Genomic DNA, 144,179 nt, shown 5'->3' with positions numbered 1-144,179 from the left:
AGGGAAATCAAGTTTAACCAATTTATTGGAGTTCTTTGAGGGAGTTACATGTGCTGTGGATAAAGGCATTTGATAAGCTGCCACATCAAAGGTTATTGCAGAAAATAAAAGCTCATGATGTAGGGAGTAACATATTGGCATGGATAGAAGATTGGTTAGCTGACAGGAAACAGAGAGTAGGCATAAATGGATCATTTTCAGGTTGGCAAGATGTAATGAGTGGTGTACCACAGGGATTTGTGCTCGGGCCTCAACTTTTTGCAAGTTATGGGACTGCAGGTATGGTTGCTAAATTTGCTGATGACACAAAGATAGGTAGGAAAGTAACTTGTGAAGAGGACATAAGGAGGCTACAAAGGGATATAGATAGGTTTAGTGAGTGGACAAAGACCTGGCAAATGGACTATAATGTGGGAAAGTGTGAAATTGTCCACTTTGGCAGGAAGAATAAAAAAGAAGCATATTATCTAAATGGTGAGAGATTGCAGAGCTCTGAGATGCAGAGGGACCTGGGTGTCCTAGTTCTTGAATTGCAAAAGGTCAATATACAAGTACAGCATGTAATTAGGAAAGCTAACAAAATGTTATTGTTTATCACGAGGGGAATTGAATACAAAAGTAGGGAGGTTGTGCTTCAGCTATGCAGGGCATTGGTGAGACCACATCTGGAGTACTGCGTACAGTACTGGTCTCCTTATTTAAGGAAGGATGTAAATGCGTTGTAGGCAGTACAGAGAAGGTTTACCAGACTAATACTTAGAATGGGTGGGCTGTCTTACGAGGAAAGATTGGACAGGCTAGGCTTGTCTCCGCTGGAATTTAGAAGAGTAAGAGGCGACTTGATTGAAACATATAAGATGCTGAGGGGTCTTGGCATGGTGGATTTGGAAAGGATGTTTCCCCTTGTGGAAGAATCTCAAACTAGGGGTCACTGTTTAAAAATAAGGGGTTGCCCATTTAAGACAGAGATGAGGAGAAATTTTTTCTCTCAGAGGGTCGTGAATTTTTGGAATTCTCTTCCTCAAATGGCAGTGGAAGCCGAGTCTTTGAATATTTTTAAGGCAGAGATAGATAGGTTATTGATAAACAAGGGGTGGAAGGTTATCGGAGGTAGGTGGAAATGTGGAGTAATCAGTTCAGCCATGAACTTATTGAACGGTGGAGCAGGCTCGAGGGGTCGAGTGGCCTACTCCTGCTCCTAATTCGTCTGTTCGTATGTTTGTATGTTTGTAAGAGGCTTAACTAAATTAATTTTAATGTCCCTCTCCCACACTTCATTCCAGCAAGCTCGACAAAAGAGAAGGCTGAGGTTAGACCTGATAGAGGTCTTTAAGATTATGAAAGAGTTTTACAGGGTAGACATATAGAAAGGATTTCCACTTGTGGGCAGGACCATAAATAGGAGCCATAATTATAGGGTAGTCACTAATAAATGCAGAGTGGTTAGAATGTGAAACTTGCTACCACAAGCCAACTAGCAAAGATACGTTTAAGGGGAAGCTAGATAAGCACGAGAGGAAGGAATAGAAGGATATATTGATGGGGTTACATGACGAAGGCTGTGTTCTCAAAGTAGGTTTACACAAGATGCCAATCAGAGGAAATTGTCTTACTTCACTCAGAATCAGTACTTATGCCAACTTACCTGAATATAAGTTCATCCTTTCTGCAAATACATGGCACTTAATTGTACTGACTACCAGTGAGAGTGGATCACAGCTACACAATGTTTTAATCTGTTCCAAAATGGTTTTATAAAATTGATTTACAGTTATAATAAAACTTAACCACAGTCACGATGTCTGCTGCAGTTTAGCAGGCTGTTCAATACTGCTATAGACTTTAATATTGATGTTTGTCTCAGTCCATTTGCATGAGGGAACACCAACTGTACAGTAAAGATGCAATTAAGTACCAGCTAGGGGGAGGAAGCAATTTCAGAGACTCATCAGCTGTAAGAAGACTTACGGAGTCTCAGTAATTGTGTTCCAGTCAATACTTACTTTTTGAATATTATGCTTTGTTTTACCATAAGCTAAAGCTGAGCTAAAGAAATTTTACAGATAGCATAACTGATTTGGGATCAAATGATGCACAGGGGGGGAAAGCACAGCAAAGTTTAGGAAAGCCTCATTGTCTGGATGGACCATTCTCTTCTTTTCTGAAGGCACAAACTCAGTGAAATCCAACCTCAAGAATTTCAGTCAAATGGGAAACAACTGAGGTAGTAATTTGTGTCTTCATTAATTAACTGCTTTGCCATAAGGTTTAAAGGAAAACAGTCTGAAGGTTATAATAAAGTTCAAAAATGTCTCATACAAATCACTTATTCGTGATTACAAACAATCTTGCAAAAAAAATTTGTTGACACACACATATTTTACCTGGTCCCAGTGAAAGCTTGCTTCTATTCTTTCATGGGATGTGGGCATCGCTGGTAAGACAGCATATATTGCCCATCCCTCATTGCCCTTGAGAAGGTGTGGGTGAGCTGCCTTCTTGAACTGCTGCAGTCCATGTGGGGTATGTACACCCATAGTGCTGTTAGGAGGATTTTGACCCAGCGACAGTGAAGGAACAGTGATATAGTTCCAAGTCAGGATGGTGTGTGGATTGGAGGGGAATTTACAGGTGGTGATGTTCCCATGCATCTGCTGCCCTTGTTCTTCTAGGTGGTAGAGGTTGCGGGTTTGGAAGGTGCTGTCGAAGGAGCCTTGGTGTGTTTCTGCAGTGCATCTTGTAGATGGTACACACTGCTGCCACTGTCTGCAGTGCTGGAGGGAGTGAATGTTGTAGATGTGGTGTCAATCATGTTGGCTGCTTTGTCCTGGATGGTGTTGAGCTTCTTGAGTGTTGTTGGAACTGCACTCATCCAGGCAAATGGAAAGTATTCCATCACATTCCTGGCTTGTGCCTTGTAGATGGTGGACATGCATTGGGGAGTCAGGAGGTGAGTTACTCATTGCAGAATTCCCAGCCTCTCACCTGCTTTTGTAGCCACAGTATTTATATGGCTGGTCCAGTTCAATTTCTGGTCAATGCCAACCCCCAGATGTTGATAATAGGGAATTCAGCGATGGTAATGCCATTGAATGTCAAGGGAAGATGGTTGGATTCTCTTTTGTTGGAGATGGTCATTGCTTAGCACTTGTGTGGTGCATACATTACGTGCCACTTATTAGCCAAAATCTGAATGTTGTGCAGGTCTTGCTGTATATGGATATAGACTGCTTCAGTAGCTGAGGAGTCATGAATGATGCTGAACATTGTACAATCATCAGTGAACATCCCCACTTCTGCCCTTATTATGGAGGGAAGGTCATTGATGAAGCAGCTGAAGATGATTGGGCATAGGACACTACCCTGAGGAACTCCTGCAGTGATGTCCTGGACCTGAGATAATTGACTTCCAACAACCACAGCCATCTTCTTCAGATGGGAAGAACTACTTACCCCATTTACCCCAATAGTTTGTGTTAATAAGGTTTACACCCCAGCAACAAAGTTTCCTTTATATTTTGCTTATCTTTCTCACAAAATAGGTTGGCTTTCTCACATCATTTGGCATGGGCTCAACATTGGAGATCTCTGGTCAATGGGAGTCTGCCATAGCTCACTCTTGCCTTTGAGTCAGAAGGCTCCCCACTCTAGAAACTTGAGCAGCTAATCTAGACTGGTATTTCTGTGCAATATTGAGAGACTGCTGCACTCTTGGAAGTGCTATCTTTTCAAGGAGATTCTAAATCAGGACCCTGTCTAGCTCCTAGGTGTGTTATGATTACGTTTGGGACCGTTAACTTTTAAAATGGGAAAAGCAAATTCACAGTTAATGCTGAAAGAAGATTTCACATTTTAAATGCAAATTCTATTGTACAAAAGTTAAACAAAGCAAAACACTACAAACTAAACACTACAATTTGGAAACACTCATACCTTAAACTTGAAATCTTAACAGCACACCCCCATTTGACTTTTACTTCCACCCCAAGAGTTCCACTTTACCTTTCAGGATCTTGGCGATTTATTAACTTCTCCTGAGGCCAATCCAAAGTGTACCACTACCCTAATGAATTCACTTTGATTTTCCTTAATTTCTCAGCTCTCTTCCAAGGCTTGAGATCTCCTAACAATTGTCCGTCTAGATTTGGCTAGGCAAATCCTTCAGTTCTCTTCAACACCTCCCAAATCTGGACTTCCCAGCTTGAGCATGGGCCTTACCCAAAACAGAAACATCCTTGGTTCCCAATGGCCTCTTTTCTCCTGAGCCCAGATGCTTCCAAAGCCAACTGTTTTCTCTGACCAACTGCCTGTCTGAAGCCAACAAATTTCCAAAAGCCAACTGCTTGTCTGTCAGCAAGCACACAGGTCAAAACACCAACAGGTACCCCCTGCATAATTTATCTACATAGCAATGTGGTGCACAAAGGATGTCCCAGATAGCAACTTAAGCTAATTACTTCCAACTCCCAACTTTGATTTCTGATACCCACATGAATAATTGATAGTGATGAAAATGACGGAGAAATCTCTTCTGGACTTTTTGGTTCCAACTACCAACTAAACCAGTCCACCTGCTATTTTACAGCTCTCACCTTTCTAACTCTGTCTCTGTAAGCACTCTTGGAGAGATTTTTGAACTTTAGATCTTGGGTGGTCTGCAACCTTTTGAAATTCTTACAGCTTAAATCCCCGAAACTAAAAATGAGCTCTAAAATATTTATACAAACTATGAATTAGATGATTGTAACAGGTGGAGGTAAAAGATCCCATGGCACTATTTGAAGATGAACAGCCAGATGTTGTTCTGGTATCCTGGCCAACATTTATCCCTCAACTAACACATAAAGCAGATGATCTAGTCATTTATTTCATTGCTGTTTCTTTGGTTTTGCTGTGTGGAAATTAGCTGCCATTTTTCCCACAACAGTGACTACACTTCAGAAGTACTATGTTGGCTATAAAGCATTTTGGGGAGACCTGAGGTCATGAAAGACACTTTATAAAAGCAAGTCTTACTTTATCTTTCCTTTCTGCCATTTTATGACCAGATCATAACAGAGTTTCTAGCACTGAAAATAGACCTCCATGTTTATGCCTGAGCTACACATAAGAGAGTAGAACCTCTGATCAATAAAGCTCTATATGCCAGCTAAACATCCCCGTACACGTGCTTATGCAAGAAAATAAATCAATTAACACCCCCATAAAAATAGCCCTTGCATGATTGCAGCATGAGTGTATTAAAAACTCATACGTGAACTTCACTGACAGGAAGTTTTAGCTTAAGAGCTGTTTTTAGAATAAGAACACAAGAAATAGGAGAAGGAGTTGGCCATTCAGCCCCTCGAGCATGCTCCATCATTTGATAAGATCATGGCTGATCTGATTGTGGCCTCAACTCCACTTTCCTGCCTGCTCCCCATAACCCTAGACTCCCTTGTCCTTCAAAAACCTAATTAACTCAGCCTTGAATATATTCAATGACCCAGCATCCACTGGGAAAGAGAATTTCACAGACTAATGACCCTCTGAGAGAAAAAAAATTCTCCTCATCTCAGTCTTAAAGGGGAGACCCCTAACTTTTAAATTGTGTCCCCTAGCTCTAGACCCCTCCACAAGGGGAAATATCCTCTCAGAATCCACCCTCTCAAGTCCCCTCAGGATCTTATTTGCTTCAATAAGATCACATCTAATTCTTCTAAACTCCAATGGGTGTAGGCCCAACCTGTTCAACCTTTCTTTAGATAATAACCCCTTCAGCCCAGAAATCAGTCGAGCGAACCGTCTCTGAACTAGTTCGAATGCAATGATGTCCTTTCTTAAGTAAGGATACCAGAACTGTACACAGTACTCCAGATGTGGTCTCACTAATGCCCTGTATAACTGTAGCAAAACTTCCTTACTTATATATTCCATTCCCTTTGCAATAAACAACAACATTCCATCTACCTTCGTATTCACTTGCTGTACCCGAATACCAACTTTTTGTGAGTCATGTACCAGGACACCCAGATCCCTCTGTACTGTAGAATTCTGCAGTCTCTATTCAAATAATATACTACGTTTCTATTCTTCCTGCCAAAGTGGACAAGTTCACATTTTCCCACATTATACTCTATCTGCCAAATTTTTGCCCATTCACTTAAACCATCTAAATCCCTTTGTAGACTCTTTACGTCCTCTTGACAGCTTACTTTCCTACCTATCTTTGTGTCATCAGCAAATTTAGCTACCGTACATTCAGTCCCTTCATCCAAGTCATTGATATGGATTGTAAATAGTTGAGGCTATCTGAATACATGTATAAAATATTGTTGGTGAAGGGTTGATGCCATTTCTCCCACCTGCAGATTCTATCACCTCAACCTCTGGCCTTTGCAAACAAAGCTAAAACACCAAGTTCACCTTCTGTTAGTCAACCAGTCTGATGGAACCCATTTGCCGCAATTGGAAATGACTGACTTGGCCAATTAAAGTTTACATTTCTTAAAGTTGTTTTGTTCTACTGTAAGCCACCAGGTTCAAAGTAATGAGATATTTATCTAGGGTTCCCAACTCTGGTTGAATATATTCCTGGCGATTTCATCATATGTTCTGCCTCCAATCGCTATGCCTGCCCCTGTCCATCCCACACCACGGTCCCTCCATCGGCCACTTAACACGTCCATCCTCACAATACAGCACCTTCCCATTCCAATTGGAAAGTAAAAAGACCCTTTGTTATCCCATTGGATAATTCTTGACTGTTAGTCATAAACCTTTTTTCCCTCATTCTCCAATATTTTTATAACTAATAAACAGAGATGTTCAAGGAAAATGGAAAAAAAAAATTTCAATGCCCCCCTATAATTTTTCTCCAAGGTTTACTCATAGTAGCGTCCTGGAGATTACTTTGGATTCCTGGAGACTCCAAGCCAATGCTGAAGAGTTTATCAACTTACATTTATAACCCATACCCATCCCCTCATCGTATAGATTGTTATGCTGATAGGAAGCTAAACAATGCCTTTTTCCTAGTCATTAGCAGTGTTACATTTTTCTTGTCACCAAGTCCTATATGGTAACTTTCGCTGAAAAAACCCAACCTTTATAAAGTATGCGTCCAGCTGTTTGAAGAGCAAATGGTTAAATGTCGACTATTTTACGGTTATAGTGCTGAAAATTCAGTCTCTGCCAGGGGCAGGAGCGGAGGGAGGCAAGGGTCAAAAATACTGGTGCCCACTGGCATGCCATTTTCCCAATACCATTCCCAGCGCCAGCCAGTTTCATCAGGGCAGGGAGAGGGCAGTCTTGTGATCCCGCCTGATCCATTACAAAGGTCAATTATGATGGTTAAAGAGCTTATTGAGAGCTCGTTAAGGGGCATGTTCTGATTTTCATGGGGGCACATGGGCTGCATGCGTTATCTGGGCAAGAGCTGCTGAATGGCAGAGGACACAGTCATGACCGCCCCAGGGAATTACCTGGGCCTCATAAAAGAGTGAATGGTGCAGAAAGGGGCCACACTTTCAGTGGAGGAGCTCATGCATTCAAAGCCATGAGCCATGGTGGCGCATATGAGCTGCCTGAACTCCTCCACTCTCTCCTATGACCCCGCACTGCCTCAGGGTACCCCGACACATAGCAGCACAGCTGCTGCTGCTGGTCTAAGTAGAGCCTCCTTCCAGCGATGCCTGAGGCCTTGCATCTGTGCCTAGCTGAGCAGGGCTGTGTCTATCCTCACTCCTCCGAGGGGAAATGCCCACAGCTGCCTCTGCCTCTGGAACCTCCTCCTGTACACTAGCACCATGCTGCTCACCCAGTGCCACCATGCATGAGGACCCACCAAGGCGACTGTATTTGCTCTTGTAAATGGTGCGCTCGTAAGGTGCAGTGGTGCTTCCTCAGAGCACACCTGCTGCTCTTGGCTTGGTGATCATGAGGGAGATGCGCTCCTTGGCTCAACGTCTACACCTTGTGGGAGACACAAGAAGAGATAATGAGAACTAGCCTTGGAAAGCAGAAGTCTCTGCAGCGCTGAGGCTTCCCAATGCAACTTATTGTTTGGTATGGTGTCGGACAGGGTAGAGTGCAAGGTTCCCCTTTAGTGAGCGCATTTCCCTCTCTAATCACCATCTCTACCAGGGACGACTTCCTCATGGTCTGTGATCCCGGCTATTTCCATCATTCCCTCCTCTATGTCCCTGGGCCCTCTCCTGGGCATTATGAGCCCATTTCTTCTGCAAGGATAAAAGAGAGCATGGTAAGGCACTGCTGCCCTCTATGGCCAATGCCAGCTGCTCCTATTCATTAGAAGTTGCATATTTCAGTGCTGACAGGTCCTCAGCAGCACATTGGCTCTGAGCCTTTCTGAGGGGTCAGTAAGTGGTCTGGGCACACACTCCTTCCATGAGAATCTAGGGCTGCCCTGTCCCAGCTTCCAGGCCTTTGACTTTCCTAAGACATTCTTGAATTCCAATCTTCTCTGCTCTTTCAGTCTGAAGTAACTGCAGTGAAACAGCAGCCAGAGTAATGCTGCCATGGTTTGTTTAAACTGGGCCCACACTGAGTAGTTTCATCTCCATTCCCGCCCTTGTGGACACCAATTGGCCACCAAACCCATCTCCATGACAATTAAGGGAGAAGGGAGCACCCCTTTCCAACTCGGGCCCAATTGTTGTTTCCACCCAGGGGGGGCTCACGACCCAGAAACGCTCTCCACTTCCGTTTCCTGCTCTGCATTGAAAATCCAGTTCATTGACTCTAGAAGGGTAACCTTTCACTGCTGTAACATTTTAGAAAATGCATTTTTAAGTTTCAGAGTTAATTTAATCATTCTCAGTTAATAATTAAGTTTTCTTTTTCTCGCATCACACAGGCCTAAGATCCAAATTAATTTCCAAATGAAAATTTGTCCCAGTTGAAATAATTTGAGCTCAATCAATTTTTTTTGATTGATTTGGACTCTGGAAAAGTTGGTTCAAGATTGTACAGCTTCAGCTGTATAACACCTTTCCTAAATGTACATGTTGGGATTTGAAAAGCTGTGCAATACAATACATGAAACAAGGGAGGAATCCCAATCTGGACTGGAATATCTGAAGAAAATTCTGAATTTAACTTGCAGCACAGATTCAGACCAACCCTTTCATGCCCATCTCTTGGTGGTTTGCTCATACTGTATCACACAACAACATGAAGGGTGACACGTTCATCCTTTCTTCTGAAAACGTTCTTGGATGTCCCCACTTTATAAAAGGCATTGCCATTGTGTTGGGAAGTTTTTGGCAGACTCAGTGCAGGAATAGAAAGCTATAAAGGTAATACCTTCTGAAGGTGTTACCTTCTGAGAAAGTTCTGGAATGCGCTATCTGAAAATGTGGTGGAAGTAGATTTAATTGTAATGTTTAAAAAAGCAAATTAAGAAACACTTGCATTTATATAACGCCTTTCATGACCACTGGATTTCCCAAAGTGCTTTACAGCCAGTGAAGTATTTTTGAAGTGTAGTCACTGTTGTAATGTAGGAAACGTAACAGCCAATTTACACACAGCAAACTCCCACAAGCAGCAATGTGATAATGAGCAGATAATCTGTGCCTGTGATGTTAACTGAGGGATAAATATTGGCCAGGACACTGGGCACAATTCCCTTGCTCTTCAAAATAGTGCCATGGGATCTTTTACCCTTGGTTTAATGCCTCAATCCAAAAGGCAGCACCTCTGACAGTACTTCTCTCCCCCAGTACTGCACTGGAGCATCAGCCTAGATTGTTGTAATTAAGTTCTGCAGTGGGGCTTAAACCCACAACCTTCTGACTCAAAGGCAACAGTGCTATCAACTGAGCCACAGCTATGTCCAACTAATAAAAGAGAAAGACTTGCATTTATGTAGCGCCTTTCACAACCTCAGGATGTCCCAAAGTGTTTTACACATATTGAAGTACTTTTGAAGTGTAGTCATTGTGTAATATAGGAAATACAGGAGCCAATCTGTGCACAGCAAGCTCCCACAAACTGCAATGTTATAATGACCAGATAATCTGATTTAGTGATTTTGATCAAAGGCTGAGAATCTAGAAAAGTGGCACAGGGCAAGCAGTATCTGAAGGAGAAAGGTGGGTTAATGTTCATATTCCGACAAAATGTTAATTTATCTATCTCTTCCAAATGCTGCCTGCCATGCTGTGCGTCTCCAGCATTTTCTCCTTTTTATTTCAGATTTACGGTATTTGCAGTTTTATTTATCGTCTCCTCTAACTGCCCCCTTTCTGTTCTGCTGACAAATATTGTTTCTAAGGAAAAGTCCATACAACCACATCATCACCATGAGAGATGTGATAGGAAGATACTGCCATGATACGAGTGATATTTTATCATAAGACTGCTTGCATATACCTCCTACTCATCCATTACAGATGCATTAATCTGCTGCAACATTAGAAACTGTGTAGAGTTAGCGCATCAAATGATGAGACAGGTTTTTCAAAGGTTATTGGGTTTCGCAAATTTGACTTGTTTTTTTTTCTGCAAAACGAGCAGACTTTACTGAGTATTGTGGAATGCTGATCATTCGGGTGAGACCAGGGGATTTTGGACAGACCAGAATCGTGTTCTGGCTGGTGAGAGCATAATGCCACAAATGCCATGTGATATCCAGCTACCAGTCAGTTAAACTGCACGCAATTGAGTAGCCCAGTGTTGGGTTGTCTGTGCTGAGTAAGCTGATATCTATCAGAGGACCAATGTCTTCACTTTTCTCTGCACAGAAGTGGATTGGCCTGCTGTGTATTTCCAGCATGTTTTGTTTATGATTTCCAGCATTTGCATTTTTGTGTTCCTGTTAGGAACAAAGAACTTGACTTTACTTAGCACCTTCCATGGCCTCAGGGGCCACCCAAACCGCGTCACAAACAACAAAGCACTTTCAAAGTGTAGTCACTGTTGTAATGTAGGGAAACATGGCAGTCAGTTTTCACACAGCAAGCTCCCACAGACAGCAGTGAGATAAATAACCAGAAGGTCACTTTAATTGGTTGAGGAAAAAATGTTGGCTCGAACACCAGGAGAGCTGCCTTGCACTTCTTTGGAGAGTGCCGTGGAATCATTTGCATTCACGTGAAAGGGAAGACAGCACAGCACTGCCTCAGTACTACACTGGAGTGTCATCTTAGAATATGGCAGAGAAATTGGACAATATTACCTATTTTCAGGTACTACACAGTCTCTTAAGTCCTCAAACAACATCTATAGTAAATAGTCAGCTACCTTATAAGCCTACATGCTGATTTGCAAAGTATATTCCTGTACATGCATGCTTCCCACTGATGGACTCTTAGCAACATGTATAAAACTACAGCCTGCTCTACACCAAATATAGAGCAGTAGACGTGGTCCTTTACTGCCCAGCCCTTCTCTCTTTCTCTGATTACCTCCACGAGCTGCAATTCCAGATTTCACTGCCATATTCATACTTTGGCATTCAGCAGTTATTTCGTTTGCCACTACTGGATCTTATCTTCTCAATTTATGGCTTTATTGTGCAGTTGTGAAATGCTGCACAGGTTTCTCATTATTAATCCAAATGAGGCCTACTCTTGCAACGAATGTTAATCTATTTTGAACAGTAGGTATACTCCCTGTGACTGCATGGGTTTTCGCCGGCTGCTCCGGTTTCCTCCCACAGCCAAAGACTTGCAGGTGATAGGTAAATTGGCCGTTGTAAATTGCCCCGAGTGTAGGTAGGTGGTAGGGAATATGGGATTACTGTAGGGTTAATATAAATGGGTGGTTGTTGGTCAGCACAGACTCGGTGGGCCGAAGGGCCTGTTTCAGTGCTGTATCTCTAAATACATAAATAAATAAATAAATAAAAAAGCATGACTAAACATGAATAGTCAGTTCTGATGAAACGTTTCCGACCTAAAATGTTAACTCTGTTTCTCTGTTCACAGATGCTGCCAGACCTACTCGTTGTTTCCAGCATTTTCTGTTTTTATTTCAGATTTCCAGCATCCACAGTATTTTGCTTATGAATAAATAGTCTATTAGCCCTTTCCACCAGGAGTGAACAACTTTTACTGATATCTTCTGTTCCCTAAATTATTGATTGAGCAGAGAAAAACGTAGCCTCTCAAAAAGTGTCACTTTAATGCTGAAATAGTAAGAATGACAGTTTATTGATTTTTTTTCCACTAAAAAGGTAATTATCTACCTTCTTATTTGTACATGACATGTAGGTAGTGCTGGCAAGATCCTCATTTAATGTCCATTACTGGAAATCCTGAGAAGGTGTTGGTGGGCAGTCTGCTTAAACCACTGAAGCCCTTGTGCTGATGGTACTCTCACAATGGTGTTAAGAACAAAGAACAAAGAAAATTACAGCACAGGAACAGGCCCTTCGGCCCTCCAAGCCTGTGCCGATCCAGATCCTCTATCTAAACATGTCGCCTATTTTCTAAGGGTCTGTATCTCTTTGCTTCCTGCCTATTCATGTATCTGTCTAGATACATCTTAAAAGACGCTATCGTGCCCGCGTCTACCACCTCCACTGGCAACGCGTTCCAGGCACCCACCACCCTCTGCGTAAAGAACTTTCCACGCATATCCCCCCTAAACTTTTCCCCTCTCACTTTGAACTCGTGACCCCTAGTAATTGAATCCCCCACTCTGGGAAAAAGCTTCTTGCTATCCACCCTGTCAATACCTCTCATGATTTTGTACACCTCAATCAGGTCCCCCCTCAACCTCCATCTTTTTAATGAAAATAATCCTAATCTGCTCAACCTCTCTTCATAGCTAGCGCCCGCCATACCAGGCAACATCCTGGTGAACCTCCTCTGCACCCTCTCCAAAGCATCTACATCCTTTTGGTAATGTGGCGACCAGAACTGCACGCAGTATTCCAAATGTGGCCGAACCAAAGTCTTATACAACTGTAACATGACCTGCCAACCCTTGTACTCAATACCCCGTCCGATGAAGGAAAGCATGCCGTATGCCTTCTTGACCACTCTATTGACCTGCGTTGCCACCTTCAGGGAACAATGGACCTGAACACCCAAATCTCTCTGTACATCAATTTTCCCCAGGACTTTTCCATTTACTGTATAATTCACTCTTGAATTGGATCTTCCAAAATGCATCACTTCGCATTTCCCCTGATTGAACTCCATCTGCCATTTTTCTGCCCAACTCTCCAATCTATTTATATTCTGCTGTATTCTCTGACAGTCCCCTTCACTATCTGCTACTCCACCAATCTTAGTGTCATCTGCAAACTTGCTAATCAGACCACCTATACTTTCCTCCAAATCATTGATGTATATCACAAACAACAGTGGTCCCAGCACGGATCCCTGTGGAACACCACTGGTCACACGTCTCCATTTTGAGAATCTCCCTTCCACTGCTACTCTCTGTCTCCTGTTGCCCAGCCAGTTCTTTATCCATCTAGCTAGTACACCCTGGACCCCATGCGACTTCACTTTCTCCATCAGCCTACCATGGGGAACCTTATCAAATGCCTTACTGACGTCCATGTATATGACATCTACAGCCCTTCCCTCATCAATCAACTTTGTCACTTCCTCAAAGAATTCTATTAAGTTGGTAAGGCATGACCTTCCCTGCACAAAACCATGTTGCCTATCACTGATAAGCCCATTTTCTTCCAAATGGGAATAGATCCTATCCCTCAGTATCTTCTCCAGCAGCTTCCCTACCACTGACGTCAGGCTCACCGGTCTATAATTACCCGGATTTTCCCTGCTACCCTTCTTAACCAAGGGGACAACATTAGCAATTCTCCAGTCCTCCGGGATCTCACCCGTGTTTAAGGATGCTGCAAAGATATCTGTTAAGGCCCCAGCTATTTCCTCTCTCGCTTCCCTCAGTAACCTGGGATAGATCCCATCCGGACCTGGGGACTTGTCCACCTTAATGCCTTTTAGAATACCCAACACTTCCTCCCTCCTTATGCCGACTTGACCTAGAGTAATCAAACATCTGTCCCTAACCTCAACATCCGTCATGTCCCTCTCCTCGGTGAATACCGATGCAAAGTACTCATTTAGAATCTCACCCATTTTCTCTGGCTCCACGCATAACTTTCCTCCTTTGTCCTTGAGTGGGCCAATCCTTTCTCTAGTTACCCTCTTGCTCCTTATATATGAATAAAAGGCTTTGGGATTTTCCTTAACCCTGTTTGCTAAAGATATTTCATGACCCCTTTTAGCCCTCTTAATTCCTCGTTTCAGATTGGTCCTACATTCCCGATATTCTTTCAAAGCTTCGTCTTTCTTCAGCCGCCTAGTCCTTATGTCTGCTTCCTTTTTCCTCTTAGCTAGTCTCACAATTTCACCTGTCATCCATGGTTCCCTAATCTTGCCATTTCTATCCCTCATTTTCACAGGAACATGTCTCTCCTGCACGCTAATCAACCTCTCTTTAAAAGCCTCCCACATATCAAATGTGGATTTACTTTCAAACAGCTGCTCCCAATCTACATTCCCCAGCTGCTGCTGAATTTTGGTATAGTTGGCCTTCCCCCATTTAGCACTCTTCCTTTGGGACCACTCTCGTCTTTGTCCATGAGTATTCTAAAACTTACGGAATTGTGATCACTATTCCCAAAGTAGTCCCCTACTGAAACTTCAACCACCTGGCCGGGCTCATTCCCCAACACCAGGTCCAGTTTGGCCCCTTCCCGAGTTGGACTATTTACATACTGCTCTAGAAAACCCTCCTGGATGCTCCTTACAAATTCTGCTCCATCTGGACCTCTAACACTAAGTGAATCCCAGTCAATGTTGGGAAAATTAAAATCTCCTATCACCACCACCCTGTTGCTCCTACATCTTTCCATAATCTGTTTACATATTTAAGTGAGGAGTTCCAGTTATACGGATCCAGTGACAGCGAAGTAAATGGTGATATCTGTCCAAGTTAAGATGATGTGTGACTTGGAAGGTAATTTGGAGATGGCATCATTCCCATGATATCATTGCTCTTGTCCTCGGTGGTAGAGGACACAGGATGGGCAAGGGGTGTTCCTGTTAAAAGTAACCTCCGTGAGTTGCTGCTTTAGATCCTGAATACTGCAGTCACAGCACACCGGAGCTATAGCAGGTAAATATAGATCAGTGGTAGAGGTACCAATCACGCAAACTGGTCTGCCTTAAGTGCTACAAATGGGAAGCTGCATCCATCAGCAGTACTATCAGAAATCCAAACACTGACTGTGAATGGTTTTCTGACCATTTAAAATAATATTTGGAAATTTCCTTCCATTGAAGTATAAAGTCTGAACCATTCGATGTCTCCCAGTGTTAAAATGACCCCATTGTGGCAGTGTGTACCGAAACTTCTAATATATGCTTTGCCAGGCCAGGTGAGGCTGTCACCAGCAACAATAGGTCAAGAAATTACCCAGTAACACAATAAATTCTCATTAGTTGTGGATTTGCTTTGGAACGCTCCAACAATAATGAAAAACATCAATGAATCTGATGAACAGTTTAAACTTCTGTGCCATGAATGAGGGTGGCATCTCTTGCTCTGTTCCGCAGCTATAACTTCAGTGAGACCCTGCTTACAGATGTAAATAGGATTTCTGCCAAAGTTACGGTGGCAGAGCTGGAGAAAACTCTGAGAATTAACACTATCCCAAATGGAAATTGGAGGTGCTTTTCAATAATAATACAATTTCAGGATTGGGAAGAGGAATGTAAAGTTTCTCACTTATGATTTGTGACTGTTATCAACAATTGAGACTGCAGTATTCAGCATCTAAAGCAGCAACTCACGAAGGTTACTTTTAACAGGAACACCCCTTGCCCATCTTGTGTCCTCTACCACCAAGGAAAAGAGCAGCAATGTCAAGGGAATGATGCTACCTCCAAATTCCCTTCCAAATCACACATCATTGGGTATTGCTCTGGAGATATGGGTTCAAATCCCACCATGGCAGAAGGTGGAAATTGAATTCAATTAATAAATCTGGAATTAAAAGTGTTAGTCTAATGATGACCATGAAACCATTGTCGATTGTTGTTAAAACCCATCTGGTTCACTAATGTCCTTTAGGGAAGGAAATCTGCTGTCCTTACCTGGTCTGGCTTACATGTGACTCCAGACCCACAGCAATGTCATAGAGTCATAGAGTTATACAGCACAGAAACAAGCCCTTTGGCCCATCTTGTCTGTGCTGGCCATCAAGCACCAACCTATTCTAATCCCATTTTCCAGCACTTGGCCCATAGCCTTGTATGCTATGGCATTTCAAGTGCTCATCTAAATACTTCTTAAATGTTGTGAGGGTTCCTGCCTCTACCACCTCTTCAGGTAGTGCGTTCCAGATTCCAACCACCCTCTGGGTGAAAATTTTTTTCCTCAAATCCCCTCTAAACCTCCTGCACCTTACCTTTAATCTATGCCCCCTGGTTATTGGCCCCTCCATTAAGGGAAAAAGTTTCTTCCTATCTAACCTATCTATGCCCCTCATAATTTTGTATACCTCAATCATATCTCCCCTCAGCCTTCTCTGCTCTAAAGAAAACAACACCAGCCTTTTCAGTCTCTCTTCATTGCTAAAATGCTCCAGCCCAGGCAACATCCTGGTGAATCTCCTCTGCACCCTCTCCAGTGCACTCACATCCATCCTATAGTGTGGTGCCCAGAACTGTATACAGTACTCCAGCTGTGGCCTAACTAGCATTTTATACAGCTCCATTATAACCTCCCTGCTCTTCTATTCTATGCCTCAGCTAATAAAGGCAAGTATCCCATATGTTTTCCTAACCACCTTATCTACCTGTGCTGCTGCCTTCAGTGATCTATGGACAAGTACACCAAGGTCCCTCTGACCCCTTGTACTTCCTAGGGTCCTACCATCCATTGTATATTCCCTTGCATTGTTAATCCTCCCAAAATGCATCACCTCACACTTCTCAGGATTAAATTCCATTTGCCACTGCTCCGCCCATCTTACCAGCCCACCTGGTAGTTGATTCTTACATGCCCTCTGAAATGGCCTAGTAAGCCACTCAGTTACGAAGTCAATAAGGAATGAAACTGGATGGACCACCCGGCATCGACCTAGGCACCGGAAACAGCAACGGCAAACCCAGCCCTGTCGACCCTGCAAAGTCCTCCTGACTAACATCTGGGGGCTTGTGCCAAAGTTGGGAGAGTTGTCCCACAGACTAGTCAAGCAGCAGCCTGTCATAGTTATACTCACGCAATCATATCTTACAGACAATTTACCAGACACCACCATCAGCATCCCTGGGTATGTCCTGTCCCACCGGCAGGACACACCCAGCAGAGGTGGCGGCACAGTGGTCTACAGTTGGGAGGAAGTTGCCCTGAGTTCTCAACATCTACTCTGGACCCCATGAAGTCTCATAGCATTAGGTCAAACATGGGCAAGGAAACCCCCTGCTGATTACCACCTACCGCCCCCCTCAGCTGATGAATCAGTACTCTTCCATGTGGATCACCACTTGGAGGAAGCACTGAGGATGGCAAGGGCACAGAATGTACTCTGCAATGTCCATCACCAAGTGTGGCTCGGTAGCACTATTACTGACCGAGCTGGCAGTGTCCGAAAGGACATAGCTACTAGACTGGGTCTAGTAGGTGGTGAGGGAACCAACAAGAGGGAAAAACATACCTGACCTTATACTCACCAATATGCCTGTCGCAGATGCATCTGTCCATGACAGTATTGTCGGAGTGACCACCGCACAGTCCTTGTGGAGACAAAGTGCCATCTTCACACTGAGGATACCGTCCATTGTGTTGTGTGCCACTACCACCATGCTAAATGAGATAGACTTTGAACAGATCTAGCAACTCAAAACTGGGCATCCATGAGACACTGTGGGCCATCAGTAGCAGCAGAATTGTATTCAACCACAATCTGTAACCTCATGGCCCAGCATATCCCCCACTCTACCATTATCATCAATCCAGGGGATCAACGCTGGTTCAATGAAGAAGGAGGGTATGCCAGGAGCAGCACCAAGGCTCCTTAGACATCACCTTCCAAACCCACGACCTCTACCATCTAGAAGGGCAAGAGCAGACATACCATGGGAACACTACCACCTGCGGGTTCCCCTCCAAGCCACACATCATCATGACTTGTAAATATATCACCGTTCCTTCACTGTCGCTGGGTCAAAATCCTGGAACTCCCTTCTTAACAGCACTGTGGGAGTACCTACTCCTCATGGATTGCAGCAGTTCAAGAAGGCAGCTCACCACCACCTTCTCAAGGGCAATTAGGGATGGGCAATAAATGCAGGCCGAGCCAGCGAACCCCACATCCCGTGAAAGAATATAAAAAATTATTGCATTATAATTCCCTTGTAAGTGTTCATTATCCCCGGCATTGAAAGTGGAAGAAATCAAAGGAAATATTGAATGTTATTATAATGAGAATCTTGTTGGTTTTCTCTCCTGCAGGATAACCCTTACCTTGACCTACATTTTCAGACTGTCTGCAGCTGGGAGGCCAGTAGCACTGCAGCCAAGTATGCTTTTGTACGAAGTTTGAGGAAAATGAACAAAGTCTACCTGCAGAAGGACATTCAGTTTCTGAATTTTGACAGCGATTTTATCCAGGATATGAGTTTCTTTGGCGTCCCTGAGGACACAATGATGGTGATTCAGCTGTGCCTGCAAGCCTTCAACTGTTTCTGCCTTTTAGGTTCTTTGTAAGCAGCTTTTATTGAATTACTCTGATGATGCTGTTATCATTATCACCTAGCTTGACTGAATTTTTTTTTGCCAGATTGCTAAAATATTGTTTCAAATAAATCATGCTTGTCATTGCCAATATGCCAGCAGTCCATAGTCTTCAATTGAACTGAAATTTTAAAAATATATTTGCTATAACGTATAATTGATCAAATTGTATGCTTTCATATTGAAGTTAAATCCCAGAGGTGACAGGAAGTAGGATTGCTAGACTAACATTCACCTAGTTCGCCTAGTTGCCTGGTAGTCACATGATACAGTGATAATGGAGTTATTGACTAATCATAGCAATCAATCTCTACCAATGAGACTAAAACAAACCCAGACATCAGTAGTATTGGGAAAATGCTAGAATACACTATGAAGTAACAGGGCACTTGAAAAATGGCAATATGATTAGGCAGAGTTAACACAGTTTTATGAAAGGGAGATAGTGTTTGACAAATATATTAAAGATTTTAGAGGGTGTAACTAGCAGGGGAGATAAGGGGGAACCAGTGGATGCGGTATATTTGGATTATCAGAATGCATTCAATAAGCTTCCACACAAGAGGTTATTACACAAAATTTGCACCCATGAGATTGGGATAATAAATTAGTATGGATTGAGGATTAATGGACAAAAAACAGAAAGCAGGAATAACTGGGTCATTTTGGGGATGGCAGGGTGTAATTAGGGGGTACCACAAAGATCAGTGCTTGGGTCTCAACTATTTACAGTCTATATCAATGACTTAGATGAGAGGAATGAGTTTAATATATCTAAGTTTGCTGACAATACAGAGATAGGTGAGAAAGTACGCTGTGATGAGGACACAAAGAGGCTGCAAATAGATATAGACTGGCTATGTGATTGGTCAAGGGGAAGATGGCATATAATATGGAGAAGTGTGAAAACATCCACTTTGATAGGAAGAATGAAAATGCAGAATATTTTTAAAAGGTGAAAGACTGGTAAATGTTGGCATTCGGAGGGATTTAGGTGTCCTTGTGCATGAATCACAGGATGTTAACATGCAGGTATAGTAAGCAACTAGGAAGGCAAATAGTGTATTAGCCTTTATTGCAAGGGGTTGGAGTATAACAATAATGAAGTCTTGTTACAATTCTACAGAGCTTTGGAGTACAGTGTGCAGTTGTGGTCTCCTTACACAAGGAAGAATATAATTGCCTTAGAGGGAATGCAATGAAGGTTCACTAGATTGATTCCTGGGATGAGAGATTGTTCTATGGGGAGGCTTTGAGGAGAATGGGCCTATTGTCTCTGGAGTTTAGAAGAATGAGAGGTGATCTCATTGAATATTTAGAATTATTAGATTGTTTAACAGAGTGGATGCTGAGAGTCTGTTTTCCCTCACTGAAGAGTCTAGAACTAGGAGGCATAGTCTCAGGATAAGGAGTAGGACATTTAGGACTGTGATGAGGAGAATATATTTGAATCAGACAGTTGTGAATCTTCAGAATTCTCTTCCTCAGAGGGCTGTGGATGCTCATTTAATGAGTATATTCAAGGTTGAGATTGATAGATTTTGGGGCACTAAAGGATCAGGGTATGTGGATAAAGCAACAAAGTGGAGTTGATGTAGAAGTTCGGCCATGATCTTATAGCGGAGCAGGCTCGAGGGGCTGAATGGTCTACTTCTGCTCCTATTTCTTATGTTCTTACATGTCTTATGTCTTATGTTTTTATGTGTCCCAGACTTCATCATCACCATTTCTGAGTATGTCCTGTCCCACCTTCAGAACAGACTCACCAGAGGTGGCAGCACAGTGGTATAAAGTCAAGAGGGAGTTGCCCTGGGAGTCCTCAGCATTGACTCCAGACCCCATGAAGTCTCATGGCATCATCAAACATGGGCAAGGAAACCTCCTGCTGATTACCACCTACTGCCATATCTCAGCTGATGCATCAGTACTCCTCCATGTTGAACACCAATTGGAAGAAATATTGAGGGAGGCAAGGCATAGAATATACTCTTAGTGTGCGACTTCAATGTCCATCACCAATAGAGGTTCAGTAGCACCACTTCTGACCGAGATAGCTGTGTCCTGACGGACATATCTGCCAGACTGGGCCTGCGGCAGGTCCTGAGGGAACCAACAAGAGAGAAAAATGTACTATACCTTGTCCTCACCAATCTACCTGTCGCAGATGCATCTATTCATGACAGTATTGGTAGGAGTAACCACTGCACAGTCCTTGTGAAAGCGAAGTCCTGTATTCACATTGAGGATACCCTCCATCACGTAGTGTGACACTACCACCGTGCTAAATGGAATAGATTCAGCACAGATTTGGTAGCTCAAAACTGAGCATCCATGAGGCACTGTGGACCATCAGCAGCAACAGAATGTTATTCAAACACAATCTGTAATCTCATGACCCGTCATATCCCCCACTCTACCTTTACATACTGAAACTGTGGTTGGTGGGTGTAAGCTTCTAAAGTGTAACTCTGGAAATAAGTATAAACGTGTGTAAAGATTGACTCCAGATCTATTCTTCACCAGCTAGCTTTCTGGAGTAGAACAAAGCAAACTACACATAGCACATGTCACATCTCAAATTACTCATAAATTATATCACAAAATATTGACTGAGTTCAAAAATGTTATTGACTCTATAGCATAGGATACTGTACTTCCATTGCTGCAACAGGGAGCTGATTCAGCACTGAGTGATAGACGCAATTCTGAGTGAACTCTTCGAACATTTTCAGCCCAGCTCATAGTGGAAGCCAACGCTTAGTGCAAATCTGCTTAGAATTAGCACTAAATTGTCACCTTGGGTGCAAACATGACCAGTATGGCAAATACCGATTCAACATAGATAGGAGGGGCTCACCTGAAATTGGGGATAAAGAACATTGGTAGGGTAATGAATGCACTATGTATTTGGCAGTGTTAGATAGTGAGACAGTGAAAAAAGAAATCTATATCTATTCTGAAAATATTAACCTTTTATTTTATATATGCCAGCAGAAAACAGTTTGATATTATTTGTGAGATTGAATCGTTCATTTAAGCCTTGAAATTACAGAGTGGTATTACCAGCATATAAACGCGTAACATTTTTCTCTGAAATTCCTTTCATTGTTATTTTATTGAAGGAATTCAGTCTCTTCAAATAAACATGGCAGAGAAAGGAATTTAAAAGGCCTTGATATATCATGGCTGAACAGCTCTCCCAAATTAGCAGTAATCATTTCCAGGCTAAACATTTCTTACATCATTACATGAAAAATGATTGCAGAAAATGTTCAGCACAAAACTGGGGGAAGTCAGAGGCTCTTTCCTCATAATACACACTTTGTCTTGAACCCAAGAACATGTTTTATTAATTTGATACTTCAGAACATAGCAACAAAAAATGGCACCAGAAGATATGAATGGAAATTAATGACAAGTAAATTTAGAGTGGATATCAGGGAAAACGTCTTTGGCAAAAGGTCTTTATTTAAACATCCCCATTTGGTGGGATTTACTGGAGGAATTTAAAAATGTGGCTGCACGCTGCTGAAGTAATTTCTGATTTCTGAATCCAAGCAAAAGTGAACCTGTGATATTGGGACAAAGGAAGAAAGAACTTGCATTTATATCGTGCCTTTCACAACCTCAGGACATCCCAAAGTGCTTTAAAGCCAGAGAAGTAGTTTTTTTGACGTGTCGACACTGTTTTAATATAGGAAATGCAGCAGCATATTTCAGTCACTGTGAGGCAACTATGGAGTGACCTCTCCATGGCGCATGCCTGGGCGAATTTATGGAAGTTGAGAGTTGCCCAGTCGTCAAAACCCCCCTCTCGGCCTTTCTGGTGGGGTCCAAAGGAGTGCAGAGCATGACGTTTGGCACCGGTATGGCTGCAGGAACTGCCAGAAACATGCCAAAGGTGACACATGACCGCCTACGGGGTTCCCCTTTCCTATCCTGAGTGGCGTGAAACAGGGCTGTGTTCTCGCACCCACACTTTTTGGGATTTTCTTCTCCCTGCTGCTTTCACATGCGTTCAAGTCCTCGGAAGAAGGAATTTTCCTCCACACAAGATCAGGGGGCAGGTTGTTCAACCTTGCCCGTCTAAGAGCGAAATCCAAAGTACGGAAAGTCATCATCAGGGAACTCCTCTTTGCTGACGATGCTGCTTTAACATCTCACACTGAAGAGTGCCTGCAGAGTCTCATCGACAGGTTTGCGGCTGCCTGCAATGAATTTGGCCTAACCATCAGCCTCAAGAAAACGAACATCATGGGGCAGGACGTCAGAAATGCTCCATCCATCAATATTGGCGACCACGCTCTGGAAGTGGTTCAGAGGTTCACCGACCTAGGCTCAACTATCACCAGTAACCTGTCTCTAGATGCAGAAATCAACAAGCGTATGGGAAAGGCTTCCACTGCTATGTCCAGACTGGCCAAGAGAGTGTGGGAAAATGGCACACTGACATGGAACACAAAAGTCCGAGTGTATCAAGCCTGTGTCCTCAGTACCTTGCTCTATGGCAGCGAGGCCTGGACAACGTATGTCAGCCAAGAGCGACATCTCAATTCATTCCATCTTTGCTGCCTCCGGAGAATACTTGGCATCAGGTGGCAGGACCGTATCTCCAACACAGAAGTCCTCGAGGCAGCCAACATCCCCAGCTTATACACACTACTGAGTCAGCGGCGCTTGAGATGGCTTGGCCATGTGAGCCGCACGGAAGATGGCAGGATCACCAAAGACACATTGTACAGCGAGCTCGCCACTGGTATCAGACCCACCGGCCGTCCATGTCTCCGCTTTAAAGACGTCTGCAAACGTGACATGAAGTCCTGTGACATTGATCACAAGTCGTGGGAGTCAGTTGCCAGCGTTCGCCAGAGCTGGCGGGCAGCCATAAAGGCGGGGCTAAAGTGTGGCGAGTCGAAGAGACTTAGCAGTTGGCAGGAAAAAAGACAGAGGCGCAAGGGGAGAGCCAACTGTGTAACAGCCCCGACAAACAAATTTTTCTGCAGCACCTGTGGAAGAGCCTGTCACTCTAGAATTGGCCTTTATAGCCACTCGAGGCGCTGCTCCACACACCACTGACCAGCTCCAGGCGCTTACCCATTGTCTCTCGAGATAAGGAGGCCAAAGAAAGAAAGCAGCATATTTGTATGCAGCAATCTATAATGATGCTGTATTCACATGTTCTAAGGTAGTAAATTTCATTGTTATGAAATGCAAGGTATGATTTCATCTAGCTATGGCATGTGCAAGGATGTCATGAAGCTAGGCTCAGTGATTGTGGATTAGGCATTCTCATTGTCATTGCAGTTCAGAGACTGTATTTTCTGGACTTGTGTCTATACAATGAGAATCTATGAAGGCCCAGTGCACATGGCAAGAAGTTGCTAAGATGAACTGAGGGTTCAGGGGCTTTCAGATCAAGGAGGAGTCCCATAAAAATTCATCAACCATGAAAAAGATGTCAAGCCAATAAACAATGAAGGCTACATTTGGAAAATTAAGCTGGGGTGACTTACATTTCTGAATGATATCCTTCAGCAGTCTTGAACATGCATCTTAACAATTCACCTTCCTTAGGGACATGAACACAGAAAAGTGTGAGATGAAACATTTTGTTAGAAGAATGAGGAAAGACAATGCAAGCTAAATTGTACAAGTTTAAAGGGGGTGCAAAAAGACAAGAGACTTGGAGGCCCTTGTGTATGAATCTTTAAAGGTGGCAGAATAGTTAACAAAGCAGTTCATAAAATATGAAGCATAATAAAGCGTGTGGGATCCTAGCTTTTATAAATAGAGGCACAGAGTACAAAACCCAGGAAGTTATGCTAAACCTATATAAAACATTAGTTCGTCTCCAGTTGTCCAATTCTGGACACCACATCTTCGGAAGTACATGAAAACTTTAGAGAGGGTACAGAAGAGATATAAAGAACAAAGAACAAAGAAAATTACAGCACAGGAACAGGCCCTTCGGCCCTCCAAGCTTGTGCCGATCCAGATCCTCTATCTAAACATGTCGCCTATTTTCTAAGGGTCTGTATCTCTTTGCTTCCTGCCTATTCATGTATCTGTCTAGATACATCTTAAAAGACGCTATCATGCCTGTGTCTACCACCTCCACTGGCAACGCGTTCCAGGCACCCACCACCCTCTGCGTAAAGAACTTTCCACGCATATCCCCCCTAAGCTTTTCCCCTCTCACTTTGAACTCGTGACCCCTAGTAATTAAATCCCCCACTCTGGGAAAAAGCTTCTTGCTATCCACCCTGTCTATACCTCTCATGATTTTGTACACCTCAATCAGGTCCCCCCTCAACCTCCGTCTTTCTAATGAAAATAATCCTAATCTACTCAACCTCTCTTCATAGCTAGCGCCTTCCATACCAGGCAACATCCTGGTGAACCTCCTCTGTACCCTCTCCAAAGCATCTACATCCTTTTGGTAATGTGGCGACCAGAACTGCACGCAGTATTCCAAATGTGGCCGAACCAAAGTCTTATACAACTGTAACATGACCTGCCAACCCTTGTACTCAATACCCCGTCTGATGAAGGAAAGCATGCCATATGCCTTCTTGACCGCTCTCTTGACCTGCGTTGCCACCTTCAGGGAACAATGGACCTGAACACCCAAATCTCTCTGTACATCAATTTTCCCCAGGACTTTTCCATTTACTGTATAGTTCACTCTTGAATTGGATCTTCCAAAATGCATCACCTCGCATTTGCCCTGATTGAACTCCATCTGCCATTTCTCTGCCCAACTCTCCAATCTATCTATATTCTGCTGTATTCTCTGACAGTCCCCTTCACTATTCGCTACTCCACCAATCTTAGTGTCGTCTGCAAACTTGCTAATCAGACCACCTATACTTTCCTCCAAATCATTTATGTATATCACAAACAACAGTGGTCCCAGCACGGATCCCTGTGGAACACCACTGGTCACACGTCTCCATTTTGAGAAACTCCCTTCCACTGCTACTCTCTGTCTCCTGTTGCCCAGCCAGTTCTTTATCCATCTAGCTAGTACACCCTGGACCCCATGCGATTTCACTTTCTCCATCAGCCTACCATGGGGAACCTTATCAAACGCCTTACTGAAGTCCATGAATATGACATCTACAGCCCTTCCCTCATCAATCAACTTTGTCACTTCCTCAAAGAATTCTATTAAGTTGGTAAGACATGACCTTCCCTGCACAAAACCATGTTGCCTATCACTGATAAGCCCATTTTCTTCCAAATGGGAATAGATCCTATCCCTCAGTATCTTCTCCAGCAGCTTCCCTACCACTGACGTCAGGCTCACCGGTCTATAATTACCTGGATTATCCCTGCTACCCTTCTTAAACAAGGGGACAACATTAGCAATTCTCCAGTCCTCCGGGACCTCACCCGTGTTTAAGGATGCTGCAAAGATATCTGTTAAGGCCCCAGCTATTTCCTCTCTCGCTTCCCTCAGTAACCTGGGATAGATCCCATCCGGACCTGGGGACTTGTCCACCTTAATGCCTTTTAGAATACCCAACACTTCCTCCCTCCTTATGCCGACTTGACCTAGAGTAATCAAACATTTGTCCCTAACCTCAACATCCGTCATGTCCCTCTCCTCGGTGAATACCGATGCAAAGTACTCGTTTAGAATCTCACCCATTTTCTCTGACTCCACGCATAACTTTCCTCCTTTGTCCTTGAGTGGGCCAATCCTTTCTCTAGTTACCCTCTTGCTCCTTATATATGAATAAAAGGCTTTGGGATTTTCCTTAACTATATACTGGAATGGTTCAATTAGGGGGAGGTGTTGGTGAAGTGGTAATATCACTGGTCTAGTAATCCAGAGGCCCAGGCTAGTGTTCTGGGAACAAGGGTTCGAATAACGCCATGGCAGATGGTGAAATTTGAATTCAATTAATAAATCTGGAATTTGGATTGTCAATTATTGTAGAAACACATCTGGTTCACTATCCGCTGTCCTTCCCTGATCGAGCCTGCATGTGACTCCAGACCCACAGCGATGTGGTTGACTCTTAAATACCCTCTGAAATGGCCTCGCAAACCACTCTGTTCAAGGGCAATTAAGGATGGGGCAATAAATGCTGGCCTGGCCAGCGATGCCCACATCCCACAAACGAAAAAAAAGAGCAATTCCAGTTGTGTGGATAGACTGAGAAAACTGCAATTCTTCTCCTTAGAGCAGAGAAGGCTAAGAGGAGATTTGATTGAAGTGTTTAAAATCAAGAGCGGTTTAGATTGAATAAATAAAATGAAGCTGTTTCCAATCAATGAAGGGTTAATAACCAGAGGGAAAGGATTTAAGATAATTAGCAAAAGAACTGGAGGCGACATGTGGAAAAATCTTTTTACACAACAAGTGGTGAGGAGTTAGAATGCACTGCCTGATAGGGTGGACATAGATTCGATAGTAGCCTCCAAAATGAAATTGGATAAATACTAGAAGGAGAAAAAAATTGCAGAGATATGAGGAAAGAGCAGGAGAGTGACGAATTGAATTGCTCTTTGAAAGAGCGGGCGCAAATTTGATAGACTGAAAGGTCTTGTTCTGTGCTGTAACATTCTATGATTCTATGAAGGATATACTTAATAGATGAAGTTTGAAGTATTTATTTTAATCTTTCAATTTAATTAATTAAGTACTTTTATTAATGATTGATTGTAAAAATAACTGTCTGTTGCATAGTTGAAGTGTGGCATTCAGAGGCATTCAGAAACTCCAGGATACTCGTGCCCAAGAAGTTGTAAATGAAAACAGGTCACCTGAAATGTGTCATATTTTATGATGTATATCAAATGTTGCGTCATCTCTGATTACAGTCAAGTACTTTGTAGGTCATGGACAGAAAAATAAAAGCTATCAGGATATGACTGAGGTAAAACATATACCAGCTGGTGTTTTTATGGTGTTCAACTTCTCAAATCCTCAAAAAGATCCCCTTTTTCGAGCACCAAAGATCATCACATACAGTGGTACTAAAGAGCAGCCAGATACAGAGTCCTTGGGGGTGAAATAGGCCTTGAATAGTCACAAAGCAGCCGTCCCTCTCAACCCCAGGCGGCGAGTAATTTATTTCCTGACTCCCCAAAGCCTGTCCACCATCTACAAGGCACAAGTCAGGAGTGTAATGGAATACTCTTCATTTGCCTGGATGAGCGCAGCTCTAACAACACTCAAGAAGCTTGACACCATCCAAGATGAAGCAACCTGCTTGATCGGCATCCCATCCACTAACTTAAACATTCACTTCCTCCACCATTGACGTACAGTGGCAACAGTGTGTACCATCTACAAGATGCACTACAGCAACTCACCACGCCTCCTTCGACAGCACCTTCCAAGCCCACAACTTCTACTACCTAGAAGGAGAAGGGCAGCAGACACATGGGAACACCACCACCTGGAAGTTCCCCTCCAAATCACGCACCATCCTGACTTGGAGCTGTATCGCCATTCCTTCACTGTTGCTGAGTCGAAATCCTGGAACTCCCTTCCTAACAGCACTGTGGGAGTACCCACACCAGATGGACCGCAGCAGTTCAAGAGGCAGCTCAACCTTCTCAAGGGCAATTAGGGATGAGCAACAAATACTGGCCTTGCCAGCGATACTCACATCCCATGAAAGAATAAAAATATTCATCCAATTTTTGTTTTCCATTGAATTCAATACAAAGAAAATCAGGCGGTGTATATAAAGTGCTGTGGACGCGCTATCACCTATTACACTACCGCCCAAGAGCAACTTCTCCCCTTCCCCCCCCATGTGTCTATTAGTTAATGATGTGAGTGAGGCCACACTGGTGAGGTGCAGGTCACATGTGCTGAAGACAGAAAAGAAAGTGAGTGCAAGAGGTGATCAGATCTTGGGCAAAGATCAGATGCGTTCCACTCCTTTAACTGGTTGCCTTGCTATAGACCCATATGATTCCTTCGAACATAAGAACAAATGAAATAGGAACAGGGGTAGGCCATATGGCCCTCTGGAGTCTGTCCAGCCTTTCAATAAGATCGTGGCTGATCTTCTACCTCAACTTTACTTTCACATCAGCATATCTTTTGATTGTCTTAGTCCAAAAATCTATCAGTCCCAGTCGATGAACTTTTCAACAGAGGATGTTACAACACATGTAATATGTTGCACAGGTACTCGATTCTAAACCCAGAGTGCTATAAGTTATAATACATGGGTCAGAATTTACGTAAGGTTGGAGGCCCTGTCAACCAGCTTAAACATTGGGGGAGATCCCATCTCCGTCAGGCCTGGGAGCCAGGCAGAGATCTTACGTGTCCCAGGCCCTTAATTAGCCTCAGGCGGAACCTCCGCCCCTCTGAGGCAGGGGTCCTGCTTCCAGGAGCTGCCGGCCAAACAGCAGGCTGGCGATTCCTCAGCTCCAGCAGCACCAATGGGGGCGGTGGCACCCAGCTGCAGGAGGATCACGGACGCCGGTGTCGAAAATGGTAAGTGGGGTTTTGGGCCTCACCCGGGACAATCAGCTGGGTCCCGGCGAGGGGCGTGGGGGTCGATCAGGAGGGCTGGGGGAGGTGCACCAGTAGAGACAGCAGGAGCTGCTGGGGGGGCCCTCCATGGCGCCCAGAGTGCCCGATCAGGAGGATCCCCCCCCTTGGGTCCATAAGGAGGCTGCCAGGTATTACTGGGCGGCGCCTCCTCAGCTGACGAAGTGCCCTTTCACTGCTGGAAGTATGCCAGCGGCAGTGGGAAGGGGCTCTTAAGTGACAATTAATTGCTCACATAAGGGCCTCAATTGTCCTGGGATGGGCGGGCTGTTTGTCACCTCCCCCGACGCTCATAAAATTGTAGACTGGGTGGGAAGGTGATGGGAATGGTACCCCCTCACTGCCTTCCACACAATTCTCCTCCCCCCCACCTCACAAACCCCAGCCTGCTCCTGGGGAGGGCATACAATTCCGTCCAAGATTATCAACACTGCAGTCTCCTAACATAAAGAAGGGAGCACAACCATCGGAGCTACCTCAATAGTGCAGGACGCATCTCTCATGATTGCTCACACCACTACTAAGAATGCTTTAGGGTCCACAATTCAACAATCAGTCAAGGTTGGCTTCAGTTCATTTGAACAAACATTAAAGACAAACACCAAAGAGATTCAAACACCTCTTAGATTCTATGATCCAACAGATTCATTTGTAAGGCAATAGCCTCCGGTAATGGTATGTATGGCGAAGTATAGTTTCGTCAGTGTCACCACATTACCCTGTGCAAGTGGCTGCAGGCTCCGCCTCAGAAAGCACTGAGCACTCAACCTTTATCAGTTATTAGAAACAACTAAACCAGTGAGCTAACTAATAATTCCACTGCTGTAGATATGTTCAACAGACTCATATATGTGCAATTGCATGGTACACTAAAAGCTTTGTGCATTGAGGCTCTCCTAGACAGGTTTCCCTGTTTGCAGTTGTTATGTGCTGTTGATCATTGCTAATGAGTTTTGCTGTGATGCTGAATACTCCACTATTCATTATTATCATGGAATCATAGAAAGATACAGCACAGAGGAGGCCATTCAGCCCACTGTGCTTGTGCAGTCTCTTTGGTAATGCCATCCAACTAATCCCACTCCCCTGGACCTTGCCTGGAGCCCTGTAATTTTTTTCCCTTCAAGTATTTGTCCAATTCCCTTTGGAATGTTACGATTGATTCTGCTGCCACCACCTTTTCAGGCAGTGAATTTCAGGTCACAACAACTTAAGAACATAAGAACATCAGAAAAAGGAGCAGGAGTAGACCATACAGTCCATCAAGCCTGCTCTGTCATTCAATATAACATGACTGATCTTGGGCTTCAACTCCACTTTCCCGCCTGCTTCCCATTTCCCTTGATTCCCTGAGAGACCAAAAATCTATCTATCCCAGCCTTAAATATGTTCAATAACGGAGTATCTATCACCTTCTGGAGTTGGGAATTCCAAAGATTCACAACCATCCCTGTCCTAAATGATCAGTCCTTTATCCTGAAATTGTTTAGTTTAGATTAGAGATACAGCACTGAAACAGGCCCTTCGGCCCAACGAGTCTGTGCCGACCATCAACCACCCATTTATACTAATCCTACACTAATCCCATATTCCTACCACATCCCCACCTGTCCCTATATTTCCCTACCACCTACCTATACTAGAGACAATTTATAATGGCCAATTTACCTACCAACCTGCAAGTCTTTTGGCTTGTGGGAGGAAACCGGAGCACCCGGAGAAAACCCACACAGACACAGGGAGAACTTGCAAACTCCACACATGCAGTACCCAGAATTGAACCTGGGTCGCTGGAGCTGTGAGGCTGCGGTGCTAACCACTGCGCCACTGTGCCGCCCCTTAAATTTCACCATCTGCCATGGTGGGATTCGAACCCCATGCCCCCGGAACATTAGCCTGGTCTCTGGATTACTAGGCCAGTGACATTACCACTACACCACCACCTCCCTCATTAAAATTCAACCCAATGTTCATTTTCCATTCCTAGCCCACAGATTACCAGATTTATTCAGTCCAATTTCCCAACTTGGATTTGAACTCTCAACCTCTGGGTTGCTAGTCCAGTAGCATAACCACTGGGCTACCATACCCTGTTTTAGATTCCCCAGCCAGCGGAAACAACCTCTCCATGTCTACTTTGTCAAGCCCCTTCAGAACCTTGCAAGTCTCAAATGAGATCACCTCTCTTTCTTCTAAACTCCAGAGAATATAGGTCCAATTTACTGAGCCTCTCATCATAGGACAGCGGTCTCACCCCAGGCACCAATCCAGTGAACCTTCGCTGTACCGCCGTCAATGCAAGTATATCCTTCCTTAAATATGGAGACCAAAACTGCACACAGTATTCTAGATGTGGTCTCACCAAAGCCCTGTGCAATTAAAGCAAGACTTATTTATTCTTGTACTTCAATCCCCTTGAGATAAAGGCCAACATGCTATTTGCCTTCCTAATTGCTTGCTGTACTTGAATGCTAAAATTTTGTGTTTCTTTTACAAACACAGCTAAGTCTTTCTGAATATCAACATTAAAAGTTTCACACCTGTCATGAAGACCCCACCTGCTAAGAATGAGGCATATTAATTTTGTCATATGAACATTAACTTTAAATTGTTGCTGGAATGAAAAAATGACTTGTTTAAAGAGATCAGAAGTGGCTGGAAAACATGTGCATACTAGGAGACAGTGCCTGGAGACAATAGAACGGCTCCCTGATCCAATTAACCCAAATGGATTTTGATCACCAGACACTGAATGCATAAGAAAATCAGCCTTACAATTGGACAGCAGTGAACAATGATTTACTGAGGGGGAGCTAATATCACGGTGTTTTAAAAATTAAACTCTGTTACAGTCAAACCAGGCAAAGGCTGAGAGGGAACCCTTAGACCCCTTTCTCACCTGGTCGTAACATGCCTTTCAAAAAATATTCTGCTTTTCTATTCTTATGATCAAAATGAATAACCTCACACTTCCTCACATTATACTCTATCTGCCACCTTGTTTCCCACTCACTTAGCCTGGCTACATCTCTTTTCAGTCTCTTTATGTCCTCCTCAAAGCTTGTATTTCCAACTACCTTTGTACAATCAGCAAACGTAGATATATCATTCTCTGTCTCTTCATCTAAGTTATTAATGCAGATTGTAATTAGCTGAGACCCGAGCACTGATCCTTGCGGCAGTCCACTAGTAACGACCTGCAACTTTAAATTGCCCCATTTATGCCTACTCTTTGCTTCCTCTCTTTTAACCAATTCTCCATCCATGCTAATATATTACTCTGAACATGAGCCCTTATCTTGCCTATTAACTTTTTGAGTGGCACCTTATCAAATACATTTGGAAATCCAGGTGTACTACATCTATTGGTTCCCCTTTATCTACCCTACCAGTTACATCCTCAAAAAGCTCTAATAAATTTGTCAAACACGATTTTCCTTTCATAAACCGTGTTGACTTTGCCTGATCATACTATGGTTTTCTAAGTGCATTGTTAAGACTTCCTTCATAATAGATTGCTGCAATTTCCTGACAACTGATGTCAGGCTAACAGCCCTGTAGTTCCCTGTTTTTTCTCTTGTCCTTTCTTGAATAGCTAACTTCTAATCAGCTGGGACCATTACAAAATCCAGGGAATTTTAGAAAATCATGGCCAGCGGATCCATAATCTCTGAAGCTACCTCTTTTAGAATCTTAGGATGTAGGCCTGGTCCTGGGGATTTGTCACATTTTAGTTCTTTAAGTTTCTCCTTTACTTTTTCTCTACTATTATTAATTACCTCAATTTCTTCACTCTTTTTAGCCGAAGGTTACCCTCTATTTCTGGTATTTCAGGGGAGGTGGTGGCGTACTGGTATTGTCACTGGACTAGTAACCCAGAGACCCAGGTATTGCTCTGGGAACATGGGTTCGAATCCCACCACAGCAGAAGGTGGAATTTGAATTCAATTAATAAATCTGGTATTTAAAGCTGGTCTAATGATCGCCATGAAACCATTGTCGATTGTTGTAAAAACCCATCTGGTTCACTAATGTCCTTTAGGGAAGGAAATCTGCAGTCCTTACCTGGTCTGGCCTACATGTGACTCCAGATCCACAGCAATGTGGTTGACTCTTACATGCCCTCGAAATGGCCTAGCAAGCCACTCAGTTCAAGGGCAATTAGGGATGGGCAATAAATGCTGGCCTGGCCTGCGATGCCCACATTCCATGAATGAATATAAAAAAAAAACTTGTGTCTTCTATTGTGAAGACAGATAAAAATATATGTTGAGCTTCTCTGCCATTTCTTCATTCTCCATAATAATTTATCCTGTCTCTGCTTCTAAGGGACCAACATTTACTTTAGCTACTCTCTTCTTTTTTACATACTAATAAAATCTCTTACAATCTGCTTTACTAATCCTAGCTGGTTTGCTCTCATATACTATTTTTTCCTTTTTATCAACTTTTTAGTGGCCCTTTGCTGTTTCTAAAACACTTCCAATCCTCAGACTTGCTACTATTCTTTGCAACATTATAAGCCTCTTTTAATCTAATACTATCCTTAACTTCCTTAGTAAAACCTGAATGGATCTTTCTTGCTGAGTTTTTTTTAATGGAATCTATTTTTGTTGAACATGTTGAATTGTTTACCACTGTTTATTTACTGCCGTAACTTTTAGTCTATTTACCCAAGCAACCTCAGCCAGCTCTCTCCTCATACCTATGTAATTGACTTTGTTTAAGTTTAAGATTCTTCTTTGTGATTGAAGTATATTGCTTTCAAACTCAACACGGAATTCAGTTGCATTATGATCACTATTTCCCAGCCTATCCATTACTCTGAGACTACTAATTAGCCCTGCTTCATTACACAATACCAGAACTAATATTGCTTTATCCCTAGTCTGTTCCACAATGTATTTCTCCAAGAAACTCACAAAAACATCCCACAAACATATCTTTCAGACCACTCTTGCCAATTTGATTGTCCCAGTCACCACTCTTTGAGCTGTGCCTTTAATTCTCTAATCTGCTTGACCATATGCCAGTTTTGCGTATGGCTCGGGTAACAATCCATAAATGATCACCTTTGATATTCTGCATTTTAATTTGAATCCTAACTCCTCAAACTTTCTCAGCAGAACATCATTCCAAGTTCTACCTGTGTCACTGGTTCCTACGTGGACCATGACAACTGGATCCTCCCCCTCCCCCTCCAAGTTCGTCTCCAGCCACAAGATGTCCTTAAACCTGTACCAGGCAGTAACACATCTTCAGAGCTCCTCGTCACAGCTGCAGAGAACAGTATCTGTCCCCCTGACTATACTGTCTCCTATCACTACCACATTCCTTTTCACTCCCTCCACTTGACTGGCATTGTGCACCATGGTGCCATGATCAGTATGCTCATTCACCCTATAGTCCTTGTTCGCACAAGTAGCAAGCACCTCATACCTGTTGGTCAAAGTCAAGGGCTGAGGTTCCTCCATCAACTTAATGTGTCAATCATTTTTTCCTTATATCCTCTCTGGTTGTTTTGTCAATCACCTGAAATCTGTGTCCTCTGGTTACTGACCCTTCTGTCAAATTGTCAATGTTGCAAAGAAATGTTGCTCTTCCCATTAGCAACTCATTGGTCTGAATGTGAGGACACAGCTAAAGATTCTGTGCATATTTCCCTTTAACAAAGCAGGAACAAATTTTAACAAGCAAAGCTTTTATGAGAGGAGAGTGTGGGCTTCATTTCCATCAACAAAAGATCTACTCTCTCTTTCTAATGATTTTTTTTAGTTGTTTACACTGATAGTTTGTTAAACATAATCTCGAGAAAAAATTACAGCCTAAATGCAAAGAAAGCCATCATCACGTTGTTCCCCTCAGGTATAAAGTTTGTAGTACATTTCATGTCCAATTTAATGGAACTCAGTTAGAAGATGTTCTCATTAATAAATTTGTCTGGAAGAAAGCTTGACTTTCATATATCGAAGAGCAATAAATAAAAGCAGAGCATGAAAATTATTTCATTCTTTATTCATTTGAGGGACAGTATGAAAAAATTCAAAATGCATTTGTCATGTTGATATTCCTTTTATATTTATCTCATGGAACAAGTCATTATAAATGAAAATCACGCTAATTAAAGGGCCTATTCCAAGGCAGCTGGTGTTACAGCAACAACTTGCATTTATACAGCACTTTTAACTGAATAAGACATCCCAAGGCAGTTCACAGGAGTGTTACCAAGCAAAATTTGACATCAGACTACATAAGGAGATATTAGGACAGAAGACTGAAAGTTTGGTCAAAGATTTAGGTTTTAAGGAGCGTCTTAAAGGACAAAAGAATGGTAGAGGGACAGAAAGGTTTAGAGCAAAATCCTGCAGTTGGGGCCTAAGCAGCTGAAGACACTGCCACAATGGGGGAACGATTAAAATTGAAGGTGCTCAAGATTCTAGAGTTAGAAGAGCACAGAGATCTCGGAGGGTTGTAGGCCTGGAGGAGGTTAGAGATTAGGAGGTGCCAGGCAATGGAGGGATTTGAAAACAAGGATGTGAATTTTAAAATCAAGGCATTACTCAATCAGGAGCCAATGTAGGTCAGCGAGCACAGGGGCAATGAGTGAATGGTGCAAATAAGGACAAGGGTAGCAGAGGTGAATTAACTAATCTATCGGACACATCCTGGTTCAGACTCTGCACTGCTCAGTAACAGTTCTTCAGTCTAATTGGTAAAGGAGACTCCACTTGCTTGCTCTGTTCACACAGGTCCCAGGTCCCCTGTAGAGGGCACTGCACTGAAATGGCTTTCTAATCACACTAAGTTGCAGTACAAATTCCCATAACAAGCCTGTGGGCAAGTGTAAACACAATGAACAGCTGGTGCTGTTCATTCACAGCTGACTGCAAAATCCAGGCTATTATCAAGGACAAAATATGTGATATCTAAGCAATATCTGATCAGCATTGGGAAGCCATGTTTTTTTTGTGTAACAAGTCTGACCTCTAGTGGCTACCTGCTATCTAGCATATGATAGTTGCAAACTATTTAATGTGGACCCCTGCAGGTACCCTCCTGAAAATGTAAGTTGTTACTGTAATGAAGGTTGACACGTCACTCCAGTTTTTAAGAAGGGTGAAAGGAGGAACCAAGGAAATTACAGACCAGTTAGCCTGACATCTGCAGTGGGCAAGTTGCTGGAGTCTATAATCAAGGATAGGGTGACTGAACACCTAGAAAAATTTCAGTTAATCAAGGACAGCCAGCATGGATTCATGACGGAAAGGTCATGCCTGACAAATCTCATTGAATTTTTTGAGGAGGTGACTAAGGTAGTGGACAGGGGAATGTCTATGGATGTTATTTGTATGGACTTCCAGAAGGCATTTGATAAAGTCCCACATAAGAGACTGTTAACTAAGGTAGAAGCCCATGGAGTTGAGGGCAAATTATTTACATGGTTAGGAAGTTGGTTGAGTGGTAGGCGACAATGGGGATAATGGGTAAGTACTCTGATTGGCAGGATGTAACTAGTGGTGTCCTGCAGGGATCTGTGTTGAGGCCTCAATTATTCACATTATTCATTAACGATTTGGATGATGGCACAGTAGGTCATATATCCAAATTTGCTTATGATGCAAAGTTAGGCGGCATTGTAGACAGTCTAGATGATAGCATAAAATTGCAAAGAGATATTGACAGACTAGGTGAGTGGGCAAAACTGTGGCAGATGGATTTCAATGCGGGCAAGTGTGAGATTATCCATTTTGGACCAAAAAAGGGTACTTTCTAAATGGGAAGAGGTTAAGTACAGTGGATGTCCAAAGAGACTTGGGGGTTCAGGTGCATAGATCTTTAAAATGCCACGAGCAAGTGCAGAAAATAATCAAAATGTCTAATGGAATGCTAGCCTTTATATCTGGAGGATTGGAGTATAAAGACACAGAGGTTATGCTGCAGCTGTACAAAACCCTAGTTAGACCCCACTTGGAGTATTGTGAGCAGTTCTGGGCACCACACCTGAGGAAGGATATATTGGCCTTGGAGGGAGTGCAATGTAGGTTTACAAGAATAATACCTGGACTACAGGGGTTAAGTTTCAAGGAGAGATTACACAAATTAGGCCTGTTTTCGCTAAAATTTAGAAGGTTAAGGGGTGATCTGATCGAAGTCTTCAAGATATTAACAGGAAAAGACAGGCTAGATAAAGATAAACTATTTCCGCTGGTTGGAGATTCTAAAACTAGGGGGCATAGTCTAAAAATTAGGACCAGACCATTCAGGAGAGATGTTAGGAAGCACCTCTTCACGCAAAGGGTGGTAGAGGTTTGGAACTCTCTCCCACAAACAGCAGTTGAAGCTAGAACAGTTGTTAATTTTAAATCTGAGATAGATAGATTTTTGTTAAACAAAGATATTAAGGGATATGGGCCAAAGGCAGGTATATGGAGTTAGGGTGCGAATCAGCCATGATCTCATTGAATGGCGGGACTTGCTTGAGGGGCTGAATGGCCTACTCCTGTTCCTATGTTCTTATGACAGTATTCAAGGATTATTAGAGTACAAGCTAAAGATTGGCATGGATTTTAATGTGGGTAAATGTAATACAATTGATGCAAGAATAAGAAACTTGCCTCGTCAACACAATGAAAGTCCTTTAGAAAAGTAGAGAAATGAAAAGGAAAAGAAAAAGGTTTTAATTTACTGACCATTTACTGACAGTAACCTGTCAATGTGGGGCTGTTATCAAAGAGGCTACTTAATTTATTGGATTATATTTTTATAAAGTAGAAATAAGTTATTATAACCTTGCCCTGATCATTCACAAAATAATATTTGTAATTTGTATGAAATGTTTACACATTTAAAATAAAGTCAGTGTGTTGGAGAAGGTTCAGAAAGAGTGAACAGGACAATTCTGGAGCTTAGGGCTCTCAGTTATGAAGAAACACTAACATTGCATTTTCATATTTGATAAAGGACATGATCCCAGGTTTGAAAACGTAGGTTTGATCAGGTCATTTTGCTGGAACTGAGAGCAAAGAATAAGCAGGTACGAGTACAAAATGAGCAAATCCCAAATAATGCTGGAGACTAGAAGCATTTTTTTTCTGAGGGAGGAATGGATAGGTAGAAAGGCCTCTCGACAAAAAAAAACGCTGCCTTATTTTTTCTTCAAAAAGGAGCTGGATACATATGTGGTTCAAAGCAAGGTTGAAGCTTTAGGGATAAGTGTAAATAAAAAAGATCAACTACCCTATGGGGCGTGGGGATGCTTTTGTCACTGGTACAGTGAAAATATCATCCATGGAAAGCGAGCACAGTTTAAAAAGCTGAATAGATATTGTGTGACTGGGGTAAGTCTTTACTTTGAACTACAGTGAAAAACAGGTGATAGTGAATTGTTTGCCCATTTTACATCTCTCCCTGTATTTATTTATATCCATTGAAGCCTATGAATTAGCCAGGAAATAAAAAATTTGAGAGATGTAAACAGCTTGCTAACTCACTATCATCTTGTTTACACGAGTCAAAATCTGGTCCATTGGGTGGGATTTAACCCCGGGTGGCCCGGAACTGGCCTCAGACTGAAATGTTGGTGGTGAACACGCTTCCGCCTTGCCTGGGGATCCACCCGTAGTTTGCGGGTCGCCGGGCTTTAACTGGTGTGAGGCGGGACTTCCACCCACTTGAGGTAGGAAGTCCCACCAAATAGAGCTGCTGGCCAATCAGCGGGCCTGCAGCTAGCTGTCCCAGCAGTGCCACTGGGAGCGGTGGCCACTGCTGGGACTACAGCCCAGCTTGAAGAAGAAGATGTCAGGGAGCCCGGAACAAGGGTAAGTTTTGGTTGCCTCACCAGGGGTGGTCGGTCGGGCCCCAGCAAGGCAAGGGTGGTCAATTGGGGGGATGGGGCTGTGTTGGGTTTTGGGGGTGGTTGGGGTAGTGGGGGCGGCCCGATCATGAGGGCCCCCCTCGGGCCGTCAGAGAGCCACCTGCTTTTGTCAGGCGGCTTCTCTTGGGCCTCGGCAGCCTGACTAGCCACGGGTAAAATCCCCTTGGAGGCAGGCGAAGGCCCTTATGTTGCTCTTAAGTGGCCACTTAAGGGCCTTGATTGGCCTGGGGCAGGTGGGCTGTTTTTCGCTGCTTCTGGAGCCTCCCACTCCATTTTACGCCACACCCCTGCCACAATCCCGCACTTTGGGGGGGTGTAAAATTGATCCCCATTGTCTTTGTTCAGCCAAATAGACTGTTTTCAGTGGGGTTCCACAGGCCTCTGCTAGGGCCTTTGCTTTTCATGATATATGTTAATGATTTAGACTTAAATGTAGGGAGCGTGATTAAGAAGTTTGCAGATGATGCAGAAATTGGCTGCGTGGTTGATAGGGAGAAAGCTATAGACTGCAGGAAGATATCAATGGACTAATCAGGTCGGCAGAAAAGTGGCAAATGGAATTCAATCCAGAAAACTGTGAGTTATTCCTTTTGCAAGGGGCAAGCAAGGCAAGGGAATTACACAATAAGTGGTAGGATACTGAGAAGTGTAAATGAACATGGCCACGCATCCATGAATGTGGTAGGACAGGTAGATAAGGTGGTTAAGAAGGCATACGGAATACTTTCCTCTATTAGCCAAGGCGTGGAATAAAAGAAGCAGGAAGGTTATGCTAGAGCTTTATAAAACACTAGTTAGGCCGCAGCTAGAGTACTGTGCACAGTTCTAGTCACCGCATTACAGGAAGGATATGAACGCACCAGACAAGGTACAGAGGAGATTTACGAGAATGTTGCCAGGAATGGAGAATTTTAACTATGGGGAAGATTGGATAGGCTGGGGTTGTTTTCTTTGGAGCAGAGGAAGCTGAGGGGAGATTTAATTGAGGTGTATATAAATTTGAGGGTGCTGGATAGAGTAGATAGGAAGGATCTAGTTTCTTCAGCAGAGAGGCCAATAGCCAGGGACATAGGCTTAAAGTAATTGGTAGAAGCATTAGAGGGGAATTGAGGGGAAATTCTTTCATCCAGAGGATGGTGGGAGTCTGGAACTCACTTCCTGAAAGGGTGGTAGAGTCAGAAATCCTCACTGCATTAAAAAAAGAACTTGCATATGAACTTAAGGTGCTGTAACCTGCAAGACTACAGGCTAAATGCTGGAATGTGGGATTAGGCTAGACAGCTCTTTTCTGGCCAGGACAGACATGATGGGGCCGAATGACCTCTTTTTGTGCTTTAAATTTATATGTTTCTATGATTCTCATTTTGTGTTATATTACATTCCTATATCACGCTGAATACCTTAAAACTTAATGTTGTTCCCCACAAGCTGGTGAACTTGACAATAGTCAATTGAGTGCATGGTGTGCAATTTTATCAAAAGAGGGAAATAGAATTCATTGATCTGATTAGCAAATAGCTGCGCTGGCTTCCTGAATAATTCTATTGATACTAAAACTCAAACTCAATGGTACTGCTTGCTCATAAAAGCTGTTGACTTACTGTCAATCAAATGGACTAATCTCCATGATGCTGTCTGACATTTACATTCATATTGCTTACAATAAGTCTACTGTTATTTGTAGATAATCAGTGTATATAATCTGGTGATATTTAACACCGAAGAGATTGAATTGTGTGTGACTTGCTGCTATCAAACATTTTATGATTCATTGGCTTAAAAATAACCACTATCTAGATACTGGCAACAGAATTTTACACCTTACTGGAATTATTAAGCATTTGGTTACAACGTTACCTCTGTTATGTGGCCATCTCATGTCTCAGCAGCTAACCAATGGAACACTTGATTCCCAAGGACAAGCGTTTAATGATGTGGAAATGCACACGCTAGTGAAAAACGAAATAGATCACTTAAAAGCAGTTAGAGGATCAGTAACTAATATTTGTTCGGGATATGAAGCTTTTAAAATGCATTGGCTGACACGGAGAAATATGCGACAGCACTGTAATACCAGATAATTTCAAATGACTTACTACTCCCTGGACATTGACTTCTCAATTCTGGGAGTCACCAGGTGAAAGAGAGCCAGTTGTCACCAAAGAAAAGGGAGGCACTTGTCCATGGAGAAAGAAAGGGAGAGAGAAAGTTAGAGGGAGAGGGTGTCATGCTGTTTACAATTGATTGAGGCTACAGAAGCTGTTCAGAAACAGTAAAACTGCTCAGACATTGGTTCTTCTGGTTTCTGATTGTGCTACTCCACCCTCACTCTACAGATCAAATCTTTAACATTATACAACCAAGTGCAGACACATTGAATATGATTTTTGTTCATAGCTGTTACAAAGAAAACAGAAGGAAAAAAACACTTAAGCTGAAAAGAAGGTATGGAAAGATGTCCTTTGTTTTGGTTTGGCATCCCAAATGTGTATAGATGGCTGTCACTGGGATCTTCCCAGAACAGTTCTTTCTAGGCGATGTTGAAGATCAGTTTGGGTAGGCTTTCCAAGAGGTGCAGTTACAGAGACTTCAAATAGGTCTTTCAGCAGAAATGCAGCAACAAGTTTTCAGTTCCCACACATTCGATATGCAAAGTTTCTTCAAACAGGCAGGGTTTCTTAAAATACAGGAGGAAATAGGAAACAGACACACTGTATGCAGGATTTGTTTTCAAGAGAGAGAGAGAGTTGCTGGGTCTTCTTCTGGCAGGCAAAAAACAACTGTCTGTTGTAACAGTTCAAACTGAAACTAAAAATAGTTCAGAAGTCAAGCCTCCTGACTTCTATAAATCTTGACATCTCCCAAGTCAAAAACAACCCCTTGTGATTATCCACAGACAGGTGCCTTCCAGTAAGACTTGTTTACGAGCCAAATCCTGGAACCTTCTGGTGACTTCTTTAAAAAAAATACAAAGTTCAGCATCTCTTCAAGATTCCAAATGAATCAGTGTCCATAATTCAAATATAAGTACATAAAACATATTTTACAAAAGAAATAGACACAATTTCGTAACAATACAATAGACTCTGAAAAGAAATTTGAACTGTATGATATTCATTTTACTACAGCACCTCATACAGTGGTAAAATAAAAGCAAAATACTGCAGATGCTGGAAATCTGAAATAAAAACAAGAAACGTTGGCAATACTCAGCAGGTTTGGCAGCATCTGTGGAGAAAGAAGCAGAGTTAACTTTTCAGGTCAATGACCCTTCATACAGTGGAACTGAATAAAGGACTTCCAGACAAGACACACTGAATTATAAAAGAACTCTTTTACACCACAAATGATTTACCAAATTAGTCCAGTGAGTAATTGAGCCAAACGGACAATACATTTCTAAGCTTTGTTTGCATAAATGGGCTTGTGTAGCTGACTTTAGACAAGGCAACACTAGATGGTTACAATTGGTTACAACAGGAGCAATGCAGCAACTCACCAAGGTTTCTTCAGTAAAACCTCCCAAACCTGCGACCTTCACCACATTGAAGGACAAGGGGAGCAGGTGCAATGAATCACCATCACCTCCAAGTTTCCCTTCAAAGTCATACACCAACTTAGAAATACATCACCATTCCTTCATTATCAGCTGCTGACTCCATTCCTCTCTCTGGAACTGTCTGAGACTAAACCAGACTGTTTGCAACCTTGGTGTCGTATTTGACCCTGAGATGAGTTTCTGAACACATACTCGTATCATCACTAAAATCATCTATTTCCATCACCATAACATTGGCCAACTTATTCCCTGCCTCAGCTCAACTGCTGCTGAAGCCCTCATTCATGTCTCTGCTACCTCTAGACTTGGCTATTCCAACACACACCTGGTATCCCACATTCACCCTCTGTAAACTTGAGGTCATCCAAAGCTCTGCTGCCCGTGTCCTAACTCGCACCAACCCATTCATCCATCACTCCTGTGCTCGCTATTTTACTTTGGCTCCTGGTCTAGCAACAATTTGATTTTAAAATTCTCATCCTTGTTATCAAATCCCTCCATGGCCTCGCCCCTCTATATCTCTGTAATCTCCTCCAGCCTCACAACACTCCAGGTATCTGCACTCCTCTAATTCTGGACTCTTGAAAATCCCTGAATGTAACTGCTCCACCATTGGTGGTTGTACCTTTAGCTGCCTAGGCCCTAAGACCTGGAATTCCCTCTTATACCTCTCTGTCTCTCGACCTCACTTTCCTCCTTTAATACACCCCTTAAAATCTACCTCTTTAACCAAGTTTTTGGCCATCTGACTGAATATCTCTTTACATGGTTCAGCGTTATATTTTGTTTTATAATGCCCCTGTGAAGCGTGTTGGGATGTTTTGTTATGTTAAAGGTGCTACATAATTTTAAGTTGTTGTTCCTTGGCCAAAATCCAGAACTCCCTTAACATCAATGTGGGAGAACCTTCACCCCATTGACTGCAGTGGTTCAAAAAGGCAGCTCTCACCACCTTCTCAAAGGCAATTAGAGATGGTCAATAAATGCTAGCCTTGTGAGCGGCACCCACATCCTGAAAATTGATTATTAAACATGGTCCTCATTGTTCTTTGGTAACACAAGAGAAAATTGGTGAGGTTTCTTACTCTTGATCCCATCCTGCAACCACTGTCAGAGCTGTGCATCAGTTAACAGTTATAAATGATCTGCTGAAGTTAAATAGACCGTCAAAAATCATTGCCAAGAATGCCACTTGAATAATGACTAACTGCGTACAGTATTGGAAGGTGATCAATGGAACTCCAACATAGCGAGAAGTCAATGCCTTCAGGAAAGGAGGAATGGAATTTAGCAGAGAAACTTGGCAAAACAAAACTGCCACAGTAATTGTTCTATCCCCAAGGCTTTTAGGAAACCTTTCCACTTCATTGAGAGAAACCTCATTGAAATTCTCTATTCAGGAAATTGCCAACCTCTGGTCCATGTTTTTCCATCCATTAGAGCTTCTGAACGGAAAACCAGAGGATGGGGGATTCACAATTTCCTGATATGTGGAAAATCTCCATACGAAAATCTGAAAAATGCAACCTGCATAATTCATTATGGTAGTTAATAATTTATTTAAAGAATACACTTTACCCACTCAACGTTGCATAATTCACAATTTCTGTTGATTCAAATTTTTCCAGCACAAAATTCTTACTTTCCTATGTCATTTACATGCATCAAGATAATTCACATTGTTTTGGTCCAATTATCAGGAAGAGACTAAAGAAAGGGAAAAAAGGGACTTGCATTGTTATGACAGCTTTCACAACCTCAGGACATCCCTAAGTGCCCTACAGCCATTGAAATACTTTTGAAATATAGTCGCTGTTGTAACATAGAAAATGCAGCAACCAATTTGTGCACAGCAATACAAACATACGAATGTACAGACTAGGAGCAGGAAAAGACTATTCGGCTCTTTGAGTCTGCTCCGCCATTCTATAAGATCATGGCTGATCTGTTTGTAGACTCAACTCCAATTTCCTGCCTTCCCCCGATACCCTTTGACTCCCTTGTTTGTCAAGAATCTGTATACCTCTGCCTTAAAACCATTCAATGATCCAGACTCCACCACTCTCCAGGGAAGAGACCCTCTGAGAGAAAAAAATTCTCATCTCTGTCTTAAATGGGAGACCCCTTATTTTTAAACTGTGCCCCCTAGTTTTAGTCTCTCCCACAAGGGGAAACATCCTTTCAACACCCACCCTGTCAAGTCTCCTAAGGATCTTATATGTTTCAATATATGTTTCATCCTTCTAATCACCAATGAATACAAACCCAACCCGTCCAACCTTTCCTCATAAGATAACTCTCTCATCCCTTAAATCAGTTGAGTGAACCTTCTCTGAACTGCCTCCAATGCAGTTATATCCTTTCTCAAGTAAGGACACCAGAATTGTACACAATATTCTAGATATGGTCTCACCAATCCTCTCTACTTTTATATTCCATTCCCCTTGCAATAAACAATAACATTGCATTTGTCTTCTTAATTAGTTGCTGTACCTGAATACTAACTTTATGTGTTTCGTGTACTAGGATACCCAGATCCATCTGCATATCAGAGTTCTGCAATCTCTCTCCATTTATATAATATGCTGCTTTTCTATTTTACTGGCCAAAATGGACAAATTCACACTTTCCTGCATGATACTCCAGTTCCCATCAACAGCAATGAATTAAAGTAAGAAAAGAAAGACTCCGGATATCCCAAGGTACTTTACAGTCAATGAGCCCAGTAAGGTCCCATAGTGATAAGAGATCTTTTATGTCCTCCTGAGAGTGCAAACGGGGTCGCAGTTTAATATCTTAACCAAAATAATATGCCTCTGACCTTATTTCCTCAGTACTGCACTAGACTGTCAGCCCTAGATTTTTGAACTCAGGTCTCTGAAGCAGGAATTGAACCCACCACCTTCTGACTCAGCAACCCACTGAACTACGACTGACATGCAATGACTATGTCATCTGTTTTAGATATTGACTGAGGGATGAAAGGTAAGTCTGTCTCAATTGTTACATCCATTCTACAGGGCTGGCAAGAACTATTATAACTGCTCCTTTACTGCTTGGTCATAAGAACATATGAAATAGGAGCAAGTATAAGCCACTCAGCCCTTCAAGCCTGCTCCACCATTCAATAAGATCATGGTTGATCTCTATTTCAACCCCACCGCTGTCTTGAATATACTCAATGACTGAGCATCCACAGCTCTCCTGGGTTGAGAACCTGAAGAATTCACAACCCTTTGAGTGAAGAAATTTCGGCTCCTCTCAGTTCTAAATGACAGGCTCCTTAGTCTGAGACTGTGATGCCCTAGTTCTAAACTCTTCAAGCAGGGATAACATCCTCCCAATATCTACCCTGTCAAGCTCTTACGATTTCATATGTTTCAATCAGATCACCTCTCAGTCTTCTAAACTCTAGGGAACTCAGGTTGTCATTCTTGTACAGAGAGTCTAATGTATCTGATTGGTATGAGGAAATGTACCTTCATATGACAAGTCGAAACATTTAAGACTGAAATGTGCAATCAGAGCACCACAACATCAAAGTCAACGTAAGAAGGCTTTCCGAGTATTGCATTGTAATTTTATTTTTGTAGTTTTAACCACAGGAAATGCCAATGTGTTAGTGGTTTTTAAATGTTAAATAACAAATCAGCACTGGCAGAAATGATTTAAATACGTAAAGGAACTGGAGAAAAGTACATCTGTCTTTGCTCCCTCCCTCATTCCCATCACGTGTATCCTTGGATGTGGCACCATTGACCAAGAATTAGTTCACTTTGAGATGGTTATTCACTCAAGAGGCTGCTCTTTATTTGCAAGTGTGGACATTGAATGCTGGCAGGCTGCCTCGCCATGCAAGGCACAATTACAGGCTGATCACATCCTTGTCTAATGTCCAGCAAGAATCACCGGATAGAAATCAGGAGTAGGACCCCTGGTTGATTTTTCCTTTCCATTTAACAAGACCACTGAGGTCAGTGAGATCAGTTAAATCAACACTGAACATGGCATAGTCCAGCCTCTGACTGAGAAGTTCACCACATGGCATTCCCCATTAAAGAAAGATCTTTCATTTATAAAGCACCTTTCATGACCTCAGGACATCCCAAAGCTTGACAGCAAATGAATTCTTTTTATTGTAATGTAGGAAACACAGCAGCCAATTTTGCACAGCAAGCTCCCACAACCAGCAATCAGATATGACCAGATAATCTATTTTAGAAAGCAAGAAAAAGAGATTTGCATTTATATAGCACCTTTCATAATCTCAGGACATCCCAAAGTGCCTTATAGTCAATGAACTACTTTTGAGTTGTGGTCATTGTTGTAATGAGGAAAGACAGCAGTCATTTTGTGCACAGTAAGCTCCCACAAACAGCAATGAGTTAATGACCAGATAATCTATTTTAGAAAGCAAAAAAAAATTGTATTTATATAGCACCTTTCACAACCTCAGGACATCCCAAAGTGCTATATAGTCAATTAAGTACTTTTGAGTTGTTGTCATTATTGTAATGAGGAAAGACAGCAGTCAATTTGCGTATAGTAACACCCACAAACAGCAATGTAATAATGACCAGGTAATCAGTTTTGTGATGTTGATTGAGGGATAAATATTGGCTCGGACACCAGGGATATCTGCACTGCTCTTCTTCAAAATAGTGCCATGGGATCTTTTACATCCACCTAAGAGGGCAGACAGGACCTTGGTTTAACAGCTCGTCTGAAAGGCAGCACCTCTGACAGTGCATCATTCCCTCAGTAGTGTACTGGAGTGTGTTGTGTTTGCCTTTAAGAGTAAGGTCTCTTTAAGATGCGAATGAGCCAAGTACCAGAATGCAGTCATGTGACTACAAGCCTGAGTGACTCTATAACTGTAACACCCTAGAGGCAAGACATGTAAATAGTAGCTTTGTACTGTATATAGTTGTTAACTGTTTAATAAACCTGTCTGAAATCTTCAATCCGCTGAACTCCATGCATCTCATTTATGTTACATCAGCCAACATAAAAAGCTTCTCATTGCATGGTGACAGCTATGGTGAGAAGACAGAATCCAAAATTGAAGACCACAGGAAAACAGCTTTAAAAACTACCTACAGCTAAAAGAAAGTTTCAAGGAAATACTGGCCCAAACAGGGAAATAAGAAAACACTTACCTCAAGCTGTAGACAGGCTGAAAATCAATCACTGTGATTGGGTGAGTCAGTCTGCTGTCGGTATGGGAATCCACATTTAAAAAAAAGTTTTAAGGTGCTTGTAATGTTGATTGTTTTTAAGGCTTAGTTTAAAAAAAGGAAAATCCAATCCCTATCACAGGCTGATCAATTGTTTTGAAAGGCTCCCCCAGGCTGATCGAGGTGCCTCCTCCATTCACATAGATCGCAGCTAGACCTATAAAAAGAAGCCCATTAAATAATTCTAGGTGAAGATCTTTCATTCACTCAGCGCGTTTTTTTTTAAATCATAAAACCACTCAACATTGAACGGCTGCTTAAAAAAACTATAGCAAAAAAGTATTTGAACTGCCTTTTGCACAGCTGTGTAAACAGCACAGGCTTAGTGCTGGAAGCAAAATAAACACAACACTGCAAAACACTTCTTCTGTCAATCAAAGCAGCTAGTCTACAGAACAGTTTTTTTTAAAAGGAAAGCAGTACAAAGTCATAGAACCAGGTTTTAAAGCAAGATTTAAAGTTAAAAAAAAGCAGAAAATGCATACCAAATTTCCTAGCGTGGACTGAAAAGCCATAGATATCCTATCTGAGTTCAAACTGTTCCAACAGAGAATGCAATTATGCTTTACAGACCAAGTAATTGTGGAACCAGAAAAACAGGCTGTAAAAATAATGATAGCAATTGGAAATGAGAGATTACACAGATTATTACCTCAGGCATATCTGAAGAGGATCAGAAAGATCGCACAAAAATATGGAAAGTGCTGGAAGATCAGCTCCTATATCTCAGCTTCTAAGATCAGCCAATCAACTGCTGACCTCATTACAGCCTTGGTTCAAACATAGATAAAAGAGCTGAACTCAAGAGATGAGGTGAGAGTGACTGCCCTTGACATCAAGGCAGCATTTGACTGAGTTTGGCATCAAGGATCCCAAACAAAACTGAACTCAATGGGAATCGGGGGAAAACTCAACGCTGACTGGAGTCATACCTAGCACAAAGAAAAATGGTGTGGTTGTTGGAGGTCAATCATCTCAGCTCCAGGACATCACTGCAGGAGTTCCTCAGGGTAGTGTCCTAGGCCCAACCATCTTCAGCTGTTTCATCAATGACCTTCCTTCAATCATAAGGTCAGAAGTGGGGATGTCCGCTGATGATTGCACAATGTTCAGCACCATTCACGACTCCTCAGATACCGAAGTGGGCCCTGTAGAAATGCAGCAAATCCTGGACAATATTCAGGCTTGGGCTGATAGTGGAAAGTAACATCCACGCCACACAAGTGTCAGGCAATGACTATCTCCAACAAGAGAGAATCTAACCATCTCCCCTTGACATTCAATGGCATTACCATCGCTGAATCCCACACTATCAACATCCTAGGGGCTACCATTGACCAGAAACTGAACTGGAGTAGCCATATAAATACCGTGGCTACAAGAGCATGTCAGAGGCTAGGAATCCTGCAGTGAGTAACTCACCTCCTCACTCCCCAAAGCCTGCCAACCATCTACAAGGCACAAGTCAGCAGTGTGATGGAATACTCTCCACTTGCCTGGATGGGTCCAGTTTCAAAACACTCAAGAAACTCGACACCATCCAGGACAAAGCATTCCCACTTGATTGACACCCCATCCACAAACATTCACACTCCCTCCACCACCAATGTACAGTTGCAACAGTGTGTACCATCTACAAGATGCACTGCAGCAATGCACCAAGGCTCCTTATACAGTACCTTCCAAACCTGTGACCACTACCAACTAGAAGGACAAGGGCAGCAAATGCATGGGAACACCACAACCTGCAAGTCCCCCTACAAGCCACATAACATCCTGACTTGGAACTATATCACCGTTCCTTCACTGTCAACTGAGTCAAAATCCTGGAACTCCCTTCCTAACAGCACTGTGGGTGTACCTACCTCACATGGACTGCAGCGGTTCAAGAAGGCAGCTCACCACCACCTTCTCAAGGGCAATTAGGGATGGGCTATAAATGCTGGCCTAGCCAGTGATGCCCATATCCCATGAATGAATTAAAAAAAAAATCATGTGCCCAAAGAAAGCTGGCAAGCATACATTCAAGGTGAAGATTGACACTGGCGCTAGCGCAAATATCCTACCAGTCCGAATCCTCAAAGATATGTACCGGAGTTGTTGGCGATCAATGATACAATTGACAAATGCAAAGTTGTCGGTATACAATGGATCACCCATCCCTTGCAGTTGCACATTAACAATGAAATGCAGCTCTGGTAAGTCGGTTTGGAAACCACAAACGTTCTACCTAGTAGACACGAGCGAGCCGGCAGTGGCAGGACTGCCAGCATGTAAGGATCTCAACATTATAACTATACACGAGAGCATTGCCAAGAGGAAATCTCCTAGGTCCGGAAACAGCCCGCAGACTCTGACCAGCATCAAACGGTGCAGTCTGGAAATCCAACAACAGCACAACTATGCTACATCTTCACTTCTGCTCTCTAGGGAAGTGTCAGCAGCACAACAAGCCAAAACGGACTGGTAGCTCCATGAGACCAAGTATTTTTCCCCCAGCTGGTCCTCAACCTTGAGCCCCAAGCCTTCAAATGCAGTGGATGAGGAGAGGCGAAGGACACACAATGCCCTGAGGAGGCAGAGCAGGAATGAGTTGAAGCATTGTCTGTTGACTCTTCAAGATGATAAGAATGATAAGGCCCCGAAAGTGGTCATCTTGAGAAAAGCAACAGAGTATGTTAGCAGGCTGAAGGCAGAGCAACAGAAAGTGAGTGCAGAGAGGGAGAAACTTCAGAAAGAACAGCAACAGATGAGACGCAAACTCCCTGAGCAAGAGTTGTCAAACCACAGAGACGACCTATGGGGCTGAATTTTACCAGCCCATCGACGCCACAGGTCGCAGCATGAGGGCCGGTAAAATGTTGTGGGGAGACACCCGCCTCGACCCGTGACTTCGAGAAGGCCCGACCATATATTTCCGGCGGCGGGGGGACCTCAGTGCGGCCCCCATGCCGCCTGGCGGCTGGCCCTTCCTCTGCATATTTAAATTGACATTAAATTACATTCAAATGAACTTACCTGCCCGCCCATGCCGATATTACAGCCTCTGTTCGGGCTTCGCGCACCTTCGGAACTCCACACAGAGTTCCGAGGCGAGAATTTGGTGGGGAGGGGGGGTGTCATAAAAATTTCAGGTAGGAAGGTTGGAGGAGCGGGGAAATCAATTTTTATTGGATGTGGGGATGGTGGGAGGGGCTTATAGGCCAAATGTTATAAGTTTAAGGGGTAAAGTTCGGGCAGGGAAAAAGGAATGTGTTGGTCATTTCAGGCATTGAAATGGCCTTTGGGGGGTGGGGGAGGGCCATCCACAAATTTTTTAGTTTTTAATAAAATTTTAGTGCTGCTGCTGCCCGTTTAAAAATTTCAATTGTAAGGAATAATAGCCCTTTAAAAACGGTGCCGGCACCTGCGTGGTGACGCCGGACGACGTTGCTGGGGATGCGGAGGCAGCCCCTCCATGTCATTGGGGACGGCTGCTCTGCCTCCACTATTTAAATGAGTCCCCGTGCGTAATATCGGGGGGGCACCTCGGCAGTCACTGAATGAGGGCACCCACCAAGTTCAAAGGGCGCTGCCGTGCAATGCAACGCCCGAATAAAATTCAACCCATGGACTTTTGAGCCTCTATATTTGTAAAGCTTAAAATCTCCATACATGTGTAAATACTTTTGATATTGTCTAGTGTTATATGTTTCTACTTTTAGCATACCAGATTTAACTTTGGAAAGAAGGGGGATGTTGTGTGATTGCCTGTCAGAGTGATGTCCCTTTAAGATCTTAGTATGCTAATGAGTCAAGTACCAGGATGCAGTCATGTGACTATAAACTTGTGTCACTGTAACTGTAACTCCCTAGAGGAAAGTCATGTAAATAGTAGCTCTGTACTCTATATAGTTGTTAGCTGTTTAATAAACCTGTTTGCAATCTTCAATCAACTGAACTCCACGCATCTCATTTATGCTGCATCAGACAACATAAAAAGCTTTTCAATGCAGAGTGTCAACCTACATATTTATATCTCTAGAATGGGACTTGAACTCACAATTTAAAGCCACAAAGGTGAGAGCCCTTGCACTGAATTAAGGCTGATACTTTAGTGAGTGGAGCTGAGAATAGCTTTTTAAATGAATTAACAAGTGGAGTACAAATCATTCCTACTGACTGGATAATTGTTGCTTTTGACTGAGAGCATTGGTTGAGTCTGGCTCATCTAATTATGGAATGAAATACTTCACAGTTCCAGAATTGTTATCCATCATTTTTTCTTGCCTGAGAGTTAAAGACAAGAGAGACAATTAAGAGCATTTTCTTTCTAATTTAAACCGGAACAAATGAGTTGTTGATAGTGTTTGATTGATCAGGATTTGATTGTATCAGTCTGTCCACTTATCTGTGTTCACTGTGTTTGATTGCTTAAACCTCTGGGTAGAGTTGCAGAGTCAAAAGTGAAAGTAAAACACACAGCTCGAAGCTTCTACAGAACACACACGCTGGCTGCTCTGGAAGACATGTACTGAAATCATGTAAAAACTTTTATAGTTAAGTGCTGCAAATAAACCAGTTGGTGATTTAGCACAAGTGTGATATCTGCATTGCTCTGAGATAAATCGGATATCCAAACTAAACCCAGTAACCCAGCTAAACAACATGGGTGATTGAAAGAATAGATAACTTTGGTAACAGTAGTAAAATCTTTCACAACCATCTTAATAGTCAGAAGCCATGAAGGATTGTATTGGGCTCTTGAAGGATTATAGGGCAAGAGAACTGCCAGGATGTGGCAGTGTTTTAAATGGTTCCTTTGCATCAATCATTCTCCACAGCAAACTATGCTCAGTTACCAGCAATGCAATCTGTAATTGGCTTGAAAGTTGCAAATGTCAACGTGGAAGCAGATATAATCCGATACATTGTCCTTGTATAAGACCCTAGTTAGGTCTCATTTAGAACACTGTGACCAGTTTTGATTGTCTGACATGGTGGATGATATAAAAACCCCACAAATTGTTCAGTGCAGGGCCACTAGATTGATGCATAGTTTAAAGGCCCTTAGTTGCCACAACGGGTTAGAGAGCTGGATCCCTTTACTCCAGAAAAGGGTAAACCTTGACCACATACGATTGGGTCTTTAAAATAACAAAAGAACTAGACTGTGTCCAGATGAATATATGAATTAGATCATTTAAGGATAGCCAGAGAACATTGATATAAGTTACATAACAATGCTGACAATTACTGTCTAGATTGACATGTGAGGTAACAGCCCAAGATATTGCCTAACCAGGAAGCACTTTAGGTCAGTGCACACGGGTAATGGATGAACAGGACTGAGTGCAAGTTAGGATATGGGCAGCAGAGTTTTGGGTGTGGCTATACACAAAGTGCATTACAGGTCAATTGGCTAAACACAGCACATGGCACTCTCAGGTGCCTCACTCCCATTACAATGCAGTTTTCATCTACAATTGCATTGCATTCAAACATTTTCTGATACATACAGTCGAGGGGGTTTTACATAGGTTGCAGCTCCTCTGTGTGCTATGACAGGAGGGTTGTAAATGGTGGACTTTCCCCATTCAGCCTTTCTCACCAAGTTTCAGTACTTCCCTCAGTGAGCAGTCCTGGACATTGGAACATTCCAGTCTGCAACACTCGCACATGGAAAGCTCCTTACACTGGAAAACAAACAAAATTTGGGCAGATCAAAGAGCAGCTTTCATTGAGTTAATGGTCTTCCAGCGATGTTTATCTCAGCATGCCTCCCTGGAAAAAGCCTGCAGAACACAGCCCTGCATTACAGAGCTGTTTGAGATGAACCTCGACAAAAACCATGAATCTCTTTCCAGACATTCTTTGCAAAGTCACATTCCAGAAGGAAGTGGACAGCAGTCTCTTTCTCCACCGCAGCCACCTCGAGTACAGTGTGCAGTGGCACTAAGATTCCGGGTGTGCATGAAGGAACTGACGAGGAGGGCCCTTCTCACCAACAGCCAAGCTACCTCCTGGTACTTGTGGGAAAGTTCTGGCAATGAGGAAACATCCACCAGGATCCAGCATCTCATTTTTCCATAGGACTTCGAGGATGATGCGTGCAGACCACTGCCTGATCAACTTGTGGTCCAAGGTATTTTTCTGCACAAACTTTTCTACGTGGGACAGGTGACATGGCATGGCCCAACTGAATGGAGTATCCACAGAAATGCTTCAAGACCCATCCTCATCCTTTGTAACAGCGGGGACAGATATGTGCAACATATATCACACTGATGCCCACTCATCCTTAGGGATCAGTGCGATGTCTGCTGTACCTAATGAATCCAGTAGGTGCTCAACCTCCTCTAATATCCTGAGCAGCAATGGTTCAGAGGGACATAACCTTTCAAAATTTTGTAAGTTCTCTTTTGAGGTGTCTTGCCCTTTAAAACTTGTTTGTCACTCATTCTGCAAAACAAAATCGTGCTACTGTTGTACTACTAAGGATCTGCCAATGAACAATCTAATAATTTTGTCACCCTGTTGATTTTTTTTCAGTGTTTTACCCCAATACACTTATCAACCAAAACTAGAACAGTTGCATCCGTTTTGCACTTTGTTCAATAAGTTGTTTCCTGAAGTAAAAGCTCATTTTGCTAAACTGGCTTTTTCAAACTCTGAACTTGTGCTCTGGAATGCTCTCAGTTAAGAGGAAAGCAAAATACTTGCACAATAATTTAAAATGTCTCTATGTGCTTACTAGAGGTGTAAAAGTTTTGTAAATTCAACAAGTGCCTATTACGATTGTTTACTGCTTATTTCTCTGTCGATTTTCACCGCTCTTCTTCTGAAAGCCATGAATTCTTGGTGGGATAGTTTCAAGGAACTGCTCTCTTTTTCTTTTTCTTTTATTCGTTCTTGGGATGTGGACGCCGCTCACTAGGCCAACATTTTTTGTCATCCCTAATTGCCCCTGAGAAGGTTGTGGTGAGCCACCTTCTTGAATCCCCTGCAGTCCATGTGGTGTAAGTACACGCATAGTGCTGTTAAGGAGGGAGTTCCAGGATTTTGACCCAGTGACAGAGAAGGAACGGTGATCTATTTCCAAGTCAAGATGGTGTGTGATTTGGAGGGGAACTTCCAGGTGATGGTGTTCGCATGCATCTGCTGCCCTTGTCCTTCTAGGTGGTGGGGGTCGTAGGTTTGGAAGGTATTGTCGAAGCAGCATGGTGAGTTGCTGCAGTGCATCTTGTAGATGGTACACACTTGCTGCCACTGCGTGTCAGTGGTGGAGGGAGTGAATGTTTAAGGTTGTGGATGGGGTGCTTTGTCTTGGATAGTGTCAAGCTTTTTGAATGTTGTTGGAGCTGCACCCATCCAGGCAAGTGAAGAGTATTCCATCATAATCCTGACTTGTGCCTTGTAGATAGTGGACAGGCTTTGGGGAGTCAAGAGGTGAGTTCCTCACCACACAATTCCCAGCCTCTGACCTGCTCTTGTAACCATGGTATTTGTGTGGCTGATCCAGTTCATGTTCTGGCCAATTGTAACCCCGCCAACATTTGATAGTGGGGGATTGTTGAGCACCAAGGAGAGATGGTTAGATTTTCTCTTGTTGGAAATGGTCATTGATTGGCACTTGTGTGACAAGAATGTTACTTCCACTTATCAGCCCAAGCCTGAATGTTGTTCAGATCCTGCTGCATGTGGGTACGGGCTGTTTCATTATCTGAGAAGTTGCGAATGGTACTGAACACTGTGCAATCTTCAGCGAACGTCCCCACTTCTGACCTTATATTGGAGGGAAGGTCATTGATGAAGCAGCTGAAGATGGTTGCACCTAGGACGCTACCCTGAGGAACTCCTGCAGCAATGTTCAGAGGCTGAGATGACTGATAGCTCACCAAACTGGTGGCCATGTATGGACTTAGTAAGTGCTGGCAGATGATTTCACTATAGGGCCTGATACTGTAGTCACCCAATGTCCACGCATACACACAAGGGTTGCAGCATAGTATTCGGGAGTAAGAGGACTGACCAATTTCACCCACACTAATCCAAGGGCACCGAAGTCAATTGCAGCTTCCCTGCCACAAACTTGCATAAGACCAGTTAACTCAAAACAGGCCAGGGATCAAATCCGGACCAATCCTGGCTTTGTGGCTCAACTACTCAATCCCTTAATGGGTGCAGAAGTCAGGTAATGCTTTTCCTCAAAGTTGTTTACTTTATTTAACATGTTAGTCATGTGGAAGCGATGGTATGCTTGCATTTTTGCTGGGAGAAATAAATAACTTACTCTGTCCTGAAGATGATTAACTGGTAATTTATGTGGCTGGTGGCATATAGTATGATCTTAACAAGATGTAAGTCCTCCACTCAAAGAGTTGTGAATCTTTGGAATTCTCTACCCCAAAGGGTTGTGGATGCTCCATCATTGAGTATATTTAAGGCTGAGATAGATTTTTCATCTCTGAGGAAATCGAGGGATATTGGGAGTGGGTGAGAAAGTGCAGTTGAGGCAGAAGATCAGGCATGATCGTATTGAATGGCAGAGCAGGCTCGAGGGGCTGTATGGTCTACTCCTGCTCCTATTTCTTATGTTCTTTCTTCTGTTTCAAAGGACAGTGGGGGGGGGGTGATGGAGCTGCTTTAAATATATAGCTCTCTGGTGAACACATAGGTCCCAATATTAATCTGAAGTCAAGTCTGCGATCGGAATCTGAGATCGCAACTGAATTGAAGCAATAAATTTTGACTTCTGGGTTGGCATCTTCAAGCTGCGCAATTGGCATGTTGCATACCCTGATGATGAGATTGCAACGCTATTCAAAAGGACAATGTAGAAATGGAGTTTTGTGGATCCTAGACGTGTTTACGATGGATACATGCAGAGCAAGGGCAGCACCCAGATTGAAACATGCATGGCTGGAATTACAGTCAGGTTAACTCAGGAGGAGGAACAGGAGAAAGGATATATTTTTCCCCAGCAAAGGGAGGAAGAAATTTGTGGCATTCACCAAGAATGTGTGGTTGGAGGTAGCTGGGGAACAGCAGGTGTACTGTGCCCTGCTCTTGAATGCACTGCAGGAAGTGATGTGATGGCCTAACCAGGGTACTTTTGCTGATTCACCTACATCCTGTGGTTTAAGCCCTTCCACTTAGTCTGTCTTGTCAAGCATACTCCATTACATCACTCCTTAGACCCACTCAACTTTCAATGGCATCCAGCCTTCATTTTCTATGCACTGCATCATAGGATGGAATAGATTGACACTGCACAGTTGGAACCATTCAGCCTATCATGCCTGTGCCAGCACTTTGATAGAGCTATTCAATAAGTCTTACTCCTCCGATTTTTCACCAACGCCTTGTATTTTTTTGCCCTTCAAGTATTTATCCAATTTCCTTTCGAAAGTTGCTACTGAATCTGCTTACATCTCCCTTTCAGACAGTGTATTCCAGAACACAACAACTTGCTCTGTATTTTTTTCCCAAATGTCAAAAAATATCATGCCAGGGCCGTGATTTCCCCATTTATCCATCCATTGCCACTCACCCCCAATCCTTAGGCAACATGATGCTTCTGTCTGATAGTTACAATCAACAAATGCACTGCATCTATCGAGAGAATACCTCGCCATCACTCATTCACTCACAGGTCTGTTTTTAGAAGAAGGAAGTACAAAACATAAAGCAGAGAACTGGAGGTTGGCCACAACAAATGGTCCAGCTCCCAGATGCAGAGGAGGATGCTCGGGAGACAAGTCGTACATTTGCATCCCCCTCAATCAGAGTTGGAGAGACAGGGAAATCACAGATAGCTGGTGACAGAACCACCTCCCTCCTGTTAACCTCTCTTCTGTGAACCTCTCTCCTGTGCACCTCCCTCCTGTGCATCTCCCTCTTGTGCTCCTCCCTCTTTTGCTCCTCCCTCCTGTGAACCTCGCTCCCATGCTCCTCCCACCCATGCTCCTCACTCCCTCCCTCCCATGCTCCTCACTCCCTCCCTCCCATGCTCCTCACTCCCTCCCCTGCTCCTCACTCCCTCCCTCCCATGCTCCTCACTCCCTCCCTCCCATGCTCCTCACTCCCTCCCCTGCTCCTCACTCCCTCCCTCCCATGCTCCTCACTCCCTCCCTCCCCTGCTCCTCCCTCCCTCCCCTGCTCCTCCCTCCCCTGCTCCTCCCTCCACTGCACCTCCCTCCACTGCACCTCCCTCCCCTGAACCTCCCTCCTGTACACGTGCTGATCCCAGCACAACAGTTCATTACTGCCGTGAATGGTGATGCTTTTCCTCTTATATCCTGTCCAACACATCCACTGTGCCTCACATTCTCATCATTCCAGCCTCCAAAGTTTAGAAAATGCAGTTGAAACACAAGAATTCTTTGTCAAATGTTTGTCAGAGGGAATTGAGACACCAGTTTTAATAAATTAGCTTTTATTCAGTTGGGTATATCAGAATTTTAAATAACCCACTGAACCACAGCTCAACCTCATCTCTTTTCACTTCTTTCAGTTTGGGTTTCCTTAGTCACGAGAAACCCATGATGGAGATGTTCAACTTTTCTTAAGTCAAACTCAATTCAAAAAGATTTCATTAATGTCTCCTAAGGATGTTAATTGCTGTAATAAATACCCCCCCCCCCCCCGTTAAAGGTCTGATGTCGGTGAGTACTTTACTCACAAGCATTCAAACGAGCCCCCATTAAATCCAGAAATTGGAGCCAGATTGCTGTCATGTGCTGAAAGTAACTTATTTTAAATACCCAATCCCCAGCTCACCCATTCTGAGGGATTAAAATTCCCCCTATGAGTTGTGTCAATATGCAATACTCCTAGTATGGAACAAATGAACTCGAAGGGAAATACATATTAGGTGGTAAACTGGATAAGGGAGTGGGTTAACTGCTTCATTCTTAGAACCTGATATATTAATCAGCCACATTCAGAGAAAGCTAGTGATGGTTTGGACTGTTCCTCCTACCCCAGGATGCAGCCATGCAATAGTTTCTCATCAGAGTGTTAAATATGTGATAGGTTTAGTGATAACACATCATTCACACACGCAAGACAAAAGCAAAACAAAAGTGCTGTTAAATATTCTTATCATTAGAAACCATCAAGAAAACAACTCCAAAACTGACAGGCTATAATTTTAACTTCTGAAAAGCTTTCAATTCCCTCACAAATGACTAGAGAAGTCAGAATGTGTTTCTTTTTGAAACAGGATGTAAACACAGAAATCGCATTGTGTGTTTCAATACACTTAGGCCTAGAATTTCCACTGGGTGAGTTACACCACTTTTCCCCCAATCAACAAAGGTTATGAGCTAATGGCAGGTGTAGAGAGATACTTAGCTCACCGGTTTGTCGATCAGCTCATTTGCATATCCATTTGAAGGGTTGAAATGATGTTGATTTAGGAAAGGCCTTGGATCAAAGAGACATTGAATAAAAGCAAACAATATCGGGAAATTAGGCCATTGACGTGTCCTGAAAAGGATACTTGTTTGCTACTTATTGGCTGGTTATTGTTTCACTCAGACAGTAGGTAAGATGTGACCCACATGGTGATTTCACTCAAACTTGCAGTATTCAACAGCCAGATTCTAAATTGATCAACTAGATGAACACTGCTGAAGCAATGGGATATGATGAGGAGTATAAACAGCACTCAGAAGAATCATAGGAGGACTGACAAGAAGAAGAACTGGAGCCCTCAGCAGAAAAAGAACTCCGACAAACGTATTGACTACCAGAGAACGACTGCCAAGACTGAGGTTTGATCACCCTTCGGCCTTGAGCTCCACTCACCAGGAAAGATTGTATGATTGCTTTGTCTGGTCAACTGCAGATGAAACTGATGCAGTAAATTTTGAAATAATACCCTCTTTGTCTCTGGCTCATCACTAACCATAAGGTTGAACCCAGAATCTAAATTCTTACACCTCAGGGAAGTCATTGGTGTAATTCCTCTGTAATATGGGTATAAACTCTAGAACACAGCCTTTAAAAAGCCAGTTCCAGCTGAATATCTTCAGCAGCAAACTGGGGAAAAGCCGGTTAAGTAGTGAAAGGGCTTGGCTCACTGACTTGTCTCTCACATTATTTTGCTGTATCTCTTATCAATCTTTTGCTCGCACCTTTTAAGAATGTCCTGGATAGGAATCACTAGACCAAGGAGCCAACCAAGGCAGCAGGGAGAAAAATCCAAGCACAGATCTTTACTGACTCAGAACTCCATATACTCCTGGAGGAAATGAATGTAAGACAATGACCCCAGATTCTTCAGCATGTGATCCAGGTGGTTACACCAAAATTGTACCTGCCAAGCTCCTCCAGCACTGACCCGACTGGAGGCTGTGGGGTCAGTGTGCAGGTGCCTGATTTGCTTGGAGTAGGCAAGAGCAAGCCCTATCCCTGATTCTTGGCTACAGCTCCTTCAACTTTTTGTTCCAATACATATAAAATCAAGCCTCCACTATCTTACTGTAACTGCACAACAGCTGCACCTTGATGGAGTGGAAGCCCTTGCAGTTGATGAAAACTCCTAGTTGCTCAATGGTGTGCAGATTGCCATGCAGATGCAGCTGATGCCCTGTTTGGAAATGATAGTTCAGACTACCTGTGTACCTCGATGTCCTGGACTGCTTGTGCGATCAGCATACAATGGGCGGACAAAAACACGCCGCCATGTTGCCACGATCTACCACTTGGGGGCTAGTTTAAATGCGCTGGTCAGCCCGCTCTCCCCCCAATCACATGGCAGGCGCGGGCTCTCCGACACCAGCAATGTGGGAGGCAGTGGTATAGTTGTATTGTTACTGGACTAGTAACCCAGAGACCTAGCGTAGTGCTCTGGGGACATGGGTTCGAATCCCACCACGGCAGAATTAATAAATCTGGAATTAAAAGCTAGTCTAATGATGGCCATGAAATCATTGTTGATTGTTGGAAAAACCCACCTGGTTTACTAATATCCTTTAGGGAAGGAGATCTGTTGTCCTTACCTGGTCTGGCCCACATGTGACTCCAAAGCCGCAACAATGTGGTTGACTCGTAAATGCCCTCTGAAATGGCCTAGCAAGCCACTCAGTTGTATCAAACCGCTCCAAAGTCAATAAATAATGAAACCGGAGGTACCACCCGGCATAGACCTAAGCACCGGAAACGACAATGGTAAACCCAGCCCTGTCGACCCTGCTAAGACCTCCTTACTAACATCTGGGGGCTTGTGTCAAAGTTGGGAGAGCTGTCTCACAGAGAAATCAATCAGCAGCCTGACATAATCATACTCATGGAATGATACCTTACAGACAATGTCCCAGACACCGCCAATACCAGCCCCGGGTATGTCCTGTCCCACCAGCAGGACAGACCCACCAGAGGTGGCAGCACAGTGGTATACAGTCAGAAGGGAGTCGCCCTGGGAGTCCTCAACATCGACTCCGGACCCCATGAAGTCTCATGGTATCAGGTCAAACATGGGCAAAGAAATCTCCTGCTAATTACAATCTACTGCACCGCCCCCCCCCCACCCTCCCCCTCAGCTGTTGAACACCACTTAGAGGAAGCACTGAGGGTGGCAAGGGCACAGAATGTACTCTGGGTGGGGGGCTTCAATGTCCACCACTAAGAGAGGCTTGGTAGCACCACTATTGACCGAGCTGGCTGAGTCCCAAAGGACATAGCTTCTAGACTGGGTTTGCATCAGCTGGTGAGGGAATCAACAGGAGGGAAACACTTACTTGACCTCGTCCTCACCAATCTGCCTGCCGCAGAGGCATCTGTCCATGACAGTATTGTAGGAGTGACCACCACACAGTCCTTGTGGAAATGAAGACCCGTCTTCACATTGAGGATACCCTCTATTGTGTTGTGTGGCACTATCACCGTGCGAAATGGGATAGATTTCAAACAGATCTGGCAACTCAAAACTGGGCATCCATTGAGGCACTGTGGGCCATCAGCAGCAGCAGAACTGTACTCAACCACAATTTGTAACCTCATGGCCCGGCATGTGGCCCGGCATCAGGCACAGTGGCGCAGTGGTTAGCACCGCAGCCTCACAGCTCCAGGGACCCGGGTTCGATTCCGGGTACTGCCTGTGTGGAGTTTGCAAGTTCTCCCTGTGTCTGCGTGGGTTTTCTCCGGGTGCTCCGGTTTCCTCCCACAAGCCAAAAGACTTGCAGGTTGATAGGTAAATTGGCCATTATAAATTGTCACTAGTATAGGTAGGTGGTAGGGAAATATAGGGACAGGTGGGGATGTTTGGTAGGAATATGGGATTAGTGTAGGATTAGTATAAATGGGTGGTTGATGTTCGGCACAGACTCGGTGGGCCGAAGGGCCTGTTTCAGTGCTGTATCTTTAATCTAATCTAATCTAATCATATCCCCCACTCTACCATTACCATCAAGCTGGGGGATCAACAACCCTGGTTCAATGAACAGTGCAGGAGGGCATGAGAGAAGCAGCACCAGGCATACCTCAAAATGAGATGTCAACCTGGTAAAGCTACTACACAGGACTACTTGCGTGCTAAACAGTGTAAGCAGCATGTGATAGACAGAGCTAAGCAATACCATGACCAATGTCGTAAATGGTGGTGGACAATTAAACAATGAACTGAAGGAAGTGGTTCCACAAATATCCCCATCCTTGATGATGGGGGAGCCCAGCACATCAGAGCAAAAGATAAGGCTGAAGCATTTGCAACAATCTTCAGCCAGAAGTGCCGAGTGGATAATCCATCTCAGCCTCCTCTTGAAGTCCCCAGCAACACAGATGCCAGACTTTAGCCAATTCGATTCACTCCACGTGATATCAAAAAACAGCTGAAGGCACTGGATACTGCAAAGGCTATGGGCCCTGACAACATTCTGGCAATAGTATTGAAGACCTGTGTTCCAAAACTTGCCATGCTACTAGCCAAGCTGTTCCAGTTCAGCTACAACACTGGTATCTACCCAGCAATGTGGAAAATTGCCCAGGTATGTCCTGTACACAAAAATCAGGACAAATCCAACGTGGCCAATTACCACCCCATCGGTCTACTCTCGACCATCAGTAAAGTGATAGAAGGTGTCGTTGACAGTGCTATCAAGTGGCACTTGCTTAGCAATAACCTGCTCAGTGATACTCAGTTTGGTTTCTACCAGTTCCTGACCTGTTACAGTCTTGGTTCAAACATGGACAAAAGAGCTGAATTCAAGAGGTGAGATGAAAGTGACATCAAGGCAACATTTGACCGAATATGGCATCAAGGAGCCCTAGCAAAACTAGAATCAATGGGAATCAGGGGGAAAACTCTCTGCTGGTTGGAGTCGTAACTAGCACAAAGGAAGATCATAACATCAGAAGTAAGGGCCTTCTACCCAATCCGAACCCGACAGGAACCAACGATGTGTTGGGTTCGGGTTCGGGTTGAGTCGGACCCCAATTCTGGTTCCGGCATTCAGGCTCGGGTCGGGTCGGGTCGGGCTGGGTCCGGGTCGGGCCGGACACACATGGTAAGTGCTCTGCTGGTAAGTATTAAACTTAAAAAACTTACCTGAGCAGGGAGTCTGGGGCATCAAGCAGGGAAACTGAGTCTGCGCAGTGAGCGAGTGATATCTCTATGACGTCATTATGCACACACTGCAGCTTTCTGGAGGTTCCGAGTTGGAAGTTAAGTAAAGGGATGGTCGGGTCAGGCTTGGGCTTGGGGTCAGGTCGGGTCCGGCGCTGCACAAAATTGGAGGTACTCAGGCCAGGTTCGCCTCGGGTCCGCTGTGGATCGGTCGGGTTCGGGCCGGGTTTTTTTCCCCGACCTGAGCAGACCTTTAGTCAGAAGTGGGGATGTTTGCTGATGATTGCACAATATTCAGTACTTTTCGCTACTCCTCAGACACTGAAGTAGTCTGTGCAGAAATGCAGCTAGACCTGGACAATATCCAGGCTTGGGCCGAGAAGTGCCACACAAGTGCCAGGCGATGACTATCTCAAACAAGAGAGAATCTAACCATCTTCCCTTGACATTCAATGGCATTACCATCACTGAATCCCACACCATCAATGTCCTGGAGGTTACCATTGACCAGAAACTGAACTGGAGGAACCATATAGATACCATGGCTATAAGAGCAAGTCAGAGGTTAGGAATCCTGCGGCGAGTAACTCAACTCCTGACTCCCCAAAGCCTGTCCACCATCTACAAGGCACAAATGAGGAGTGTGATGGAATACTCTCCGCTTGCCTGGATGAGTGCAGCTCCAACAGCACTCACGAGCCCAACACCATCCAGAACAAAGCAGCCCACTTGCTTGGCACCCCATCCACCACCTTCGGCATTCACTCCCTCTATCACCGACGACACACAGTGGCGGCAATGTGTACCATCTACAAGATGCACTGCAGCAACGCACCAAGGCTCCTTAGACAGCACCTTCCAACCCCGCAACCTCTACCACCTAGAAGGACAAGGGCAGCAGGTGCATGGAAGCACACCACTTGCAAGTTCCCCTCCAAGCCACACACCATCCTGACTTGGAACTATATCGCCATTCCTCCGCTGTCGCTGGGTGAAAATCCTGGAACTCCCTGCCAAACAGCACTGTGGTGTACGTACCTCACACGGACTGCAGCAGTTCACGAAGGAGGCTCACCACCAGCTTCTCAAGGGCAAATAGGGATGGGCAATAAATGCTGGCCTAGCCAGCAACGTCCACATCCCCCTAACGAATAAAAAAAATGTGCTCAGCTGCCTGTGTACAGGCATTGGCGCCCTTTTTAAAGGGCAGCCAGTGCCTGCCAGGTGATTTAAATTTTTAAAGTGAAACCCTTTCCCCCACCACCGTTCCTATCAAAATTCTATGATGCCTTTCACACCCACCAATAACAATAAAAAAAAGTATTTTCCTTTTCCCCCTCCAAAACACTTACTTTTCAAATATGACCTCCCCCTCCCACCCAACCAACTTGAACAAAGTTCACAAATCACCCCTTCCTACCATGCCCTACACTAATGATGAAAATTTGACCCCGTACCTGCCCACACGAAAAATCTTATGTTCCCCCTTCCCCATCACTGTGGCACCAGCTTTCCCCCGACGGGAAAGTGAAGGTGCGGGAGTGCCAGCTGCCACTCTGAAGATCGTGGCCCAACCGTTAGATCGCAGGTAAGTTCATTTAAATTTATTCATGTCATTCATTAACATATTTAAATCCGAGTACTGTCGCTCAGCGGCAGGTGGGTTGTCGCCACAGAGCGTCGCCGCCACCAGGACGATTGGGCTCGGCCCTCCTGGCGTTGGACGTCATGACAGGCCACTGCCGAAATGATCTACTGCCACTCTCGCCACAGAGCACGACATCGGGACCACTGTAAAATCCCGGCCAATAAGTTAACACAGCTTTCTGCTGAACTTGGCTTATATTGTGTAAATGGGCCGAAGGCAAAGTCATCTTCTTCAGATTGAGGAACTGATGGAATGTGTGGAAGTCACTCATCCAACACTTTGGTCTGGAAGATGTTGGTTTGGTCACTGGTGCTTACCGTAAGAAAATGAATTAGGCCATATAACCATGGCAAGAGAATGAGTAGAAGAGGACCTAAATGCATCTTCTGTGGAGACAGAAACAGAGGTAATGGACTGGATTTTATTCCAGTGACAGGGGGGTTGGGGATCTCAACAGTGGGCCAGAAGGTGGGGGGAGAAGACCTCGCCTCGGCCCTCTGTTGGACCCCTATTGCAATTTAATGGCGGCCGGCCAATTGACAGTCAGCTGTCGCGGTCACCGTCCCTTTAAGGGACAAGCACCAACCTCCAGAGCTGCTGACCAATCAGAAGGCCAGTAGCTCTGTAGTCCTAGGAGCACCACCCAGAGCTGTGGCCACTGCCAATACTGCAGGAGTCCTGCAGTGACAAAGATGGTGGAGAATCCAGAACTCAGATGAGTGGGGTTGGGGTCACTGGGGCAAGTCAGGCTGGCCCCGGCAATGTGGTTGGGGGGATGGTTGGTAAGGGTCAGGAGGGTCTTGCTGGGGGATGACCATTACCACCTGGGGCCCTCCAGGGGCCATGAATTGTTCTTAAAGGAGGGACCCCCTAAACCTGCTAGGAGGCCACCTGGTCTCAGCTGGTGGCATCTCCACATGGCAGCTTGACAGTGCCATTTCCTGCTCTTACCTTCAATTGCAAAACTTCATCAACTTTGCTTCCAATTTCCACCCTTCTGTCACCTTCACATAGAATCATAGAATGGTTGCAGCACAGAAGGAGCCCATTCAGCCCATCGTGCCCATCTCAGACTCTTCCTTTCTCTTCCTTGACTTCTCTGTCTCTATTTCTGGGCATAGGCTATCAACAACTTTTTTTTTTTAATTTATTCGTTCGTGGGATGTGGGCATCGCTGGCTAGGCCAGGATTTATTGCCCATCCCTAATTTCTCCTCAGAAGGTGGTGGTGAGCTGTCTTCTTGAAATGCTGCAGTCCACGTGGGGTAGGCACACCAACAATACTTTTAGGAAGGGAGTTCCAGGATTTTGACCCATTAACAATAAAGAAATGGCGATCTCATTCCAAGTCAGGATGGTGTGTGGCTTGGAGGGGAACTTGCAGGTAATGGTGTTCCCATGCATCTGCTGCCCTTGTCCTTATAGGTGGTAGATGTCATGAGTATGGAAGGTGCCGTCGAAGGAGCCTTGGTGAGTTGCTGCAGTGCATCTTGTAGATGGTACACCCTATTGCCAACTGTGCGTTGGTGGTGGAGGGAGTGAATGTTTAAGGTGGTGGATGGGGTGCCAATCAAGCAAGTTGCTTTTTCCTGGATGGTGTCGAGCTTCTTGAATGTTTTGGAACTACACTCATCCAGGCAAGTGGAGAGTATTCCATCACAATCCTGACTTGTGCCTTGTAGATGGTGGACAGGCTTTGGGCAGAAAGGAGGTGAGTTACTCACCACAGATTCCTAGCCTCTGGCCTGCTCTTTAAAGCACAGGATTTATGTGGCTGGTCCAGTTCAGTTTCTGGCCAATTGTAACCATGCCAGCATGGTGATAGTGGGGGATTCAGCGATGGTTATGCCATTGAACATCAAGGGGAGATGGTTGGATTCTCTCTTGTTTGAGATGGTCCTTGCCTGGCACTTGTGTGGTGCGAATGTTACTATATTCACTATAAGCCCATTGACTCCTTCAGACCACTTCCTCACACCCTGCTTCCTGTAAGGATTCCATTCCATTCTCCTATTTGCTTTGTCTCTGTCACATTTATTCGGATGATGCAACTTTCCTTATCAGCACCTCTGATATGTCCTCCTTTTCTTCAACTGTGGAACTGCCCCCCCCCCCACCGCCCCCATCATGGTTGACAGGACCCTCAACCATGTCCGTCCCACTTCCCACATTTCTGTTCTCACCCCTTCCCCTCCTTCCCACCACCACAGTAGGGTTCCCCTTGTTCTCACCTTCGACCTCACCAGCCATCATATTTAAAAGCTTATCCTCTGCTGTTTCTGCCACATCCAGTGTGATGCCACCACCAAACACATCTGCCCATCCCTACCCCTCCCCTTTCAGCTTTACGAAGGGACCATTCCCTCTGCAATATCCTCTATAACCCTTTAACACCTCCTCCCCTTCCTATGGCACCTTTCTATGCAAGCACAGGAGGCATAACACCTGCCCTTTTACCTCTTCTCGCTTCATCATCCAAGGCCCCAAACACTCTTTCCAGGTGAAAAGGCAAATTACCTGTACTTCTTTCAGATTTAGTACATTGTACATTTAGTACAATACTAACTTGATCATGTTTTTTGAGGAAGTGACGAAGATGATTGATGAAGGAAGGGCAGTGGATGTTGTCTACTTGGACTTCAGTAAAGCCTTTGACAAGGTCCCTCATGGCAGACTGGTACCAAAGGTGAAGTCACACGGGATCTGGCAAGATGGATACAGAACTGGCACGGTCATAGAAGACAGAGGGTAGCAGTGGAAGGGTGCTTTTCTGAATGGAGGGCTGTGACTAGTAGTGTTCCACAGGGATCAGTGCTGGGACCTTTGCTGTTTGTAGTATATATAAATGATTTGGAGGAAAATGTAGCTGGTCTGATTAGTAAGTTTGTGGACGACACAAAGGTTGGTGGAGTCACGGATAGTGATGAGGATTGTCAGACGATACAGCAGGATATAGATCGGTTGGAGACTTGGGCGGAGAAATGGCAGATGGAGTTTAATCTGGACAAATGTGAGGTAATGCATTTTGGAAGGTCTAATGCAGGTGGGAAGTATACAGTAAATGGCAGAACCCTTAAGAATATTGACAGGCAGAGAGATCTGGGCGTACAGGTCCACAGGACACTGAAAGTGGCAATGCAGGTGGATAAGGTAGTCAAGAAGGCATACGGCATGCTTGCCTTCATCGGTCGGGGCATAGAGTATAAAAATTGGCAAGTCATGCTGCAGCTGTACAGAACTTTAGTTAGGCCACACTTGGAATATTGCGTACAATTCTGTTTGCCACACTACCAGAAGGATGCGGAGGCTTTGGAGTGGGTTCAGAAGAGGTTTACCAGGATGTTGCCTGGTCTGGAGGGTAATAGCTATGAGGAGAGGTTGGAAAAACTCGGATTGTTTTCACTGGAACGACGGAGGTGGAGGGGCGACATGATAGAGGTTTCCAAAGGTATGAGTGGCATGGATAGAGTGGATAGTCAGAAGCTTTTTCCCAGGGTGGAAGAGTCAGTTACTAGGGGACATAGGTTTAAGTGAGAGGGGCAAAGTTTAGAGTGGATGTGCGAGGCAAGTTCTTTACACAGAGGGTGGTGAGTGCCTGGAACTTGCTGCCGGGGGAGGTGGTGGAAGCAGGTACGATAGCGACGTTTAAGAGACATCTTGACAAATACCTGAATAGGATGGGAATAGAGGGATCGGACCCCGGAAGTGCAGAAGGTTTTAGTTTAGACAGGCATCATGATCAGCGCAGGCTTGGAGGGTCGAATGGCCTGTTCCTGTGCTGTACTGTTCTTTGTTCTTTGTTCTTTGTGTTCACTGCTCACAATGGGTTCGGTTCTGGGGAGGCCAAATGCAGATTGGGTGACCTCTTTGCAGAATACCTCCATTCAGTCTGCAAGCATGACCTTGACCTTCCGATTGCCTGTCATTTTAATTTTCTACCTTGCTCTCACGCTGACCTCGCTGTCATTGGCCGTCTGCAGTGTTCCAATGAAGCTTCATCATTCGATTAGGCGCTTTACAGCCTTCGGACTCAACACTGAGTTCAACAATTTCAGACCCCATTTTGTTTCCTTTTCCTTGGCATGTTTCAGTCCTACTCTTGTTTTTCTCTTGTCTTTACTTTTGGATGGAAGTTGTTCATCATTCTACCATTCACATCTCCTCTAGACACATCTTTTGTTTCTTGACATTATCACTCTCTTTGCCCTGCACCAGCAACTCTTTTGTCACTTAACCTCAGACTTTCCCTTTTATTCTTTTAACTCTGTTTCTCTCTCCACTGATGCTGCCAGACTACTGAGTACTTCCAGAATTTTTTGTTTTTATTTCAGATATCCAGCATCTGCAGTATTTTGCTTTTGTCCTAAATGCATCTTGTTGTCTCCACATTGTTATTCTGATGTCATATATATGTATCTTTGATGTACTCTGATTTAATAGTAGTATGCATGGAATGTAGAGGTCAAAGGTGAAATCAGTATAACAATTGTGAGTCAATCACTGAATGCTGTACTCATACTGGATTATGGAGAGCACTGGTACTCATGCTGGATTTTGTAGCATGATGTGACTGAGTACTCATGTTGGATCATATACTATAAGCCCATTAAAGACCCATGTACACATACTGAAATCATGTAGAGTGATGTGCCTAAGAGCACATACTGGATCATGTAGTTTGATATCTTACTAAAGTCCTGATTTTGTGGTTGTTACAACTGATGCATGTGGACTCCAGTGTTTAAAGTAATGAAATAAATTAGAACAAGAAAGCAGACTCAACAGCCTGTCGCTGTAAGATGCAAGCTAAAGCTACAAACCCGAGAGCCCATTCGCTCTGACAAGCATCAACAGTTCCAAAGTTGACATAATTGCCTGTCCTGGCACGCCATGCATCAGTCACCTGTCTTATCATTATCTGGTCCACCAACTGGGAAATCCTGGATCCGTCCCCAGCAGAGGCCTGGAAGAATCTGGAGGCTAAGAAATTGACGGTAATACATCTTCATCAGGTCCAGAAGGGAGTAAGCCTTCTTCTAGGAGGCTGCAGATGTCTGCCACCTGCTGTTCTGACAACCTGAGCCTCCTGAGACACTGCTGCTCTGACAGGTCAAGGAAACTCAACCTCAACCTTACAGCTTTTATCATGGGTCATGACTCCTGGCTCCTGCAAGCTGCACCCCTCTCTGCTTCATCCCTCTCTGCTTCATCCCTCTCTGCTTCATCCCTCTCTGCTTCATCCCTCTCTGCTGCTCCCCTCTCTGCTGCTCCCCTCTCTGCTGCTCCCCTCTCTGCTGCTCCCCTCTCTGCTGCACCCCTCTCTGCTTCATCCCTCTCTGCTTCATCCCTCTCTGCTTCATCCCTCTCTGCTGCTCCCCTCTCTGCTGCTCCCCTCTCTGCTGCACCCCTCTCTGCTGCACCCCTCTCTGCTTCATCCCTCTCTGCTGCTCCCCTCTCTGCTTCATCCCTCTCTGCTTCATCCCTCTCTGCTGCTCCCCTCTCTGCTGCTCCCCTCTCTGCTGCTCCCCTCTCTGTTGCTCCCCTCTCTGCTGCACCCCTCTCTGCTGCACCCCTCTCTGCTGCACCCCTCTCTGCTGCACCCCTCTCTGCTGCACTGCTCCCTTTTCTGCTGCACCCCTCTCTGCTGCACCCCTCTCTGCTGCACTGCTCCCTTTTCTGCTGCTCCCTTCTCTGCTGTCCAGCTGCAGGTTTCTCAACAGCAGGCCTGCTGCTGTGCTTGACCTAGTTATTTGCTCCTCATCCGAGGTTCAATCTAAGGCAGTTGATGTGATTCAGAAAACCTTCAAAATGTTGAAAGTAAACTCTCAGCAAAAGTACTGCGAATAAACTCTTGACACGAGTAGGTAAGAAAGCAGCTATGAGCAGTGAGCATTTATTGCAGTATTTCCATGAATTTTATTCAGGCCCCTTAATTACCATTGTGTTCTTGCCTTGCTCTCAATGTTGCATTAAAATATTGCTCCAATTGAACAATTGCCATGTGTTAATGTGTAACCTGCCACCCCCAAGGGGTTGTGCGTAACCAGCTTAGCATGCTCGACTAAACGCGGAAGTTGGCAGATTGGAGCTTGTTTCCTGACATGCTCACACTTTTGCTGGATTTAACCTCCCGATCAGTGCCCAGACCCATACAGGTTAAAATTCCTCCCCGCACCCCCACCCCAATAACTCTATTTCTTACTTCACAGATACTGCATGACCTGTCTAGCATTTCCAGCATTTTCTGTTTTTAATTTCTCATAGCCAGCATCCACAGCATTTTACTTTCGTTCCACATATCTACAGCTGTTCATGCCATGTTCAGCACTTTAGGCCTCTTCCCAGCATTTCTAAACCTATTAAACCCATTAGCTGTCTCTTTGTGACAGTAAGTCAGTAGATTTGAACTCTTGACTTTTTCCTTCTTGTGCTTTGCTGGTTTTTGCCGTATATTCTACATAAGGGCCTTCTCCAGCCTGAACCTGTTGGTTGGGTCACATCCAGACCATTAAGCTCCTTCCGATGCTATTAACCTGCTGAACATTTCCTACACTTTGTCTGGGGTTGCTGCCAGAGAGAATATTACCATGAGTCAATAATTAACCATTGCACAGTACAAAGTCAAACATTATACCAGAAGTTTTGCTTCAGCAGCAGAATTAAGAGAGTAAGAGCTCACAAAAAATGTATTTGTTAACGGACAATGACTACAAGAGAATGTGTTGGTCAGCCCTTTTCATGTTTCATGGAATCATAGAACCATACAGCACAGAAGGAGGCCATTCGACCCATCATATCTATATTGGCTCTTTGAAAGAGCTATCCAAACAGTCCCATTAAATTGCTCTTTCCCCATAGCCCTGCAATTTATTTTTGCTTTTCAAATATCTAGCTAATTCCCTTTTGAAAGTTACTATCGGATCAGATTCCACCAGATTTTCAGACAGTACATTCTAAATCTTAAAAAGTTGTTGGGTAAAAAGACATTCACCTCATTTCCCCTCTAGTTCTTATGCCAATTACCTTAAATCTGTGTTCTTTGGTTACCGGGCTAGTGGAAACAGTTTTTTTTTCATTCATGGGATGTGGGCGACGCTGGCGAGGCCAGCATTTATTGCCCATCCCTAATTGCCCTTGAGAAGGTGGTGGTGAGCTGCCTTCTGGAACCGCTGCAGTCCTTTTGGGGTAGGTATACCCACAGTGCTGTTAGGAAGGGAGTTCCAGGATTTTGACCCAGCGATAGTGAAGGAACGGCGATATAGTTCCAAGTCAAGACAGTGTGTGACTTGGAGGGGATCTTGCAGGTGGTGGTGTTCCCATGTATTTGCTGCTCTTGTCCTTCTAGTTGGTAGAGGTCGTGGGTTTGGAAGGTGCTGTCTAAGGAGCCTTGGTGCATTGCTGCAGTGCATCTTGTAGATGGTACACACTGTTGCTACCATGCATCGGTGGTGGAGGGAGTGAATGTTTGTAGATGGGGTGCCAATCAAGCCGGCTGCTTTGTCCTGGATGGTGTCGAGCTTCTTGAGTGTTGTTGGAGCTGCACCCATCCAGGCAAGTGGAGAGTATTCCATCACACTCCTGACTTGTGCCTTGTAGATGGTGGACAGGCTTTGGAAAGTCAGGAGGTGAGTTACTCGCCTCAGGATTCCTAGCCTCTGACCTGCTCTTGTAGCCACGGTATTTATATGGCTACCCCAGTTCAGTTTCTGGTCAATGGTAGCCCCTAGGATGCTGATAGTGTGGGATTCAGCAATGGTAATGCTGTTGAATGTCAAGGGGAGATGGTTAGATTCTCTCTTGTTGGAGATGGTCATTGCCTGGCACTTGTATGGCGCGAATGTTACCTGCCACTTATCAGCCCAAGCCTGGATATTGTCCAGGTCTTGCTGCATTGCTGCACGGACTGCTTCATGAATGAAATTGCAGAGCCGCTGGCAATGATCTTTTCATCTTCTCTGCTGACGGGGGTGGTACCAGGTGATTGGAGGGTGGCAAATGTTGTGCCCCTGTTCAAGAAAGGGAATAGGAACAACCCTGGGAATTACAGGCCAGTTAGTCTTACTTCGGTGGTAGGCAAGTTGATGGAAAAGGTGCTGAGGGATAGGATTTCTGAGCATCTGGAAAGACACTGCTTGATTCGGGACAGTCAGCACGGTTTTGTGAGGGGTAGGTCTTGCCTCACAAGCCTGATTGAATTCTTTGAGCAGGTGACCAAGCAAGTGGATGAGGGTAAACCAGTGGATGTGGTGTACATGGATTTTAGTAAGGCATTTGATAAGGTCCCCCATGGTAGACTTATGGAGAAAGTCAGGAGGCATGGGATAGTGGGGAATGTGGCCAGTTGGATTAAGAATTGGCTAACTGATAGAAGGCAGAGAGTGGTCTTAGATGGTAAATACTCAGCCTGGAGCCCAGTTACCAGTGGCGTGCCGCAGGGATCAGTTCTGGGTCCTCTCCTGTTTGTGATTTTTATTAACGACTTGGATGAGGAAGTCGAAGGGTGGGTCAGTAAATTTGCAGATGATACAAAGGTTGGTGGAGTTGTGGATACCGAGGAGGGCTATTGTCGTCTGCAAAGGGACTTGGATAGGTTGCAGTGCTGGGCTGAAAAGTGGCAGATGGAGTTTAACCCTGAAAAGTGTGAGGTCGTCCATTTTGGAAGGACAAACATGAATGCAAAATACTGGGTTAACGGTAGGGTTCTTGGGCATGTGGAGGAGCAGAGAGACCTTGGGGTCTATGTGCATAGATCATTGAAAGTTGCAACTCAAGTGGATAGGGCTGTGAAGAAGGCATATGGGGTGTTAGCGTTCATTAGCAGAGGGATTGAATTTAAGAGCCGTGAGGTGATGATGCAGCTGTACAGGACCTTGGTAAGGCCTCATTTGGAGTACTGTGTGCAGTTCTGGTCGCCTCATTTTAGGAAGGATGTGGAAGCCTTGGAGAGGGTGCAGAGGAGATTTACCAGGATATTGCCTGGAATGGAGAATAAGTCTTACGAGGAAAGGCTGAACATTCTAGGCCTCTTCTCATTAGAACGGAGAAGGATGAGGGGTGACATGATAGAGGTTTATAAGATGATCAGGGGAATAGATAGGGTAGACAGTCAGAAACTTTTTCCCCGGGTGGAGCAAAGCGTTACAAGGGGTCATAAATTTAAGGTGAAGGGTGGGAGATATAAGGGGGATGTCAGGGGAAGGTTCTTTACCCAGAGAGTGGTCGAGGCATGGAATGCCTTGCCCGGGGAAGTTGTTGAGTCAGAAACTTTAGGGACTTTCAAAAGGCTTTTGGATAGGTATATGGATAAAGGAGAATGATGGGGTATAGATTAAATTGTCCTTGACAGAGGACAAAGGATCGGCACAACATTGTGGGCCGAAGGGCCTGTTCTGTGCTGTATGTTCTATGTTCTATGTATCTGAGGAGTCACAAATGGTGCTGAACATTGTGCAATCATCAGCGAACAACCCCACTTCTGACCTTATGATTGGAGGAAGTTCATTGATGAAGCAGCTGAAGATGGTTGGGCCTAGGACACTACCCTGAAGAACTCCTGCAGTGATGTCCTGGAGCTCAGATGATTGACCTCCAACAATCACAACCATCTTCCTTTGTGCCAGATATGACTCCAGCCAGCGGAGGGTTTTCTCTCTGATTCCCATTGACCTCAGTTTTGCTAGGGCTCCTTGATGCCATACTCGGTTAAATGCTGCCTTGATGTCAAGGGCAGTCACTCTCACCTCCCCTCTTGAGTTCAGCTCTTTTGTCCATGTTTGAACTAAGGCTGTAATGAGGTCAGGAGCTGAGTGGCCTTGGTGGAACCCAAACTGAGCGTCACTGAGCAGGTTATTGCTAAGCAAGTGCCACTTGATGGCACTGTTGATGACACCTTCCATCACTTTACTGATGATTGAGAGTAGGCTGATGGGGCGGTAATTGGCCGGGTTGGACTTGTCCTGCTTTTTGTGTGCAGGACATACCTGGGCAATTTTCCACATTGCAGGGTAGATACCAGTGTTGTAGCTATACTGGAACAGCTTGGCTAGGGGCACGGCAAGTTCTGGAGCACAGGTCTTCAGTACTATTGCCGGAATATTGTCCGGGCCAATAGCTTTCGCAGTATCCAGTGCCTTCAGTCGTTTCTTGATTCACATGGAGTGAATCGAATTGGCTGAAGTCTGGCAACTGTGATGCTGTGGACTACAGGAGGAGGCCGAGATGGATCATCAACTCGGCACTTCTGGCTGAAGATTTACTCTATTTACTCTGTCAATGCCCTTCATAATTTTGAAGACCTCTATTAAATTTCCCCTATACCATCTCTGGTCTAAGGAAAATAAACCTGTTAATCAGATTCCTGTTAAAGAAAATTCCCAGTTTGAAGTATAGGGGCTACAAATTTGTTTGTTCTCCTTTTTGGGTGTGGCGGTTGTAATTCGTGACCTGCCCATGCCGTTGGAGATGGGCAGCACGGAAACTTTGTCCTCCCATCTCATTTACCTGATTGTAGCAAGCAGTTTCCTCACTGCCAGCTGCCTCTGCGCTTAGTACATTGTGCTGAGAACACATGGTGCAATGAGCACACTGTTCTTAAAGGCAGGCTGTCCCTCTTAAAGGGAAGCTGCACTGAATAATATTGTTGGAATTTAAAAGATGGAAAATGGAGCACTGGGGCAGAGAGAAGATTCCAGGGTGACAAATGTGGCATTGGAGCCATTAGTGACAGAGGTGGGCAGGGGGAAAGATGTCATGGTTCCACGAGGGGCACTCAAGGAACACCCTCAGAAGGAAGTGGAGCTGGTGGCCAGAGAGATCAATTCCCAGAGACTGGACCCAGGGACCTGCCTGCAGTGCCACCTTAAGGTCAGTGAATGCCTTTCCTGCCCAGCAGCACTCCCTGGCATTCAGGACTCACGCCTAACATCCAGACACTCTACCTCTTTCACTGGGGGGCCTTTCACATCTCCCGGACTCCCGCTTGCCATGGGTAAAATCCCTGTGGAGGAGGGCGAAGGCCCTCAAGTGGCTGTTAAGTAGCCATTTAAGGGCCTTGATTGGCCTGGGGCCGACGGCCCGTTTCTCGCACCCCCCCCCCCCCCCCGGCCCACGTAAAGTGGGGAGGAGGCAGGAGTGGGTTGGGAAGGCCTCCCGGAGCCTCTCGCTCAATTTTATGCCACCACCGCCCCCCCCCCACCACCCCCTGCCACTATCTGGCTCGCTGGGGTGGAGTAAAATTCCAGCCATGCCTCTGGATCTGCATCACGGCAGGGAGCTGGAACAGAGGATGCGGAGAGGGGAGGCTCTGCGCAATGCCCTCTGCCAACATGGAGTTGGTCTCCTCGATGCTCCTCGGCAGTGACAGGAGGCTATCTGGCAGGCTAACCAATGCACCAGCATCTCAGTGTGAATGCGTTTGCCACCCAATCGAGACCCTCATCTGGGTCATCTGCAGCAGAGCTCCTCTGCCACCTTACCATCTAGTGAGCTGGCAAACAAACCATTCTTTCCCTCTTTGCCTAGCTGCAGGTCACTCGTGCCCCGATGATTCAACACATGCTGTTTCCAACTCCGGACTTGCCTCCAAGGCACGTGCAGTGCCCATATCTGAGCTGCTGACTGAGAATGTCAAATGAGTGACAGGACCTCTTCATTAAGAAAGCTGTTGCTCTCTCTCTCTTCCTCCTTCGGCTGCTGTGACTGGATAGGGGGCAGTGCTTGGGTGTCTGAAAGAAGGGAAAGCCTGGTGTGCGGGAAGTGGAGGTGGGATGGAAAGCCAGAGGTCCATGATCACACCATCAGCAGCTTGCTCATCATGCCAGTTAGCAGCATGAGGGTAAGCTGGGAGTTGAGAACGGGCAGACAGGAACATGCCATCATCCGCAATATTCTCAGCGACACTGGATGTCACGGGCTCTATTGCAGCTGGCGCCATGATACGGAGAGCCATCCCCTCCATAGGGTTCAGCAGATGAAGGTGGCCTTGTCCCTTGCCAGTTCCGTTCTTCTCCATTCTACTGCATGTTACCTTGTCCTGTAAAAGAGAGGGCAGAATGTCAGTGATTGTGTAGCTCTGTGTTTGGTGATAAGCCTGCCATAGCTGAATAGTCAGAGGTATGTGGAGACAGCGAGAGGTGGGTGTGAGGCTGGCAGCATTGGTAGGTGTGCCGCATTGAGGGCCGCCCCCACTTCCCAACCACCTCCAGGACCTGAGACACCCCCCCCCCCCCCCGCTACACGACCACTCTTGCCTCGCCGGGATGCGACTGATCACACCGGCAAGGCAAACCAAACTTACCTGTAGTCCTGGCTCCATGTCCTCAGCTGGGCTGCAGTCCCAGCAGTGCCCACCACTCCCGGCGGTGCTGCTGGGACTAAGAGCTGCCAGTCCGATGATTGGCCAGCAGCTCAATGAGGCGGGACTTCCTCCCTCAAGTGGGTGGAAGTTCCACCTCAGAACAATTAAAGCCCAGGGACCCGTAAAATGTGGGTCGGATCCCCGGGCCGGGCGGAAGCGGGTTCGCCACTGACTTTTACATCGGTGGCCAGCTCCCGTTCGTCCAACGTAAAATCCAGCCCATTGCTACTGCTGCCTCCCGATCTGTTGCAGCCTTTGTGTGGACAGATCACCTACTCCTCTGCCATTCCTGTGAGGATGCAGCAATATTCTGTGGCAAATCCAGGAACACATACAACACCTCCAGAAACATTCCCAAGTACTTCCCAGCGCTTTGCAATAGCAGAAGTTCTTAAAAGTCTCCTTACCTGCAATCTCGGTTCCTGGTCCTTTAAGGAACACTAGTGCTGGGTCTATATTGCAGTTTAATGCTTGTTGTTTGCAGAGTAATGAATGAATATGTTGCCTGGACCTGCATGAGCCAAATTAGGTATTTTGGCATCGCATCAACCATTGGGCTGTGTGACGTCAGGATAGCGCTCCTTCACAACTTTCTGCCATACGCTGGGGATGCCAGCGTGGTGCCCTTCTCAATGAGGCATACCGCGTGGACTGTACCAGAAGTGGTTGGTGGCACAATGCACCCCAGCAAAACGGTGCCAGACCTCGCCTTGGTGTCTTATTTATCTTCTTACTTTATAACCGCAAATGTGGCAAATGATATTTGATATGATCGGGGGAGGCGGTGGCGTACTGGTATTGTCATTGGACTAGTCACCCAGAGACCCAGGTATTGCTCTGGGAACATGGGTTCAAATCCCACCACAGCAGAAGGTGGAATTTGAATTCAATTAATAAATCTGGAATTTAAAGCTGGTCTAATGATGACCATGAAACCATTATCGATTGTTGTAAAAACCCATCTGGTTCACGAATGTGCTTTAGGGAAGGAAATCTGCTGTCCTTACCAGGTCTGGCCTACATGTGGCTCCAGATCCACAGCAATGTGGCTGAGTCTTACATGCCCTCGAAATGGCCGAGCAAGCCACTCAGTTCAAGGGCAATTAAGGATGGGCAATAAATGCTGGCCTGGCCTGCGACGCCCACATCCCATGAAAGAATTTTTAAAAAATATATAAAATTTACAATTTCATTGCAACAGGGAGTAATAAGGGGGTTTACAATCCGAAATGAATTTCCCCAATGAATTTAATGCCCAAAAGATAGATGCCATAATGCTGAATTTGTCCCCTATTATTTTGAAACAAATATCAGTAACAGTAAACAAACTATTCAACTCCCAGGAAACATTCTTATGGTAAGATTAAAATAATATGACTAAAATGCATACATCTACACAAGAAGATTCAAAATAAAAGAGATCAAATTGTCCCAGTCTCACAGAAATGTTTGTCATTACTCTACGTGCATTATAATTGATAATTCTTCATCGTTGCAATGAAATTCATCTTTGCTGCAATTGTGCATTAAAAAATTGTCATTGTTTCATTTTCATTAATTGTTTGATATTAACATTGCAAAAGCAGACCCTTCTCAAGTTTATGATTGAGTGAAATTTTAAAGCCAGAGACAATCCCAACATATGGGCAGAAGCTTTTTGACATATCTGTTCAGAAGTGACGCAGTGGTTAGCACCGCAGCCTCACAGCTCCAGCGACCTGGGTTTGGTTCTGGGTACTGCCTGTTCAGAGTTTGCGAGTTCTCCCTGTGACCGCGTGGGTATCTGTTGGGTGCTCCGGTTTCCTCCCACAGCCTAAGACTTATAGGTTGATAGGTAAACTGGCCATTGTAAATTGCCCCTAGTGTGGGAATGTGGTAGGTAATATGGGACTAATGTAGGATTAGTATAAATGTGTGGTTGTTGGTCAGCAAAGACTTGAAGGGCCTGTTTCAGTGCTGTATCTGACTCTATGGTGCAAAGTGCCTTCTACCTCAAATTATTCTTGACTCCACTGAAGCCCTTCTATCCTGTCTCCTTTACTTCCTGCCACCTCTTTTTTCTCCCCTCTGCCTTCCCAATGTCCTGTGATTTAATGCCCAGACTTGAATCACACTTGCAAAGCTCACATCTCTCTCTGTGCCACTCTGGGCAGTCTCTGAAGGACACATCGAGGCTGCTTTCCTAAAAGCAGCAACTCCAACTGCCTCATTCTCCTCGCTCACCAAACTTTCTATGTAGCATACCTACGGGAGATGAATGTTGGAAACTTCCTTGCTGTCTTGCTCAACTGATCCACCACTGTTATTTTGGAAACTGCCAGAAAATCAACATTTACTCTACATTTTCCTTTGGAGCATACTTTCACCAAGAAACAAGGTTCTTGCTATCTATGACGTTGTGGATGATTGAAATGACATCATTTAAAGCAAAGGTAGCACTCGCCTTCATCTTGCCACTATCAGCCTTGATTTTAAAATTCTCATCCTTATTTTCAAATCTCCCCTCGCCCCTCTCTTGCCCTGTAATCTCTTCCAGCCCCACAACCCTCTGAGAAATCTGCACTCCTAAAATTCTTGAGCATCCCCAATTTGAATTATTCCACCATTTGTTGCCATGCCTTCAAATGTCAAGGAGCTAAGCTCTGGAATTCCCTCGCTAAACCTTTCTACATCCCTCCCTCTCTTTCCTCCTTTAAAACACGCCTTAAAACTTTGACAAACTCTTTGACCAAACTTTTGGCCATCTGACCTAAATGGCTCAGTGTCAAATTTTACTCCTGTGAAGAGCCTTGTGATGTTTTGTTGTGTTAAAGATGCTATAGTAATACAAGTTATTGGTGTTCTTCTTGTTGTTACACACCTTATCATACTCCACTCTTTGAGTAGTGTTAGTCTAGTTGATCCATTTAGCATTTGGCCATTGCAAACTGTAGATTTGAGTGAAATCACCATCTGGGTCACATCTTACCTACTGTCTCAGTGAAACAACAACCTGTCAGTGAGTAGCAAACAAGCCCATGATCCTTTCAGGACACTTCAATGACCTAATTTCCCATTATTTTGATTTTGCTTTTTTCCAATGTGTCTTTGGCCCAGGGCCTCTCATAGTCAGCATCATTTCAATCCTTCAAATGGATATGTAAATGAGCTGATCAAAGACACTCTCAGGTAAGTCTCCATACCTGATGCTAGCCGAGATGTTTATTGAATGGTGGAAAAGTGATGCAACTCACTCAGGAGAAATCCTAGGCTTAAGTGTCAATCCTGATTCAAAAAGAGACACATTATGACTTCTGTAGTCATTTGTCTAGGAATTAATAGCTTTTTAGAAGTTAAAATTATAGCCTCTCAGTTTTGGGGTTGTTTCATGTGGCTGCTAATAGTTGACAGCACTGTTGTTTTGTTCTTATTGATCTTGCGTATGTGCCACACAAGTGCCAGGCAATGACCAGCTCCAACAAGAGAGAATCTAACCATCTCCAATTGACATTCAATGGCATTACCATTGCTGAATAACCCACCTTCAACATCCTGGGGGTTACCATTGACCAGAAACTTAACTGGACCAGCAGGTCAGAGGCTGGGAATTGTGTGGCGAGTAACTCACCTCCTGACTCCCCAAAGCCTGTCCACAATTTACAAGGCACAAGTCAGGAGTGCAATGGAATACTCTCCACTTGCCTGGATATGTGCAGCTCCAACAATACCCAAGAAGCTCAACAAAGGACAAAGCAGCCCACTTGATTGGCACCCCAACCACTACCTCAAACATTCACTTCCTCTACCACTGACGCACTGTGGCAACAGTGCGTACCATATCCAAGAGCAACACACCAAGGTTCTTTAAACAGCACCTTCCAACCTGCGACGTCTACCATCTAGAAGGTCAAGGGCAGCAGACACATGGGAACACCACCACCTGCAAGTTCCTCTCCAAGTCACACAGCATCCTGACTTGGAAATATTTTGCTGTTCCTTCACTGTCGTTGAGTCAAAATCCTGGAACTCCCCCACTGACAGCACTGTGGGTGTACCTACACCACATGAACTGCAGTGGTTCAAGAAGGTGGCTCTCAAGGATAATAAGGGATGGAAAATAAACACTGGCCTTGTCAGCATTGCCCACATCCCATGAATGAGTAAGAGAACTTGGCATGTTATCACTAAACGCATCATATATTTCTCACACCAATGGGAAACCAGTGCATACTGCTTCCTGGGTAGGAGGAACATTCCAAATCACTAGCTTACTGTGAATGTGACTGATTAACATAGCTGATTCTAAGAATGAAGCATTTAATCCATTCTTTTATCCAGTTTCATATCAAATATGTATTTGTTCCATACCAGGGATTTATTTTTTTTAATTTAGAGATACAGCACTAAAACAGGCCCTTTGGCCCACAAAGTCTGTGCCGACCAACATATACTAACCCTACAGTAATCCCATATTCCCTATCACCTCCCTACACGAGGGGCAATTTACAACGGCCAATTTACCTATCACCTGCAAGTCTTTGGATGTGGGAGGAAACCGGAGCACCGGACGAAAACCCACGCAGATACAGGGAGAACTTGCAAACTCCGCACAGGCAGTACCCAGAATCGAACCTGGGTCCCTGGAGCTGTGAGGCTGCGGTGCTAACCATTGCGCCACTGTGCCGCCCAATGTGGATATTCCGCATTGATACAACCCATGGGGGGGGGAGGGATTTTAACCCCTCAGAAAAGGTGGGCAGGGGGGTGGGCAGTTAAAATTACATCATGAGCACAGTCTGGCTTCAACGTCTGGGTTTAATGGAGGCGTATTTGGATGTCTTTCGGTAACTTACTGAAGTCAGGGCTTTAGTTATTGCAGGTGGGTGGGTATTCATTGCAGCAATTAGCGTCGTTAGGGGACATTAATTATGTCTTTTTGAATTGAATTTGATTTACTATAAGTTTAACATCTCCAAAGCACGTTTCCCAGGGCTCAGGGAACCGACGAATGAAACAGAGGCGAGATTGAGATGTCCTTCCAGTGGATATTTAAAGTTGTGATTGCCTCATCTGAATAAACGTTCACTTATTACACCTAGTGTCCCAATTCCCTCCAGCGAAGAATTCTTGTGTTGACAGCTTTTTCTAAACTTTGGAGGCTGGCAAGATCAGAGTGGGGGGCGACGGTTGATGTGTTTGACAGTTAATCAGAAGTGGAAAATGCATACAAATGCATGGGGATATTTTTAGCTCTATGAATGGGGACAACTATCTTCTTAAAGGAGTGCTGGAGTGCTGACTTGGGTTGCATTAGAGTGCTACAGTGGAAGTTTGGTAACTGAGGAAGTTCAGTAAGGAGGGAGCGAGGAGCTCCTTTCATTTCCTACCTGTCCTCAGAGTGAGGGGAGCCGAGAGCTTCCAAAGAGCACAGCTGACTGGGAGAAGACTCGGAGGGTGGAGTTCCGGACCAGTAAGTATAAAAAACTTACCTCTGGTAACAAAGCTGAAAGTGATGTCACAGGAAAGCTGTGACCTGATTGGCTGGTAGGGAATTTTTTTTTACTGAATTTGAAAATAAAACATTGATAAAAATTGATTAAAACCCTAATTAACTAATTAATAAGTAGAGTAACTAAACCAGAGGGAGGAGATTACTGTATTTAGTTAGCATTTAATATTTATAGTAGGAATCTAGCACTAGGGACCATATAGTTAATCATAACAATTTAGTAAGGATTTAATAAGTATTTATTTATCTTAAATTAATTTATTAATTAGTGCTGGAAATGTCAGTTAGAGGGATGAAGTGCTTCACCAGTGAGATGTGGGAAGTCTGTCATGCTTCCAGCGTTCCGGACGACTACATCTGCAAGAAGTGTACCCAGTTGCAGCTCCTCACAGACCACATGGATCGGTTGGAGCAGCAACTGGATGCACTTAGGAGCATGCAGGTGTCAGAAAGCGTCATAGACAGGTGTTTTAGAGAAGTGGTTACACCCAAGGTGCAGGCAGATCGATGGGTGACCGCTAAAAGGGGCAGGCAGTCAGTGCAGGAATCCCCTGTGGCTATCCCCCTCTCTAACAAGTATACCGTTTTGGATACTGTTCGTGGGATGGCCTATCGGGGAAAACAGCAGCAGCCAGAGCAGTGGCACCATGGCTGGCACTGTTGTTCAGCAGGGAGGGACAAAGCGCAGAAGAGCAATAGTTACAGGGGACTCTAGTCAGGGGCACAGATAGGCGCTTCTGTGGACGTGAAAGAGACTCCAGGATGGTATGTTGCCTCCCTGGTGCCAGGGTCAAGGATGTCTCTGAACGGACAGGGGGCATTCTGAAGGGGGAGGGTGAACAGCCAGAGGTTGTGGTACATATTGGTACCAATGACATAGGCAGGAAGAGTGACGAGGTCCTACAGGGGGAGTTTAGGGAGTAAGGTAGAAAGTTAAAAGACAGGACCTCTAGGGTTGTAATCTCGGGATTACTCCCTGTGCCACGTGCCAGTGAGGCTAGAAATAGGAAGATAGTGCAGCTAAACACATGGCTGAACAGCTGGTGTAGAACGGAGGGTTTCAGATATCTGGACCATTGGGATCCCTTCAGGGACAGATGGGACCTCTACAAGAAGGACAGGTTGCATCTAAACTGGAGGGGCACAAACGTCCTGGCTGCAAGGTTTGCTAGCGTCACTCGGGAGAGTTTAAACTAGTGTGGCAGGGGGGTGGGAACCAGAGCAGTAGGGCAGCAAGTGAAATAAATGAGGGGGAACTAGTAAATAAGGCCAGTAAGACTAAGAGGAAGAGCAGGCAGGGAGATGTTGCGAAGCACAGCGGGACTGGTGGTCTGAAGTGCATTTGTTTCAATGTGAGATGTATAACAGGTAAGGCAGATGAACTTAGAGCTTGGATTAGTACTTGGAACTATGATGTTGTTGCCATTACAGAGACTTGGTTGAGGGAAGGACAAGATTGGCAGCTAAACGTTCCAGGATTTAGAAGCTTCAGGCGGGATAGAGGGGGATGTAAAAGGGGTGGGGGAGTTGCATTACTGGTTAAGGAGAATATCACAGCTGTACTGCGGGAGAACACCTCGGAGGGGTCGTGCAGCGAGGCAATATGGGTAGAGCTCAGGAATAGGAAGGGTGCAGTCATGATGTTGGGGGTTTTCTACAGGCCTCCCAACAGCCAGTGGGAGGTAGAGGAGCAGATATGTAGACAGATTTTGGAAAGATGTAAAGGTAACAGGGTTGTAGTGGTGGGTGATTTTAACTTCCCCTATATTGACTGGCACTCACTTAGTGCTAGGGGCTTGGATGGGGCAGAATTTGTAAGCAGCATCCAGGAGGGCTTCTTGAAACAATACGTAGATAGTCCAACTAGGGATGGGGCCGTACTGGACCTGGTATTGGGGAATGAGCCTGGCCAGGTGGTCGAAGTTTCAGTAGGGGAGCATTTCGAGAACAGTGACCATAATTCCATACGTTTTAAGGTACTTGTGGATAAGGATATGAGTAATCCTCGGGTGAAGGTGCTAAATTGGGGGAAGGCTAATTATAACAATATTAGGCAGGAACTGAAGAATTTAGATTGGGGGCGGCTGTTTGAGGGTAAATCAATATCTGACATGTGGGAGTCTTTCAAACGTCAGTTGATTAGAATCCAGGACCAGCATGTTCCTGTGAGGAAGAAGGATAAGTTTGGCAAGTTTCGGGAACCTTGGATAACGCGGGATATTGTGAGCCTCGTCAAAAAGAAAAAGGAAGCATTCGTAAGGGCTGGAAGGCTAGGAACAGACGAATCCCTTGAGGAAGATAAAGACAGTAGGAAGGACAATGACAAAAGTCATTGGCAAACAGGATTAAGGAAAATTCCAAGGCTTTTTATACGTATATAAAGAGCAAGAGGGTAACTAGGGAAAGGGTTGGCCCACTCAAGGACAGAGAAGGGAATCTATGTGTGGAGCCAGAGGAAATTGGCGAGGTACTAAATGAGTACTTTGCATCAGTATTCACCAAAGAGAAGGACTTGGTGGATGATGAGCCGAGGGAAGGGAGTGTAGATAGTCTCAGTCATCTCATTATCAAAAAGGAGGAAGTGTTGGGTGTCTTGCAAAGCATTAAAGTAGATAAGTCCCCAGGGCCTGATGGGATCTACCCCAGAATACTGAGGGAGGCAAGGGAAGAAATTGCTGGGGACTTGACAGAAATCTTTGCATCCTCATTGGCTACAGGTGAGGTCCCAGAGGACTGGAGAATAGCCAATGTTGTTCCTTTGTTTAAGAAGGGTAGCAAGGATAATCCAGGAAATTATAGGCTGGTGAGCCTTACTTCAGTGGTAGGGAAATTATTAGAGAGGATTCTTCAGGACAGGATTTACTCCCATTTGGAAACAAACCAACTTATTAGCGAGAGGCAGCATGGTTTTGTGAAGGGGAGGTCGTGTCTCACTAATTTGATTGAGTTTTTTGAGGAAGTGACAAAGATGATTGTTGAAGGAAGGGCAGTGGATGTTATCTATATGGACTTCAGTAAAGCCTTTGACAAGATCCCTCATGGCAGACTGGTACAAAAGGTGAAGTCACATGGGATCAGAGGTGAGCTGGCAAGATGGATACAGAACTGGCTCTGTCATAGACGACAGAGGGTAGCAGTGGAAGGATGCTTTTCTGAATGGAGGGATGTGACTAGTGGAGTTCTGCAGAGATCAGTGCTGGGACCTTTGCTGTTTGTAGTATATATAAATGATTTGGAGGAAAATGTAGCTGGTCTGATTAGTAAGTTTGCGGACGACACAAAGGTTGGTGGAGTTGCGGATAGTGATGAGGATTGTCAGAGGATACAGCAGGATATAGATTGGTTGGAGACTTGGGCAGAGAAATGGCAGATGGAGTTTAATCTGGACAAATGTGAGGTAATGCATTTTGGAAGGTCTAATGCAGGTGGGAAGTATACAGTAAATGGCAGAAACCTTAGGAGTATTGACAGGCAGAAAGATCTGGGCGTACAGGTCCACTGGTCACTGAAAGTGGCAACGCAGGTGGACAAGGTAGTCAAGAAGGCATACAGCATGCTTGCCTTCATCGGTCGGGGCACAGAGTATAAAAATTGGCAAGTCATGCTGCAGCTGTACAGAACTTTAGTTGGGCCACACTTAGAATATTGCATGCAATTCTGGTCGCCACACTACCAGAAGGACGTGGAGGCTTTGGAGAGGGTACAGAAGAGGTTTACCAGGATGTTGCCTGGTCTGGAGGGCATTAAGCTATGAGGAGAGGTTGGATAAACTCTGATTGTTTTCACTGGAACGACGGAGGTGGAGGGGTGACATGATAGAGGTTTACAAAGTTATGAGCGGCATGGACAGAGTGGATAGTCAGAAGCTTTTTCCCAGGGTGGAAGTCAGTTACTAGGGGGCATAGGTTTAAGGTGTGAGGGGCAAAGTTTAGAGGGGATGTGCGAGGCAAGTTCTTTACACAGAGGGTGGTGAGTCCCTGGAACCTGCTGCCAGGGGAGGTGGTGGAAGCAGGTACGATAGCGGCGTTTAAGAGGCATCTTGACAAATACATGAATAGGATGGGAATAGAGGGATACGGTCCCCGGAAGTGCAGAATGTTTTACTTTAGGCAGGCATCAAGATTGGCGCAGGCTTAGAGGACCGAATGGCCTGTTCCTGTGCTGTACTGTTCTTTATAATAAAAGCAAAATACTGCGGATGCTGGAAATCTGAAATAAAAACAAGAACTGCTGGAACCACTCAGCAGGTCTGGCAAATCTGTGGAAAGAGAAGCAGAGTGAACATTTCGGGTCAGTGACCCTTCTTCGGAACTGTACTGTTCTTTGTTCTTTGAATGAGCAGATGCATAATTGACAATGCTAAATGTGTCACTCTGATATAAGTCCAAATCAGTCAAGTCTTCTAACTGTGGCTTTGTAATCCATATCTTGGTAATCTGTTGCAAATCAGAAGGTAACATTTATCATATTCTGGAGAAAAGCGGGGAGAAAAGGGACTTTCGGTTTTTTTGCCAGTGTGGCTAGCAATAGTCATGAGTGAGGGAGTCAGATTCATGTTGAAGGAAATTTCCAGTTTAAAGTATAGTTTTCTTTTTATTTTATGAATGCTAATGTGATTTCAGATCCCCAAATTCTGCCTTTCCAGCATAAATGAACTTAGATTACTGCCCTTCAGAAAGACAATTAAAAAAGTGTTGCAAAATGAACATCCACCTTGTTACACTCCAGAAAGCCAATTGTTGAATGATGAAAATGGAGCCAAAATGGAGCCAACTCAGTCTTACATTTATTTACAGACAAATGATACAAACATATCGCTACTTACTCAAACAATCCACCAGTCTCAGTAAGTGCCTCCTTATAGGTGCTCAAGTAAGATCCCCAATTGACATCCTCCAACTATGTATAATTAAACATAATATACAATTAACACATCTAACATTTAAAATTTTATCTGATAAATACTAGCAATTTTTGGTTGGGTTTGCCCAATAAAAATGTCAGTGGGGTCAAATTTCACAATACCTTATGCATGAAAAAAATACTTACTAAAATGTTATCGTCATGTGAGCCTTTATTTTTGTTTTTCTATCTGACACCTGAAGCTTAGTAAGAGGAACACACTTGATCTGTTTCCAGCCTGTTGCTGGAGCCACCCAAAGACCACCCAGTTGTGACTCTGCCCTCCCCTTCTCACCCAAATTGTATGATGATACACAATCCTGTTGTAGCACCATGAGAGTAGATGAACTCAAGCTCCTTTTTGTTGGTGAATGAACTGGTGTTTGGGTCAGTCTGGTCTCCTATCTATCTTAATTTGCAATGCGCTGGGAGTGATAAAGGACCCAGAATGTATGCACAATCGCTATCCAATGATGATCCTGTAGAGGGACCTGTTGTCAAGCGCAGGGAGTATGGGGGTTACTCCTGGCTCATCTTTGCAGTATACAATTAGATCCCAGATCCCTTTATCTTGTTGGCTGCGATATGTCGATCCTTCCATCTGCCCATCTAAACCTGTATAAAGCACTGGTTCGGCCTTAGCCAGAATATTGGGCTGCATTTTATGGGGGCCTCGACGTCAGGATCTGTGTCGGAGGGGCATGAGGATTGCCCTGGATGACGCCTGCCATGGACCTCGATGCCGGCAGGGCCCGTCCCGATCTTGAGGGCAGCAGTGAGGGCTCGTGGCAGCTCCCCCCCCACCCCGACCCCCGCCGCTCGGCGATGGGACCTCAATTTAAATATCTAAATAAATTAACTTATCTGCATTAATGAAGGTCCCATCGCCTCCTGATGTGCCGCCACGATCTGCATCCCGGCGGTCAGCACTGACACACCTTCGGATCCCAGTCTGGGGAAACGAGGAACGACACCTGTGGGGAGGAGGGAGGAGGTAATTTTCTCAGTGCGGGAGAGGGGAGCGGAGTCAAACTCTTTAGATTGGTTGGGGGGATGGTGGGAAGGAGTTAGTTTCGAGTTTATGAACTTTCTGGGGGGGGGAGGGGGGGAAGGTCACACTGTCAAGCTAAGTATTTTGAGGGGTGAGTGGGCAAGGAATTAAATGTAAGGCTAATGGGAGGCGGGTGGCATAGCAGAGGGGATGTCAAGATTTATGTAATGGTTTGTTATACTTTTAGGTACATTGTGTCTTTAACATTCCAAACTGTCATTTAGGGCTCTAAGCCCTTTAAAAATGGTGCCGGCAGCTGCACTGTGACACCGGGTGCCCTTGCCAGGGATGGCTCGCCCACCACCTCTACGTCATCGGGTGGGGGGGGGGGGCGGGTGCGCAGTCTGCCCTGGCCATGTTGATGAGCCACCACGTATAAGATCGCAGCAGCTCCACAGAGTGGTTCTGTCGGCGACGGCAACATAGAATCCAGCCCATTGTGTCCAATTCTGGATGCCATACTTTAGGGTGGGTGTGAAAGCTTTAGAGAGGATGCAGAAAAAGATTACGAGAATGGTTTCAGACATGAGGGACTCCAGATATGTGGATAGATTAGTGAAGCTGGGGTTGCTCTCCTTTAGGAAGAGAAGGTTGAGAGGAGATTTGATAGAAGTGTTCAAAATCATGAGGGATCTGGACAGGGTAGTTGGGAAAAAACTTTCCATTGGCAAAAGAGTTGAGAACCAGAGGACACTGATTTAAGGTGACCCGTGGAAGAACCAAAAGTAACATGAGGCAAAGCTTTTTGGTTAGGATCTGGAATGCACTGCATGTGAGTGCAGTGGAGGCACATTCAACCGTGGCTTTCAAAAGGGACTTGGATAAGAACCTGAAGAAAAAAATTTGTAGGGCTATGGGGAAAAAGGCAGGGGAATGGGATGGGCTGAGTAGCTCTTGCAGAGAGCAGGCACAGACATGAAGGGCCTCCTTCTGTGCTGTAACCATTCTATAATTCTGTAGTTCACCAAATGCCTCACACTTGCTGCAAGACTGATGGGTTTGAAAGAAGATTTTTATTGGTTTACTTTGGACTATTAATGGATGGTGGGTTTTTACAACTAGACTCTTCCAGAAGGCAAACAACAAATGATCCATACACAGCACATTATATGGCTGCAGATTATTGAAAAATTATGATTGGTACAATCACTAATTCATCCTGTGGGTTCCTGAGAGAAAAAAACTGGCATTGATGTAGTACTTTAACAGGAATCCGACTCCCCCAACTGTGACTATACACATCTACACTTACACAAGACCTGAAGTTCCACAAACAGCAATGAGATAATGACCAAACAATCTGTTTATTTAGTGATATTGGTTGAGGGATGAATATTGGTCATAATTTTATACACTTCAGTTAGGTCTCCCCTCAGCCTGCTCTGTTCCAAATAAAACATCCCCAGCCTATCCAATCTTTCCTCATAACTAAAACTCTCCAGTCAAGGCAACATCCTCGTAAATCTCCTCTATTCCCTCTCTTGTGCAATCATATCTTTCCTATAGTGCAGTGACCAGAACTGCATGCAGTACTCCAGCTGTGGCCTAACTAGTGTTTTATACGGTTCCAGCATAACCTCCCAGCTCTTAAATTCTATGCCTCAGCTAATAAAGGCAAGTATCCCATATGCCTTCTTGACCACCTTATCGACCTGTCCAGCCATCTTCAGGTATCTGTGGGCATACACTCCAAGGTCCCTCTGTTCCCCTACACTTCTCAGTGGCCTACCATTTATTGTGTATTCCCATGACTTGTAAACCTTCCCCAAATGCATTACCTCACACTTCTCCGAATTGAACTCCATTTGCCACTGTTCTGCCCATCTGACTAGTCCATTGCTATCTTCCTGCAGTCTACAACTTTATTCTCCATTATCAACCACACGGTCAATTTTTGTATTGTTTGCAAATCTCTTAATCATACCCCCTGCATTCAAGTCCAAGTTATTGATATATAGCACATAAAGCAAGGGACCTAGCACTGAGCCTTTCAGAATGCCAGTGGAAATAGCCTTCCAGCTACAAAAACATCCATCAACCATTACCCTTTGCTTCCTGCCTCTGAGTCAATTTTGGATCCAATTTGTCACTTTGCCTTGGAGCTCATGGGCTTTGACTTTCTTGACCAGTCTGCCAAGTGGGACCTTATCAAAATTCTTGCTAAAATCCACACAGATGACATCAAATGCACCACCCTCGTTGGCCCTCCTTGCTACCTCCTCAAAAAATTAAATCATATTAAACAGGCACGCCTTCCCTTAACAAATCCATGCTGATTTGTCTTTCTAAATGTAGATTTATCCTGTTCCTCAGAACTTTTTCCAATAATTTCCCACCACTGAGGGTAGATTGACTAGTCTGTATATACACAGTCTATCCCTTTCTTCCTTTTTAAACAATGGCAAAACATTAGCTGTTGTCCAGTCCTCTGGCACCACATCTGTAGCCAGAGAAGATTGCAAAATGATGGTCAGAGCCTCTGCTATTGTAGTCAGACCTCCGCTATTGTAGTGTTTTGAAAATCAAATTTTGTCTACTTAAGGCTACCATACACACATATACCAGCAGAGGGTGTCCGTAAGGGAATAAAGGAATCCATGTTTTTAACAGCATGCAGCAGTTCCGTGTCTTACTAACTCTGACTGAATATTACTGTTTAGTCCCAAGAACATCCCAGTGGCAACAAGGATGGTGAAAAATAGGAAATATTGTCTTCAGGTATGAAACATTTGAAAGATGTTTGCCTACCTTCTGCAGACAGTTTTCTTTAAATTGGAGACTTAGAACACATTGAATCTGTGTTAGACACATACAGGAAGCTTGCACAATGTAAACACACACACCTCTCCAAAATAAACATCCAATCAAAAAAAAATCTCGGATCATTATAGAAACATTTTTCTTTGAAAGGAACGCGATCTTTGATCGCACACTATCGCTCTGTTGCTGATTAATATGGCATTGTCTATGCCCAATCAACCAACTTTTAGATGTGCATTCAGAACCATCACCTGTATTCCCACATTGGCAAAAGTGGCTGCGATGTTTTGAGGTACGATGGCAGGTTTCACAATCACAGATGACAAAAGAAAAAAGACCTATTCTTCAACTATGGTGGTGAAGAATTAGAAGACAATTTTGAGACACTGACGCTTAAGCAAAAATGCGTACGATTCAGCAAAAAATGCACTAATGGCCTACTTCATACTTAAGAAAAATATAATATACAAAATCATTGTCTTTTGACTCACTAAGGAAGAAGCAAATGAAACAATTGACCAATACTGCATGCGATTGAAGCAACTAGCAATCAAATGCGATATTAAGCATATCAAATGGGAAATCAAAACATAAGTAATCAAAGGCTGTCTCACTTGCCAACTACACCAAAAAGCACTTGAGAAAGATAGAAAGCTGTCAGAGCTATTGGAGTTAGCAACATCACTATCGCTTTCAGAGTGCACAGCTACTGAAGTTGAGGCTGCTAACAGTAACTACCACACTCCAATTTCAACTCCTGTAACACTGTTCATCGTCCATGTGCCAGGAAACCAGCTGCAAAGCAACAACAGCCATCTCACAAACCAAGTTGCGATTTGTTCAAAGAATGTTTCGACTGTGGCAGTGCTTACCCACACTGGAGAGAGTATCCTGTTATTGGTAAACTGTGTAAAGTTTGTGGAAAACCCAACCACTTTGCTTGTGTATGTCACTCATCAGCAAGATCAACTACTAAGACCAATACCACAGCAAAAGGGAGACAGAATGTGGCCAATGTAGAGATGGGTAAAACTAAATATACTTTTGTGCTCTCTCTCTCTCAGGCACAGCAACCCACCACGTGTGACAATGATCATTGGCTGCTCAGACATAGAAGCTCTCATAGATACGGAAGACCAAGGGCTGAATTTTACCAAACACTGATGTTGGCAGTTGCGGCTGCGGTGCCTGGAAAATGGGGCTCTGGGAGAGGCCCACCATGGGCCTCGACAACGGGAAGGCATGGCTCCATATTGCCAGGGGCAGTGAGGCCATGTGGTGGCCTCCCCACCACCGCTCAGCGACGGGAGACAAATTTGCATATTTAAAAAATGCTAATTACTGAATTAAATACTTACCTGCTCCTGTCCATTCTGGTGCCATATTGGAGCTGGCGCCGTCGGATCTCCAACCGTTGATGTAAGGTGGAACACTTGTGGGGAGAGGGAAGCAGGTAAGTCTCTCAGTGTTGGGGGGGGGGGGGAGATGGGAGGTGGGGAAGCAGGGTAAAACTAATTTCATTGGTCAAGGGGGTTTTGGGAAGGGTTAAAGATTAAAGTTTGTGAACTTAGAGGGGATGGTCAGGTGTATAAGGTAAGCACTTTTGGGGGGATAGGGCAAGGAATGAATTGTTTGGTCATTGGGGGGGGGCGATGAGAGAAGGGATTGAAACATTTATTTAATTTGTTTGAATTAATTATACAAGTGACTATTTCTTTTAAAATTTAAATTACATTTAAGGGCTTGAAGCCCTTTAAAAATGGCGTTGGCGCCTGTACAATGGCACCAGACGCCATTGCCGGGGACGGACCACCCTTCCCCTCCACATCATCGAGGGGAAGGTCCACCCTGCCCATGTAAATGAGCCGCCATGTTTAATAATGCAGTGGCTCCGCAGAGTAAAGCCCATGTGTGCAGACCACCATTTTTTAATGGCGACAGCCAAAAATGTTCAACAAACTTCAAGACTGCTCCATTCTCTGCAAACCGTGGAATATGAAAATTTTCCCTTACAACAGTGACAAAGTGCTGAAAGTTCTCGGGACTTTTGAACACCAGAAAGGAACTAGAACGAATGCTTTATTCTATGTCATCTCTGGAAAATGTGACACACTTATCGTTTCCACACAGCAATAGATCTGAACATGCTTGGAAGGATCTGTGATAAAATAAACAAGAACTGGAGATTTTATGATAATAAAAAGTTAACTGTTAAACTGAATCTAAGAAAATGGCCACATTTGTACCACAGACAAAATGAAGTAGAGGCCAGGTGATGCTTCCTGTACTATCAAGAAACAAGCCTGCCTGCAAAGACGAAAGTCATTAACTGCATCTGAATTAGCTTTGGGAAGAAGCATTGAAATTGAAAGGAGCCCATTACATTTTGATGATTCCTACTACAGGAATGAGCTAAGAAAGGTTGTATGGACTGACTGGCTCCACTGTGCAAACCAAGATGAATAGCTGTAAAGTAGCGCCATTGTAACAGAATGTTACCCATCCAAATGCCAACAGATAGCAATGGTTTCCATATCCTGGACCATTGTGTGGTAACAACAGGGGAGAGGGCCCTTTGTCATCTGACATAGACTCAAATGTGATGGATGTTTATGTTAAAAGGTAGCCCTCATGACAGAAAGGGAAGAGCAAGCAAAGACCACAGAATGCCAGTTCCAGACAAAGGCTGTGAAATCAGATCAGCTAAGGAAGAAGCCCTGATGCTGATCCTCTACCTCAACTTGCTGCAGCTGAGAACTTAAAAGGTGACCACCTCCAGATTGAAGTTTTAAACAAAAGAAATCTACAATACCTAAGCAAGTTAATGACCACAAACATCTGGGCCTGCATCTTTGAAAAGACATTCCTCTTGAGAAGATTCAACAGATTTCCGTGAACTATGATCTCTTAGATCACTTTGGACTTTAATTGCATCCTATCCTTTTTCTATTTATTGTTATGACCGAGGTGGGAGAAGTGCACTGTATTTTCTAGTTCCACTTCTCCACAGGTCACAACATATATTTAAATGTTTACCCAGTTACCAATACGGTCAATCACATACTCTACTCGTTATACCCAATTAAAATACACCAACCAGGTTTCTTCAATAAACAACAAAATATCAGTTTATTATAAAACAATACATAACCAGTAATGAAGCAAAGCATCAACACACAAATTGAAATATGAAATTTCCCTTTTAAAATACCGCCCCCCCCCCCCCCCACCATGCACACAAACACACACACACACACACACCCAAAGATTAATGGAAAAATAAAGATCTTTTCTGCAGAGCTCTTTTACATTAAAAAAAGGAATACTTTGTCCAAATACTTGTTAATTCTTGAAGAAAAAGGAGAAGATATGAGAGGATGTCAGTTGTCGCTTTTGATCTGGCATCCGGGTACACGGAGACAGATCACTGAGACCCTTTTTTGGAGCATTTCGTTATGCAGATATCGAGAATAGTTTGGTAGGTTTTCCAGGAGAAATGTGGCATCGGGGTTTCAAGTATCCTACTCTGGATTTGCAGTTTTTCCTAAGAGGTAGAGAAAGAGGAGCTGACGCATTGGATTTCTCCGAGTCTCTTAGAGAGGGACAGAAAAGTGGGGTATTTCTCCCTTGACAGGTTGACCTCCAATAGCTTTTCAACACAGTTCACACCCCAACCAGAAAGTCAGAACAATATCTCAAAAGCGAAACCAACTCATCCCTCATAAATTTGACATGTCACTTCTCTGTAAACATATCCCGCAAGTCAACGACTATTGTTTATCGGGTTTAAGGTATGTGAGAGACAGTAAAGGTTTATTTTCAAACAAGACCTCTCAGTGAACCTTGTGGAAAAACACAGCCATGGATTCTTCTCAGTTTTCTCAAATAAACCAATGTCCATGATTCTAAAATGCAAATCCGCAAAAAAAATGTTTTAAAAAGAAGCAATTTCATAACACCACCATCATTTGGAGGAATGAAACACCATTTTTAAATGAGTTACATTACAAAGTATGCAAAAACAGAAGATGAAAAAGTATTAAAACATATTCACACACTCATTCTCCTTCACTCTTTACCTGTAGCTAATACAGTTCTGCTTTGTACCATCTTTGCAGTTAGATAACTTAAAGCAATGTTAAATCCTAGACAAAGCATCCGCAATTACATAATGTTGCCCCACAATGTAGATAACCTTTAAGTATTATGTTTGCAATCGTAAACCCCATCAGAATAGTCTGGCATTCTGGTTTTTGAATTTTTCCACAAAGGCTAGGGGGTTATGATCAGTATATAACAGTGTCTCTCTGTTGTTGTGGCAGACATAGACAAGAATTCCCTATAACTCTCAGGTGTCTTGTTCACATCCCCCACACTCACAGCAGTTTTGCTACTTGGCCTTACAGCTGTAGTCAGAGCTACAGCCTGATCTGTTGCAGCTTCGGTCAGGGCCCCTTTTTCTACATTTGCCTGTGTAACCCAATAAGTCCCGTGGGTTTACCCTGCAACTTCCAGCATTCTGCACGAAGGTGTTCCACCCTGTGACAATGGTAACATTTAGGCTTGTGGATCTCACTTCCACCCTGAGCACCTTCCTTTCTGGCCTGAGTAGGAGATCCCGGGCGTTCCCAGTTGTCCCTTCTTGTCCCCGGCTACTTGCCTTCCTTTCACCCTCCCACCTTCTATCCTTCTCGGGTTTGTGGGGGTGATGGACAAAGGGTATGGGCTTGTAAACAAGTTCATAATCAGCAGCAATCTCAACTGCCTGTCTAGCTGTTGAAGCCTTCTGGTTCTCCACATGGATTCTTACTAATGGTGCAAATTAATTTAAAATTCTTCCAGGAGAATTATTTCCCTAAGGTTCTCATATGTCCCTGCATCCAATGATCAAAGTTAATTTGCTTTACCCTCTCAAATTCTATACAAGTCTGCCCAGGCAATCTCCAGAGGTTCCAAAATTTTTGCCAGTAAGCTTCAGGGACTAACTCATAAACAACAAGAAAAGATAAGGGAACCAAATGTAATAGCTCCAAATTTGCAGATGACACAAAACTGGGTGGGAGGGTGAGTTGTGAGGAGGATGCAGAGAGGCTTCAGGGTGAATTGGACAAGTTGAGTGAGTGGGCTAATGCATGGCAGATGCAGTATCATGTGGATAAATGTGAGGTTATCCATTTTGGTAGCAAAAACAGGAAGGCAGATTATTATCTGAATAGCTATAAACTGAGAGAGGGGAATATGCAACGAGACCTGGGTGTTCTCGTACACCAGTCTCTGAAGGTAAGCATGCAGGTCCAACAGGTGGTAAAAAAGGCAAATGGTATATTTGCCTTCATAGTGAGAGGATTCGAGTACAGGAGCAGGGATGTCTTGCTGCAATTATACAGGACCTTGATGAGGCCACACCTGGAATATTGTGTGCAGTTTTGGGCTCCTTATCTGAGGAAGGATGTTCTTGCTATAGAGGGAGTGCAGCGAAGGTTTACCAGACTGATTCCTGGGATGGCGGGACGGACGTATGAGGAGAGATTGAGTCTGTTAGGATTATATTCACTGGAGTTCAGAAGAGTGAGGGGGGATCTCATAGAAACCTATAAAATTTTAACAGGACTTCACAGGGTAGATGCAGGAAGGATGTTCCCGATGGTGGGGGAGTGCAGAACCAGGGGTCATGGTCTAAGGATACGGGGTATACCATTCAGGACTGAGAAATTTCTTCACCCAGAGAGTGGTGAACTTGTGGCATTCTCTACCACAGAAAGCAGTTCAGTCCAAAACATTGTATGTTTTCAAGAAGGAGTTAAATATAGCTTTTGGGTTTAAAGGGATCAAAGGATATGAGACGAAAGCGGGAACAGGTTACTGAGTTGGATGATCAGCCATGATCATAATGAATGGCAAGCAGGCTCAAAGGGCCGAATGGCCTACTCCTGTTCCTATTTTCTATGTTTCTACTAGCCTTTTTTGCCATCTCATAATCTGCAGGAACTTCCTCAGAAAGTATAGCAAAAACTTCATGAGCTCTGCCCATCAACCTGCTTTGCATCAGCAGTATCCAGCAGTCCTTCAGCCACTTCATCTGCCTGGCTATCTTTTCAAAAGAAATGAAAAATGCCTCTACGTCCCTTTCCTTAAACTTTGGGAGGGCTTGCACAAATTTAAACAGCTGTCCACTGGGTCCTGGGCTGGAGTCAGTTCTTTCCTCACCAAAATCTTCCCTGGAGTCAAGGCCACTCTTTTGTTTTAGTTTCAGTTTTTTAACTTCAAATTCCCTTCCTTCTCTTTCTCTTTCTTTTTCTCTTTCTCTTTCCTGCCGCTCTGCTTGCTCCCTTTGAAATTGTCGTTCAAGTTTTTTTATTGTCAATTCTCTTTCCTGTTCAAACTCAAGTTTTTTTGTTTCCAATTTCAACTGAACCCTAGCTAATTCAACTGAAGTACCATCTGGATCGCCTTTTTTTCCTTCCAATTGCAAGTGCTGTGCTATTACTTCAATTATGTCTGCCTTCTTAGCTCCTGGTTTTAACTCTAACCCCAATTTTGCAGCCAATGCTATAAGCTTCCTTTGGTTAAGTTTTTCAAATCATTCAGGGATAAGTCCTCCTTCTCCAGAAAGGTTGTAGCAACTGACAAATCCATTCCGGTAATGTAAACTTTACTCTAATGTATAAGAAACCTGTTTTTTCCTTTTCCTTTTTTCAATTATTATTACCCCACCTACAATTGCACATCATTGTCTTTAGGTTATCCCGCACAGAGCCCACAATTATATGTTACAACCGAGGCGGGAGAAGTGCACTGTCTTTTCTAGTTCCACTTCTCCACAGGTCACAACATATATTTAAATGTTTACCCAGTTACTGATACAGTCAATCATATACTCTACTCTTTATCCCTGATTAAAATACACCAACCAGGTTTCTTCAATAAACAAGAAAATTATCAGTTTATCATAAAACAAGAATTATCCAGTCATGAAGCAAAGCATCAACGGACAGATTGAAATATGAAAATTCCCTTTTTACATACACCACCCCTCCCCCCCCTCCCCCCCCCCACCGCCATGGACATAATTAGAACGGGGCATCGCAACGTCAGACTTCCTGTCCGACGTGTCCTGTCCCGATTTTATGTCCTCCCACACCTCCAAACTCATCCACATCATTCCCTTAAATTTCAGTCCCAAGTCTTTCATGTTCTGTTCAGCATCTTTTAAATGGGTCTTTGATGAACAATGAGGTGTTCCGGCTTCACAGAGTCCTTCCTATTGCCAGTGCTTAGCTATGGGCCTGTAAACTGGGAACGGAACATCGGTAGACGGCTCTTCAGGAATTTTCTTGAAGTTGGAATTGGCTTCATGAAAGAACTCCCCACATCAAAATAGCCGTTTTCATCTAAGCGTGGTATTTATTTCACCATTCAGTCAGAGAATTAACTTCTGACTTGCATATCAAATAGTTTTAGGCAAACAACCCAAGATTATGAAACAGTCATCTGCAAGTTATGCTGTCATTTAACATTTCAAAGATGTGAGAAAATGTCCAAAGCAATTGAAATAAGACTATGTGTAATTCAAGAAACTATCTGCTCCTCCCCAAACTAAAAGCTATCTCGAAGCAGATTTGTACATGGTGTTACTAAACAGTGTGCGTTGAAAATCAATATTTACATCTAATTGCTCTCATTTTAATTTAATGGCTTGATTACCAGCAGTTTCAACAGAATGTAAGTTGTGTCAGATATGACATCTATTTGAGCCTGAACTCAGCTTCCAGCCCCATATCTTGTCCAGCAGAAAGCCCACCTCTTTAATATTACCTGTCTCCCCACCCCCGCCTCAGTCCATCTGGTACATCCACATCCATGATTTTGTTACCTTCAGAATCAACTTTAGCTAAGCTCTTCTTGCCGACCTCCCATTTTACACCCTCCATAAACCTCAACTCTTCCTATAATCTGCTGCTCATAACCTAACTTGCACCAAGTCCTGTTCACCCATCACCCCTGTGCTCACTCACCTCAACACTGTTTCTACCCAAGTCTTGTGGTTAATGGAAATGTTTCTGATCAAACTCCTGTTGTGTGACTCTGACCATTGGTACTCTACACTTTCTTTCATCAGCTCTTGCAGGTTTGCTGTGTGTTCCGACATGTGTGGTATGAAGGAGATCATGTATTGGATCAAACCAAGGAAACTTCCCAACTCTCTCTATCTCTTGGGGCTTCCATCCCAGACAGAGCCGTAATTCTTTCAGGACTCTGCTTGATTCTGTCGTGTGCGTACACCATTCTGAAGAACTGGCATTCTGTCGCTTTCACAATGCATTTGTCTGCGTTTGGCTTAATCCCAGCTTTCCTGGTTCTCTCCATGGTTTCATGTAGATGGTTGTCATGACTTTTTCCATCTACACCATATATATGGATATCATCTGCTATGTCAACTGCTCCTTTATATCCCCTGTATGTCTCGTCTACTTTCTGCTGGAACATCATCCCACTCAGATTATACCAGAAGATTTTTCCTGAAAATCTGGAAGAAAATGGTTAGCCAAGGAAAGGTACTCTGAAACTGAACAATGTCATGCTAACAGTATATGGAGGAACTGAAATTTCGACATCTGGAAACAACTTAAATCAGAGGGATGCACAAAGGAAAAGATGTTAGCTGTATGTTCTACATCACTGAAACAGATGGTCCAGCTATCCTGGGGTTGAGCAGTTGACAAGAGCTGCAGATTATCTCAGTAAACCATGAGGTGAAGGAGGTGACACTGAGGGTTGAAGACAGTACAGCTATTGAAAAGCATCCTCCAATCAGAAGCAAAGAAGATCTGGTACAAATGTACCCAGAGTGTTTTGATGAGGCGGTTGGATGCTTTGAAGATTTTGAGGATCACATCACTATTGGCCCAACGATGAAACCAGTGATTCATCTGCCACGTAACATACCGGAAGAACTAAAAGGAAAGCTTTAAAGAGAGCTCCAAGAAATGGAAGAAAAGGTGGTGATCACCAGAGTCACAGAGCCTTCATACTGGGTAAATTCTATTGTGATGAGAGAGAAGCCAAATGGATGGTGAAGAATTTGCCTGGATCTCAAAGATCTCAACCAAGCAGTAAAGAGGAATCACTATCCTATTCCAACACTGGAAGAGATCACACGTTCGTCCCTTATTCTGCGTATCTTTTCCCAGTGATTGGCCTTTCCACAAGCTCTGCTGATTGATTCATGGGCGGGACATTTCCTTCTGTCTGTGAATCCATGTCGTCATCCACAGCTACTGTACGTCTTCTTCTCTGTTTGGTGTACATTCTTCTGTTGTTGTTACATTGCATCAACCCTGCTGCCTTTCTCTTGGCTTAACTGAAAGCCAACTGTTTGGGTAGTGAATGTCGTATCCATTGTCTCTCGAGATAAGGAGGCCCAAAAGAAACTGAAAGCCAACTGTTTGGGTAGTGAATGTCTTCATCTGTCTGCTCATGGTTTCATGTGCTCTGGCAGTGTCTACAGCCTGCGATATTGTGAGCTTGTCCTATCTGATTAGCACTTTCTATACTTCAGGATGAGCAGAACCCAAATGAGCTGATCTATCAGCCTTTCATCTGCGTCCTTAACTTTACATTTTCTGGCTGCATTTTTCAATCTTGTTACAAAATCGTCAACAGGCTCACCTAGTTCCTGTCTGAGGCCTTGAAATTCACATCAGTATATCCGATGATTCGATTTTGGCTGGAGATGGGTGCTGAATCTTTCAAAAGTTTTGTCTGGGTTTCTGTTGTCCTCTTCACTCAGCTCCCAGCTGTAAAATAAATGTAATCCTTTATCTCCTGCCCACAGAAGGATATAGCTGACCCTTTCCACTTCGCTCGTGTCTTTTAGGAAACTATTGAATGTCAATCTGCACTTTTGTTTAAACTTCTCAAATGCCTCTATGATATCATCAGCTTCCCAATTCATTATGGGCCATAGCTGTGCATTTATTGCTGTACCAGCCGACATTTTGTTTTTTTGTTTTCGCACAATTCACTCAGTTTTTCTTTCTCTCTGGCATTAATTTGGGACAATTTTTCCCAATCAAATTTAGCATTAAATTCATTTAAAATGTTTTGGGTTTACTCACAGACGCTTACTGCCACCATATTATGTCTCCTGGTTGTCTTCTGGTACCCATATGTTAGAAATAATCACACTTTATCCTTGGAAAGGCTGGAGTTCTTTGTTTGTTCATTCAGCTTCCATGCTGCCTGGTGGAGGACTGCCCCAGGCCAGTGTCTTATTACACATCACATGACTCTCTAGTGCTGCTGTGAATGTGGCGCCCTGGAACATTTACGTGTAACAATTCATTCCTAGCTAATTAGTTCCTAGCACTTTACAGATAATATAACAATATGTTACAAGAGTTAAATAAATTGGGAGAAAAGACAGGGTCAGGCCCAGGCCCAGTCTTTCTTCACAGGCCCAGTCCCTCATCATAGGCTCAGTTCTTCATCACAGGCCCATACCCACATCACAGGGACAGTCCCACATCACGCGCCATTCACCTAATGAACCAAGCTTTAGGCTAAATTTCCACTGGGATTCTCTAATTCAGCTGCCATCGATTCGACAGAAGACTTGTAGAAATCCCAGAAGAATGGAATCAGCTGTGTTAATGACATTTTGCTGAAATTTCCACAGATCTTCGGTGGTTTCCATGGATTGGGGAAAACCTTGAAAGAAATTTAACCCACTTCAGTCCTCTCCTCCAATTGGACAGAATAGTTAATGCTGCAAAAACCCGAATCCCAGTGAAGAAAGCCAATTCCCTTTTAATGCTTGCTAGCTGATATATGACTTAATGCCTGTAAGCTTAAAATAACCAACAATCAGTGTACCTGCCATCATCAGACTCTGTTTCAGATGACACATCCAATGCTTCTAACCTTCCCAGGAAAAGTGAGTAGTGCATTTTGAGAATTAACACATACCTTTGTTTGGGTTCTTAATATGCCAGTAACATCAGGCGGAGGAAGTTTAAGGCGCACTCCTTCTCTAGTTAGTAGCATGGAATAACAGAGGATACAGGATGTTTAAATTAAGGTCGCTTTAGGTTGATGAAGTACATGCAACCGGCATTTTAAGTGTGCCTCCTTCTATTAGGAATTGGTACCTCAAAAATGAATAAAGTAAAATGGATCAGATAGAGCCGTTGGATTCCTAAAAAAATCAATTTTCTACAATGGGCTACCCAATGCCTCAGTCAATAAGTGAGTAGCTCAGCTCTACTTGACAGGTTTGGTTTCAATTAGGCTCTCAAGCAACTAAAATTAACCTCAGCAAACCCGGGGAGGGGGGGATAAAACATCAGATGGGAATCCACTGGTGTCCCTGTACAGTGATGGTGGCTGACAAACATATGTGTGTGGATGTGAAGTGAGGACAAGATTAAGCTTGGCTTTGTTACTTGACAGTGAATATATGTAGTAATCATCAGCTAGAAGGTGTGTGCCTGCTCCAAAATATTTAAATATTTTATACAGCAGTACACAATAAATGTTGTGCGTCATCCACAACTTTCAATGGACAGTGTGGATTTAATTTTTCTCCTCTGTTGAAAATGATAACGTTTGTTGCCATATAAAGGATACTTCTTTGGGCCTCCTTATCTCGAGAGACAATGGATACGCGCCTGGAGGTGGTCAGTGGTTTGTGAAGCAGCGCCTGGAGTGGCTATAAAGGCCAATTCTGGAGTGACAGGCTCTTCCACAGGTGCTGCAGAGAAATTTGTTTGTTGGGGCTGTTGCACAGTTGGCTCTCCCCTTGCGACTCTGTCTTTTTTCCTGCCAACTACTAAGTCTCTTCGACTCGCCACAATTTAGCCCTGTCTTTATGGCTGCCCGCCAGCTCTGGCGAATGCTGGCAACTGACTCCCACAACTTGTGATCAATGTCACACGATTTCATGTCACGTTTGCAGACGTCTTTATAACGGAGACATGGACGGCCGGTGGGTCTGATACCAGTGGCGAGCTCGCTGTACAATGTGTCTTTGGGGATCCTGCCATCTTCCATGTGGCTCACATGGCCAAGCCATCTCAAGCGCCGCTGACTCAGTAGTGTGTATAAGCTGGGGGTGTTGGCCGCTTCAAGGACTTCTGTGTTGGAGATATAGTCCTGCCACCTGATGCCAAGTATTCTCCGAAGGCAGCGAAGATGGAATGAATTGAGACGTCGCTCTTGGCTGGCATACGTTGTCCAGGCCTCGCTGCCGTAGAGCAAGGTACTGAGGACACAGGCCTGATACACTCGGACTTTTGTGTTCCGTGTCAGTGCGCCATTTTCCCACACTCTCTTGGCCAGTCTGGACATAGCAGTGGAAGCCTTACCCATGCGCTTGTTGATTTCTGCATCTAGAGACAGGTTACTGGTGATAGTTGAGCCTAGGTAGGTGAACTCTTGAACCACTTCCAGAGCGTGGTCGCCAATATTGATGGATGGAGCATTTCTGACATCCTGCCCCATGATGTTCGTTTTCTTGAGGCTGATGGTTAGGCCAAATTCATTGCAGGCAGACGCAAACCTGTCGATGAGACTCTGCAGGCATTCTTCAGTGTGAGATGTTAAAGCAGCATCGTCAGCAAAGAGGAGTTCTCTGATGAGGACTTTCCGTACTTTGGACTTCGCTCTTAGACGGGCAAGGTTGAACAACCTGCCCCCTGATCTTGTGTGGAGGAAAATTCCTTCTTCAGAGGATTTGAACGCATGTGAAAGCAGCAGGGAGAAGAAATAAAGGATACAATAGCACAGTAATCATGTTATTGGACTAATAATCCAGAGGGGTGGACGAATGATCTGGAAACATGACTGATGGGGAATTTAAGTTCAATCTAATAAATCTGGAATAAAAAGCTGCTATCAGTAATGGTCACCGTGAAACTACCAGATTACTGTAAAACCCAATCTGGTTCACTAATGTCCTTTAGGGAAGGAAATCTGCTGTCCTTACCCAGTCTGGCCTGTATGTGGCTCCAAACTACAGCAATGTGGTTGAGTCTTAACTGTCCCCTGAAATGGCGTAGCAAGCCATTCAGTTGTATCAAAACTACTACGAAACTTGAAATAAGATTAAAAACTGGACATCAACCTAGGCATCAGATTCGGACACGACAAAGGCTCTGCAGCACATTCGACCCTGAAAAGTCTTCCTCAGTAACGTCTGGGTATTTGTGCCAAAATTGGGGAAGCTATCCCACAGACTAGACAAGCCTGATGCAGTCGTACTCACTGAGTCTTACCTTATAGTAATGTCCTCCTCTATCACCATCCCTGGGTATGTCCTATCCCACCAGAGGTGACAGCACAGTGGTATGCACTCGGGTGGAAGTCCTCCACATTGACTCTGGATCCCTCCTGCTGATTACCACTTATCGCCCTCCCTCAACTGATGAATCATTACTCTTCCATGTTGAACACCACTCGGAAGAAGCACTGAGGATAGCAATAGCACAGAATGTACTCTGAATTTGGGAGTTTAATGTCCATCGCCGAGAGTAATTAGAGACCAACATGAGGGAAAAACCTACTTGACCTTGCCCTCACCATTCTACCTTTTGCAGATGCATCTATCAATGACAGTATTGGTAGGAGTGACTACTGCACTGAGGACATCTTCCACTGTGTTGTGTAACACTAGAACTATGCCAAATGAGATAGATTCAGAACAGATCTAGCAGCTCAAAAATTGGGCATCCATGAAGCACTGTGGGCTATTAGCTGCAGCAGAATTTTATTTTACCACAATCTGTAACCTCATGGCACAGCATATACCTCACTCTACCATTAACATTGAGCTAGGAGACCAGCCCTGATTCAACGAAGAGTGGAGAAAAGCATGACAGGAGTAGCACCTGACATACCTAATAATGAGGTGCCAACCTGGTGAAGCTACAACACAGGAATACATGCATACTAAACAGCAGAAGCAGCATGCAATAGAAAGAGTTAAGCAATCCCACAACCAACAGATCAGATTAAATGTGTGAATGGTGATGGATAATCAAACAACTAATGGGAGGAGGTAGCTCCATGAAATTCCCATCCTCAATGATCGCAGAGCCCAACATTTGAGTGCATAGACACAGTTGAAGCATTTGCAACCACCTTCAGCCAGAAATGTTGAGCTCCCGACCAACACAGAAACCAGTCTTCAATTAATTTTTCAAGAAATGGCTGAGCGCAGTGGTTACAACAAAGGCTATGGGCCCTGACAACATCCCACTGTAGTGCTGAAGACTGGCATTCCAGCATTAACCATGCCCTTAGCCAAGCTGTTCCAGCACAGCTATGACACTGGCATCTACCTGGAAAAGTGGAAAATTGCCCAGAGCATGGACTCGATGGGCCGAATGAACTCCTTCTATGCTGTACATGACTCTATGACTCTCTATGGCTCTATGTCCTGTGTACAAAAAGGATAAATCCAATTTGATCAATTAACACTCCATCTGTCTACTCTCAACCATCAGCCAAATGATGGAAGGTGAGGTCAACAATGCACTCAAGTGGCACTTATTCACCAATAACCTGCTCACCATTGTTCAGTTTGAGTTCTGTCAGGAGCACTCAGCTCCAGACCTCATTACAGCCTTGGTCCGAACATGAGGTGAGAGCGACTGCCCTTCACATCAAGGCAGTATTTGACCAAGTGTGACATCAAGGAACCCGAGCAAAATTGGGAATCAGGGGAAATGTCTCCACTGGTTGAGTCATACCTAGCACAAAGAAAGATGGTTGTGATTGCTGGAGGCCAATCATCTCAGCCCTGGGACTAGAGTTCTTCAGTGTAGCATCCTAGACCCAACCATCTTCAGCTGCTTCATCAATGACCTTCCCTCCCATAGGATCAGAAGTGGGAATGATTGCTAATGATTGGCCCTGAACACTGTGCAGTCACAATTCCTCAGATACTGAAGCGGTCGTGCAGGTAGGTGAACCCACACCTCCCTTCTTATACTCTTAACTCTTAAGGTTCAGCCTGAACCTGTCCAGGTGGAGAAAATGGTCAAGGAGAACAACTGTTCTTTGAATAGTTTATTGCAAAATCAATCTAAGATCAATATCATACGCACAAACACCACTCCCTTCTGAACCGCACTCTCACTGTTAACCTTTTTCCCAAAATATACTTTATTGATAAAAATCTGTAAAAAAAAAAATACATTACAGAACAGTTCAAACAGCACCAAGTTGACATTCCAAAAAGTGCAAAGGAAATCAGTTTTCTTCAATACATGAGTGAGTTGCCTCAACCCTTCCATTCCATTTTACATGCCATGTACATTTTACGGCAAACCCATATTTGGTGTATACAGCCAGAGGGGTTTCCCATGGGTCCAGTCCCTCAGTTCACTATGGCAGGAGGACCTGACACAGTGGTCTTTCCCCATTGAGCCTTTGCAACAGCTACCCCAAGCTTTAGTGCGTCCCTCAGTACGTAGTCCTGGACCATGGAATGTGCCAGTCTGCAACACTCGGTCATGGACAACTCTTTGCGTTGGAAGACCAGCAAGTTTTGGGCAGACCAAAGAGCATCTCTCAACGAGTTGATGGTCTTCCAGCAGCAGTTGATGTTTATCTCGGTGTGCGTCCCTGGGAACAGCCCGTAGAGCACAGACTCTTGTGTTACAGAGCTGCTTAGGATGAACCTCAACAAAAACTACTTCATCTCTTTCCACACCTGCTTTACGAAGGCACTTCCAGAAGGATGTGGGCAACAGTCTCTTCCCTACCACAGCCACCTCGGGGGCAATGTGCGTAGGGGGTGAGAATCCAGGATCTGACGGGGAGGGCTCTTCTCAACACCCGCCAAGCTACACTTCAGTGCTTGTTTGAAAGTTCTGGTGATGAGGCATTCTGCCAAATGACTTTGGCAGTCTGCTCGGGGAACCATCCGACAGGATCCACCATCTCCTTATCCCATAGGGCCTTGAGGACGTTCCATGCAGACCACTGCCTGATGAATTGATGGTCAAAGGTGTTTCTTTGCACAAACCTTTCCACGAAGGATAGGTGGTTATGCACGGTCCAAATAGCTGGAGTGTTCTGCAGCAATGTGACTAGACCTATCCTTCGTAACACCGGTGACAAATAGAACCTCAGCACGTAGTGACACTTGGTGTTTGCGTACTGGGGCTCCACAAACAGCTTGATGCAGCCGCGCACAAAAGTGGTCATCAGGATGAGGGCAACATTGGATACGTTTTTTCCTTCTTTATCCAGAGCTTTGAACATCGTGTCCCTCCTGACCTGGTTCATTTTGCATCTCCAGATAAAGCAGAAGATGGCTCGAGTGACTGCCATAGCACAGGAGTGGGGTATGGGACAGACCCGCACCACATACATCAACAACGTGATCACCTCACACCTGATGACCAGGTTCTTACCCACAATGGAGACAGAACGCTGCTCCCACAGGCTCAGTTTATGGTGTACCATGGCTACTTGCTCCTTCCAGGTTTTGGCACATGCCCCGGCCCTTCCGAACCATATCCCCAGCACTTTTAGGTAGTCTGATCTGACGGTGAAAGGGACAAGGGATCGGTCGGCCATACCCAAAGAAAATGGCCTTGCTCTTGCCGCGATTTACTTTGGCTCCCGAGGCCAGTTCGAACTGGACAGCAGATCCTAGCAGAAGACGGCGACGTCGTCCATGTAGAGGGAGGCTTTGACCTGAGTGCCTCCACTGCCCGGGATTGTCACTCCTCTTATACCCGCATCCTTCCTAATGGACTCAGCAAAAGGTTCAATACAGCAAACAAACAAGGCTAGAGAGAGAGGACAGCCCTGTCTAACTCCAGATTTGATCGGGAAACTTTCTGATTCCCACCCATTGATTGAGACTGCACTGCTGATGTTTGTGTAGAGCAGTTTGTTGCAATTGCTGATTCCCTCCCCAAACCCGATTTTGGCGAGCACGTCCATAATGTGTGTGTGTGTGTGATATCCTGTCAAAGGCCTTCTCCTGGTCCAAGCTGATGAGGCAGGTGTCCACCTCCTCCGTCCCGTACATAGGCGATCGTATCCCTGAGTAGCACGAGACTATTGGAGATCTTCCTGCCGGGTACAGTACAGATCTGATCAGGGTGAATCACCAACTCCACAGCAGATTTAACCCGACTGGCGATGACTTTGGACAGAATCTTGTAGTCTACATTAAGCAGTGAGATAGGCCGTCAATTTCTAATTTCCGCTCTTTCTCCCTTCCGCTTGTAGATGAGGGTGATAATGTCTTTCCTCATGGATTCCAACATGCTGCCAACCAGAAGCATACTTTCATACACTTCCAGCAGGTCTGGGCCAATACAGTTCCACAGAGCTGAATACAACTCAACCGGTAAGCTGTCGCTTCCGGGAGTTTTACTCGTCTTGAAGGCCCTGAGGACTTTTGTCAGCTCGTCCAGAGTCAGCAGTAGAAATATAGAAACAAAGAAAATAGGAGCAGGAGTAGGCCATTCAGCCCTTCGAGCATGCTCCGCCATTCATTATGATCATGGCTGATCATCCAACACAGTAACCTGTTCCCGCTTTCGCCCCATACCCTTTGATCCCTTCAGACCCAGGAGCTATATTTAACTCCTTCTTGAAAACATACAATGTTTTGGCCTCAACTACTGTCTGTGGTAGTGAATTCCACAGGCTCACCACTCTTTGGATGAAAAAATTTCTCCTCATCTCAGTCCTGAAAGGTTTACCCCGTATCCTGAAACTATGACCCCTGGTTCTGAGCTCCCCACCATCAGGAACATCCTTCCTGCATCTACCCTGTCAAGTCCTGTTAGAATTTTATAGGTTTCTATGAGATCCCCCCTCACTCTTCTGAACTCCAGCGAATATAATCCTAACCGACTCAATCTCTCCTGATACGTCAGTCCCGCCATCCCAGGAATCAGTCTGGTAAACTTTTGCTGCACTCCCTCTATAGCAAGAACATCCTTCCTCAGATAAGGAGACCAAAACTGCACACAATATTCCAGATATGGCCTCACCTGCTCCTGTACTCGAATCCTCTCACTATGAAGGCCAACATACCATTTGCCTTTTTTACCACCTGTTGCATCTGCATGCTTACCTTCAACGACTGGTGTACAAGAACACCCAGTTCTCACTGCATATTCCCCTCTCTCAGTTTATAGCCATTCAGATACTAATCTGCCTTCCTGTTTTTGCTACCAAAGTGGATAACCTCACATTTATCCACATTATACTGCATCTGCCATACATTAGTCCACTCACTCAACCTGTCCAAATCACCCAGAAGCCTCTCTGCATCCTCCTCACAACTCGCCCTCCCACCCTGTTTAGTGTCAGCTGCAAATTTGGAGATATTACATTTAGTTCCCTCATTTAAATCATTAATACATATTGTGAATAGTTGGGGTCCTAGCACCGATCCCTGCGGTACACCACTAGTCACTGCCTGCCATTCGGTTTGTCCAGATTGTCCCACATGCTGTCATCTAAGACCTCCATGATAGATGACAGGAAGGACTGGGAAGCCATGCTGTCTGTGGGCTTCACGTCATATAGTCCAGCATAAAAGGATTTGCTGATCCTTTGTATGTCAGACTGCGAAGACGTGTTACCGAGCCATCCTCTTCCATCAGGCCGCTGATCACAGAGCTCCCTCTGTGTACCTTTTGGAAGAAGATACACGAGCGTATCTCACCCTGCTCAACGTAACAGACTCTGGACCGGAAGATGATATTGGCGGCCTCCGTGGCAAAGAACGAGGCCTGCTGGCTCTTCACCTCTTGGAGATCCTCCTTGACCTCGAACCCGATCGACTGCAGCCGGAGCAGATTTTGCCTTCTTTTCTTGAGTCGGGACATTTCCCTCTGTCTCTGTCTCATCATCTGAACACTTTTGAGGATAAAGAACCTTTTGATGTTCACCTTGATCGCTTCCCACCATTGCACCGGAGATTTAAAGAGGGGTTTCACGGTTCTCCAACCTTTGTAATCCCTTTTGAGTTCTTCAATGCAGTCACACTGTTAACCCTCAAATTGCTGCTTCTGTGCTGCTGTCTGCTGCTAATCCTACTGCTAAAACACAGATTCCTTTTTAAAACTACCAAAAAGAACGAAAATCGCACCCGTGACAATGGTTACCACAAATCCCTCCCATTTTTTGATGGCGCCTTCTTACATTTTGCAATAGTCTTACATCCTAGGTTCATGAATAGCCCATTAACATATGAAAGTGTTTCGATGGGGAGGGTTCTGCCTTATCAACATCATCAGAATTCACTCTAATGAAACAGTTCTCTGGTATTAGCATTTCCAAGAAATGTGGAGGCACAGCCAGACACAGTGGTTCCATAGCTCATTAGCAGATAAGAATTAGTTACAGTTCTATAGCAGTACACAGCAATCCAAAAAAATCATTCAAATCTTGGATAGACGCATTTCATTGTGTGGCTTAATTGCCTCTGCCATCTTTTGACACGCATATTGAAGAAGTCACTCTTCTCTTTTCAAGGATTTTTTTTAGGTCCAGTTCCAACGTTCCATGGAATGCTGGGGCCAATTTCTGAAAACTGTTCTTTACAAACAGCCTTTTTTGCAGAACCTGCTTTTGGGCTTTAAAATATTGTTTTCTTTTAAGTTGAATGCCCTCTTGCTGAAGGACTGGTTACAGGACTCAACTCCCAAGTGACTGATGTTCTGACTCCTCAGAGTATCTTCTTCTTCTTTGGCCTCCTTGACTCGAGAGACAACGGGTAAAGGCCTGGAGGTGGTCAGTGGTTTGTGGAGCAGTGCCTGGAGTGGCTATAAAGGCCAATTCTAGAGTAACTGTCTCTTCCACAGGTGCTGCAGATAAAATTGGTTGTCGGGGCTGTTACACAGTTGGCTCTCCCCCCGCACTTTTTCCTGCCAACAGCTAAGTCTCTTCGACTTGCCACTCTTTAGCCCCGCCTTTATGGCTGTCCGCCAGCTCTGGCGATCACTGGCAACTGACTCCCACGACTTGTGATCAATGTCACAGGACTTCATGTCGCATTTGCAGACGTCTTCAAAGCGGAGACATGGATGGCTGGTGGGTCTGATACCAGTGATGAGCTCACTGTACAATGTGTCTTTGGGGATTCTGCCATCTTCCATGTGGCTCACGTGGCCAAGCCATCTCAAGCGCCGTTGGCTCAGTAGGGTGTATATGCTGGGGATGTTGGCCGCCTCGAGGACTTCTGCGTTGGCGATACAGTCCTGCCACCTGATGCCAAGGATTCTCCGGAGGCAGCGAAGATGGAATGAATTGAGACGTCGCTCTTGGCTGACATACATTGACCAGGCCTCGCTGCCGTAGAGCAAGGCACTGAGGACACAGGCTTGATACACTCGAACCTTTGTGTTCCGTGTCAGTGCGCCATTTTCCCACACTCTCTTGGCCAGTCTGAACATAGCAGTGGAAGCCTTTCCCATGCGCTTGTTGATTTCTGCATCGAGAGACAGGTTACTGGTGATAGTTGAGCCTAGGTAGGTGAACTCTTGAACCACTTCCAGAACGTGGTCACCGATATTAACGGATGGAGCATTTCTGACGTCCTGTCCCATGATGCTCATTTTCTTGAGGCTGATGGGCAGGCCAAATTCGTTGCAGGCAGCCGCAACCCTGTCGATGAGGCTCTGCAGACACTCTTCTGTGTGGGATGTTAATGCAGCATCGTCAGCAAAGAGGAGTTCCCTGATGATGACTTCCATACTTTGGTCTTCACTCTTAGACGGGCAAGGTTGAACAACCTGCCATCTGATCTTGTGTGGAGGAAAATTCCTTCTTCTGAAGACTTGAACGCATGTGAGAGCAGCAGGGAGAAGAAGATCCCAAACAGTGTAGCTGCGAGAACACAGCCCTGTTTCACACCACTCAGGATAGGAAAGGGGTCTGATACTCCTCAGAGTATCAGACACTTTTAAACCAACTTCTCCTGTTTCTTGCTGAGCCAGGACCTCACACATGAACTTTCGCAGTCAGCTTTTAAAGTTGAATGAATTCTTGCTGAACGACCAACTAAAGGTGTGCCCACATGTAGCAAGGTAAGGTGAGAGTGACTGCCCTTGACATCAAGGCAGCATTTGACCAAGTATGGTATCAACGAACCCTAACAAAACTGAACTCAATGGGAATCAGGGGGAAAACTCTCCACTGGTTGGAGTCATACCTAGCGCAAAGGAAGATGGTTGTGGTTGTTGGAGGTCAATTATCTCAGCTCCAGAACATCACTGCAGGAGTTCCTCAGGGTAGTATCCTAGGCCCAACCATCTTCAGCTGCTTCATCAATGATCTTCCTTCAATCATAAGGTCAGAATTGGGGATGTTCGCTAGTGATTGCGCAATGTTCAGCTCCATTCGCGACTCCTCAGATACTGAAGCAGTCCATGTAGAAATGCAGCAAGACCTGGACAATTATCAGGTTTGGGATGAGAAGTGACAAGTAACATTCGGGCCATACAAGTGACAAGCAATGACCATCTCCAACAAGAGAGAATCTAACCATCTCCCTTTGACATTCAATGGCATTATGATCGCTGGATTCCCCCACTACCAACATCCTAGGGGTTACCATTGACCAGAAACTGAACTGGAGTAGCCTTATAAATACCGTGGCTACAAGAGCATGTCAGAAGTTAGGAATCCTGCTGCGAGTAACTCACCTCCTGATTCCCTAAAGCCTGTCCACCATCTACAAGGCACAAGTCAGGAATGTGATGGAATATTCTCCACTTGCCTGGATGGGTGCAGTTCCAACAACACTCAAGAAGCTCGACACCATCCAGGACAAAGCAGCCTGCTTGTTTGGCACCCCATCCACAAAAATTCACTCCCTCCAGCACCAATGCACAGTGGCAGCGGTGTGTATCATTTACAAGATACACTGCAGCAACGCACCAAGGCTCATTAGACAGTACCTTCCAAACCCGCGACCCCTACCACCTAGAAGGACAAGGGCAGCAAATGCAAGGGAACACCACAACCTGCAAGTTCTCCTCCAAATCACACACCATCCTGACTTGGAACGAGATCGCCGTTCCTTCACTTCGCTGGGTCAAAATCCTGGAACTTCCTTCCTAACAGCACTGTGGGTGTACCTACCTCACATGGACTGCAGTGGTTCAAGAAGGCAGCTCACCACCAACTTCGCAAGGGCAATTAGGGATGGGCTATAAATGCTTCCCGAGCCAGCGACGCCCACATCACATGAATGAATTTTAAAAAACACTGACGCGCAGTGACAGCAGTGCATACCCATGACAAGATGCACAGCAGCAACTCAACAAGGCTCCTTCGACAGCACCTTCTAAACCCATGACCTCCACCACCTGGAAGAACAAAGGCAGTAGACACATGGGAACACCACCAACTGCAAGTTATCCCCAAGTCACACACCATCCTGTCTTGGAACTATATCACCGTTCCTTCATTGTCGCTGGGTCAAAATCCTGGAACTGCTCCCTAACAGCACTGTGGGAGTACCTACAACAGATGGACTACAGTGGCTCAAGAAGGTGGCTAACAACCAACTCCTCAAGGATGGGTAACAAATGCTGGACTTGCCAGCAACACTCACATCCCAACAACGAGAAGTAAAAATAATTTCAGAGGTGAGGCGAGAGTGACTGTACCTCAAGGCAGCATTTGACTAAGTGTGGCATCAAGAAGCTCTAGTAAAATTGAAGTCAATGGGAATCAGGGGGAAAACTCTCCATTGGCTGCAGCCATACTTAGCACAAAGGAAGATGGTGGTTGTTTTTTGAAGGCCAATCATCGCAGCCCTAGGACATCGCTGCAGGAGTTCCTCAGGGCCCAACCATCTTCAGCTGCTCCACCAACGACCTTCCCTCCATCATAAGGCCAGAAGAGGGAATGTTCGCTGATGATTGCACAGTGTTCAGTCCATCCACAATTCCCCAGATACTGAAGCAGTCCGTGCCCGCATGCAGCAAGAACTGGAGAACATTCAGACCTGATAAGTGGCAAGTAACATTTGTGCCACAAAGTGCCAGTCAATGACCATCTCCAACAAGAGAAAATCTTACCATTTCCCCTTGGCATTCAATGACAACACCATCAACAATTACCCCACCATCAACATTCTGGAGTTACTATTGACCAGAAACTGGAGCAGCCACATAAATATTGTGGCTACAAGAGCAGATCAGAGACTGGGAATTCTGTAGTGCCTGACTTACCTCCTGACTCCCCAGATCTTTTCCACCATCTACTAGGCATAAGTCAGTAATGAAATACTCTTCACTTTCCTGGATGAGTGCATCTCTAACACTCAAGAGGTTTGATTCTATCCAGGACAAAGCAGCCTGCTTGATCGACACCCCATCTAAAGCATTCTTTCCTTCCACCACCAGTACATTGTGTCTGCAGTGTGTGCCATCTACAAGATGCACTGCAGCAACTTACCAAGGCTTCTTTGGCAGCATCCTCCAAACCCGCAAACTCTATCACCTAGAAAGTCAAAGGTAGGAGACGCATAGGAAGACCAATAATTTTAAGCTCCTCTCCAAGTTCTGCACCATTTTGACTTGGAAATATATCACCGTTCCTTCATCGTCGTTGGGTCAAAATCCTTGCACTCCCTACCTCACAGCTCTGTGGGAGTACCTTCACCACAAGGGTTCAAGAAGGTGGTTCATTACCACCATCTCAAGGGCAATTAGGGATGGAAATAAGTGCTAGCCTTGCCAGCAACGCCCATATCCCATGAATGAATAAATAAAGGTGCAAAGCAGGAGAACTGTTGGCTGCATACAAATCTTGAAGTGTAACATCTTCTGCAAATAATGTGCAGTGAGAAGTAAAGACTAAACATGTGTTTGTGTTGTTGTATTGAATAGAAAGATAAATGAAACACTGTGCTAGCAGTTATCGACAAAGTAAAATGAATATTTTTGTTTCTTTATTTCTGTCTATACATGGGTAGATGGTTAGAGTCCAATCATTTGCAGCTGCTTGTTAGCAAATCTGACTCTTGTCAACTTTTGTGATACTTCTGTAATATCCTCATTGTGTTCCAATTCCAGCACATTATAGTTCTTTTGTGAAATTATTCTGGCAAACCTCTTTGGAGTTTTCTACCACTGTAAGTTAAATTGCAATCATATCTATATATAGCAATGTTAGATGATTGATAGTCATATCCACATATTACATGAAATAATTGAGATATCCATATGTGAGATATACATCTATAGAAATTTGAAACAATTGGCAATCATGACCATATTTAGCAGTGAATGGTAATTGGTAATGATCCTCATTGCTTACCTTGGTATTTTTCTTCAAATTGGGCATCTCTTTTCATACATTCATGTTGCCACAGGATTGACTCTCATACCCCTGGACCCCAAGATTAGTGCTGGGTTGCCTTTTCAATTCTCAGAAGGAACTTCATCGTTGTCTAACTGCATCCACAATAATCTCCTGAACCTTATCTTTGGAGGGCGCATTAAATCAGTGATGAGCAATTGATCAATGGCACTGCATTTACAGTCAGAGCACTCCTTTCATTCTTCATGTTTGTGAACGCAACAGCTGGACTGATGGATTCAATGTTATTTTTAATGTCTAAACTCTGTTAAGGAGTAAGCAGGTAATTCAACCACACTTGGGAGCTGCATTCTGCTTGGCTGATCATTTATGCATTAGTGCAAGAAACAGGCAGTCAACAATTGAAAATTGCCCCCAGTGTTATTGTAAATTCAATGAGTGTCAGTTTGACTTTAGACGGCAATGTAAAATGTGTGATATCAACTTGGCTGCTTGTTAAACCCTCTCCCCATTTATGTTTCGATTGAAGTCAATCAGGAGAGGTGTTTAACGGATGGCCCAGCCTATTATCATGTGTTGCACTCTATTGTCTAAAATCAAAACCGCCCCCAGTATCTTTGTGTGGGCCAATCTATTTGTCCTATTCTTTAGCCTATCCTAAGCATCTCACAGGTCAGCTTATCCTTGCAGGGCAGAGATCCACTTAATGATACCAAACCTGTTACCTTCTGTCGAACTCCGAAAAGCTATCTTTAAAAACTGATGCATATAGAGTTTGGCTTACCTCATGGCCTCTTCCTACTGCACAATGTTTTGCACTAGAGAGGGGAAACCTAAGGGACTGAAATAAAGATAAAAAGGGTTGTTAAGAATGTGAACTACAGAAAGCTTTGGTAAGAGGTGAATTTGTTAATAGAGCAATCATGCTCCAGGTACAAGAGGATGCCCAGTGGAAAGTAAATACATTATCATTCATTCTTATCTTTTAAGCAGCAATATCAAGCAGTTGTTGTGGATTACATTCAGAATAGTTTTCCTTCAGGACAGTGTTAAGCAAAAACTTCCAAACTTCTAAGATTCACATTCTGTCTGCTGTGTGTATCTGGTAAAGTGCATGATGTTTGAAGCTGCAAAATTTGCTGGGTTGCTGATTTCTGCACCATACGAAAATACTCTACTTTTTTTTTGCATCAGGAAAGATAGAACTAGAAAAGATCCCAGCTCGAGTTTATTGAATTAGACTGTCTGGGAATCAGCATCATGGTTTGGGTATTGCTGGTGTTGGCCTCTGCTTTTTCTCATCCTGGGATCATGCTCGCAAGGACCCAGTGATAACAAGTCCAGACCAGCAACAGCAGCATTGTAAAGTACCAATATGTTTTGCCTGCAAATTTGCAAGTGACCATTTTTCAGGCGCTGCTTGGATTACTAAGGCCCCAATGTGGCCCAATCAGGCAGAAAGCATGTGCCTATAGTATAAGGGTCTGAAAGGGTTAATGTTGAGAAAGTGTATAGAATACCTCCTACCATGATGATGTAAGAGACCACATGTGAAAGAGACTCGAAGATAGATGCAGCACAGCTTTGGAGGAGTCACACAAACTGTTGTGAAGTGTAAATAATTATAAAGTGAATAAAAGTTAATGTTCTAACTACTCCAGACTAAAGAATCTCTCGAGCTAGACTAACTAAGGTGGCAGCGTACCGAACAAACATATAACAGTGCCCAAGTCTGGCCAGAAGTGCGCAGCCCACCATATTGGATAAGGACTGAAAAATGCATCCTTTACCCACACCTGAAGTGAGGAGATGGAGGCGCAGTTGTAATGTCACTGAGCTAGTAATCCAGAGGCCCAATAGGGACAAGGGTTCTAATCCCACTATGGCAGCTGGTGGAATTTAAATTCAATTAATTAATCATAAAAAAAATCTGGAATTGGAAGCTAGTCTCAGTAATGGTGCCATGAAACTATCATCAAGTGTTGTAAAAACCCATCTAATTCACTAATGACCCTCAGGAAAGGAAACTGCTTTCGTGTGACTCCAGACCCACAGCAATGTGATTGACTCTTAACTGCCCTCTGACATGGTCTAGCAAACCACACTGTCGTAGGTGGCTAACCACCAACTGCTCAAGTGAAATTAGGGATAGGCAATAAATGCTGGCCTTGCCAATGATGCTCACATTTCAAGGATGAATATAAAAAAGGATTGAAAGGAGTGGGCTCTGCCTTCAATAAGTTCGAAACTATGGTATAAGTGGTCAGATATTCCATTTTTTTGCAATGACTTTACAACATTTGCCAATTTGTCACCAGTTTTGTTGTGTGGGGATGTTGTATGAATTTACTGACTACGTTTTTTTTTATTCTAGTCTTCAAAATGTCTGTGCATATTTGATTATTGACAAGATCACTAGCTTTCTACCCCGCTATTAATAATTGATTTTAAGTAGGTTGCTAGCCTGGGTGGGATAGTCATAGAGTCTTAGAGTTATGTAGCACAGAAACAGGCCCTTCGGCCCATCGTGCTGATTGGTAGAGACGCCATTTTCTGATTCTTTATTTGATTGCATAGATTCTTACTGTAATCAGCGATGTAATTCATTAGGTACAAAACTACTCATAACTGACATCATGCATTTCTATACTTCTGTTTTTAACGAAATGTGTAAATTTATGCTCATCAAGGTGAAAGATAACAGTACTGGGAATGGTACACTGTTTGCAGTTGAATCAGTCTGTCCACAACCTTGCTGTCATACTTGATCCCAAGATAAGCTTCCGACAACACATCCGCACCATCACTAAGACCGCCTATTTCCATCTCTGTACCATCACCCATCTCCGCCCCTGCCTCAGCTCATCTGCTGCTGAAACCCTCATCCATGCCTTTGTTACCTCTAAACTTACCTATTTCAATGCACTCCCAGCTGGTCTCCCATATTCCACCCTCCGTAAACTTGATCTCCACCAAAACTTTGCTGCCCATAACCTAACTCGCACCAAGTTCTGTTCACCCATTATCCCTGTGCCCATTGATCTACACTGGATCCCAGTTGAGAAAGCCTTGATTTTAAAATTTTCATTCTTGTTTTCAACTCCATCCATGACCTCAATCACCTTATCACTGTAACCTCCACCAGCCCATACAACCCTTTGAGATATCGGCATTCCTCCAATTCTGGCCTCTTGCACATCCACGATTGTAATCACTCTACCATCAGTTGCCGTGCCTTAGGCTGCCAAGGTTTAAGCTCTGGAATTCCCTCTGTAAACCTCTCTGCCTTTGTATGCACCCAGAGCCAGAATCTAACAGGTATGTCAGGTATAGAATAATTAGATTCAGAGTCGCCTTTATTGGGGTCATAGTCATAGAGTCATTTACGACACAGAAGGAGCCTATCGAGCCTATGCCGGCTTTCCATGGAGCTATGCAGTCAGTCCCACTCTTTGGCTCATTCCCGGAGATAGATTTTTGAGAGACACGATAGGGTGTTGTATAAATCCAACCTTTTCCTTATCTGCAGCTTGGCATAATTCTAACCAAATAATGCACCTTGAAGCCCCCAACCCTAGAACATTGCCTATATGCAATTTGACAATTTCAGTTTCCTATCCTAGTCATCCAGGTTGGTGTGGTGGGCCCAGGCCCATAATGAACTGGTTTGAGACTGTGCGAACTCACTTCATATTTGGTTCATTGAGCCAACCACCAACACCATTAAGACAGATTTTCTTTGATCATTATCTCCTAGCTGTTTGCAGAAGCTGGCTGTGCATGATTTGACTCCTGTAGTTCATGGCCTGTAAAGCGCAGAGGGATGTCCTGAAGTCATGAAAGGTGCTATATGAATGCAAGCTCTTTCTTTAACAGACAGATGCATTTGAACTTTGACTCTGCTCTGATTAGTCGATGTTATTTTCCAACATTTCTAGGTAATTCTGCTTCTGTGGAAGACAGCTGCAGGAGTTGACAGAGGGGAAAGCTCGGTAGTAAGGTCTTGTGTTATCTATAGTCCAGTGACCGCTGACTGGCTGCATGGAACATTTAGATGAAATCATACCAATTCAGCATCTTAGCAACAGGAAATCATTTACTTGAACTTTGGTAATGAGTCAAATTTTAGTTATGAGAATGGGAACAGAAACAAAATAGTGTTTTAAAAACATTTAACATTTTAATGACATTTTCAAGCTTCAATGTTTAGTTTTAAAAACAAATTCTGGGAATGAAAGAGGCAGTTATTGACTCAAAACTACAGTTTATATGCTGATTGACTATGAGTTTGACCCAGGTGCATACTCCAAGGAGGAAATGAAATGCTAAAAAAAGCAACATTTCCTGAAACAAGATATAACATCTTGCATTTATATAATGCCTTTACCATAGTATTCACGAGAAGTAAGGACTGCTTTCCTTGGAGAAGAGAAGGCTGAGAGGCGATTTGATAGAGGTATTCGAAATGGTGAGGGGTCTGGGCAGAGTAGCTAGAGAGAAACTGTTCCCACTCTTGAAAGGATAGAGAACAAGAGGGCACAGATTTAAAGTATTTGGTAAGAGAAGCAGAAGTGACATGAGGAAAAACTTTTTCACGCAGCTAGTGGTTAGGGGCTGGAATGCACTGCCTGTGAGTCTGGCGGAGGCAGGTTCAATTGAAGCATTCAAAAGGGAATTAGACAGTTATATGAAAAGGAAGATTGTGCAGTGTGATGGTGAGAAGGCAGGGGAATGGAACTGAGGGAATTGCTCATTCGGAGAGTCAGTGCAGACACGATGGGCCGAATGGCCTCCTTCTGCACTGTAACAATTCTGTGCTTCTGTGATTCTGCGAAAATGTCACAGGAGCATTATCAGACAAAAACTTGACATCCGGTCACATAATGAGATGTTAGGACAGCTTGGTCAAAGAAGTAGCTTGGAGGAGCTTCGTAAAGGAAGAAAAAGAAACAGAGAGATCTCAGAAGAAAATTCCAGAGCTTAGAGATGAGGCAGCTGAAACTATGGATACCAATGGGAGAGAAATTTAAATCAGGAATGCGCAAGATTTGGAGGAGAATGGATATCTCGGAAGATTGTAGGGCTGAGGAGGTTACAGACATTGGGAGAGGTGAGGCCTTCAAGGGATTTGAAACAAGGCTGAGAAGATTAAAATTGAGGCTTTTTTTTTATTCTTCATGGCATGTGGGCCAGCATTTATTGCTCATCCCTAATTGCCTTTGAACTGAGTTGCTTGCTAGGTCATTTCAGAGGGCAGTTAAGAGTCAACCACATTGCTGTGGGTCTGGAATCACAGGTAGGCCAGACCAGGTAAGCACAGCGGATTTCCTTCCCTCAAGGACATTAGTGAACCAGATGGATTTTTACAGCAATCAATGACAGTTTCATGGCACCATTACTGAGAGTGGCTTTCAATTCCAGATTTTTATTGATAAATTAAATTATTTAATTAATTGAATTTAAATTCCAGCAGCTGCTATTATGGGATTTGAACCCATATCCCCAGGGCTTTAGCTTGAGCATTTCTCTACTGGGAGCCAATGTAGGTCAGCAAGCACAGGTTAGGAATGCATTGGAATAGGTAAGTCTAGAGATAACAAAGGCATGGATGAGGGTTTAAGCAGTAGATGAGTTGAGGTGGGTGCTGAGTTAGACAATGTTAGGGAGGCGGAAGTAAATGTTTAGTGATGGCACCTATATGTAATCAAAAACTCATTTCAGGATCAAATATGATCCTCAAGTTGCAAACAGCCTGAGACAGTTGCCAGGGAGAGGGATGGAATCGGGAAACAGGAAGCTATGTTTGGAGTGGGGACCAAAGTCAGTGGTTTCAGTCTTCCCAATATTTAGTTGGAGGAAATTTCTGATCATCCATTACTACATGCCTGAGTAGCAGTCGAACCACTTAAAGTCTGTAGAAGGGTCAAGAGAGAGAGATAAATATTTTTAAAAAGAGGGAAAATGTCAGTGTCAGACTACAGGAAAAATTCATCCATAAAAAAAGAAGAAAGCCCATCCCAACTGAGACCTGCCCAAGAACAATTATAGAAAGATCACGCATTATGTAGACCTTTTCATGTCCACAGGGCACCCTAAAGTCAATGACATACTTTTCATAGAATCATGGAATAATATAACACAGAAGAACAAAAGAACATAAGAAAGAGGAGCAGGAGTAGGTCATACGGACCACTGAACCATGATTCACCATTCAATGAACTGCTACATCAACACTTTTCCGGCCCTATCCCCATATCGCTTGATTCACATTGTGCCCCTCCAAAAGAATTTATCAATCTCTGTCTTGAAGATACTCCTTGACTAGGCATCCACAGCCCTCTGGGGTACAAAATTCCAAAGATTCACAACCCTGTGAATTAAGAAGTTTCTTGTCACCTGAGTCCTAAATGGCTGACCCCTTATCCTGAGACTATGACCCTCATTCTAGACTCTCCAGCTATAGGAAACAACTTCTCAGCAACTACCCCGTCAAGTCCTCTCAGAATTATATATGTTTCAATGAAATTAGCTTTCATTCTTCTAAACCCCAGGGAATGCCCCCATATTCTACTCAATCTTTCCTCATAGAACAACCCTCTCATTCAAGGAATCGATCTAGTGAACCTTCGTTGCACCCCCTCTAAGGTAAGTATATCCTTCTATAGGCAGCAAAACTGTGGGGCTGGATTTTGTCATCCCGTCGCGGGTCCCGGCGGTGGCCCCAGAAGTCAGTGCCATTGCCACATGTGATGTGTGCGTCTGACTAACCACAGTCATGCGACGGCCGACCACTTAACATATTGGAGGCATGGGGCCCGTCCTATTGCAGGATCGGGGCAGGCTCTGAGATGGTGATGATGGCGTCATATGACTGCAATGTAGGTCCTGGTGCATTTTTAAAATGCTGCCAGCCCTGCTTGTACTGCTGCCTTTCAGTGAGGCAGTGAACCTGCAGTGCTGCTTGACTTCTTTAATATTCTTTCTAACTGCTGGACCCGCCTGCACCACCACTGCTGCTGCTGTTGTTGCTGTAGCTGGAGTTCCTTGCGCCCCTGAAACATGACTGAAGCACATCTAGACAGAGCGTGAACCAACAGAGACCATGTCTGAGGCAAGACACCATTTGGCCCCACAGTTTAGCAATGTCTCCCTGGAGATTCTCCTCCAGGCTGAAGGTGAAACATGAGAGGTCCTCTTCTCCATGTTCTCAACCTTGGTGTCATATTTGACCCAGGATGATCCCAACCACATATCCACGCCATGGCTAGGACCACCTAGTTCCACATCTGTAATATTACCCTACTCTGCCCCTGCATCAGCTCAACTGCTGCAGATACCCTCATCCATGCCTTTGTTACCTCTAGCCTTGACTATTCCAACACGCTCCTGGCCAGCCTTCCACATTCTATGCTCTGTAAACTTGAGGTCATCCAAAACTCTGCTGCCCGTTGTGCATAGTTGCATCAATCCGGTTCACCCAACACCCCTATGATCGCAGACCTACAGTGGCTCCCAGTTAAGCAATGGCTGATTTTAAAGTTCTCATTCTTGTTTTCAAATCCATCTATGGCGTTGCCCTTTCCTATCTCTGCAACCTCCTCCTGTGAAATGCCTTGGAACATTTTAGTATGTTAAGGGGCTAAATAAATGTAAGTTGTTGTTATAAATATTCAGCGCTTCCTCCCTAGTTTCCATTGGGACTGCAAGGCTTCGTTCATCTCACTGGCAGCATCAGATCATCTTTCCTAAAGATCAGTGGCCATGCAGAGACAGTAGCCAGTACGTATCTCTCTCAAGATAGCAGCATATAGGCAAAAAGACCCATGAAGTTTCACAAAATACACAGCCTGCCGCAGCTCCATCTCAGGAATTAGGTGCAGAGAGATGAAGGCCACCTGAGTCCAAGAGGCTGCTTTAGTAATGCAACAGCTATCCATCTCAAGCACCCTTGCCATTCAGGTAGAAGGCAAAAGAAGCATAAATTCACACTTCACACACTGGCAGAAAGGATGGAAAAAAAGTACTAGGTTTTCACAAAAAAAATATATCATTAGGTGGCATGAATAGGAGCTGTGAGATTTGATGCACATAGAGAATGGTCTGTAGGTGGAAGACACTTCTGATGATGGGGAAGATATTAAAAGGATTGTTCATGTAGTGATCAGATGTGGCCCCCCCCATATCAGATTGGAACAAAAGTCTCTTGCAGTCAGCAAAGGATTGTCCTCCACATTTTTCTCAGTCTGCTGCTCCTCTTCTTGATGCCTTTGCTCCCAAGGAAGCCTTCACCTTCTGGGGTTTCCTTGATGAGGTACAACTGTGCAGCATATAGCAAACCAATATGGCCTTGAGATCCTTATGAAAATACTGCAAAACCAATCCCCAAACAATTCAGGCATGAATTCAGTATGCCTGTGGTGTGCTCACGGTGTCAGACATAGCACTCTCACCATCCAGTCAGAAAGTTGTGGGTTGAAGCTTCATTCCAGGAATTGAGTATGTAATCCAGGCTAACACTCCAAGTACTGAGGTGACTGAGTTGCCATCTTTCAAATGAGACATTAAACCAAAGCCTATCTACCTTCTCAGGTAAAAGATTCCATGCTGCTATTTGAAGAACAGAGAAATTCTCCCAGTGTTCTGGCCAAGATTTATCCCTCAACCTACACCAGCAAGAATAGATTATCTAGTCATTTTCTTATTGTTTTTTGTGGGACCTTGCTTTGCACAAATTGTTTACAATGTTTGTCTACAAAACAACAGTGAATGCACTTCAAAAGTAATTAATGGATTAGCCATCCCGAGGATGTAAAAGGCATAAATGCAAGTTCTTTCTTTGATAACTCTGATAGATGAATGAACCTCATTGTAGAAATGCTGAGCTAGTGTCCAGGGAAACTAGTTCGCTGTCCTCAGCCATGGCTATAGAAGTTAGCCTAGGTGGCAGAGGATCCATCCAGATATTTGCCGTGCTGTGATACAAAAATTATGAGGGGCCTAGATAGAGTAGACAGGAAAGACCTGTTTCCCTTCGCAGAGAGGTCAATTACCAGGGGGCACAGATTTAAGGTGATTAGTAGAGGCATTAGACGGGACATGAGGAATAGCGTTTTCGCCCAGAGGGTGGTGGGTGTCTGGAATTCACTGCTAAGATCGATGGTGGAGGCAGAAACTCTCAACTCTTTTAAAAGGTACCTGGACATGCAACTGAAGTGCTGTAACCTGCAAGGCTACGGACCAGGTGCTGGAAGGTGGGATTAGACTGGGCGGCTAGTTCTTCCAGCCATCGCAGACATGATGGGCTGAATGGGCTCCTCCTGTGCCTTAATTTTTTTATGGTTCTATGGTTCTACATCCTCCTCGTCAGATGAGGACTGGCAATCAATCATGTCCTTGTCATACAAAGTCTCCCCCCTCTACAGTGCTAGATTGTGCAGAGCACTGCAGACCACCATGATACGCCAGACCCTCACTGTGGAATACTGCAGGGCTCTACAGTGCTAGATTGTGCAGAGCACTGCAGACCACCATGATACGCCAGACCCTCACTGTGGAATACTGCAGGGCTCTACAGTGCTAGATTGTGCAGAGCACTGCAGACCACCATGATACGCCAGACCCTCACTGTGGAATACTGCAGGGCTCTACCGGATCGATCAAGTTACCAGAATCTCATCTTCAGCAGCCCAATGGCCTGCTCGATGCTTGCTCACGTGGAGCCGTGGCGAGTGTTGTACCTCTCCTTTGTGCAGTGCAAGGGTTCCTCACAGGCGTCAGCAGCCATGTCTTCAATGGATAGCCCTTATACCTGAGAATCCATCCCTGAAGGTGAGCAGGGGGCCTGAAAAGCTGTGGCACCTGGGACTGTCAAAGCATGTAGGCATTGTGGCTGCTTTCTGGGAAGCGGGCACACACCTGCCGGAAACGCTTTCGGTGGTCGCAGACCAGTTGAACATTGATGGAACAAAAGCCCTTCCTGTCAGACTTATAATTTTATCCTTACCTGAACCTTCCTTCCTCCTTATTAGTTTAAAGTTCTATTGACCACCCTAGTTATTCAACTTGCCAGGGCATCAGGCTCCTAGCCAGTTTAACTGGAATCCATTCCAACAGAGCAGCTCCCTCTTTCCCTTGTAATGGTGCCAGTATCCAATTTGTTTTCCACTATGCCAATTTATACTTACCTCAGATTATTACCAGGGATTGTAACCTTTGAGGTCTTTTTAATTAGTACCCCAGCTCCTCAAACTCGCTAAGCAGGATCTTATTCCTAGTTTTTTCTATATCTTTGGCTCCTTCATGAACCACAACTGGATCCTCCCCCTCTTTCTCCTAGTTTGTCTCCAGCTGTGAGGAGATGTCCTTAACCCTGGCACCGGGCAAGCAACACAACCTTTGGGATGCCCAGTCAAAGCTGCAGTGAACAGTATCTATCTCCTAACTATACTTTCCCCTATCACTGTCACTTTCCTTTCGCTCCCCCCACTCGAATAGCCTCCTGTATCATGGTGCCATGGTCCATTTATATATCCTATCTCCAGTCTTTTTTCTCATCCACATGGCTAGCAAGTACCTCATACCTGTTGGACAATGGCAAAGGCTGAGGCTCCTCCACCAGCATCTCTGTTGTCCCCTTACCTACGCGTGTTACCATCACTTCCTCCTCTATCTGACCACTGACCAAAACCATACACGACCTAACCTGCAGGTGTGACTGCCTCCTGGGTCAAAATGTCTGGGTAATTCTCCCGCTCCCTGATGCACCAGAATGGCTGCACCTTGGACTCCAGTTCAACAACACTGAGCCGAGGTTCCTCAAGATGCTTACACATGGGGATACAGAGGCATAGTGGTAAATGGGGAGGTGATGCTATAGCGGTGATATCACTGGACTAGTAATCCAGAGATGCTGGCTAATGCTCTGGGGACATGGGTTCGAATCCCACCATGGTAGATGGTGAAATTGAATTCAATTTTTTTTAAACTCTGGAATTAAAAGCTGGTCTAATGGTGACCATGAAATCATTGTCAATTATTGTAAAAACCCATCTGGTTCACCGATGTCCTTCAGGGAAAGAAATTTGCAATCCTTACCTGGTCTGGCCTACATCTTACCCCAGACCCACAGCAATATGGTTGACTCTTAAATGCCCTCTGAAATGGCCTAGCAAGCCATTCAGTTCAAGGGCAATAAATGCTCACCTAGCCAGTGACACCCACATTCCACAAATGAATAAAAAAACTTACTGCAGATGCAAGGCATAGAGGGATATGGAATTAATGCAGGCAGGTGGGATTAGTATAGATAGGCATTATGGTCGGCATGGACGCGGTGGGCCGAAGGGCCTGTTTCTATGCTGTATGACTCTATGTGCTTGCCCAGAATCACATTGTACTCCACAGTCACTCACATGCTATAGATGTGGCACACCTGCTCCACTGCTATCTCTATCTAATCTTACTTTATATATTTAATTTGGCCCATTGTGCCTGTCATCGTTTGCTGTTTTGTAGGTAATTTGCACACAACAAGGTCCCACAAGCAGCAAATGAAATGAAGGATCAGTTGATCTGTTTCAGAGGATGGATGAATGTTGGCCAAGATACTTCAATGCTCTTCTTCAACTAATGCCATGGGATCTTCTTTTATACCCATCTGAACAGCTTTCTCTACTTAACGTCTCATCCAAAAGATGGTACCTCTAACAATGCAGGTTTCCTACATTTCAGCAGTGACTACACTTCATAAGTACATCCATTGGCTGTACAGCACTTTGGGATATCCTGAGGTCAGGAAAGGTACTCTATAAATGCATGTCTTTTTTTTTTCTCTGTTGAAGAATAAGCATAAACTTGCAAGCACAAGGTCTTCAGACTCAGAGTATTACCATTGAACCAAGCTGATAGATCACAGGAAATCCACTGGTGGAGTTAACAACTCAATTCTGAAATGATCGTGCAAACAGAATAATAAAGCAATTATAATGTCTCGTATAAATTGATGGTTAAAGAAAACAGTGGTTAGGCAAAAATAATTTATTAAAATATAAATATGAACAATAGTAACATCAATTACTATACACAGCATAAATAATATTTTCACATTATCATATACAACATCAACAACTGAAGTGACTTCCTATGACAAGTGTCTCAATAAGACCAACGACAAAATAAATAAATAAATACATATCATTCTTATATGCTTTTAAAAAGAGAAGATAAAAAGCATTCAATTAATCAATTATTTTCAAAATATGATACATATGTGTTTTGATTTGACCAATTAATTTTATTTGGTTGTGTTTTTGTGTATATACACATTTATTTATCACATGTTGAAGGTTTCCTCTTTCAAAGGATTATCAGGCTGATTCCACTCCAGTGTTATTTCGTGCTGATACCCTTCTGCTGTGGCTGTTTCTGTTAATGTCTTGTAAGAGATTAGTGAACCTTGTCAGGAACTCTCGTGACCTCACTTTTGCCACTTCAGGATGCTGGCAATTTATTCTTATCAACTAAAATATATTTGGAAAAGCATCATTAGTTGAATGACGATTCAAAACTTTAAAGACATGTTTCTAAAATTGGACATTCTCAAATAAAAGTGAAACACACCGTGTTTTCCTTTTCTCTTTCCAAGTTCGACAGGATACGTTCCATAACTTCTCTGAGTTCACCCTGGCTGTCATCAGTCATATTGATTTTCTTCAGTCCTTCATGGAACTTATCAAGAGCCTCATTACTACATCCATTATCCTAATGGAGAGAATAATGGAGAGGTGGTGTTAGCATGTTGTCTTTTCACCTTTGGGATAGATGAGAATCTTTTCTGTTAGCAGGGCATAAGGGTTCTAAGTGATGCAACCTTCATATAATAGATGAAGTTTCCCAAAACGCTGCTGGACCTTTCACAACATCAAAATGGTCCTAAGGTCACAAATGGCATTCTCGTGACTGATGCATCATTCTTCCTCATCCTCCTCAGTACAGTCAACCAAAACATCCTCCTCCAGTTCCTCTCCTCCCTTTTCTTCATAGGTGGAATTACTCTTGCTTTGAGCATCTTCAACAATTACTTCTCATCTCATCCAAGGATCTATCCTTGGTCCCCTCCTCTTCCTCATCTGCATGCTGATCCTTGGCATCATCATCTGTACAGACAGGTGGTTAGCTCCTACATCTAGTCTGATGACTCCCAACGCTATCTTGCTTGACCCTTTCATTGCCGGTCTACTGACAGAAAATTTGTCTGACACACAGTTTTAGATAGGCCGCAAATTCCTTCCGTTGACCATTGAGTAAATCAAAGTCATTATTTTCAGCCCCTGCCAAAAATCCTGTACCTTGTCATCAACTCCAGCCCTTCCCTGGTTATTGTCTCAGGCTGAAACAAACTGTTTACCACTTCTGCATTCTATTTAACCTTGAACTGAGCTTTCAACTCCAGATTTTCTCCATCATATTTGCTTCCTCATTCTACCCATTTAAGCCATTTGCCACTGAAAACGCATTGCTGTCTTTTTCACTTCCAGACAATTCCAATGCTCTCCAGGCCAACTTTCCATCCTCCGCGACTCATCCAAAGTTCCACTACCAATATCCTTTCACATATCGGGCAGAATCTTACTGACATTGGCTTTAAATGGGGGTTGGGACCATTTGTGGGTCCTGAACTCGATGACATGTGAGTCCTGCTTAACTGCACCATCTTTCCAGAGGCAGCCAATTAACAGGTCACCTCCGGGAACCCCGACCAATTAGGGACAGTGGTGTGAGGCCAATCGGAGCGCCCAAGACTGAGGGCAGCTGGCAGTTCCACCGGGAGAGGTGAGCACTGCTGATGTATGCACCCTCTAAAGACTTCAAAAAAAATGGTAAAATTAAGTGTGGCCACAGCTGCCAGGCCATTATTGTGGAGCAGGATCCTCTGGCACCTGCAGCTCCGCGGTGAGGGGGTGGATTTAAAGGAGGAACTGCCAGGCTTTGGCCTCAGTGGGGGGCCATCCACCATCAGGAAGAATGCAGCAGCATCACCAATTTTCCCCCAAGTGGGTATTTAATTTTCACTAATTGGCCACCCGCCACTGCCAGGTGGGTAGCCGGCGCTTGTTTGACCCCACCTCCCGAAAGATCCCTCGGAGGTGGGAACGAATCGGGTCGATGACCTGATGTGCAACCTTCAACAAATCCCCTCCCTCCTACCTTCAAAGCTGTCTCTACGCGGCTGATAAGATTCCACCCATCATGTCTCACTCATCCCTTCATGGACTTATCCTAGTATCCTTCTGTAGAGTCCTAGCAGCACAAAGGCATTATTAGAAAATGACGACAGAGATAAAGGACATAATACGAGGGATCACCAACAAATTGGTCAAAAAAGGATCAATTTAAGGAGGTTCAGATGAGGATAGGAGGGAATTTTAGAGTGTGGGGCATAGGAGGATGAAGGCAGAGCTGCCAATGGTCCCCTCCCCCCCAAACTCTCCATTCCTCTATCTCTAGGCTGTTAGGCGTCACCTTTCTCTTTGCCCAACCGATGCCCCACACTCTAAAATTCCCTCCTATCCTCCTCTGTCCCTCCTTAAATTTATCCTTTTTTGACCAATGTGTTGGTGATACCTCTCAATATGTCCTTTAGCTCTGTCTTCATTTTCTAATAATGCCTTTGTGATGTGCTTTTCAGTGTTAACTGTGCCATATGTATATATATATATACACATTACAAGTGGTTTTATGTAGCACCTGTAATGTAATAAAAAGTCCGAAGATGTTTCATAGGAGCACTATGAAACAAAATTTGACACCAAGTCACATAAGGTGACTTTAAGACAGTTGGCCAAAAATCTTAGTCTTGGAGAGTCTTAAAAGATGAAAGAGAGGTAGAGCGGCAAAGAGGTTTAGCAGGGGAATTGCAGAACTTAGGGTTTAGGCAGCTGAAGGCATGCAGCAATTAAGATCAGAGATGCTCAAGAGGCCAGAATTAGATGCACGCAGAGATCGTGTTCTTAGTGAGGTTGCAGGAGATTTACAAAGATAGGGAGGGGTAAGGCCATGGAGGGATTTGAAAACATGAATGAAAATTTTAAGATTGAGGCATTGCTCAACCAGTTGCCAATGTAGGTCAGCGAGCGCAAGAATGATGGGTGAACGGCACTTGGTGTGATTTAAGACATGAGAAGCAGAGTTTTGGATGACTTCAAGTTTATAGTGGGTGGAAGATCGGAGGGCGGCCAGAACTGTGTTGAAATAATCAGTCTAGAGATAATGAAAGATGGAGGTTTCAGTAGCAGATAAGCTGACGCAGGGCAGAGTTGGGCAATGTTATAGAGGTGGAAATAGTGATGGTGCAAATATGTGGTCGGAAACTCATTTCGGGGTCAAATATGACAGCGAGATTGGGAACAGTCTGGTTGAACCTCACACAGTTGCGAGGGAGAGAGATGGAGTCAATAGCGAGGGAACAATGTTTATAACGGGGACCAAATACAATAGCTTGGGCCTTCCAAATATTTAATTGGAGGAAATTTCTGCTCATCCAATACTGGATGTTGGACAAGCAGTCTGATAATTTAGCAACAGTGGAGGAGTCAAGAGAGGTGGTGGTGAGGTACAGCTGGGTGTCGGCGGCATACATGTGAAAACGGATACTGTGCTTTTAGATGATGTCCCCGAAAGGCATAAGAAATAGAAGGGGGCCCAAGGATAGAGGTACCAGTGTGGGAGTGGGAAGAGAAGCCATTGCAGATCATACTCCAGCTACCATTAGATAGATCAGAATGGAACCAGTCAAGAGCAGTCCCACCCAGCTGGATGACAGTGGAGAGGTATTGGAGGAGGATGGCGCGGTCAACTGCGTCAAAGGCTGCAGACAGGTTGAAAAGGATGAGGAGAGAAAGTTTACCTTTGTCACAGTCACATAGGATGAAATTTGTGACTTTAATAAGAACTGTTTGAGTACTGTGGCAGGGATGTAAAACCGATTGAAGGGATTCAAACATTGAGTTCTGGGACAAATGGGCATAGATTTGGAAGGCAACAACACATTCAAGAACTTTGGAGAAGAACAGGAGGTTGGAGATTGGATGGTAGTTTGCAAGGAAGTTGGTCAAGGATTGTTTCTTTGAGGAGAGGAGCAATGATGGCAGATTTAAAGGAGAGAGTGACAGTACCCGAAGAGAGAGAACTATTAACAATATCAGCTAACATGAGGACCAGAAAGGGAAGTTGGGTGGTTCGCAGTTTAGTGGGAATAGGATCAAGAGAGCAGGAGAGAAACTAGAGAATAATGCGAGTTCAGGGCTTGGGCAAGGGGCAGCCTTAGTGGAAGATTAGCCCAGTGGGCTAGGGGAAGGGAGGGAAGTGGCCGAGGCAGCTGATCAGGTGGTCTCACTCTTAGTGACAAAGAATGCCATAAGCTCCTCACACCTATTGTTGGAGGAGACAGGGTGGGGGAGACAGGGGAGAGGTGTTTAACAAGACGGTTTACAGTAGAGAAAATAAGTTGGGGGTTATCTTTGTATTTTGGCATAACTCTGGAATAGTGAGCAGTTTTAGCAGACGAGAGCAGGACCTGATAGTGTTTAATGTGGTCCTGCCAGATTTGGCAGTGAATGGCTAAATCAGTTGTCTGCCATATTCGTATAAGTCTGTGAAGAATGCAAGTTGCTGTTGTTAGAACTTTGTGGCATAGAACCTCAGCACTAACATGTACAATGGTATAGCAGTTATGATATTGGACTTGCATCCCAGAAATCATGTCTTCAAGTTGAACCATAAGAAGTGTAAAATTATATTTTATAAATCTAGTGACTTGAAGGCTGCATATAACTTCATTTCGGCACTCCGTGGTTGAATCGTAATGTCCTCTGAATCATAGAATGACATAGCACAGGTGGTAGACTTTGGGCCACCTTTCAGGCACTGCATTCCACATCGTAACAACTCACTGTATAAAAAAAAAATTTCCTCCACTCCTTATGAGTTTTTATGACAATTGTTTTAAATTTGTATTCTCTGGTTACTGGTTCTTCTGTTTAGGTTGCATTTAGTTGTCGAAGCAATTGCTATACGCTGTAGCAGCTTAAGAAGAAGGCCCACCACCATCTTTTCAGGGGTCAGCTACAAATGTGGAACAAATGCAGCCTTGTCAACGTTTCCTACATACAAGAACATTGGGCTGAATTTTCCCGCCCCCATGGTGGCAAAAATAGAGGTGGGAACTTTCCCAGGGGCGGCCTGGGAAGCAGATCGCCTGCCTGCTGCATTGAGATAGACAGTCAAATAACATAGTTAAGGCCTGAAATTTGTAACAAGGGAGCAATCCCCGCCAGGTGGAGAGGTCACCAGCTCCATGGAGGTTGCCTCTCGGAGGCAGTCCGAGGGGTCATCGGAGCCAGAAGCTCCATTTCTCTAAAAGAAGGGGCCGTGAGCAGGAAAGGCATCTGCATGGCCCCAATGATCGGACTGGAGGGGTTTCCGCTCTGATCCAAGGGGCCTGTTGCCTTCCCTCCTAAAATATTTAATTATTTTTACACCTCCAAAGACGCCTCCATGTTGAGGGGCCCTCGTGGTCCATGACATGCTTCAGCCATGCCCACCTTCCCCAGTAGGGCTGCCAAGGCTCTAGTGCTTCTGGCCCTCTGATTGGGCCTCAGCATCAGGAGCCCACCAGCCCGCCCGCCATCCTTAATAGAACAGTGAGCGGAAAACGGCTCTGCCAGTCTGGTTTCCAGCAAGCACAGGTTCAGGACCCCCATTTGGTCCTGACATCAGTGTCCTGATGGCCATGGGAAAATCCTGCCCATTGTTTCAAACAAATCTTTATTTTCTCTTGCAGAAAAACTAGTTGCCTTACCAGGTTAATCTTTGGTGTCTCCATATTCTTTGGCAAAGCCTAAAAGGAATGAAATAAGTTTATATTTAGATCTCACAAAAGACAGTGAATGCATATTAAGTTCAACAGGAGTTAAAGACACCCCTCAAACTTCACCACAAAATAAAAAGAGCAGAGAAAAGGTAGTTTGGACTTCCAAGGCGCTGTGGCACAGTGGTAGGATGCACGTTTCCCGCTAAGAGGTGTCCACAGGCCATGATCCTGATCTCAGCTGTAGATCTGCGGAGAGCTGTGGAGTGAAGGCCAGACACTCCCCCTCAGAGAAGGAGGAAAGTGCTCTTGCACGGTTGGCATTAGCTTGGAACTGGAGAGGGACTGGAAACAGCATCTCGTGGCTAAACACCTGGTCCCAGTTTTGTAACACAGGGAGACCCAGGATGAAAACAATTAAATAAATTACTAAAAAAATAAACTTATTGTAAAACTTTGTAAATTTTCCAGTTTTTAAACAGAATTATATTGTTATTTACAGTCAACGGAAACTGAACTTACCTTTAAAATCTTATCTTCGTTAGTTCTAATGTCCCGTAAAATCTCTGTAATCCTTGAAGAAGCAAGACTGCCATAGTTACAGTAACCAAACAAAACCAGTATGTACAGAGAGATCATTTTGTTATTAAAGATGCTGGGTAAGTACTTTCTGTATACAGCTGTTATAACTGATAGACACATTTGTATTTCTTTTTATATACTAAACATAGAAATGATGCTATTGTATTCCTGTGGAACAGGTAGAGAATATCACTTGCAGTTATAAAGTGTTTTCATTTCTCATGGTCAATGCAACCCTGTTTGCGTTCTCTATTTCCTCTTAAGGAAAATGCTTACTCTGGAGAAAGCGAGGACTTTCTGGTACAGAGTAGTTCCTAATTTTGTTGACTCTGAAGTTCCTGCTCTCATAGCATTACCAAGGTTACCACTGGCATAGGCATCTGTTGTGATATATCTGCCATGCAGTCAGTCCCCTGTGAGCCCTCTGCTGCCCCCTGCTGCTGCTCAGCCTGCCTTTGCATTGCCTTCATCAATGCAGCACCTTCCCCATTTCACAGAATTTTTTGCTCCTGGTTTCCGCAAAGGCCAACAATAGCTTGCGACTGCTATACCACATCATCCCAGTAAATGTCCTCTAGGGAAAGTTTGGGAAAATATTGCATTGGGTATTAGTGAACTATATTTGTTAGCATGTGTAGTGTTTATCAAGTCCACCACAATCCATATGAGCAATAATTCTCAATAGATATTTAAGCATAAGACAATCGAATGGCACAGAAGGCCATTCAGCCCATCATGCCTTTGCTGGCTCATTGAAAGAATTATCCACTCCCTTACCCTCTTTCCATAGCCTTGTAAATCTTTCCCCTTCAAGTATTTTCCAATTTCCTCCTGTTAGCTGCTATTGAATCTGTTTCCACAATACATTCAGGCAAGATCGTACTGTGTAAAAAAAATGCCTCTTTAGGTTATTTTGCCAATTACCTTAAAACACTGGTTACTGACCCTTCCGAAATTGGAAACAGTTCTCATTATTTACTCTATTAAAACTCTTCATGATTTTGATCACCTCAATCAAATGTCCTCTGGAACTTCTCTGTTCCAAGGAGAATAATCCCAGCTTCTCTAATGTCTCCAGATAACGGAAGGTCATAGGAACAGGAGTAGCCCCTTCAGCCTGTTCAGTCATTCAATGAGACCATGGCTAATATGCAATCTAATACACATACCCGCCTTTGCCCCTTATCCCTAAGACCTTTGGTGAATTAATATGTGTCAATTTCAGTTTTAAAACAAGCAACTGATCTAGCATCAATTGCCATTTGTGGAAGAGAGTTCCAAACTTCTACTGCCTTTTGTGTGTAGAAGCGTTTCCTGATTTCACACCTGAAAGCTCTGGCTCTAGTCCTAGATGCTCCAACAAGTGGAAATAGGGTTCTCTATATCTACCCGAACTGTTCCCCTTCATATCTTGCAAACTTTGATCAAATCGCTACTTAACCTTTTAAAATCCAAGGATTACAACCCTAGTTTGCACAACCTCTCCTTGTTATACCTTGGAGTCAAAGTATCACTCTAGAAAATCAACGCTGCACTCCCTTCAAGGCCAATATATCCTTCCTAAGTTGTGTTTCCCAGAATTGCTCACAGTACCCCAGGTGTGGTTGAACCCTAGCTTTGTACAGCTGAAGCATGACTTCTACCCCCTTGTATTCTAGCCCTCTAGACATAAAGGCCAGCATCCCATGAACATTTATGATTATTTTCTGTATCCATTCATTATATGGCTCCTCTGATCAGTTGAAAATTTTCAAGGTGTTCAGTCACTCTATCCTTAATTATCTAGTAATTAGCTGACAACAGATGATAGGCTAACTGGTCTATAATTTCCTGGTTTCCCTCTCTCACCTTCCTAAAATAGCAGTGACATGCTCAATTTTAATCATCCATGTACATGGAAGCCCAGGTCTATTTGACCTCCACTGTTTCTAGCTTTTCACCATTTAGAAAGTATCTTGTTTTAATCTTTTTAGATCCAAAATGGATGACCTCATGTTTGCCTATTTTGAAATCCATTTGCCAGTTTTGTCCATTCACTTAATCTGTCAGTATCTCTGTGATTTTACACTTCCAACTACACTGCTTACAATGCTGCTTTTCTTCCTGCCATTCACAAATTTGGAAATGTGGCTTTCTATCCAATATTGAAGTCCTTAATAAGTACAATGAATAGTTGATGATCCAACACACCCATCATCCTTACTCTCTGTCTCCTACCACTCAGCCAATTTTCTAACCAGGTCAATAATTTGCCTTCAGTTCCATGAGCTTCAACTTTAGCTAAGTCTCTTATGCGAGACTTAATCAAATGCCTTCTGAAGGTCCACAGAAATAACATTGTCAAGAAAACACAATATGCCAAATGATAAATATTAATTCATTAGTTGAAAAATTATATTAGACTTTTCATGGGGAAAATTCTATAGTTAACTTTTTTAAAAGGCTGTGTTTACTGACAACATAACCACTAGATGGGGTGCAGTACTTGCACATGCACAAATGCAACCTCATGCACAGAAACATCCCTGTTTTAGGCAGCAGCCAGTAGTAAAGATGGCGCTGCTCAATTTGTCACAAAAATAAATGAAACACAAATCCCCAGTGGCTGCAAACGCCGCCTCCAACCCACCCCCATAATACCCCGCTCACATGCTTCTCTTCGCCACCTGCGCCCATTGGCTCGCTACTCCTTCCCCGCCTCGCCACTTTTCACCTCCCTCCATCGGCCATTCGCCACTTTTCCCCCACTCGCCTCTTTGCTCCCTCCCGCATCTCCTCCCTGCACCCTTCCGTTTATGCCACCCCACTCCCGCCCTCTTCTGCTTCCCGCTCCCTCCCACTTCTGCTCCCCGCTCCCTCCCGTTTCTGCTCCCCGCTCCCTCCCGTTTCTGCTCCCTGCACCCGCCCGCTTCTGCTCCCTGCACCCGTCCGCTTCTGCTCCCTGCTCCCTCCCGCTTCTGCTCCCCGCTCCCTCCCGCTTCTGCTCCCCGCTCCCTCCCGCTTCTGCTCCCACCTCCCTCCCGCTTCTGCTTCCCGCTTCTGCTCCCTATTCCCACCCGTTTCTGCTCCCCGCTTCTGCCCCCCACTCCCTCCCGCTTCTGCTCCCCTCTCCCACTTGTTTCTGCTCCCCGCTTCTGCTCCCCACTCCCGCCCGCTTCTGCTCCCCGCTCCCACTCGTTTCTGCTCCCCGCTTCTGCTCCCCACTCCCGCCCGCTTCTGCTCCCCGCTCCCTACCGCTTCTGCTCCCCGCTCCCTACCGCTTCTGCTCACCGCTCCCTTTCGCTTCTGCTCCCAGCTCCTTCCCTATTCTGCTCCCCGCTCCCTCCCACTTCTGCTTCCCGCTCCCTCCCACTCCTGCTCCCCACTCCTTCCTGCTTCTGCTCCTAGCCTCTCCCACTTCTGCTCCCCACCTCCTCCCGCTTCTGCTCACCGCTCCCTACCGCTTCTGCTCCCAGCTCCTTCCCTATTCTGCTCCCCGCTCCCTCCCGCTTCTGCTCCCCGCTCCCTACCGCTTCTGCTCCCCTCTCCCTCCCGCTTCTGCTCCCCGCTCCCTTCCACTTCTGCTGCCCACTCCCTCCCACTTCTGCTCCCCGCTCCCTCCCGCTTCTGCTCCCCTCTCCCTACCGCTTCTGCTCCCCACTCCCTCCCGTTTCTGCTCCCCGCTCCCCCCTGCTTCTGCTCCTCGTTTCTGCACCCCAGACCCTCCTGCTTCCACCCACTTATGCTCCCCGCACCTTTCTGCTTTGACTCCCCACCCGCTCCCCGCTCTGCTCCTCACTCTCCCCCGCTTTTGTCCCAGCTCCCTACCACTTCTGCTCCCGATTTCTGCTCCCCGCTCCCTCCTGCTTCTGTTCCCCACTCCTTACTGCTTCTGCTCCCCGCTGCGCCTGGTTCTGCTCTACGCCGCCTCCCGCTTGTACTCCCCGCTCCTCCCGCTTCTGCTCCTCACTACCTCCCGCTTCTGCTCCCCGCTCCCTCCCACTTCTGTTCTCTGCTCCCTACTGCTTCTGCTTCCCGCTCCCCCTCACTTCTGCTTCCCGCTCCCTCCCACTTCTGCTCCCCACCTCCTCCCGCTTCTGCTCACCGCTCCCTCCCGCTTCTGCTCCCCACTCCCTACCGCTTCTACTCCCCGCTCCTTCCCTATTCTGCTCCCCGCTCCCTCCCGCTTCTGCTCCCAGCTCCCTACCGCTTCGGCTCCCCTCTCCCTTCCCCCACTGCTGCCCACTCCCTCCCGCTTCTGCTCCCCGCTCCCTCCCGCTTCTGCTCCCCGCTCCCTTCCACTTCTGCTGCCCACTCCCTCCCGCTTCTGCTCCCCGCTCCCTCCCGCTTCTGCTCCCCTCTCCCTACTGCTTCTGCTCCCCGCTCCCTCCCGCTTCTCTGCCCACTCCCTCCCGCTTCTGCTTCCCGCTTCCTCCAGCTTCTGCTCCCCACTCCCTCGCGCTTCTGCTCCCCACTCCTTTCCGTTTCTGCTCCCCGCTCCCTCCCACTTCTGCTCCCCGCTTCCTCCCGTTTCTGCTCCCCGCTTCCTCCAGCTTCTGCTCCCCACTCCCTCCCGTTTCTGCTCCCCACTCCCTCCCATTTCTGCTCTCCGCTCCCCCCTGCTTCTGCTCCTCGTTTCTGCACCCCACACCCTCCTCCTTCCACCCGCTTATGCTCCCCGCACCTTTCTGCTTTGACTCCCCACCCGACCCCCCCCGCTCTGCTCCTCACTCTCCCCCGCTTTTGTCCCAGCTCCCTACCACTTCTGCTCCCGATTTCTGCTCCCCGCTCCCTCCTGCTTCTGTTCCCCACTCCTTACTGCTTCTGCTCCCCGCTGCGCCTGGTTCTGCTCCCCTCTCCCCCTCACTTCTGCTCCCCTCTCCCCCTCACTTCTGCTCCCCACTCCCTCCCGCTTCTGCTCCCCGCTCCCTCCCGCTTCTGCTGCCCACTCCTTCCTGCTTCTGCTCCCCGCTCCCTCCTGCTTCTGTTCCCCACTCCTTACTGCTTCTGCTCCCCGCTGCGCCTGGTTCTGCTCTCCGCTGCCTCCCTCTTGTACTCCCCGCTCCTATCACTTCTACTCCCCGCTCCTCCCGCATCTGCTTCCCGCTCCCCCCGCTTCTGCTCCCCACTCCTTCCTGCTTCTGCTCCCCAGCCGCTCCCGCTTCTGCTCCCCACTCCTTCCTGCTTCTGCTTTCCACTCCCTCCCACTTCTGCTCCCCACTCCCTCCCACTTCTGCTCCCCAGTTCCTCCCGCTTTGCTCCCCGCTTCCTTCCGCCTCCGCTCCCCGCTTCCTTCCGCTTCTGCTCCCCGCCCCCTCCCGCATCTGCTCCCCACTCCCTCCCTCTTCTGCTCCCCACCCCCTCCCGCATCTGCTCCCCACTCCCTCCCACTTCTTCTCCCCACTCCCTCCCTCTTCTGCTCCCCACTCCCTCCCACTTCTGCTCGCCACTCCCTCCCGCTTCTGCTTTCCAGTCCCTCTCACTGCTGCTCGCAACTCCCTCCCGCTTCTGCTTCCCAGTCCCTCCCGCTTCTGCTCCCCACTCCCTCCCGCTTCTGCTCCCCACTCCCTCCTGCTTCTGCTTCCCGCTCCCTCCTGCTTCTGCTCCCACTGCCTCCTGCTTCTGCTCCCCACTCCCTCCCACCTCTGCTCCCCACTCCCTCCCACTTCTGCTCGCCACTCCCTCCCACATCTGCTCGCCACTCCCTCCCGCTTCTGCTTCCCAGTCCCTCCCGCATCTGCTCCCCACTCCCTCCCGCTTCTGCTCCCCACTCCCTCCCGCTTCTGCTCCCCACTCCCTCCCGCTTCTGCTCCCCACTCCCTCCCACCTCTGCTCCCCACTCCCTCCCACTTCTGCTCCCCACTCCCTCCCGCTTCTGCTCCCCACTCCCTCCCACCTCTGCTCCCCACTCTCTCCCACTTCTTTTCCCTACTCCCTCCCACTTCTGCTCCCCACTCCCTCCCGCTTCTGCTCCCCACTCCCTCCCGCTTCTGCTCCCCACTCCCTCCCGCTTCTGCTCCCTACTCCCTCCACTTCTGCTCACCACTTCCTCCCGCATCTGCTCCCTGCACCTCCCGCTTCAGTTCCCCACTCCCACCTGCTTCGGCTCCCCATTCCCTCCCGCTTTTGCTCCCAGTCCATCACTTCTGCTCCCTATACCCTTCCACTTCTGCTCCTGCTTTCCCTCCCTCCCACATCTGCTCTCTGCTCCCTGCACCCTCCCACTTCTGCTCCCTGCACCCAGCAGCTTCTGCTCCCTGCACCTTACTGCTTCTGCTCCCTTCACAGCTTCTGCTCCCTGCACCCTCCAGCTTCTGCTCCCTGCACCCTCCCGCTTCTGCTCCCTGCACCCTGCAGCTTCTGCTCCCTGCACCCTCCAGCTTCTGCTCCCTGCACCCTCCAGCTTCTGCTCCCTGCACCCTCCTGCTTCTGCTCCCTGCACCTAACCGCTTCTGCTCCCTGAACCCAACAGCTTCTGCTCCCTGCACCTAACCGCTTCTGCTCCTTGCACCCAACAGCTTCTGCTCGCTGCACCCAACAGCTTCTGCTCCCTGCACCCAACAGCTTCTGCTCCCTGCACCCCAAGAGCCTCTGCTCCCTGCACCCAACAGTTTCTACTCCCTGCACACAACAGCTTCTGCTCCCTGCACCCAACAGCCTCTGCTCCCTGCACCCTCCCACCTCTGCTCCCCACTCCCTCCCACTTCTGCTCGCCACTCCCTCCCACTTCTGCTCGCCACTCCCTCCCGCTTCTGCTTCCCAGTCCCTCCCGCATCTGCTCCCCACTCCCTCCTGCTTCTGCTCCCCACTCCCTCCTGCTTCTGCTCCCCACTCCCTCCCACTTCTGCTCCCCACTCCCTCCCGCTTCTGCTCCCCACTCCCTCCCACCTCTGCTCCCCACTCTCTCCCACTTCTTTTCCCTACTCCCTCCCACTTCTGCTCCCCACTCCCTCCCGCTTCTGCTCCCCACTCCCTCCCGCTTCTGCTCCCCACTCCCTCCCGCTTCTGCTCCCTACTCCCTCCACTTCTGCTCACCACTTCCTCCCGCATCTGCTCCCTGCACCTCCCGCTTCAGTTCCCCACTCCCACCTGCTTCGGCTCCCCATTCCCTCCCGCTTTTGCTCCCAGTCCATCACTTCTGCTCCCTATACCCTTCCGCTTCTGCTCCTGCTTTCCCTCCCTCCCACATCTGCTCTCTGCTCCCTGCACCCTCCCACTTCTGCTCCCTGCACCCAGCAGCTTCTGCTCCCTGCACCTTACTGCTTCTGCTCCCTGCACAGCTTCTGCTCCCTGCACCCTCCAGCTTCTGCTCCCTGCACCCTCCCGCTTCTGCTCCCTGCACCCTGCAGCTTCTGCTCCATGCACCCTGCAGCTTCTGCTCCCTGCACCCTCCAGCTTCTGCTCCCTGAACCCAACAGCTTCTGCTCCCTGCACCTAACCGCTTCTGCTCCCTGCACCCAACAGCTTCTGCTCCCTGCACCCAACAGCTTCTGCTCCCTGCACCCAACGGCTTCTGCTCCCTGCACCCAACAGCCTCTGCTCCCTGCACCCAACAGCTTCTACTCCCTGCACTCAACAGCTTCTGCTCCCTGCACCCTCCCACTTCTGCTCCCTGCACCCTCCACCTTCTGCTCCCTGCACCCAACAGCTTCTTCTCCCTTCACACAACAGCTTCTGCTCCCTGCACCCAACAGCTTCTGCTTCCTGCACCTTCCCACTTCTGCTCCCTGCACCCTCCCACTTCTGCTCCCTGCACCTTATCACTTCTGTTCCCCGCTCCCTCCCACCTCTATTCCCCACGACTGGCCGACAGGGGTCAGGCTGGCAGGGGGGGTGAAGCAGGGAGCGGGCGGCCGAGGAGGAAGAAGTGGCAAGGCGGAGAGTAAGTGGCCCACAGGTCGGGGGAGGGTGGTGCCATGAAGCGGGTAGTGAGCTGTGAGCAGACGTTGCAGAATGGGATAATGTTTTCATGCAAACGCACAAATTAGTCCTGGCAAGTCGGGCGCTGATGTAGGTTGTGCATGCGTAGCACCATACTGACAGCAGAGTTTGTTCTGTGCATGTGCGAAGCTGGGCGTGCTCTGATGACGTTGACGCTGGGCTGCGTTGTCAGGAGTCACATTGTTTAAAAAATACTGGCAGACAAGATGGCCCCTGCAATTTGCATCTGAAACACCTTTGCATATTCCAAGGCCCAACCGGACCTAGAGGTCTAACAAGGACAATGCTTTGGTTTAATTGAGTAGATTATCCAGATCACCCTCATTAGCAGGACATTCAAAGCCATCTTGAGGCAACCATGAATGGAGACATCCTTCCAGTGGGTAAACACTGACAATGCCACCTGAAAGAGGTTTTGGGTTCTAGACCTTAGACCTCATTAAAAACAAAGGAGATTGAGAGAACCATATGACAGTATCCCCTGACTGGCTGTGAAAAACTGAGAGTTTTGTTTCACACAAAGGGACAATTCTGTCTTCAAGAAAACCCTAAGCAAAGCAGGCCAACCACAAAGTAGACTTTCACCAGCCAACGACTTCAAGAATGCAACTTCAGCCGGAAGATCACCGAATCATCCAGCCTCAAACTGTGTATTTATCTTTTATTTATTCTGGACTTTAATCCAACCAAAAAAAACCCTCCTTTCCACTTTATAATCTATTTATGTGTGTGTGATCCTCGTGTGAATGTGGGAGTGAACGTGTAGCATATTTTTATTATTTTTGATCGTGTTTAGCTTGTTCAGTATAATAAACTTACGTCTTCCCTGTCCAATTGGTTCTTCCACGATCACATTAAAGGTAAAAAGTATTTAATTCATTTATTTAAATAAACTTCCATATTTAAATTCTGCTCCCGTCGCTGAGCGGCGGGGATCGGGGGGTGCTGCCGCTAGGCCTCACCGCCGCTGGCAATATTGGGCTGGGCCTTCCCACTGTCGAGCCCACTGACGGGCCTCTGTTGGAGGTATTTTCCGGCCCCCACCACCCCCCTGCCATGAACCCCATTGTCAGAGGGGCTGTAAAATTCAGCCGATTTTTTTGCAGAAAGCTGGCACAGACTTTAAGAAATTCACTATCTTTCTGAAATGTGCTAGTCTGCTTGTCCTATGCTATATGAAATTCAAAATCCCCTATTAAAACCACTCTGCTTTTGCTGCATGCTTGTCTAATCTCTGCATTTATACAATCTACCATTTTGCAGCTGCTGGCAGAGGGCCTGCACACAACTCCCAATACGGTCTTAAATCCTTTCTAGTTCTTAATTCTACCCATATAGACTCCACTGTTTGCTTACCTCTTGTTAAAGCCTCTTTTAACTTTGAAGTGATTTTATCCTTTATCAGTAAGGCTACTCCTTCCCCTTTACCATTTTCCATATCTTTCTTGTAGACTTTATAACCCAGTCCTGACTGTCTTGCAGCCATGTCTCAGTAATGGCTCCATATCAAACCAGCGAAGTTGAATTTGCACATGCAATTAAGTCGACTTGTTGCTTATATTCCATGCATTTGTGTAAAGAATGCTTATTAGGACCACACACCCGAATCTGTCCTTCAGCTCTAATGAATTACTCATGTTTCTTATCTCTGTTTCCTCGTCTAACCACTTTACATCTTTCAGTTTTTCCTTTACTTGTATTGTCTCAAGCACAATTTCTGACTATTGCTTTATGCTCTTCCTTTTTTTTATTTGTTCATGGGATGTGGGCATCACTGGCTAGGTACACCAACAATGATCTTAGGAAGGGGTTT

The 144,179-nt window shown here is 45.0% G+C and overlaps 1 long non-coding RNA gene across 1 annotated transcript; it reads right to left on the bottom strand.

Moving 5' to 3' along the window:
* Nucleotides 1-35,296: 35,296 nt before the first annotated feature.
* LOC137376019 (uncharacterized) lies at nucleotides 35,297-116,267 on the bottom strand. Its single transcript, XR_010976121.1, has 4 exons — nucleotides 115,996-116,267; nucleotides 88,733-88,846; nucleotides 87,796-87,869; nucleotides 35,297-42,089 (listed from the first exon to the last, which is right to left on the bottom strand). It is a non-coding gene; the product is annotated as an uncharacterized lncRNA (long non-coding RNA).
* Nucleotides 116,268-144,179: the final 27,912 nt, after the last annotated feature.

The sequence above is a fragment of the Heterodontus francisci genome, chromosome 12 (assembly GCF_036365525.1).
Source record: "Heterodontus francisci isolate sHetFra1 chromosome 12, sHetFra1.hap1, whole genome shotgun sequence".
Classification (NCBI taxonomy): domain Eukaryota; kingdom Metazoa; phylum Chordata; class Chondrichthyes; order Heterodontiformes; family Heterodontidae; genus Heterodontus; species Heterodontus francisci.
The sequence above is the reverse complement of the archived record's forward strand: the minus strand, read 5'-3'. Positions and strand labels throughout refer to the sequence as shown.